Source organism: Polistes dominula, unplaced genomic scaffold (genome assembly GCF_049000335.1).
Source record: "Polistes dominula isolate Pdom_NZ unplaced genomic scaffold, Pdom_raw_medaka contig_75, whole genome shotgun sequence".
In the NCBI taxonomy this organism is placed as follows: domain Eukaryota; kingdom Metazoa; phylum Arthropoda; class Insecta; order Hymenoptera; family Vespidae; genus Polistes; species Polistes dominula.
In genome coordinates this window covers 4,104,578-4,205,649 of record NW_028301003.1, presented here as the reverse complement: position 1 = coordinate 4,205,649, position 101,072 = coordinate 4,104,578, and the positions used below count along the sequence as shown (strand labels likewise).

At 31.9% G+C, this 101,072-nt stretch overlaps 8 protein-coding genes and 3 long non-coding RNA genes across 23 annotated transcripts; 5 read left to right on the top strand and 6 right to left on the bottom strand.

The window, feature by feature from the left end:
* Positions 1–10,282: 10,282 nt before the first annotated feature.
* Tbh (tyramine beta hydroxylase) lies at positions 10,283–16,502 on the bottom strand. Its single transcript, XM_015329534.2, has 10 exons — positions 14,618–16,502; positions 14,319–14,472; positions 13,992–14,138; positions 13,679–13,926; positions 13,409–13,562; positions 13,069–13,332; positions 12,757–12,987; positions 12,561–12,689; positions 12,284–12,458; positions 10,283–10,521 (listed from the first exon to the last, which is right to left on the bottom strand). The coding sequence occupies exons 1-10, from the start codon at positions 14,749–14,751 to the stop codon at positions 10,373–10,375; spliced, it is 1,785 nt and encodes a 594-aa protein (XP_015185020.2). The 5' UTR covers positions 14,752–16,502; the 3' UTR covers positions 10,283–10,372.
* Positions 16,503–20,949: 4,447 nt separating this feature from the next.
* LOC149032179 (uncharacterized) lies at positions 20,950–22,072 on the bottom strand. Its single transcript, XR_016177000.1, has 3 exons — positions 21,935–22,072; positions 21,408–21,627; positions 20,950–21,087 (listed from the first exon to the last, which is right to left on the bottom strand). It is a non-coding gene; the product is annotated as an uncharacterized LOC149032179 (long non-coding RNA).
* lama (phospholipase B domain containing lamina ancestor) lies at positions 20,963–24,269 on the top strand. 2 transcript variants are annotated; one of them, XR_016176997.1, is made up of 7 exons: positions 20,963–21,104; positions 21,410–21,559; positions 21,961–22,207; positions 22,297–22,553; positions 22,751–22,991; positions 23,074–23,838; positions 24,013–24,269. XR_016176997.1 is itself a non-coding variant. In XM_089173807.1 (6 exons), the coding sequence occupies exons 1-6, from the start codon at positions 20,995–20,997 to the stop codon at positions 23,749–23,751; spliced, it is 1,683 nt and encodes a 560-aa protein (XP_089029933.1). In that variant the 5' UTR covers positions 20,963–20,994; the 3' UTR covers positions 23,752–24,269. The 2 variants fall into 2 exon arrangements, 1 of the variants encoding a protein (XP_089029933.1); XM_089173807.1 differs by having other exon boundaries at positions 23,074–24,269.
* Positions 24,270–24,532: 263 nt separating this feature from the next.
* Positions 24,533–37,640, bottom strand: BuGZ (Bub3 interacting GLEBS and Zinc finger domain protein). 6 transcript variants are annotated; one of them, XR_016176999.1, is made up of 7 exons: positions 37,458–37,638; positions 36,629–36,755; positions 36,190–36,554; positions 35,750–36,086; positions 35,207–35,663; positions 30,780–31,149; positions 24,533–27,218 (listed from the first exon to the last, which is right to left on the bottom strand). XR_016176999.1 is itself a non-coding variant. In XM_015329529.2 (6 exons), exons 1-6 carry the CDS (start codon positions 37,496–37,498, stop codon positions 31,040–31,042), a joined length of 1,437 nt encoding a protein of 478 aa, XP_015185015.1. In that variant the 5' UTR covers positions 37,499–37,638; the 3' UTR covers positions 28,829–31,039. The 6 variants fall into 6 exon arrangements, 3 of the variants coding, with proteins under 3 accessions (XP_015185015.1, XP_089029937.1, XP_015185016.1); XR_001476344.2 differs by lacking the exons at positions 24,533–27,218; positions 30,780–31,149 and adding exons at positions 32,680–33,825; positions 34,068–34,146 and having other exon boundaries at positions 37,458–37,639; XM_015329529.2 differs by lacking the exon at positions 24,533–27,218 and having other exon boundaries at positions 28,829–31,149.
* On the top strand, positions 37,512–39,882 carry LOC107070956 (uncharacterized). The gene is made up of 3 exons (XR_016177002.1): positions 37,512–37,652; positions 38,611–38,688; positions 39,746–39,882. It is a non-coding gene; the product is annotated as an uncharacterized LOC107070956 (long non-coding RNA).
* On the bottom strand, positions 37,977–40,542 carry LOC107070955 (uncharacterized). 3 transcript variants are annotated; one of them, XM_089173813.1, is made up of 7 exons: positions 40,424–40,542; positions 40,148–40,246; positions 39,657–39,849; positions 39,398–39,537; positions 39,151–39,313; positions 38,831–39,085; positions 37,977–38,716 (listed from the first exon to the last, which is right to left on the bottom strand). In XM_089173813.1, exons 2-7 carry the CDS (start codon positions 40,225–40,227, stop codon positions 38,585–38,587), a joined length of 963 nt encoding a protein of 320 aa, XP_089029939.1. In that variant the 5' UTR covers positions 40,228–40,246; positions 40,424–40,542; the 3' UTR covers positions 37,977–38,584. The 3 variants fall into 3 exon arrangements, with proteins under 3 accessions (XP_089029939.1, XP_015185017.1, XP_089029938.1); XM_015329531.2 differs by lacking the exon at positions 40,424–40,542 and adding an exon at positions 40,375–40,393; XM_089173812.1 differs by lacking the exon at positions 40,424–40,542 and having other exon boundaries at positions 40,148–40,343.
* A 101-nt stretch (positions 40,543–40,643) lies between these two features.
* Positions 40,644–41,579, top strand: LOC149032178 (uncharacterized). Its single transcript, XR_016177001.1, has 2 exons — positions 40,644–40,957; positions 41,352–41,579. It is a non-coding gene; the product is annotated as an uncharacterized LOC149032178 (long non-coding RNA).
* Positions 41,104–43,271, bottom strand: LOC149032177 (uncharacterized). Its single transcript, XM_089173808.1, has 2 exons — positions 42,976–43,271; positions 41,104–42,807 (listed from the first exon to the last, which is right to left on the bottom strand). The coding sequence occupies exons 1-2, from the start codon at positions 43,143–43,145 to the stop codon at positions 41,319–41,321; spliced, it is 1,659 nt and encodes a 552-aa protein (XP_089029934.1). The 5' UTR covers positions 43,146–43,271; the 3' UTR covers positions 41,104–41,318.
* Positions 43,272–45,439: 2,168 nt separating this feature from the next.
* On the top strand, positions 45,440–55,358 carry LOC107070977 (uncharacterized). 2 transcript variants are annotated; one of them, XM_089173804.1, is made up of 9 exons: positions 45,440–45,702; positions 48,794–48,938; positions 50,149–50,588; positions 50,672–51,215; positions 51,299–51,542; positions 51,623–51,891; positions 51,953–53,746; positions 53,848–54,305; positions 54,400–55,358. In XM_089173804.1, the coding sequence occupies exons 2-9, from the start codon at positions 48,833–48,835 to the stop codon at positions 54,559–54,561; spliced, it is 4,017 nt and encodes a 1,338-aa protein (XP_089029930.1). In that variant the 5' UTR covers positions 45,440–45,702; positions 48,794–48,832; the 3' UTR covers positions 54,562–55,358. The 2 variants fall into 2 exon arrangements, with proteins under 2 accessions (XP_089029930.1, XP_015185053.1); XM_015329567.2 differs by having other exon boundaries at positions 45,440–45,969.
* Positions 55,359–55,702: 344 nt separating this feature from the next.
* Positions 55,703–67,198, top strand: Pkc98E (Protein kinase C). 2 transcript variants are annotated; one of them, XM_015329548.2, is made up of 8 exons: positions 55,703–57,762; positions 57,853–57,913; positions 57,976–58,204; positions 59,370–59,401; positions 60,223–60,293; positions 60,473–60,635; positions 60,714–61,876; positions 61,953–67,198. In XM_015329548.2, the coding sequence occupies exons 1-8, from the start codon at positions 57,433–57,435 to the stop codon at positions 62,115–62,117; spliced, it is 2,214 nt and encodes a 737-aa protein (XP_015185034.1). In that variant the 5' UTR covers positions 55,703–57,432; the 3' UTR covers positions 62,118–67,198. The 2 variants fall into 2 exon arrangements, with proteins under 2 accessions (XP_015185034.1, XP_015185036.1); XM_015329550.2 differs by having other exon boundaries at positions 55,706–57,762; positions 60,494–60,635.
* Positions 67,199–68,343: 1,145 nt separating this feature from the next.
* On the bottom strand, positions 68,344–99,622 carry Myo81F (unconventional myosin 81F). Of its 3 annotated transcripts, XM_015329500.2 has the most exons (14): positions 98,962–99,618; positions 91,925–92,031; positions 88,918–88,980; positions 82,461–82,713; positions 81,662–81,996; positions 80,192–81,578; positions 79,861–80,113; positions 79,527–79,562; positions 77,607–79,289; positions 77,353–77,542; positions 75,835–77,281; positions 75,479–75,762; positions 74,943–75,392; positions 68,344–74,866 (listed from the first exon to the last, which is right to left on the bottom strand). In XM_015329500.2, exons 1-14 carry the CDS (start codon positions 98,987–98,989, stop codon positions 74,654–74,656), a joined length of 6,729 nt encoding a protein of 2,242 aa, XP_015184986.1. In that variant the 5' UTR covers positions 98,990–99,618; the 3' UTR covers positions 68,344–74,653. The 3 variants fall into 3 exon arrangements, with proteins under 3 accessions (XP_015184986.1, XP_015184987.1, XP_015184988.1); XM_015329501.2 differs by lacking the exon at positions 79,527–79,562 and having other exon boundaries at positions 98,962–99,622; XM_015329502.2 differs by lacking the exons at positions 82,461–82,713; positions 88,918–88,980; positions 91,925–92,031; positions 98,962–99,618 and having other exon boundaries at positions 81,666–81,799.
* Positions 99,623–101,072: the final 1,450 nt, after the last annotated feature.

Genomic DNA, 101,072 nt, shown 5'->3' with positions numbered 1-101,072 from the left:
ACCCGGCCTCTTCCAAGGAATCGACGATGCACTACCGGAAGGCTTCCGTTCACGGGGTCGACGCCATCGCGGGACCCTCGGATCTCCACTATCGCACCGCCTACGACAAGCTGCTCGCTGAGTACGCAGACCTCGCCCAGCCCTCGGAGAGGGGCGCAGCGCTTCAGGGCTCCTCAGTGGTGCATCGCATCACAACCTCCGGAGCGCCTGTCTTCGAGCGACCACGCCGCCTCTCCGGCGAGCGCCTAGCAGCGGCGAAAGCCACGTTTGACCGCCTCCTGCGTCAGGGGATCATCAGGCCTTCATCGAGTCCATGGGCCAGCCCTCTGCACCTGGTGGAAAAACCCACAGGCGGGTTCCGAGCTACGGGAGACTTCCGTCGTCTCAACGCCATCACGCTTCCGGATCGCTATCCCCTTCCTGTCATCGAGGACCTACTCGAGGATAGCGGTGGCTGCTCGGTCTTCTCGGTACTGGACCTCCAGGAGGCATATTTCCAGATTCCGATGGCCAAGGAAGACATCGAGAAAACAGCGGTCACGACGCCGTTCGGACTGTATGAGTTCCAGAGAATTCCGCTAGGTCTTCGAAACGCATCACAAACGTTCCAGCGGTTTATGGACTCCTTACTCCGGGACCTACCGTTCGTCCGAAGCTACATCGACGACCTTTTCATCCGGTCCGCCTCGCACGAAGAACACCTACGTCACCTACGGATGCTCTTCGACCGTCTACGGGAGGCCGGCCTATCCTACAAGGTGGACAAGGTCCAGCTCGGACTACCCAGCGTCACCATCCTGGGCTACCAGGTCTCCGCCAACGGCATTCGCCCTCCGGAGCGCAAGATCGACGCCATACGGAACTACCAGAAGCCAACCACACCAAAAGGACTGCGACGCTTCCTGGGCGTCATCAACTTCTTCAGGAGGAGCTTACCACACGCTGCTCACATCCAGGCGCCGCTCAACCAGCTTCTTCGGGGTCTTCCCAAGAGCAGCCGGCGTCCGCTTGTTTGGAACGACGCAGCAGATCGAGCCTTCGAGGACGCCCGACGCAGCCTTGCCGAAGCAGTGGAAACCGCTTTCCTGTCGCCTACTGCTCCTCTTCGACTGGCTACCGACGCATCCAGCACGGCCGTTGGCGCCGCGCTCCTACAATTAGTCAACGGAGACTGGCAGCCTGTCGGTTTCTTCTCGCAGACGCTCTCACCAACGCAGGCTCGCTACAGCACCTATGACAGGGAGCTCCTAGCCGTCTTCCTAGCAGTTCACCACTTCCGGCGTATCCTCGAGGGTCGCCCATTCACCGTACTGACGGACCATCGTCCGCTCACCTTCGCGGCCAACCAACCCTCGGACAAGGCCTCACCACGTCAACAACGTCAGCTGGACTTCCTGCTCCAGTTCGACATTACGTTCCAGCACGTGGACGGCGCAGACAACGTCGTCGCCGATGCTCTCTCCCGGACAACGGAGGACGCTCCAGCTCCGGATGGGCCAACGAACGCCACTACGTCATCGCCGACGCCGCCAACCTCAACCTGCGCCACCATCAGCTTGCCTTCGGCACTTAGCCCGGAGACCATCGCTGCAGCACAGGCCAGGGATGACGAGCTCCCATCGCTCGCAGCACGCACCTCACTCAACCTTCAGCGCCTCAACGTCGAAGGATTCGAGGTGACCTGCGACATACACGACGGGCGAGTACGGCCATACCTACCCCGCTCGCTCCGCACAGCCGCCCAGACTCCAGAGGATCTGGACCTTGCACCGGCTCTCACAACGACGCAGCCTTCGGCACCGCCGCCGCCGCCGTCAACTTCATCGTCCTCACCACTGCCAGCACCTGAAAATCGGCTAGTGACTCGGGACCCACCTCCGGCGTCCAGACCTCTCATCGTCTCGCCACCGCCCTCCGCCAAACCAAGCACCTTCATGCCTAACAGCGGAGCGCCCAGACAGAAGCATCGGCCCAACATCCTCCGCAGAAGTACCTTCCGCCTGCCTCCGGCAGCCGGTCCAGAGGGGGAGTGGCTGTGGCGTCTCGCACCAGCGCAGTGCTGACACCTCTCGGCCAACAGCGCGTAGCTGTAGCAGCGCGCGCAGGAAACGTTCTGACATCTCTCGGCCGACAGCACTAACTTACGCAAGCACCTCGTATCGCGGTTCCACAGGGGCATCCGATTGGGCCTGACCACGCCCTTTTGGCTGGCCAGAGCGGAAGAGTGACCACTGCGACCGTTGCTCTCCCCACTTCCGGATGCCTGGATCGCCGTAGCGGTACACACGCAGGAAGAAACGCTTCACTTCTGCTTCGTCCATCGCACCGTCCGGTCGCATTCTTCTCATCGCGCTCTCGTGTCTCTCTTGTGTACAAACTTATTCTCTGTACGTGACCACGTGGCACACCACGCCGACAAATAAAATATCGTCCTACGGGATCAAAGAAAAAAACAGAAATTTCTTTCCTCCACACGGAGTTCATTGGCCCATTCCTTGCGTCAGTGCAAACGCACCCTAACGCGCCGAGTAACCTCAGGGAAGGAAATTCCTAAACTTCTTTAGAATGGAGTGATCTGAAAAGTAAATAAACGGAAACGCAACTATGTAACGGCTGCTATACTAAATAACGAGAGAGGAAGAAACAAACATATAGGGTTGAGCCTGCGAGAGAGAGACGGAATACGGTTATACAGTTTTTCCTATTCTCGGTCTCCTCTTTATGCTATGCTTCGTAGTTATCGCTCCTGGTTGTATATGTGTGCGATTGTGTGTGACTGCATACTACAAAGCGTGGACACGTATTCTTTCGATACTCGAAATGTTTGTAGGTACGAGCGATAGAAAGGTAAAAGAATAAACAGAGATAAGCACGTAGGTATGCGACAAAAGTATAAGGTCTGAACCAACCGACGGTCGAAATAAAGAAAGAAGGTGCGTGGTCTGTTTTTATTTTACCAAATGTGGTATTTCTTTTCTATTTAAAAATGTTTCTATTTAATTAAAAAATTATTAAAAAATTATATTAAATTATTTATTTCGCACATATTGTAATTAACAATTACGAAATATATAAATAATTGTATTGTCTGCAATATTTTACAAAAAAATGAAATTATTACCAGATACATCAGAGAAAAAAAATTAATCAACATTGTAGAATATTTTTCTTATAAATATCCAAAGACATGTTTTTTAATTATAATGTTTGCGTATTTAGGAAATTTATACTAATTTTTCAATAAAATAGAAAAGTTTTTAAATAGAAGAAACTAGACACGTTACAAAAACAAATAAACCTTATTTACTTTATATTTCAAATAAGAATAAAATAATATACCTTATTTTACAAATATAGAAAAAAAATAAAGAAAATAAATTAAAAAAAAAAATGTTTAATATTATAAAATAAAACAACGAAAATAGAAATAGATTTTAAAATCGTTGTAATTCAAAACCCGATGAATCGAAAAAGATACTACCACAGTTGTTCCCTTCTTTAACAGCATCTACAGTTATTAGTTGCAACACAAAAAGAAATACTTGTGTATGCTAACCCATAATAAAGATATCTCTCATTCACAGAAAGTGTGAAAAGTGTAAGAGAAAAAAAATTCATCTACCTGAGTTTCAAAAAAAAATATATTATATTTACTTCGGTTAGAGGACGACGTATCTTTCTGTCGATAAATATTCTAGAATTTTTGTTTCTATCTATGGCTATCGCATACAGCATTCCATCTTGATAGATAGAATTTTTTTTTTTTTTTTTTTTTTTTTTATTACGACCACTTTTCTTTATAATTTGTCCAGCTTGGACATTCGGTAAATTAGTTTATTACAATGTAAATATAGCACGTGGATACTTAACCCGCAGAGAAGTATCGAGTATATCTGTTAGTACAGTTGATTTAATGGATTACACACTAATTATATGTTACGTAGTAGGTCTATTGTATGTTTTCTATGAAGTCTTCTGGGTTGATCGAATAAGTATAATTTACTTGCAGTAGCGTTGGGATGTTGATCAAGTCTATTCTTGTAATTTTCGCATAATCGGGCTATTTAATCAGAAACCGATAATATATTTAGATCTTTACGTAACTCGTCGTTGCGTATGTACCACGGGGCATCAACTATTGTTCTAAGGATTATAGCTTGTAGTGATTCTAGTTTTTGAATATGACTCTTTGCTGCCATACCCCAGAGTTGTATACCATAAGTCCAAATGGGTTTGATTATTGCCTTGTATAGCAGTAATTTGTTTTCAGGTGATAGTTTAGATTGCCTGCTGGTAAGCCAATACATATCTCTCCTTTTAAGCTTAATTTGCTGGATTTTTTTATTTATATGTTGTTTCCAGGTAAGTTTGGAGTCCATGTGCAAACCCAGGTATTTGACAGCTTTCATTTGTCGGATTACGATATGATTCAGTGTGATATAAGGTGATGCTTTTTTCCTTAACGTGAAGGTTATATGGACGCATTTATCCGTATTTATTGTTATTCTCCATTTTTTTAACCACTCTTCAAGCAGCTGAATATGGTTTTGTAATATTTGAGATGCTATAGCGGGATCTTCATGTGTTGTTAGTATAGCTGTATTGTCTGCAAATGTGAATAGTGTAGTGTTTATTGTGGTGGGGATATCTGCTGTGTAAAGCGTGTATAGGGTAGGCCCTAGTACACTGCCCTGAGGGACGCCTGCTTCCATTATGTAGATATCAGAGGTACTGTCTTGAATTTTTACTATAAAAGTTCTGTTTTCTAAATATGACTTGATTAAATGATAGTAGCTTATTGGAAAATTGAGTTTAATCTTATATAATAAGCCTTCATGCCACACCTTGTCGAAAGCTTTCTCTACATCTAGGAATAATGCCGCACAGTATTGTTTAAGTTCGAGGGCTTCTGTAATTTTATTTGGAAGTCTGTGAACTTATTCAATTGTGGCATGTTTTTTTTGAAAACCAAATTGGTGTGGAGGAATAATATTTTTTTCCGAGATGATAGTCTGGAGTCTATTTAAAATTATTTTCTCTAATATTTTGGACAATAATGGAAGTAATGAAATTGGTCTGTAGGACGTAACCAAGTGTGGGTCTTTATTAGGCTTTTGTAGCATAATTATTTGTGCTAATTTCCAGCTAATCAGGAAATATTTGTTTCTAAGTATCGCGTTAAAAATAATTGTTAACATCCTAATGGCTTTCGGAGGGAGTTCTTTTATAACTCGCCCGTTAATAAGGTCAAATCCTGGCGTTTTCTTTATCTTAATGCCTCTAATGATGTTATTAACTTCTTTTGCTGAAGTGGGTCTGATGTTTTGAAATCCTTCCGTGCTTGCTTCAAGAGGGAGAGTTGTAATATTATCTAATGAACTACGATCTGAGTTATTGACCTGGAATGTTTTGTGTAGCTGTTCGGCAAAAGTTGTTGCTTTTTCCTGTGAACTTTTGGCCCATGAGTTATCCGCTTTCTTTATAGGTGGTAAGGTTAAAATTGGTCTTTTCAGTCTTTTAGTAGCTTTCCACAAGGAATAGTTGGTGTCGTCATTCGGCGATAGTCCTTTGATGTAAGAATGGAATTCTTTGTTATTGTACTCATATATTAGTCTTTTGACTTCTTTAGTGATGGAGTTTAATTTCCTCTTATTACTAGGAGTTTTTTGTCTTTGCCATATATACTTAAGTGTGCGTTTCCGTTTAATTTTAGATAATATATATTCTGGATAGGAATTTTTGCAGCGATTGGTCTCTATTTGTTTGGTAGCAAACCAGCCAGCTTCTTGAATCAATATAGTGAAGTTGTCAGTTGCAGTTTCAATTTCAAGGGGTTTTTTAAGCTTTACGTCGCAAGTTAAGTTTTTGTTGATATACTGTTTGAAAAGACTCCAGTTTGTGGTTTTATTGCAAAGTGTAGGTGTACTTGTAAAATTTATAGGTTTGCCTGTGTAATTTATAATAATTGGAGTATGGTCAGAACTAAGATCTAAGCTTGATTTAATTTTAAAGAGTGATTGATTTAGTCCTTTGATTACAGCAAAGTCTATTAAATCAGGTGTTTTGTCAATTGCAGTTGGCCAATACGTTGGCTCGCCTGTAGTGAGGACATTAAGGTGTAGTTTTAGTATGACCTGTTCAAGGATTTTTCCTCTGGGCGAGATTTTTTTTGAACCCCATAAACAATGTTTAGCGTTATAATCCCCACCAACTAGAAATTTATTTCCTAGGAATTTAAAAAAACTCAGTGTAGTCTTCATAATTTAACTTGTGGTTTGGAGGACAATAGACAGCAGACAGTTTGAAAGGACCGTTATTAGTTAGAATGGTTACCGTGGTCGCTTGCAATTTTACCTGGCACCAGTTACTATGAAAGTGATGCTTAATATTATCCTTGATAATTACTGCTGAACCGCCGTGGCCTTTGCCAGATGGATGCTTGGTATCGTAAACTGTATAGTAAGGAATCTTTATAAAGTACTTATCTGTTAAGTGTGTTTCTGAGATGAGAATGACGTCTATTTCGTTGATTTGTAAAAATACTTTTAATTCCTGAGTTCTTCGGTGAAGTCCATTGGCGTTCCAGATTGCTATCCTTAACTCTTTAGCCATTTTTATTATTCATCATAGCTAACATGTTTGTTAATAGTTGTATCAGTGTGTTAATTTGTTGTGATTGTTGCTGTAATTGCTTAGTTTGCTCAACAAGCATATTTGTTATAAGTTCCGTATTTTTAGCTGATTGTATGATTAGTTGTTTTATTTCTGATATTTCATTGTGTTGATCGTTATTTTGGTTTAAAGAGAGTGATTTAGCTTGCGGCGATAATGCTTCGGCATAACTTTTGTTAGGTGTAATATATTGTTTGTTTGTGTTGTTATTGTTAAGGTTAGAACAGAGATTTTGCGAGGTAGTTTCTGTCGGATAGTTTTTTTGTCTAAGAGGAGGATATAATTTCTGTTGCAGTTGTTTTCTTACAATGCATCCTTTATAGCTAGCGGGATGGTTGCCTTGGCAGTTGGAGCACCTTGCATTTTCTATTTTACCTTATACTGGGCATTTGTTGGTTAGATGTTTACCAGCACATTTAACACAAGCAGGAATCCTAAAGCAATAGTTTCGCGTATGACCATAGGCTTGACATCGCAAACACTGGGAAATGTCTCGTTTCTTTCTGGGTGGTTCGAAGGAAATAACCGTATTTAGTAGTCTTACTATTTTGTATATCTCTTTGTTATTAATATTGGGTTCTAGCTCGATAAAGAACAATGGTAACTGCTGTTTAGTGTCGTATTTGACAATGTTATTGATCCTTCTTACCTTATGGTTATGCACCTTGAGTTCTTCAATTATTCTATCAGTTTTCACTGTAGGATGAATCCCTCTTAACACTACATTGTAGCTTCTATCCTTTTTTACTTGATACGTGTGAAAATTAGTATTTTTATTCTTTAAAGCTATTACAATTTTTCTATAAATTTCTGTTGTATCGGCTTGCAGTCTAATTTGATCGTTTTGGAGTTGTTTGAGCGTGTAATTATCGCCTACAGTTACTTTTAGGAATTCAATCAGTGGTTCTATCACCTGGGCTTCGATAAATATTGGAGGTGGTTTTGGTGGAGAGGTACTTTTTTTGCTAGCAGGTTCTAAAGGTTCTTCAGCCTCTACGATTAACGGACTGAATGAGTTTGAGATCGGTATTTTTTTCGAGAGCCAATTACATTGCACCTCTGTGTCGTAGTCCATGCTGAATATGCTGTTTAATTGTACAGGTCCTTCGATTTTACGTTTCCTGTTGCTTGTTGTGGGAACATTTGCCACGGTCGTTTCGTGCTCTGTTTCCATTTCAAGATCGCTGTTGTTATTGTTTTTTGAATCGACGTTGTTTATTCGGAATTTAGTACCGGTCTTGGTAATTTTTAATTTTAGATCTTTTTGTTTTGATATTTCCGCCATTTTAACTGATTGGACTAGCCATATGGCAGTCCAGTCAGTTAAAAGATATTGACGGTTAAACTTTTATACTCGCTTGTATATATATATGTATATAAGTATACGTATAAATATATCCGTAGGTATTATATATATACATGTATGTACACACAAGCTTCCCAAACACTTTCACTACTACTACGCAGTTGTTTACAAACACGACCGATCGGATCGAGTGTCTAAACACGACTGAGATAGAATTTTGAAAATATTAGTTTTTGTCAGCTACCTACACCCCAAGGTCGGTTCCTTTTCATGAGAAAAGAATTATAAAAAACAGGGAAGGTCTGTTGAAATTCGATCTACATTTATTATCTTTATTATCAATGCGATAATATTCATGCCTATAGTTTTTTTTTTACAACGTGTCATATCTTTTCTATTTAAACATGTTTCTATTTTATTGAAAAATTAGTATTCAATTCTTTATTTCGCAAATATTATAATAAATAATTATGAAGTACATAGAATATATAATAATTGTATTGTCTGAAATATTTAAAAAAAAAAGTATTACCAGATACATCAGAGAAAAAGAATTAGAGAATACTGTGGAATGCAGCTGACAAATTCCGTTAAAAAGCAAGTAAATTACTGTTATATTATGATTTTGCTTCTTCATAAAATATATTTGATAAATAAAGACAAAATATATGTATTAAATTTGATTTTTATATGTTTTTATGAAAAATATCCAAAAAGATGTACTGACCCATGCATATATGAAAATTATATTATTAATTGTGATATTTGCGTATTTAAGAGACTTATACTAATTTTTCAATAAAATAAAAACATTTTTAAGATGTTGAACGCTCAGCGTGAATCGGTAGTGCTTACCACGGAGCTGAAATTTGAAAATCGTAGTGTACACAGTTCGATAAGCTCAGAGAGCGATACGATTCAATGCATTTTTTAGATTTTTCGTTGTTCAGATCTTTATTTAGACGAGAGTATCTAGATAGATAAGTTTGTGGTTCAAAGAATAAAGACGAGATATTTTATAAATAATAAGGGTCTCTAAGTGTGGTAGGCTACAGAGTTGAAAAATCATTTCCAGAGAATATCTTTACTAGATCTTTCATTGCATTTTACCAGAACCTTCGTTCAGTCTAGCAGTATTTTCCATATGTTTTTCGTAACGTCTTTATTTCATCTATCCTAAAATGTTTGTTATATAGCGCAAGAATGTAGATGAAAACGGGAAATAGAAAACCATACTAACAAAAAAAATTTTATACCTGAGTTTCAAAAAAAGGATTATTTATATTTACTTAATTTCTGACGAATTATATTTCCTTTGATAAACATCCTACCATTTTGATGATTATTTATAACTATCGCATTCAGCATTCCGTTTTTATTGCTTGAATTGTGAAAAGTGCACTTTTTATCAGCTAATTCACCCAGAGAGCATACCGGTGACCTTTATTATATATATAGTAATAATATTATAATAAATAAATCCTACAATTATCTTACTCTTCAAACTGTCCATTCGTCTCATTATCTCGAAACTTAGATTTTTGAAGGTTTCACTTCTAACACGTGAGATCTGCACACATGATTTTTTTTTTACTATAAAAATAATAAAAACCGGTGCTTTTAAACTTGTAGAAATTCGTCATCTTCTCTACCGATAAATGTAACTTATTATTATTCTTTGTTACTATCATTAATATTATTATTAAATATATTCAAGAGACTACTCTTTTTTTGTAATTTAGATTAAAAAATTGAATTTATAACGCAAATGCTCGTACGTACTCATATAAATATATACATCTTCATTTATTAAAGTTTATGGAAAAAAATAAAAAGAAAAAGAAAGTTAAGTTTAATTAACAGTTTTTGTACATTGAAAATGTTTTTTTCTTGTGTATTATTTATTATATAATATTATATTCATAAACGCCAATATTTTAATGGATACAAAAGAATCTTTTATGTTAGTTAATAAATTAATTTTGTTCATATCGATTATATTATTAATTTAATTTTTTCCTCTTTTCTTTTTTCTCTTATATTTCTTCTTTTATATTATATCTCGACGTATTAATCCTTTGCTCCCGAGAGGTGAATTTCGGTTAATAAATGTCAAAATAATTGATATCTTTTTCCCCCAAATTTAATATAAGTTTTTGTTAGAATTGTAAATAGACGATATAAAAAAATGAATGCATTTTTCTTTCTGATATTACAAAAAAATTAGGAATCAAATAGACACGAGATCTACGTCGCATAAAATTAATACTATTTAATAATGTTTAGAAAATAGAAAAAATCCCATTCTGTTTAATTAGATATTTATTTACTTCGAACACATCAAACTAAATAATTATAACGGTTTATAAGAAGAATATCATATCTAAATAAAGATTACATTGTATCATTAGTAATATCCGTTTTAAATGAAAAATCAAAGCAATCTCTAGCAGGTGGTGATAAAGGCAACCTGATAGGAGTTGCGGCTATGTTATTCCACAAACCAGGTAACCGAGATCCATCAGATCCATTGCATTGCATTCCTTTAAAAGCAATACAAAATGATTAATTGATTAGCATACTTACTAATTTAGAATTGGTTAAATATTATGAATACACAGTAGAGCCTGTTTTTGTGCGGAAGATAGGGGACCGAATAAAAAAAATCGTACAAAAAAATATTCAGAAATTTTATAAATACTTACATATAATAAACAACTTTGTACGATATATTAAATAAATTTTTTTTTACGCTTCGGAGAGGGGCCGCATAAAAAAAGTCACACTTAGAAAATACATCAATTATTTACAAAATAAAGCAGAAAATGCTTTCCAACAAATTAAATAAGTAAATTAGACCTGGAAATATTTTTTAAACACTTAATTTTTCATTGTATACATGCAGAAATTTTCAAAATATACATTAAATAATTCACTGCTACTCGTAATCCAAAACGCGCATTTTCTTGTGACGAATTAGTTTCATATCACTTTCGTCGCTTGAAGATACGATTTCAATTGATTTTGGCACCAGAAAGTCAGTGATCAATTTCTGTGACGTCAGTCGATTGGTCAGTTGCTTGTACACGTTACGATAGCAAGAAATGCATGATCTTAGCTTTTTTTGGAATTTCAAGCTTTTTTAAGAATTAGTATCTATTTTAAGAAAATGCATTTCCAATTTTTTAGAAATCCGGATCCCTGCATATATTTTATCGGCTGTAATAGATTCCGGTTTTTCTTGTCCGACTTCATAATCTATTAAATTATTGACAATGTTACTATCATTGGCAGTTTCGTCTTCAATCATTTCGTCAAGATCATTTTCGCTGAAAGTATCAAAGCCCTCTCCGCTGATGTTATGTGCGAGTGCAGTAATTTCAGATAATAACGTGGACGCGTTTTCGGTTACATTTCGATTAATTACACATTCAGGCCAGATCGTTTTCCAGCACGAATTTAATGTGTGTTGTTTTATTTGACCAATTGCTGCAGTAATATAGTTTATGCAGTTTAAAATTGAGAATTTTTTCCAAACTTCAGTCAGGCCTAATTCATCGTTCTCTAGTTTTTTCAGAATTTAGCTAAAAGTTAATTTGAAATAATGTTTCTTAAAACTTGCGATTATGCCTTGATCCAGTGATTGTATAAAGTTCCATTATCGTCAAGGATTCCACGTAGTCAAGGTTTGTCCATACATGTATATGTACACTGATAGGAAACATTAAACTGGTGCCAATGCCGCTGAAATTCATATACCGCATAAAAAAAATCGCATAGAAAAGGACCGCACAAAAACAGGCTCTACTGGATTATATATATAATGAAAACAAAATATATCATGTGCGCAGATCACACGTGTTAGAAATAAAATGACATCGATTATTATTTAAAATTTGATTTTTTTTAAATTCGTCAACTCATGAGTCTACGAAAAGTTCAGTCAATGATTGAATGTATGAAAAATTTATTTTCAATTTTTGAAAATCAATGAGCTATGAAGAATTTAGTCAATGATCGAGGATGTGCCGCCATCTAGCGGTACTAGCTATTATCAATGAGCATTGACTGAACTTTTCGTAGACTCATGCATTGACTAAATTCTTCATAGTTCATTGATACTCGAAAATTAAAAAACTTTTTTTCGTACATTCATGCATTGACTGAACTTTTCATAGACTCGTGCATTTATTAAATATTTGTTATTACACTCGTGCATTAATTGAATTTTTCGTAAACTTGTAAATTGAAATAAGAAACAAATGCATACTGTCTTCTATCACATTCTCTCAAAAAAAAACATACCTAAAGGAGCGACCTGATAAATATCATGAAGTGCTTCAACACGAACTTTAATCCATTCGATACTCTTGTAATTATCAGATATTCCTTTCTCATTACTCGTTTTTTGATTTTCCCATTCTCTCATATAACGAAAATAAGTTCTCAGTGCATCATCGCTAATGGCGCTTTTGCATACCTAATTAAAATGATATTAATCATAAATTATTTTTCTAAGCTGTTAGGTTTGATCGTATGCATACGTTCTTATCAAACAAATTGTAAAATAGAATGAATTTACCTCTAAACGTGTATTAGGATAATAGTGTATGTAATTAACACACATCTCATCGGATATAGCAAAACCACCAAGAGTAATATTTTCTCTTTGCATAGTATTGTAAGTACAGGTCGTTATCAAGGAATCTCCCTATTAACATTATAACAAATATCGATAAATATATCGTTCAAATAAAAAGTAACTTAATATTACTTACTGGTAAAACTGTAACAGGTTTAGGAAGTAATCTGATTTCTTGGAAATGTGTTGAATAATGATTATCATAATTCAAACGAGGTAATTCAATTCCATCTCTAAAATGACGAGTGGTTACTCGGGTGCCAGTTAAATGGGTATGTAATTGAGAACCAAATACATGTATTCCATTTTGAGGTAGACCAACTCCGGTGCATTCAGATATACAATGACCAGATAAAAGAAAAGATTCCTATAATAATTAATATCCCAAAAATGAATTGAGTTATTAGAAATTGTTCATTTGTTAAATAGGCAATGAAATATTTGTTACCTGTCGTGGTGGAATAGCCATTTTGTCGGTATATTCTAATCCCAATTCGATCACACCAGCGTCATACTTTCTCAAATTTTTTGTAAAAATGAAACGAATTCCTGAGGAATCTATATTACCAGCTTGGAGTTCAGGATTGTTGTAATGAACTTCTAACATGACGTGTGGATTAAAATTGTCACCACCAATTGGCAAACCAGCTTCTTCTGGATATACAAATGCATCTGCTCCCATAGCCCAAGCTGCCAAAACTTTTTTACATATCTGATTTCGAAATATATTAGTCGATAAATTTGATCGTTTATTTAAAATTGAGTTATCATTAGAATGTTTTTATTACCTGAGTTTTTTGTGGTCGATCAACACTATCACAGGGTCCTTCGTACATTGGAACTTCTGTATCATCTGGACCGGAGCAATGAAATACTTCAATATGATGAACTAAATGTTTATTCTTTTGTTGAATCAGTGGACCAAATTGTAAAATATGGTGTCTGTTGGATAAAGAATTTTTTATTAATATAATTATATTTATTATAGCGAATCCAGCTCGCTAACGAATCCAACATTCGCGAGGTGGATCAATAAATTTGAATTAAAAAGAATTTACTTTAATTTTAAAGGAGGAGGTAATTTGAATACTCGACACCAGTAGGTAGTTTCCTTATTAGGTATTTGAACATTTTTCACAGTAACGTCGAATTGCCATGCATCAAGAGGAAATTTTGGTTTTTTGTGAGTAACACGTAATAATTCTGTCCTAGCCATGCCAGAAAATTGACCATCTGTTATTTTTAAACCTGCCAATGAAGTTAAAGGACCTCGACCTTTTATCCACACAATGTGCGTGGTACCTCTCTAAGAAAAATATATTTTTTTTTAATAATTTCTGAATAAGTTAAACACAAGGATGAACAATTTACCTCGAATATATAATCATGCTCGTCGCAAGTATCGAATTTTCTCGTAAATGTAAACTTCATCGTATTATTTCTTCTTTTCCAAGCAAAATTATCGCAATTTTGTTTTTCATCGAGAATCAATCTACTCTCATCGTCCGACCATGCGTCCTGATTTATTAATAATTTATATATAATAATAATGATTATAGTTATTATCGTTTCAATTATAAAAATAATTTTAATGTTAGCTGTGTCATGGAAAAATTGTAATATTTTGTATTATATTCATCGTATCATTTTTGCGACAAAATTCGTTGAAAAAAAAATCTTTTCTTTTTATATATCTACCTGTAATTGAGTTTGTTGATGCCAATCGGTCCACAAAATACAATAATCTGCAGGTTTAAATTCCCCATAATCCGAAAAACCAACAGCGAACCATGTATTTTGATCACCGGCGTAATGAATTTCAACTTTTACCAATCTGCTCGTTAAATCGATTCTACAAATAATTAAAAAACAATTGTTTCACGTAAAAATAATTATTTTATAAGACATCAATACTACAAGAAGAAACTCATTGAAATATTTTTCCCAAAGATATAAACTCGAAAAAGGTGCCATAGCAAATTATTTAACAAAGATACCTCCAATGAAATGTAGCTTCCGATCCCAAAGGAATCGTGTGCACGTCATTTAAATTATTTTCAACAGATAAATTAAATGCAACGATATTTAAAATTTTTAATAGGAATAACACCGACAAACTTGCCAATAACATAGTCGAATTTATTATTTTATTCAACTGATTGATTATTAATTATATTCTTTATTAATAAGAGAGAATTTAACGTTATTTTAATTATACTTTGGTATAGTATTTGCAAGCAGTTTCGTTTTTCGTGGATGAACAGCTACTGACGATTTCATCGCTTCCACTTTTCTTATGTTAAATTTTTCGCGCGTGTTTGAAATGGTGCGCACGCTCCGGATCGTCACGCAGTCTGTCGGCCGATACGCGAACTGAGAAGGGTCAAAATCATGACGTCATCAATACTTTTTACATTTTCCCGCTTAATACGAATTTTACACATACGATATTGCAACGATGTTAAATTATATTATTTTAAATATTTTCTATCGCATTTAAGTTATTTAATAATTATTAGTATGATTAAAATTGTTGATAGAATTTATTTATCGCGTTCTTGATTGCCCTTAAATAGAATTACGTAAAATACATTTCTACGTAGTTAGATTAAACAAGATATCGATTAATTAGCATTAAATGTTTAATTACCAAATAAAATCTGCTTAGTTATAATGATCGAGCAAATATTCAGTTTTTCTTTTAAACGTTATAAATTATGTTTTATTTCTTCTTCTTTTTTCCCCTTTTTATATTCGTAAGCGCTGAATAAACGCGAAAGAACGAATTTGATCTAAATAATTAGAATTCTATTTCTTTTTTGCTTTTCATTGTCAAGGTTACTGTATCGATTAGAAGCGTTATACTTTCTGATTTATGAATCAGGAAAAATATCATTTGCAACTGATAGACGATTACAATATTCATGAATTAATATCTTAATATTTATGGCTTTCATTGCACGAATTAATGAGCAGTTTATCATTGTCAATGATTAATTCCAGTCTCATGATTTTTGTATTGAAAAAATCAATTATTCTAATTGCGCAAACGATCGATTACATTTGATCAGTATATAGAATTTATAAATGGAAAAAGAAAGAAGAAAAAAGATCATTCATATACACACCTACACGCATACATAAAGAGATGCATAACTTTATTAGACGAATAGGAAAAATGTTGAGAGAGAGAGAGAGAAGAGAGAGTTTAACGTTAAAAATTTCTTAATAATAGAATACCAGAGAAGGGAGAACCATATTGCATTCCCTTGCCATTTGAGTAAGACATACCGTTTGGTAGAACGTAATAAAGAAATTCCATAGAAATTATTCCACGCATAGATGGAGAGAAAAGTCTCTTCGACCAACCTTTATTGTACTCAATATTATTAATGCGGTAAAACTACTACGTGATGGTATTAAAACCAAAATTATTATTAACAATTCTAAATTACAAAAATTCTCTATAAAATCATATAACTATCCTAAAATCAACGGTGAATTTTGTTGATGTAAAAAGCTTGTTAGATGATGTGAAATCTTCTTGACCGATAAAAAAAAGATATACCATAAATAAGAGTGGGAAACCATTGAAGTTAACGAGCATACGAAGGGTCAACTAGTCACTAACGAACAATACTTCACATAATTCTATCTTCTAAAATCTTTTATTAATCTTATGGAAGTTTTTTTGTTGTCAAACGTTTGGCCTTTTTTCTTTAATTCGTAATTCTATAAATCTATCGACCTAAAACTCGGTCGTGTAAAATTTTTAAAAAAGAAAATGAAAATAGTACCAAGATAGGATTTGAATATAAAAAGACCTTTTACCCATTCAAATCATAATCTGGTATTCATTCTTTTCATAGAAATTCGTCGGGCTTTTTTTTCACCTGGCCAATCCGGTTATTTTCTCCCTTACGTTTTATATTTATAAGTAGAATATATTAAACCGTAACGCAGAACATTTATCCTTGAATTTATTTTGTATAAATAATCTTTTATTTTCTCGTCGAGTGTTTAATGACAAAATTTAATACGAAATTGTTTTAGAAAATAAAACAAATATTGTACAAATTAATAGGAAATTAGTGTCACGAACTGGATATGTGCATCCAGTTCACACGATGAACTTTTTGAAAACATATATTATAAATAATATAAGAATTATATAAGAATAATGACAGATCTTTAAGTACGCGTACAAGTTATATACGATTTATAATGCAACGAATTAATTATTGCTTAAATATTTTCTATCTTATTTATATCACGGAGAAGACTCATTCGTTGGTCAATCGTGTCTGTGAGAAAGACAAGATATTTCACGTTCTAGCTTTTAACGATCCTCGATTGAATATAATTGACAGTTTTAATCTCTTTAATAAACAAGCTAGATCGTCTAAGGGCGCCGTCATAATAATCACCCAACTTACAAGAGAGAACTATCATTTATAAATATAAAACAGACTTTTCCCCTGGCCCATCACCCCACAAGTTTTCCTTTAAAATAAAAACGAATAAATAAACGGAAAAACATCTTAAAATAAATGTCGGAAGAGGGGGAGGAATACTTTATAATAAATCGTATATTTCATGGGAGTAATTCTCATTATAATAAGATAAACCGATGAAAGAAATAATCCATGGGTTGAGAGAAGGAAAAAAGAAAAATATGTAAAAAAAAAAAAGAAAACTAAAAATCAGTAGTCGTCATCATCATCATCATCATCATCATGAAGAACGGACGCGACTTGGCGTGTGTGTCTGGTGATCGTTAGATGTCCGACGACCGTGATGTTGCCGAGCGATTTAGTTCTGTGGTGGGGTAGAAGAATTACTTGGGAGTAGTGCTGAGAACTGAGAACTGAATGGGGGTAAGAAGACGTCGGGGGAACCTTGTGGAGTAGGGATTTAAGCGGAAGTGATGGGGGTAATCAAGAGGCACGTTGCCCTTGGACGCGCAGTGCCAGTCGGGAACGCAAAGTCTTCGCAATAGGACTTCAGTGTCGGAGCAACTGGTCCATCGTGTCTCATAAAGACCGGGATAATATACAAAGCACGTGGTGAGGAATGTAATCTCCGATGAGAATCACCGAATCTCTAACCGTGTACGCAGCGTCAAACATCTCAACAAGTATATTAACGTTAACGGTACGTATAAATCGGATATTTTTATTTTTTATAGAAAATCCAAACTTTAAACAAAACGAAAACAAATAATATATAATCCTACAAATAATATACTCCTGTATAAATCTTTTTTTTTCTTTTTTTTTTTTTTTAATATAGACAGAATTTTACGTTACCGACCGAACGGATCCGTGTGGGACACCGCGTCTTTTTTCAGACGCCTTACAATTTTATTTTTTTCTTTCCTTCTTTCGCTTTTTTATGTACGATTATTTTATACAATTCTCTTCGTTTCTTTTTATTTATCTTATTTTTTTCTTTTCTTGCTTTTAATTGAATTAAAAACGTGACTTATAGTCTTGTGATCTATCGTGAACGAAACGTCATTTGATTAAACGCGAATTTAAATGTTTTCTTTTCTTTTTGTTTTTTAAATACATTGATTAAGATTTAATTTGAATTTCGCATGAAATACTTTAACGTATAATTCATAATAAATTTAGGAATGATATTGCGTGAATATTTGTATAGATCGAATGATCCAAGCGGGTTAATCTAGATCATTGATACGATTGATCAATATTACGTATTCCAAGCATGAAATATTTTTTACAGATTATCTAATCGTTGTTTCTTTTTATTCGACTAATTTACTTACAGTTATTTGTGATATTTAGTTTAAATAATATACTGTATATTTACATTTTATAATATAAAATATTTCGTTAAAATTAAGAATAAAAATAAAAAGTAATAAAAATGTTTTCAGACAGTGTAAAGCAAAGAAAACGATAAAATTGATGAACAGCATAAACGCAAAGCATTTTGTTTACAGCAAGCGATAAGTTAGTTGACACAACGGCATCTGCTTCTACAAAGTGTTAAATACCCTCTCTCTTTTTCTCATTCAAATCTTCTTGTTTGTTATAACTCAACATCTAATTGTTATCACGAAAGCGATGAAAACGATCTGTCGACGTTTAATAATATTAAACAGTAGAATAATTTATCCAGTACAAATAGAGACATTTCTGCGAATATTTCTAATTAAGACTATTTTCGTATTTACATTTAAATTCAATCAAAAAAAACATATTTGTATTTTAATCCAAATTAAATGAATTGCGACTTCTTATCGAAATTCAGTTATAAAAATATACGATTTAAACTTGACATGACGTTATACAAGATTTGCATATACACACATATACACATACATGAATATTGCAAGGATAAATTCATACGATTTTAATAGAAGACTCTTTCCCAATACTTTATTTGTTTCTATTTTCGAGTACTTCGAAGAAAAACACTTTTGGTTACTCTTTTGGATAACTTTGATATCTTAAAACTGTTTAAAGATATAAATCATAGATTGAAAGTAGTTGTATAATAAACAACTTTAAGTTAACAGACAAGTTTATGTCGATTTAATCGAATCATTTGATTTTACCAAGAACTTCAAGATATTTTCTTGCACTCTTGGCTCAGTTCCCACAGATTGTCTCTTGCGTGAAGATACGCATAGTCTTCTATCTTCTCACTTTCAGTCTTTTTAAAGTCCAGTTTTTGTTCTTCTTTGCGGTCAAAAAAAAGGAAACCAGTTAACAGGATTTTCAAAGATATGCATGATCAACCGCTAAGTGTTTTTTTATTCATAAAAGGATAAAATTATTCACTCAAGTTATATTATTAATATACTTAATATTTTCTTTTAATAATAATTAATTTGTATGTAAAGGATACCTTATAATTAGTGGTGCAAGAAAATTTAATTCAATTTCGGTTCGATAAATTTCGATATCTCGAATACTTTGAAGAACATTTGTATATTTTTAAATATTGTTAATATATAATAAAATTTCTTGTATCTGTGCTGATCTTATGCACTTTTATGCTTATCAAACAAGGAAACAAGTTTCATCATGGTTGATAAATCTAATGCAAATATAAAAAAATAAAAAAATAAAAAGGGACATCGGAATGATGAATCGCCATTATCGAGTACGAATGACTAACATCTTGCGCAATATTGCACGTCGCAAATACTTATCACCGATACATGAAACTAGTGCAGTTCTATGTATCTGTATGTGCATGTGTGTGTAAATACAATAAATAGTTAAAACCAATCGTTATAAATAGGGAATATGATTTCGAGAAACTTCCCTTTTTTCCTTTTTTTCCTTTTTTCCTTTTTTGATGAATAACGTGTCTCTCTTATTTAATTGCAAAAATTCAGAGAATAAGAAGAAACAATATTATTACAACGCGCAAATTGGTTTCTATAAAAAAAGATTACAACGTGACGTTCACGTGAAAAGAAGAAAATAATTTTGTTAGTTAAAAAGATAATACGTTTGAGTTACCAACCATTGGGACTTATTTGACTTATTAAAAAATAATCGAGAAAATATGAAGGAAAGAAAAAAAATATGTTTCATTTGCAATAAAAGATTAGCGAACATGCAATATATTTATATATGACTTGTAACTCGTTTGTATCCAATTAGATAGTGCCAATACTATATTGAGTGGGTGTTATAGCCTTAACCTTTGCCTTCAATTCGCAAGTTTCTAATTCTGAAACGTTTTCTCTTCAACTATCAGGGGAGAACGTTGTTATTCACACTTCTATCTGCATATATAAATCTTCTACATGTAAGATAACATTGACAGAGTGTATGAAAGAGAGAAAGAGAGAACCAGAATGATGCCAGAAGAGAAGTGCAAGCTCATCGATATACCGATATACCTGTTATAGGAATGTTCACTGTCATAAACAGTGTTATATGCTTTTCATTTATTGATTTTTTCAATTATATTTTATTTTATAGCCTGTTTAAGTCAATAGCGTGCGGTTTTGTTTATCTGTACGGGTCATCCATTCATTTTACTAATCGTGTCCAAGTAATCTCAACGCGTTCTTATCTTTTCCCGTTCTTCAAAAACCAATATCATATCGGATCTAAACTACCGATCATATTTCAATTTCATATTATAATTACTCGTCCCTACTTTCTTTTTTTATACTTGAATTATTTTGAATGAAATTGTATATGATTATTTGTATTTATTTATTATATAGTGAAAAGAAGATACGCGCGTACCGGCAACTTCTAAGAGCACTAGAAGAGGCCACAGAGCAGGCTTCTGTAATCGATGGGTTGAGAACGCGAAACTCGTGCCTTCCACCTTTTTCTTTTCTTCGTTACCAAGGTGCTTAGCTTACCGATGAGCCATGCTGAAGGTAGTGGGCGCTTCTTGGCTGCAAACGCGCATCTCCACGTACATTCTTGTTGCCGTCGCCCTTCTTGGCGTCGGCGCCATCATTCTTGGTGAATTTGGACAGTAAGTTATTATATTAAAATAAATTTATAAAACAAGTTTCTATTCAAAATTAATAATTATCAAAAAATTACATTCATTTTTTTTTTAAATTAAATTAAAAGTAAAAAAGAATATTGAAATACAAATTACTCGCTCAAATAAATAAAGCTTAGCAAAGACATTTTTGAAATAAATTGCATACTCAGAGATTGTGAATTGCAGAAAGAAACTTCGCGTGCATCACGATGAAGTTTGAAGATAATATATATCAAATATCGTGAGATACTTTTTAACTTTTGTTCTTTAATTATATTGTTTACTTACAGTGTTGAGAAAGATGGGACATACTCAGCAACTGTGTCGTGGAATCACAAGGGAGGATACCGTATTGACTTTTGGGGCCAAGGCAATGATCTTACTGCTATTTCATTAAATGCCGCACGTGCATATTACAAGACTGGAATTTTAGAAAATGGGTTTGTCTACATTTTGTTTCTCCTTGTACCATGGTATCCCAATAATTCTTAGTCTTATCTTACAATCTCTGAAATCAAAAGTTTGCTAAAAAATCTTTTAAAAAGGAATAGTAATTGATTATTAAAATAAGATCTCATTCTTAATTAAAATACACTTTCTTCCAATAAATGCTAAACGTATCGCATGACCGATTTGTTTATTTTTTAATTTGTTTTTTCTTTTGACAAAATATTTCATCAAATTCTGCATTCCGTTATTGACCCGATCATACGACCGGTTTAGTATTAAACATCAAACTTTTTCTTGGTATTGAGACATACAAAATTAATTGGACAATGTGATAAATATAAAAGTAATTATCTTATTTTCTATACCTTGAAAAAAATTATTATTAACACAGGTGGTCCATCATTGAAATTGAAACATCGGCAAAATATCCGGACACAGTACAAGCATATGCGGCAGGCCTTTTGGAAGGTAGTTTAACGTGGCAATTGATACACCATCATTGGTACAACACCATCAATGTAATATGCAATAAAAATCCAATCGAATGTAGCAAATCACGACGGTATCTTCAGGAAAATACAGCTGTGATACGCGAGCGTGCTGAGTTGTTGAAATCTAAGGACCCGTTTTGGCATATGGTGCGTATTATTAACATAAATAAAATAATTTTATCTCGTTTATTATCCCACGTAATTAATAATTTTACTCGATAATCTTGTTGTTCAAGGTACAATTGTTTTATGCACAATTGGATGGTTTGAAAGCTGGTTGGAGTTTTGCGGTACGTCGCAGTCGTCAAACGGCAGAAATACAAACGGAAGATTTTCTTTGGCTGGCAATGGTTTCTGATTTATCGTACGATGATTTAACATTGATCAATAAGACGAATATATCGATCGGCGAAAAAGGCATGATATTTCTTAAAGCACTTGCCAGAGAAAATAAGAAACCACTTATTGCAATTGGACATAACACTGCTGCACCGTAAGTATCAATTATTTACCATTGACGTAACTGTCGTTATTAAAAAGAACAAATTAATCAAACTCTGACGATTTTATGCAGCAAGGATTAAGTAAAAAAAATAAAATAAAATAAATCGTGGGTATATAATCAACGATTGAACAATTTTTTGTTTAATGAAGAATCAAAAAACTTGCCTAATTCGTGTTCTTTTTCAGATACGCCAAAATGTTGAGACTCTTGAAAAGATACAAATTCAATTATCATGTATTGCCAGCGTCAAAAAATGTAGCGCTAATACCAACTAAATCGATCATCATGTCCTCATATCCCGGAGCGCTTTCCTCGCATGATGAGTTTTATTTAATGACATCTGAAAATCGAGAGTTGATAGTTGCTGGTACGCCATTGTCAGTTCCAACTCGTGATCCTTGGGATTTTGCCAGTCTGAAAAATCAAGTACGGTTCTGTGAAAAAACTTGTAACATTATTATACATTATAAATTATAAGTATATAAAATATTTATTATTATTCCATCAGGTAATGTCATCCATCAGAGTAATGGCAGCAAATCGTTTAGCAACGGATGGCAAATCATGGTCTAAAATTTTAACTTCTCAAAATGGTGTGAATTTGATGCACCAATTGATTACATACGAACCAAGATCCGCCAACGTCTGGTTAATCGAACAATTAGGAAGTATCACTCACGTTGCCGATTTTACGCAAAATTTGACCGATAGCGGTGTTGTCCTTTGTACTGGTTTACCATATTCCCAAGAGATCAAGAAAGCTGCTGGTATTATCAACGAGGATGATCTATTAGCAAGGAGACGTTATTTGATGCAGTTGCAAGAGAACGTTACCATAATGGAACATGTCAGAAATTTTATGCGAGGTGGCTACAGCAGCCAAGAAGAGAAGTCGTCCACTCTAGAGAATATTAATGAAACTTATCATTTGAATTTATCTCAAATCCGAACTTATAGAGGTGACTTGGAGAAGCCGCCGTTACCAATGGGTGTCATCGACAGTAAAATAATAGCCGCCGATCTGAATGGATTGGAAATATTCGAGGCTACTTCTGGTCCGGTTCATTTCAACGAATTAACATCCCCCTTTCAATGGTCTAAATCATTTCCAAATATTTCACACATTATGGGTCAACCGGATGTCTTCAACTTCGACAGCGTTACACCTTTGTGGGTTTGGATTTAATGTAACGAGAATTATGACAAACTACTACGAGAACGTACAGAGAACAACTAATTGGGAAAACATAGCAATCTCTCTCGTTGCTTTTAGGTATTATTATAAGTCAAATCAATGTTCGTTCAAATTCGTTTAACGAATTATTCCTTCTTTGCTTTTATCTCTTTCTCTGATACTAATAAGTATCAGATTTTTAATATATATATGTATATTTTTTTTTAATCTAATTTGTTTTTTCTTTTTTCTCTCTTCTTCGTCAATCTATAGATATCTCTAAGTCTTCTGCAAACAAACTGCCACAATTCAACCTCGGTGACAAAAACACAAAATACTTAAGTACGTTCTTAAACAACAACGAATCTTCATTAAGTATAATTTATTAATGCTGAAAAAACCCTTCTCTTCTCTCCTTCATATTTATCGCTTTCGCAGCTGGCTCATATGTCAGCTAACTTTGGTAAACTTTTTAAACGAAATAAATGAATCAATAAAGGAATAATAATAAAAAAATAAAATAAGACAAATCGTTTGTTGACGTTTACAACTTTATCCTTTGATTAAATCTTTAAATGATTCCTATTATTATTTTCTACATGGATAACAACGTGGATTTGGATATGAAATAATTTTTTTATTACAGGGTTTTAATAGATTTATGAAACTGGCTTTTCTGCGATCAAAGAAATCATTTCTTCCTTTCAAACAAATTAATTAGAAAAACATTAAAAAGAACAATACAAATTTTATTTGCATTGATCGCAGAACAACGTTGTCCATTTCAATATAATATTGTGAACAATCTTCATTTATTTATTGAATTTTATAATTGAGATACACGTTCCAAAGTGTTATCTCTTCATTTCTTTTTATATTTTTTCTTTTCTTTTTTCTTTTTTTTTTTTTGTTTCAATTTATTTTCCTTCTTTTTTCTTTTTTTTCTTTTCTTTTTTTAAACATTTCTTTTTCTTCGACATTCTGTCCGCTACGCAGTCGGCTGAAAACAACAATGCTGTAGAAGAGTATAGAGACTACTTCTAGAATTTTTGCGGACGATCCGTACAAAGATAAAGTGCAATCATTTTCAAAGACTTTTTCTTTTTAATTTTCATATTACAAATCTACGAATTTATTATAGATAAAAGAAAAAGAAGAAGTAGAACGATTTTTATGTTTTACAAAACTGAATAAAAACGTGTTTCAAAAAACGTTATGACTTGTAATTATAACGATAATAAAAAAACAAATGATCATTTCTAATTGGCACTTTAAATTCGTACAAGAATCGAACCGGATGGATAAAAATATTAGGATGACAAAGAGGCACCGTGTTACCGGTTTCTTCGAGCAAAGCGATCCCCCTCGAGCGAATCGTGCATCCGCTATCACCAAGTGTAAATACATTATTAGCGAAATAAGGAAATAGGAAAATGTAAGGGGTCCTTGCGTAACGTAAGATACATTAACGTATCGATATAACACACAGAGCCAGCTAAGCATTCTACGAACGATAGGAATTTTCGATACAATTGAGTTCTTACCCTAATCTGATATTAAAGTATGGAATAAATTAATCAATAAAAATACAATGTAACTTGTTTTTAACGAACTACATATTCTAATCTCGTTATGTTTTTTATATCACATTCATTCGAAATGTAAAACTTTGATAAATTAAAAGATAGTATACTTAAGCTATCTTCTTTAGATGAGAAGTGTAAATCAGATCTAATCATTAAATGTGAATGATGATAAATAAATTACAAGTGACCCATTCGTATCGATAAATTCCAAACGATCGATTCGGTTAATACAATTTACCCGTGACTCATTATCTATAACGATTAATATTGTTTCTCGGTCCAGCCACGCGCCCATGGCACCGAGGACCACGGAATTCCCAGATTTTATTTCTGCCCAAAAGTATATATGTATATATACATACACACACACACACACATATATATATATATATTCTTTTCATAATCGCATCATCATCATCGTCTGATCTCTTCCTTTCTTCGGGTGATGCGCAACATGAAAATACAATAGATATTATGATATTACATCTAAATTATTCTCACGTTGCTACTGCGTTTTTCATTATTTGTATAATTATCTCTCTGTTGTGTAATATCTATATTTACAAATCTGTTTCTTTTTTTCTCTATCGTAAAAAGAATTTGTTGGCTAATAAAATTGGGAAGATGATGGGTACCTCGAGACCAAGACGGTAGGTCCAAACAATCGCCTGCCTTGAGGCAAGGGACCGGTAAGGTCCAACAGCGGTGAGAGCTGTGATTGGTTGAAACAATATATGGCTATCGCCCGCCATTCTGGGATGAAACGAAACGAATTGTTTTTTTTTTTTTCATTTTTATACCCTTACTCGTTCAAAAAAAAATTCAAGAGATATATAAAAATATTTCAAACATATTCAGATACATACGTATAAATTTCGAGCTCATTTACATATAATTGTACGTGAAATTAAAATGATGAAAAATAAGAAAAGAAATAATAATAATAAAATATTAATTAACAAATAACATAACGTATCTATCCCAGAAAAGCAGATTATGCCCAATTTTGTAGAGCTTTCCACAGAACGTCTTTATTCGGAACAGTCTATAATATGACACTCAATAAATAACAGAACTTCTACATGTCCAAAAATTCTGCCATCAGACTGTCCTGCCGAATCTAAAAACAAAACAAAAAAGAAAGAAAGAAAGAAAAGAGAGAATAAACTGATTTGCCGAATACGAGAAATAAACTGTTCGCAAATCAAATGAGGAGAGTATTCCCGCGCGTATCTGCTAGATACCACGTGACTCTCAGGCGGCAATTTTTGAATTGGGAAGATGAAAGATGGAAGAAACATAAAGGGGAGAAAGAGGAAAGAGGAAATGAAATTGAAAAAAAAAAAACAAAGTTAAAAGGAGTCCGATAATTCGGCAAAACAATCCCTGAAAAATAAAGTATATAATAACGATGCGTAGATTTAGGTACGTACACGTGTTGTATACACGGCGCGGATATGCACTTTCAAGAATTCGTTTTAGTCGGAGTATACTATAGCTGAGAAACTCAAAATTGAAAAAGAGAGACAAACAGGGTGCCTACTGACGATTAACTTAACACAACAACGAGATATAAAGAATGTATATTAATAATAATAATTTAAAAAAAAAAGAAAAGAAAAAAAAACTAATTCCATTATAACACGCTCAAATATATTTAGATACATAATTCTTTCTTAAATTTCAAGATATATATCAAATTTTCTATTTGAAATTTCACTTAAACATTCAAAATGATTTTTCTCTTGTTCTATTTTTTATTTTATTTTATTGTATTTTAATTGAATATTTCTCTATCTCTCTCTTTCATTTATACATGAATTTCGGCAGCAGCTCCTCTTGCACAGTCTTCGCCACGCTTTTGCGATACGTAAACCGTGTCAACTTCGTTTTCTGAAAGCAGCAAATGTATAAAAAATTCGAAATTCGACGGAGGAAATGAGAGAAATTTTCCTTTTAAAAAATCATTTTTATGTAGGCGCACATATGTACGTATATGCAAATATTTTTATTATGGGCACGTTTGTCCTTTCTTTCTTTTCTTTTGACTTTTTTTTTTCTTTTTAAAGCAAAATGAAAATTTTGTCTATTCTCATTCTCTTTCTCTCTCTTTCTTTTTTTCTTGTTTTGGCTAAAATATCATAGGACACATAACTAGGAAGAAAATACGTTAACGACTATAATCACTATGTTACTAAAAACATAGTGTGTTTAAGTGTGTGTGTGTGTATGTATGTATGTATGTATGTATGTATGTATGTATGTATGTATGTATGTATGTATGTATGTATGTATGTATGTATGTATGTATGTATGTATGTATGTATGTATGTATGTATGTATGTATGTATGTATGTATGTATGTATGTATGTATGTATGTATGTATGTATGTATGTATGTATGTATGTATGTATGTATGTATGTATGTATGTATGTATGTATGTATGTATGTATGTATGTATGTATGTATGTATGTATGTATGTATGTATGTATGTATGTATGTATGTATGTATGTATGTATGTATGTATGTATGTATGTATGTATGTATGTATGTATGTATGTATGTATGTATGTATGTATGTATGTATGTATGTATGTATGTATGTATGTATGTATGTATGTATGTATGTATGTATGTATGTATGTATGTATGTATGTATGTATGTATGTATGTATGTATGTATGTATGTATGTATGTATGTATGTATGTATGTATGTATGTATGTATGTATGTATGTATGTATGTATGTATGTATGTATGTATGTATGTATGTATGTATGTATGTATGTATGTATGTATGTATGTATGTATGTATGTATGTATGTATGTATGTATGTATGTATGTATGTATGCATAATGTGTGGATGTATTCTGAAGCATAAAACTGTGCACCGACAATTACAAGATTTCAACATTTTCTTGTTTTTGTTTATGTGAAGTATCAGTTTTTTTTCAACAATTCAATCAATCAATCAATATATATATGTACACACACATATACTAATGCTATCAATAGCACCTTGAAGAAAGAAAGATGGAGACTAATAAAATATTCAAAAAATAAAAAGAAAATAAAATAATTAATAATTGATAGAGCAATGCAGAAAAATAGAAAAATTACAAATTATTGTTTTTTGTCTTTTTTTTCTAATTAAGATAGAGAATATGAAATTGGAATTGAGAAGAGAGGTCTATTTTCCTTTGAAATTTGTTTCTACGAAAATAGTAGTAGTAGTAGTGATAGTAGTAATAGTAATAGTAATAGTAATAGTAGCAGTAATAGTAGTAGTAATAGTAAGTAGTAGAAGCAGGACAGATGATTGAGAGAATGATGAGACAAATAATTAAATCCGATACTTCACGATCAAGTTTGGCCGATTTTTAAATAGAAACGGCAAAGGATAAGAGTGGACAATACGACTTGAGTCGAGTGTAGAGAGCCGATGTTCATTATCTTTCTCTTATTTTGTTTCTTTTAATATATATATATATATATATATATATATATATATATATATATATATATATATATATATATATATATATACGTTTGAATTACTTTTTATCTTTCTTTTTCCTTTTGTTTTTGTTTTGTAGGCACCCTCCGTACTTACCACTCACTCATGCGTCACCAAAATGTTCCTTGCAAAGGAAAGGACTATCTCAAGTCGAGTCGATTACTACTGCCTGGTACTAATTATTTATACAAATCTGATCATCATGATCAAAAGCCGATTCTAGTTCTATCTTTTATATTTTATTACTATTATTGTTTTTATTATTATTTATTATTGTTATTAGTGTTGTATATATATATAAAATATAGGAAAAAAAGGCTGAAAGAAAAAAGAAAAGAAAGAATGGCGGCAAGAGTATTTCAACTCGACCTGAATCATTTTAACAAATTAAAATTTATACGACAGACTAACCTGAGGCGACAGAGTCTTCACACTGCGGCTAGTATTTTAACTATTACTCTTTAAAATGTCATACAATCAATTTATCGGATCACATAAGAGTATATCAACGAATTTGTCATAGAACATAGAAATAAGTTGAGCTTTTGAGAATTGAATTTTTTTTAGTCTTTCATTATTATTTCCTGTTTCTCTCTCTCTCTCTCTCTCTCTCTCTGTCTCTCTCTATTTCATTCTCAAACTCTCTCTCTTTCTCCCTTTCAAATTCATTGATTATCTTTTTTCTTCTTTTGCTTTTTTTATTTTTCTTTTAATAATAATAATAATAATAATAATAATAATAATAATAATAATAATAATAATAATAATAATATATAATATATAACTCAAAAAAGAGAAAAGAAAAAGAAATTTACATATAAATTAAATAGATAGTTATTGTAATAATCTCTCTCTTTCTCTCTCTCTCTTTCTATTTTCCTTTCTTTTTTTTCTACGATTTCTTCATACGATTTCTTCATTTTATTTCTTTTTTTTCTTTATAATTAATCATCCCCAGCTGCAGCGTGAAGCGCCACCCATCCGCGATATCGCGTCTCTCCATTAGGACACTGGCGTATAGTGACTGAGGTGTTTAGTTTACTTGTTTCAATTGAATTTTATTATTTTGCCCTATGTGGAAACGGTCGAAACTAAAAATCTAATAATTTATATGTACAAGCATATTTCATTTAAAGCATGACTGAAAATTCCTATTAGATTAACCTCAATTCTATTTCACCCCATTCCATCCCACCCTGTTCAACAGATTCACAAGCTGAACATATATTTTCTAGAAAATATGTATATTCACATCGTATTAAGTTATGCATAAAATAAACTCACTCAGTGTGTGTCGATCAATAACTCAAAAAGTATTCATCAATTAATAATTAACAACTTCTGTTCTTTCGTTAAATATGTTTATCTACGATAGTATAGATAATTGTAAATATAGAGATTTAGTTGTTTTTTAAAATAATGGATAAAGATAATAGATATATAATATAGATAATTTAGAGAAAGAGGAATTATAAAACAATAGTAATAACAACAACAACAATAATAATAATAGATAAATACATTATAAATCTAAGTAAGCAAAATTCAAGCAATTAGAAAACAGAAGATGATGGGGAAAAAAAAAAGAAAACAGAAAGATAACCCCATAATGATTTTGTTTAGTTTTTACTTAACGAGACACGCAGAGGAAGTTTAAAAAAAGAAAAAACAGAAAATAGTTCCAACCGTTTCCTTCACGGTCAAGGTGATAATGATAATGATAATGATGATGATAATAATGATCATAATAATAATAATAATAATAATAATAATAATAATAATAATAATAATAATAATAATAATAATAATAATAATAATAATAGGTAATAATAATAATAGTAAAAGAGTTATTACTCCCTCAGGCACTAACGTATAGATGCGTCGTGGGTCTTTATCGTCAATGATATAATAAAAAACAAAGATTTTGCTAACTTCGTGTAAGCTTCGTGGGACAGGATACGTCAAGTGCAGGCGTGGGCCCGGTTCGATGATGAACTGTATTCCACGCAAGAGACATAAGGTATTTAGCGGGTGTGCTGCTTCTCCTATTTTCATTTTCATCTTCGTCTTCATCTTCATCTTCATTTAATCTTCTGTCGGTCAAAAAGTTCGGTCCGAACCCTAATATGATTTTAGGGGCGAGCCCATAGCACAAAGTGCAATGGTGGAGTGGGCCCGTCCACAGGAGGCGATCATCTAAAGCGTGGATGCATCATTGGCGCCAACATCGGTGCACCAGGGAATCCCATTGGAGCTGCAAATGCCGGATGCATAGCACCCGGTGGTAATGCTCCTATCATCCCTGCAAAACATATCAAATTGTCAGCATTCCTTGATACCAATCATTTTCATCTTTATATTTATGTATGTGTATAATTGTGTATGTATATATATTTTTACTATTATAAATTTTATTTAATTTCTTTTCATTTGTACACAACTCTGTGCAACTACTTACGCCTTGAGTGTGCGTACACATATGTCCAATTCAAATGAAAAATTCTTATATTATTATTATTATACTCTCCTATAAAGTTTTCTTTGGTATTATCATCTTTTTTTTTGTTAATATTTTTAGGAGACCGTGCATTGTTCAGAGGTAAGATTAACGGCAAGAGAAATGTCAGATATTATGGTAAATATTGAGTACGATTCGTGGTATTCGTTCGCAACATTTATCAATAACTCTGAGCACTTCTCAAGCGAACTCTTACTTTGTCGAACAGGAAGTTGACTGACAGCCGATCCAAAATATTATTTTTACTTATTGTAATTCTAATATATTAAATTATTATTTCTTTTAAACATTATTATTAGTTTTTAATAATATCCAATATAAATTGGGCATTGCATTTTGAAAAAAGTAGCTAAGCATAGTAATATTTATCAATAATTAGAAGAGGACAACAAAATTAATTATATATATATATATATATATATATATATATATATATATATATATATATTTTCTTACAGCTTACACTTCAATTTGAATCATATATATATATATATATATGTATATTTCTCAACCATAAAGTAAAAACGATCAAAAGTAGATTTGTCTATAACTACGATATACACCCAATATGGGTTTGTGGTTGGCAGACCACCTACGTCTATCTAGCAACTTTCAATGAATGCGAATTGCCAAACTATAAGAGGAACTCAACTTAGCATGCAGTGTGCCGCATACACAATACAAATCACAACAAACTGACAAAGGTGGTACCACACAAAACCTCACACCATACACTGAATAATAATAACAATAATAATAATAATAGTAGTAATAATAATAATAATAATAATAATAATAATAATAATAATAATATCATTATTATTACAATTGGTTTGTCATCCGTTAATTATTTTTTACTGTTCGGCTGCCAGCTAATATTCCTACACAATGTTCTCCTATAATGTTTTCACAGGCGTAAGAATTTTAATAAGAATCGTGCTATCTCCTGCAATTACTTGTCAGCTAACTGTGGAAGCATCGATATAATTGATATTGCCATATTTCAATGCAGATTAAATGTATTTTAAAAATGAGTTATTTCAATTGTGCGATTCACATATAATATATATATATATATATATATATATATATATATAACGAAAATAATATAATCTAAATATAATATATAATATATAATATAAATCCCCTTAAAATTAATTATACAATTCCTTCTTAGCAGACGCATCGATATAAGAAGTATATATTGGGTATTGTAAAATAATTTACTTACTGTCAGACGTTCTAACTTACGCAAAGTTGTGTTCGTGTGACACAAAAGCTAAGCTATGATGTGAGGAAAATACATAAGATTCGTTCTTTCGTGTTTCTTTTTTTATTATTTTATTTCTTTAGATTAATTTATCTTCTCCATAACAACCGCACCACATTATAATTAAATGTGATGGGTATTTAAAGTCCCTTCTCCCTTTTTCTCTCCTTTTATCTCTCTCTCATATTATTCTTTCTTTTACACAAACAATATAAATATTATCTATTGGAATTAAAAGAAAAAGAAGAAGAAATGTTTCTAGTGACAACATGTATTTTTAATGTTATTAGATAATCCTGACATTCTCCCTATATAAAATGTATAAAAAAGAAAACGGAAAGAATAAAAAAATAAGTAGGAAATGATTACAGAAGAATATTAGTCAGCATAAACATAAAAACCAGGGAGAGACGTAGAGACGAAGAAGGAAGGGACAGTCGTAAAGCGTAAAGAGAACTATGAATTTGATAATTTTGTTTTAGTTTCAATGACAGCTTCGAACAACAGTACCGTGCCCAAAAAAGCAGTTCTTTTTACTACTATATCACAACACCAGGATTTCAAGCTATTAAGTAGTACTGAAGAGAGGATGGTGGTAACACGGTTGGCAAGATAATGGCAAGTGAGTCATAAGAAGAAGAAGAAGAAGAAGAAGAAGAAGAAGAAGAAGAAGAAGAAGAAGAAGAAGAAGAAGAAGAAGAAGAAGAATATGGTTAAGTCGAAATAGTAAATAAAAAAGAAGCTAATGAAACTTAAAAACAAAACCCAGAAAATTAAATAAAAAAATAAAAAATGAAAAAACAAGAAGAAGAAGAATTACATATATATATATATATGTAATACATATAATTATATGCATATTATATATATATATATATATATATGATTTAAACCGGCCGAGCGGCCGAATATATAGAGCGAACTATCAATTGATAAAAAAAAAGCTTGGTTGTTGTTTCTTTTATCGAATATAAAACGCACGTAATATAATAATAATTGTGGAATATAAATTAGTAATAATATGACTGAATAATTGAAATGTAATCGTGCTCCTGATACCAATGACTCTATTATTGTTTCGGGAGGAGGTATATCACATCCAAAGACTCATGATGTGTCCCAAAATCAAAGTGGCTGCCCGACGTGGAATGAATTGGAACAGATGTTATTTCGTTGGCCGCTCGACCCACCTGCCCATTGACAATAATGTAAATATACAGAAATATTGAAATATATATAAATATATAGTAATATAACGATGATGTGAGACCATAATAAATAAAACTAATAATAATCATAATAATAATAATAGTAATAATAATAATAATCGTAATAATAAATATAATATTAATAATAATTAATAAATAATAAATAATAATAAATATAATGATATATAGGTCATGTCACCGCATGCTATTTGCTAAGGACCAACCTTGTTGCACTTGTATAAAACACGGTTTTAGTAACCAGACTGGGTTCGTTCAACACTCACCAAGGAGTGACTGGGTACCCTGCAAACGTACCGTTAAAACGTAAACGTACAAGACACGCTGACATCAATTCTGGCATACGGATAAATCCCGAGCGCGTTAATATTTTTTATACTGTCGTACTTCTTTCTGTCTCTCGCTCTCTCTCTTTTTCACTCTCTCCCATTTTTTTTCTTTTTTTGTTAAATAAACTACAATTCTAGTGTACCCTCATTAAAAATAAAAAAATAAAACCCTTATCCTTTCCATTATCTAATACCTTTCCATCTTTTCTTTTCAATTTCTCTCCTCCCCTTCCCTCCAATTTCTTTCACCTCTTCCTTATATAGATAACATGCTTTCCTATCTTGAATAAGTAAAATTGGAGTAACGGAGAAGGGGTTGATTGGGTTCGGGCCAAAGGCTATATACGTTAATGGTGAATGAAAAAATGCAGAAGTGTATTACCTCCAATAATAACTTAGATGAAAAGAACTCTTTCTCTCCCCCTTATTATTTTATATTTTTAATAGCCTTCAATATCATTGAAGTAATTTGTAATAAAAAAAAAATATATATATATATATATATACCTTTCGGTATATAAAGGTTATATATATAACCTTTTATTACAAATTACATATATATATTGTCATAAATATATTACAAACAGCATGATTCATCTTAATGTTATTAAATGGATTTACAAAATTCAAGCGAAAAAGGGATATCTGTATGGATAGGCCGTTCATTTGTAAAGCAGTGAATCAGATAAACCCACCAAAGAAAAATGACATTGTTCTCAACACACTGACAATCTACTATAGTAAAAACCAAAAAATAATAATAAGAAGAATAGGACACGTTGTCTTAAAAGATTATTTCCTTTCTTTTTGGATTAATATAATCTAATTTGAAATATCTAGAATATGTATGTTCCTTTGATTTTCATGTATTTAAGAGATGTTCTTTGATGGGTTCTAAATCGATAAAATGAGGGTACATAAGTAATTGAGAATATTTGCAGAGAAACTTATTAGAGTAAAAAGGAGGTGTCCTTTTTTATAAGAGCAGAGATTTAATTTAGAAATAGTTAACTTACCTGGTGGTAGGCCCATGGGGGGCGGTCGCATCATGTTACCTCCATGAATAAGAGCAGGTGCAGCTAATGTCATTGTGGGTCGCATTAATGGTGCCATAAGAGCAACTGAGCTCACAGGCATTGCTGCCGATGCTGGTACCATTACTGCTTGCGGAGGCCTTTGAAACCTTTGTTGTTGTTGTTGTTGTTGTTGTTGTTGAAGCGCATTTAATGCTGCTTGCTGTCTTTGTTGTTGATCTTGAAATGCAGCAGCTACGTTAGCAGCTGCTTGTTGCTGTTGTTGTTGCTGCTGCTGCTGTTGCTGTTGCTGCTGTTGTTGTTGCTGTTGTTGCTGCTGCTGCTGTTGTTGCTGTTGTTGCAACGCCACAGCCTGTTGATTGGCATCAGCCTGCGCCGATCGAGACTCCTCTGCTGTTTGTCGGCGTTGATATTTTGGTAATTTTGCTCTAATTTCTTCCTAATGTATGCACATATTTCAAATGTTAGAAACTATAGTTTATTATAATTATTATTATTACTAGAAGACGTACTTGAATTACTTACTAAACTGAGATCTTCAGGAGGATGAATAATTTTACTAGCAGCCCCTGTTGTCGCAATTAAATTAACTTTCTGTTCACTACCAAGGTTACTATTAGACGTGGTACTACTATCAGTACCACTATAAGCAGGGAATGTTGGCTTGACTGGTCCTATAGACCCACCAGCCACTGATGTAATCGGTTTAAAATCAGTACCCAATGGGGTTGATGTCACAGCCGTAGATGCAGCCGTTGACACAGCTGCAGCACTTGGGAATAATGGCCTCGTTGGTGGCATTGATGTACCAGATACTGGTGGTTGCATGCCTGGTGGCATACCTGGCATTCCAGGCATCATACTGCACATAAACAACGAACAATATACCAGTGAGTAAAATGATAATACAAGGGTTTAAATATGTAATCACACTATTCTAAATATAATTGAAGAAATAATTATACCCAGGTCCCATGAACGGTGGACCTACTGGGCCCATAGGTCCCATCATATGATGCATAGGTGGTGGGAATTGACCCATTGGTGGCATACCAGGATGCGTCGTCATTCCTTGCATAACCCCAGACATTATACTAGAACCTGTAGGCATAGCTCCTGGTGCTGAACCTAATAAACCTTCAGGTTTAGCCTTCTTTTGTATAGGTTCATCTTCTCCGGAACTAGGTGATCCAGGTCTTCCACCATTGCGTTGTCTTTCATGCTCCTTAGCATCGTTTGGTGGGATACCTTCCATTCCATATATTTCTATCTCAATATTACTACGATTTGGCAATGAGTTAGGTACTTTATCTATTGCTTCTTTGTGTACCTATAATAATAATATAATATAATATAGATAAACAATACAAATAGAAGAAAGATTATATTAAATGTCATAATTACCTGCATACAATGTATACTTAGTCCTGGTCCCGTATATAATTTCTTATGACAAATGTGGCACTTAAAATGTTTTGCCTTTTGATGCTGAATAAGAATTTTCTCATCTTCAAATTCCCTATTACAATACCTTGATAAATAGAAACGTTAAGGAAAATATGATTCAATAGAACTTACGTTAATACAATATCAACTTATTTGAAATGCCTTGAAAACAATATATTTTTTATAGATCTAATAACAATATGATAAAAATGGTAGCTTACGAAGCTATTTAAATGATTATTACAATTGTTACCTTTATGCGACGTACGCGTTATTTAATATACATATATTGATTTCTACAAAGACTGGATTACGTGAATATAGTCTTTATGTTACTCGAATGTATTTAATATTCGATTTGTATAATTTGAACAATAATATAATAAACGTTCTTAACTAATAATAATAATAATAATAATAATAATAATAATAATAATAATAATAATAATAATAATAATAATAATAATAATAATAATAATAACCAAAATAATAATAATAATGATGACAATAATGATAATGATGATAATAATAATAATATTATTAGCATCAATAAAAAATTTAATAATAATAATAATATTATTAGCATCAATAAAAAATTTAATAATAATAATAATAATAATAATAATAATAATAATAATAATAATAATAGGGAATAAAATAAAATATACAAATCTAAATTACTCATAGAAGATATTTCTGTGTGCAATAGAATCACATACATGAGTGCAACCCAAAAATATAATTACGTAAAATGCTTCTAGATGAACATTTATTTCTCAAAGGATACCAACACCATGGTCTAGACTGCTTCTTCTTTTTACGGCCCATATTATATTTTTTTCTAATCAAAAACTTAAAAGAATCACAAATATATTAAATACGCTAGGCAACTACGTGATAAGAATTCGATCTTCACACTAGCAATACACACGCGTAAAAACCGATAACAGAAAATGGCGCCAGCATCTTTTCCGTATACGACGTAAGTCAGTTTAACTAATCAATGAAAATAAAATCATTTCTCTTTGATTTATTATTTCATAATTCTCGAGTTTCTTTTATTCTAAAACGATTTATTTATTTATCAAATAATCGAATCACGAATAATTAACAATTTTTTTTCTCTTTCTTTTTTGATTTAAAATGTCCGTCCATAACCACAAAACGCTAATCGTCGATTAAGTTTTATTCTATTTCGTAGATTCCTTTATAATTTAATAATATCTATATATATACAACTATTTATAAAGATACAAATACATGATTTTGTTTGTGCATATTTAAAACAAGAAAAAAACCACTGAAATACTGATATACAGATTTAACACGTAGCTTTATATTCAATATTATTTACAAAATGTAGTCATATATATATACAATCTATAATATTATAAACCCACTTGCATAAAAAGAAAATACAAAATATATTCATAGCACTAATCTTTTTTTGTTTTGTTTAGTCATTCAATATAAATATAATAGTATTTCAAAAAGTAATTGAACCAATTGAACTTACACTGTAAATATATGCTCTGGTAATAATTTTCAGAAAAATTGTTAAAAAATAATATCTAAGCATGCAAATGGTTTTTAGTTTATCTCATAAGGGTGAGTAAAGAATTATATCTAGCAGAAATAATTGCAATTGTTAATCCCTAGGCTACTGTGAGCTCTTATAGGTGCTTATCCCACATTAAATTTTTAATATTTATACTAGCATTTCTCTTCAGAATACAAAGAAATAAATAATATTATTTTAATGTAGTAAAACTTAGTTTTTTGATTTTTAAAATATTCTTTCACAAAAATGCATCCCTACTTTATGTGTTTCAAAATCTACCATAATTAAATGGTAATTAAAAATTCAATATTTAAAGTCAATACAATTACTTTAAAGTTACATGTGGACCTTTGCTAGCTAAGTAATCTTTGCTTTAAAGGAAGATCACTTTCAGAATCGCTGGAATCCTTAGCACAAGCAAGATCATTGTCAGACGACGAGTATGCTTCTTTTATAGGTTTGTTTAACATTTGTATTTTTTCTTGCTAGAATATTTAATAAATATGTTTATGTATTCTTGTTAAGTATATATGTATATATACAAACTTGATAGCATTTATTAAATGAAGCACCAATAAAATAGATTCATTAGTGAATACCTTAGACCAATATTTAGCTGGTCTCTTGGATGTATTAGTTTTAGTAACGTATTTATTAGCTACTGCTTCCACTCTTCTAATATCAAAGTCTTGATCAATTTTTGTAACAGTCTGCAATCTCTGTTCTTCCGACGTTACATATAAATCATCAGGTCGATGATAACTATTGTGAACCTCATATGCTTTTTTACTACTAAATAATGCAGCACAAATAGTACATTTAATTAAATCGTCTGGTACAGCATCTCTTTCTTCCTGTTATAAAATAGAAATAATACATTTAGAACACTATTTAAATCATGTCATCATGTCATTTATACCTTGGAATGAGCACGTTCTAAATGTTGTTGTAAATTAAATTTAATAATGTATTCTGCACCACACAAATGACAATAGTAAACACTTAAAGCATCGTTCATGGAATTGAGTTTAATTTTGTTGCTTGGCGGTGGAGTAAGAATTGGTTGAAATATATGCACCATTCTGTAAAATACAAAAACGAATATATATTTCTAATAAATTTTTTGTAACAGTACGAACGTGTACTAAAATAATAGCTATAAATACCTTTTATGTACCGAACGGTGATGATAATTAAATGCTTTTTTATTATAAAATATTACATTGCAATCCTCACATTTAGCATGGTCAGTCTTATTTTCACTATCTTTTGGGTTATGCGATGTTTGATGATTATCTCTGTGCGTCTTAACATATATACAATTATTTGGTATTACATTCGATTAGAACTTTTATAATTAATTGTTATTATTATTATTATTATAAAGTCAAATATGAAAAAAGTAAAGAATTTAAGTTTATTTACTTTTAATGGAAATTGCTTCCCACAATAGGGACAATAGAATTTAGTTTGTGAATTAGTATGGACTTTAAATTTATGTCTTATTGTTGCAGTTATGGTGTCAAATGATTGACCACACTCATCACACTTGGTATCGGCATTTTTACAATTTTTAACAGGACGTCCACGAGTATCTATTTCTTTATTTGCATGTTTTCTAAAAAAATAAAATTACATATTAATATGTATAAATACTCATCAATAAATATTTGATAACCTCAAATCAAAACAACGATTTAATGATACAATTATAATAATGCTCAATCGGTAACATAGTTTTTTATAGTGATAAAAAATAATAAGAATTAATATTTAATATTAATAACGTTATTTTTTATTTATTTTTTCAATCATCATGTGAAAATAAATTGTTTAATAATATCATAGAATAGTCTAGATCGTTGATTGGTTTTGTTTATAAAACTTTGTGAGATTAAAATGTTGAATATGAATACCTAAAATGTTCCTGTAATTCCTCTTTAGAATTTAATTTGGAATCACACAAAACACACTTATGCTGCTTTTTATCACTCATTTGGGCGCGAATTTTTGTTCTGAAAAAGAACATCGAAATAACTTCAATGTAACGATGCAAAACGACATCTGTATACATATACATATATATATATATATATATGTTATATATATGAATTAGGATATGTGACGCAAATATATACTTTACGTTTTGCAATTCAACGTATGGACATAAAATTAAAAAAATTTTACATTACCTAAAAGTAAAATTTATTACTTTAAAATCTTATCGTTCGATAAATAAAAACATTACCCGAATTATTTACATAGTTAAGAAAAATCAATTTTCAGTTATTTAATTATCTTGAAAGTCGCGCCATCTATATATGAAGAATTCAAAGATTCCTTTACTTCTACCTACCTTTTTCTTTTAATTTTTTTTCATTATTTGTACTAATAAATTAACAAATTAACACGGTTTTCGGTATTTAAACAAATTAATTCAATCATGTAATTAATATATTTTTCTTTACATAATAATTTTCATACCCGTTGATTTAAAATTTTAATATTTTTCGCGCCAACGTTTGCTCCTATAGAATAGGGACCGAGCCCTAACTGTAGAGGCAGCACACTTGTCGGAAGTGGCGCGCTCTGGTGTTTAATAAAAGCAAAAAACGGGCAAGAAGATACCTATATATGATGCTGAGAATGGAAAATGTAATGTGCAATATTTAAAATCAGATGAAAATGGATTACACCTGAGTACAACTCATTCCATTTACACTCAGGTACAACTGCAAATGTATATTACAAATATCGCTTTATGTGATTTATTCGTATACTCATCTCGGGGCTGTGTTTTGATAACAATTGCTCGTGATGAAATTTTTTTAAGTACGGTAGTTCCTAAACTAGAAAAATTTTATTTTAAGCATTACGTTCAAAGATTATTTATTAAGTATAATACAAGTAAATGAAGTACAAACATACTAGTAAATAGTTATATATTAATTTGTTTTAATATTTTGATATTGATCATAGTTTATGTATCAGAGTTTAATAAAAATTATATTTAATTACAATTATGGATTTCGTTTTATCCTCTAAATTTACAATTAGTTATTTTTACAATTTAATCATATTTTTTTATCATTCTATTTCTGATTTTTCTTGTTTAAACAGGGGCTTTTGAATATTTATGATAGCACATATGACAAAAACAATTTCATCAACATGAGGCAAAAGTGACACTGGTACTTTGGAAAGAATATTAAAGTCTTTTATTCGTTGATTCACTCTTTCAATGTGTATTCTCACTGAAGCAATATTGTAAGTTTCATCAACTTCCTCAGGTGTAAATTGATTTTTGTTGCAAAACGGAGGCATAATAAAAATCGCATTTTTCTCTTGCACTGTTGTTTGTATTTGCGGGAAACCTTTATCTGCTAGCACAACATCACCAGGTTCAATTAAATCTATTAGACCACAATCATTTGTGATAAAACAATCACCAGCACGACCACCATAACACTTTGACAGAAAACTTATAAATCCACTTGGAGTACACCCTACTAAAAATTTCATTGTGTGATGATGCTTATAATCTGAATACATTAAAACTCGATGTTTAACTGCTGGTGGAACTTCTGTGTTTACTTCGGTGCAGTCAATGATAACACGAGTGTTTGGATAATGTAGCTTAAATGATTCAGGTAAAGTTGCTTGAACAGCGGCTTTAGATGGCCAGAATATAAAATTTTTCAATAGAATATTTAACTGTTGCAAATTCTTTACGAATATTTTATTTACAGTAGTCCGATGAATATTAAATAAGACAGAAATCGCAGTAAATGTCAAACCGGTTTTCAGCTTCATTAACGTAATTAATAATTTTGTTTTTTTGTCAATGCCAGAACGTTTACATTCTGGGAGTTGATTCAAAAGCCATAGAAAGATAGATAATGTAACACCTGTTAAGCTACTCATAGTTTCATTACTTGTAATAGATGAAAATCCATGGAACCCTTTGCAATGAGATTGTACAGACTCGAAATTGATTGGATCGCAACTGGAATCTTGAACATTTTTTTTCATAGGCGGCATCGAAGTTTCACACATTTTATCTGCAGTTTTTTTTACAGATATATTAACTTGGACTGCTGCAGTATTAATACCATCATGATTATTCATATTACAAAAAAAATAAGTACAATTATCAGTTGAAATATCAGGAATGAATTCCTCAGTTTGAGAAGTAATACTTCGATAGGCTGGGGGAGAAACATTCATAACATTCACGTCCCTATCACAGCTGTCCTCAGTTTCTGTTATCATTTCTCCTGCGTCTTGCTTCATTTCAATGTCACTTGAATTATTTTTATTATCTTCAATAGAATTATTGCTGTTGATACTGTCAGTTAATATTGATTCTTTGACGTTCATTTCCTTATTTAATTGACGTGTTCTTGACCGTTCAAATCGTTGTAGACGTTGAATGGAATTTCTTGTGTTTTCTTTTCCAGGAAAAATCGAAGGAACATAAGATGGGTGATATGAGTTGTCTGATTTACTATTATTTATAAAATGAGCACTACAAATTCTTGTATGTTGATTTGGCTCCCATTTTTTCGGATTTTTACTAAAAAAAAAAAACAACGAAATTTTAAGGTTAAATTTATATTATTATATAAATTTTAATTTAATTGTTATATGGAACTTTTTATTCAAATGAAATACTACTCGGTTTGATTTTGTAATATTTAAATTACTATGCCACTGCTGTTGATAATTATAATTTCTTACTTACACATAATTTTTTACCGCATTTATCCACTTTATACGTTTATCTTCCTTCCATGAGGCACCACATTTACTCGAGGGAAAACAATAAAATTTCACTGGCATATCGACTTGCCACTTATGACGAGATTTTTCTGTGCATCCTTTGATACAACAAGATTTTCCTGATCGAGACATTTCGATTAATTTTTCAATATTTATTTAAACAACATTAACTAAATTGAAAATAACGTGTTGTTGCTTTACTTTGATTACCCGTTTTTTGCACATTTCTGTTACCAGTTGGCGTGACAGTCTAGCGGCTCGGTCCCTATTGCACAATGCATGTTTCACAAGTTCACGAAAAATATCATAGATGTCGCCTCAATGAAATTTTAGTTAGGGATCCTATAGGAGGGATGCGCCATGTACATTGCTGGGGAACCGGAACTCGATTTTGCGCGCGAATGATTTAAACATTGAAATAATTATGAAATAATGAATTGCATCAAATACAGAAAAAAAATGAACTATATTTAATGATAATTAAAAATTTATATTAAAATAGAATAGGTTACACGAAAAAATTATTATAAATTCAATAAGAAAGATTCAATTAAGTTTGATTTGATAAAAGGCATTACAGTATTTTGAAATTTCTAAACAACTTGTAGGAATTTATACAATTTTGATAAATATAATTATCTACTGTATATATTATATTTACAATTATTTTAATCATTCGTACAATTTGTTTTTAATTTCCAATATTAATAAATCAGCTAGGATTCCTGGGTATTATATCTTCATAAAATTCCCAATTTTCGATAATTGTAATAAAAGCTACTTTCTGGAAATATATATTCCTAGAAAACTACTAAGTGCTCTCGATAATTTTATAGTTTCTATTTTTACTTTATATATGCACTTTGTTATCAACAAAACAATTAAATATAAATATCACAATAAAAACTATAAGTTTTCCAAACTTAAACTGACCACAGCCGTTATTTATACATACTAAAGATAAACATGGCTGCGCGTTGCATCGGAAACGGTCCAACAAAATTTTCAGCCAATAGCAACGCCAGCAATATGTATGGCACATCCCTCCTATAGGGTCCCTAATTTTAGTTATAAAAAATAGTACAACTGTTAAACGATGATGTATTAAATAATAAAAATGTGTATAAAGAAATTCTTATTTAATTCATTTAAAAACCAAATTTATTATATAATTAATATACTCATAGTGAGATTAAGTAAATAGACAAATGAATAAAAAATCAAATAAAACGAAGAAGTACCGTTCATTCGTTAAAGAAAGGAAACGATTCAAATTTGAAACTGCATTGAGTTCGATGCAAGTATGTAAGTAAAGAACATTTAAAATTTATTAATTGAAAATGTTAATAATATTTCTAAAAAAGGGTAAACAATCATAAAAATGTGATCTTCGAATTTCTTTTTATAATTAAACAAAATTTTTGAAATTAGTCAATTTCATGAGAGATCAATATCAAAAGATGTATCTATGTAACCTGAATTCATACGTAAAAGATATCTCATAAATAATCGACGAATTAGGAAATTAAAAAAAAAAGAAATAAAATATATATATATATGTTTATGTATTTATAGTAAATGGGCTGAAATTCAGATTCTAGATGAGATCCGACTATGATACGTGGTTACCGTTGCTAGAAGATTTTAACAAAGAGGAAGAAGAAGAAGGAAAAGGAAGAATGGTAAAGAGAATCTCGGTCACTGGGCCTTTTCTCATATCGTGACGTCGTTGGGCCCCATTCGCGGCTTGGGACCACCTAAGAATCTCTATATTTAATAGATCTTTTCTTTATTGAACACAGAATAAACCACAAGTCTTTAAGTGATGTTTAAAATCATCTACAAACTTTTGGTTCATCTTAAAATTATGCGATTTTTTATTTGCAGCTTTTCTTTTTATGATGAAAAATTTGTTATAGAAAAAGGAGTCTAACATTAAATACGAGTAATAAAAACGTTATAGGAATTTGATCGTATTAAAAAAAGAACTAAGTGGTTAATAGTATTATTTCATAAAAAAAAGGAAAGAAAGAGAAGGCAAAGTAGTTTGTACACTTGGTTGCATGTGCTACGTTCTGATAACGGACGTTGACTGCGGTAAAGTAATTCCGGCTGGTTTTGGGTCATCTGGTCGATCGATGGTCCGTTTCGTTTGTTATAGAAATGATGGACATGATCGAAGAGCTTGATTAAATCCTATAAAAATTAATTTTTTTCTATATATACATATATGTAAATGTATAATATAATTTTAATAATTTTGCATAGCAGAATTTATTAAAGCTATATCAATGATGATAATAATTCATGAAATTTTATTGCACGTTCTTTTTTTCATAAATTTTATAAATAAATAATCTTTATCTTCCTTTTGAAGAATATATTATTTTCTTTTTTGTAGGGTTCTTCTTCTGAAGACAAAAATTAGGAAATAATATATAAACATTGTAAAAGAAAAAAAACGAGAAAAAAAGAAGATTTAGAATCCTGATCAAAATCAATGGCGATAGAACAGGTCGATGGTATTTCGAGAGGAGGTATTATAGGTGGGAACGATCATCAGAAGAGCGTAGAATTTTATAAGGGGGTCATCATACGAGGCCAGCTCCGGTCTGGCTAAACGCATCGAGCCAGGGCAGTCTTTCTTCGGTCGTCGTCCGATCTCGACTGAACAACTCTGATACATCGTGTAATACATATGTTATTATTTGTCTTTTAATACTTATCCTTATCTTTATTTCATTTTTTCATTCAAAAATCCGTTATCTCATTTTTTTCTTTCATAAATCCAACGTTGGTGCAAGAAAACGAATCGTTTCGTCAAAAATTGTGATTCAAGTTTCTGATCTTGATTTTTTTACAAGTGCTATAAATAAATAATTAAATAAATAAAAGGGACAGTGCGGATTAATAAAACTTTAAACGATATCGTATACTTCAAATTTTGATTATTAAGGTAATTTTTTATATTTTATTTTAATATTGTTGCACTTGTGTTATTCGTATTTTTTTGTTGGGTTTAATTTACTTTATTTTTATATCTTCCATTTTCATGTGTACACATGGAGAAATAAAATATATGTATGAAAGAGACACATAGATACACAATAAACATGTATACATTAATGGTAAACGAATACTTAAGATCAATGAATTATTTTGGCTCTTTTATCAACGAAAAATGATTTAAGATAAATCTTTATATACTGCAGTCTTTTTTGTGTATGTGTTTCTGTGTATTTGTAGATATTCGTAGTAATATTTTCATCTAGGAACGTTTTCACATATTATACACGTGATGCTCTCTCTTTGATTAAAGTTACCCGCAAGTACCATTCGAATAAAATGATAAAAAAAAGATTAAAAAAACAAAGTAGCGTGAAAGATCCTTTTTCTTTTTTCTGTTTTATAATTTTGATTTATTCTTTTCATTTTAACGATAAAAATAATTCATTGAAATGATATTTTCATTTGACAAAATTTAATTGAAATTATTTTCTTTTTCCTAGATTGAGAATTTTTTTAACAATTTATTCTTTTTTCAATTTATTTACAATATAACGTTGTATTCTAGCCGTAAATTCCTACGAATCAATTAATTCTTGTGAAATCCATCCTGCTTCCGTTTACGTGTATACTTTCTAAAACGCGTTTGTATATTTATATGTGTATATGTGTGTATATGTGTGTATATTAGAGGATAGACAAATTTGAAAATATTTTATTTCAATTATTTTCCATTGAATATATTAATATTAATTATTGCATAAAAACGCATACGTACATATGCATAAAATTAATTAAAATGAATGCCTTTTTTATAGGAAGTTAGAGGATTAAAAGTAAAATTAAAAGGACAAGTTATTTCGAAAGGTTTTTATTTTTTTAGATTTTGTTTTATTTTTCATACAAACTAGAACAATACTCGTGGGAATCGTGAAAATTCTTAACAAGAACTCTTCTATAAAAGAATTCTTTTTAAAGAGAGATCAAAGTTATGAATCCACTGACCTCTTCTTAGTATTGCACTTAGGGTCAAAATGACTCATGTTAAAATGGATACTTTAACAGGTTTTTAAAGTAATGAAAAGTATTTACCAAGTTAACCATATTCAAGAATTCCAGTTACTGTGTACATATTTACACAGACATAAATACACATATATGTGTAACATTCACATATGCATCGTATTTTTCTCTCTTCCCTATAATAAAAAAAAATTATACAGTATAGTAATATTTTAATAAAAATAATTGTCATTTTATTATAGAGTAAATTTCAGTATAGTAAAAATAGTATGAAAAGTAATTTAAAAAGGACACAAATGTTTTCTTACGGAATATCAAAAGTACTTCATAGATCCAATTAGTTAATATAATAAAAATATGAAAAATAAGAACTAAAATGTCTGAAAAAAGAAATGTAATCTTTGATCAACGTCATTTATTCAATATTATTAATGATTATAAGGATACATTTGAGAGAGTAGGATTTTGATGAGAGAGGAATATCTTTCAAAAGCGGATTTGGAAGGAAGTATTCCACCGATGACGCAGAACGTGGAATGTCATACATACTTTTACACACACACACAAACACATATATATGTATATATAGATATATACGTACGCAGTTTTGAGTACGAGTATGACAATAGAAAGTTAGCAACGTGGTATAAAAGGTATCTACCAGGCGTACAACTGACCCGGAAGAAACGTTGATGACGAACTGACCCACATCCGGCATTTTCTTCTCACTCAAATTTATTCTTTTATTTTCATTCATCGACTTTACTAACTTTGAACAAAAAGAAAACACAATAAAAGAAAAGAAGAATGTAACTTCAACATTCGTGTCGGTCGTATTTTTAAAAGAATATTTATTTACCGAATTAACAAACGGTATACCAATAGAATTCAATTAAAATACAAAAATGTTTCCTATTTATAAAAAAAATGTAAAAATCTTGATCATTGATGCACCATGCATGACTGACTATTACATTCAACTGTAATATCCATATATTATTCGCTATTGTTATTATTTTAATGTCTACTCAAAGGGCAAATGCATTAAAAAAGATTATAAGTTGCATTAAAGGTAAAAAATCCACGTAATTACTTACACGTTCGACCCACTGAAAGCAAATTCGCTTCGTAGTCCTCCCTTCATACATTATTCATGAGACAGGATACACCCTAAATTTGAAGGCTTCCCAAAGGATGTAACCGTCAGTAATTTCACTGTGAAACAACAACCACTGAGTCTCTGCTTCCCATCGTACAAGGAAATCATTTTATACATTTGTCCATATTTTTTTAATTTGTATTATTAGCAATTATTACGTACTCAAAAATCAGTGGACTAAATTTAAATGATTAAAAATAAAAATTCATTTTATGATTTATTTCATAATTTAATATCTAAATTATGAAAAATCGTAAAATCAATTTCTTTTTCAATCAAAATTCAAACGATCGTAATACTAAAAATGATCTTAATATTAATTTTGAATTTTGGATAAATCGATAGTAACATTTTGAAATGTTTTAATATGGAATGTAGAAATAGAAAGAAAGGAACTGGTCCGTAACGATTCTTGCAGTAGAGTTCACTTCATGAATAACGTGGCAAAGCGTATTAGAATATTATCCAAGTGGAATAAGAAATAAGGAGAAAGAAGTAGAGAAAATGTATTATTATTATTATTACTAATTGCAATAATTACAAGGTATATATTTATTGAAAAATGCATGAATATCTTTTTTTTTTGCAACAGATCTAGCGGTTGGTCAAAACACCACTTGATGCGTTGAGGATGCAACGTGATCTTTGCAACGGTGGGTTTGCATGCGCCGTTGTGTGGGTGTCATCGACCTGCCTTCTTCTTCTTCTTCTTTCGTTGTCGTCATCGGTTGGAGCAGGTACGTCATCGTTTCCTCCTTTTTTTCTTTATTTAATAATTAATTGCATTCGTCGATTCAACGAATCGATTTCATTTGAAGAAACGAAATGAAATTGAACTATTGAAATAAAAGTGTTCAATAGCATTAATTTCTATGGTTTAATGATAGGAACTCAGGAATTATAGTGGGGATAAATGTACTTGCATTAGAAGTTAACAACAACAAAATAGAAAGAAAAGAATTAAAAAAAAAGGAAAGTACGCGCGCTCTCGAAACAAACGTGCATCTGCATATAATGCAATGTGGTAAACGTGATTGGATTTATAAATTACTCTTATGTTAGACGATTCTCCCTCTTTCTAATCTTTAGCACAACCCGAGGAATAGTTTGCAGTACTCGCGACAACTTATCCATATTGTAATATGTTTTAATTTACAATTGCAAAGCATGCAACAAAACGTTCAAGTAAGAAATAGCCGAGGGACTTTTTTCTTATCTCATCTGAGTTTTTGTTGAATCGTTTAAGACCCAGACTGAAGGCAGAATCCGCCATTCTTCTGAAGTCATTCATCCTGTTCGTTTTTTTCTTTTTTGGTGTTTGGACAATGTGCACACTCTTCCATGCATTTTTCTCAACCGGTCCTTCTTCTTCTTCCCCTTCTTTTTCTTCTTCAGTATTCGCGGAATCATCCAATTGGTCTAAACCCATTTCTCAATAAGAAAAAATTCTAAGTTAGTATGCGAAACTGTTCTACTTACTTACCTAGATCACGCTTCTTGATTCACGTTTAATCACTTTCGTTAGAAAGTTACTTGTCTTGTCTTCTCCTCGATTAAAATATGTTTTCCATTTTGTTTTTCTTTTCACATTTTTTACATTTCATTGGTATTTTATTTCATTTTCGATTCGTTCAGTTGCTACTTTACTGTTGTAATAAGAATGATCAATGTTATATAAATCAAGAAATAGTGATCAGTGTTTATTGGATGGAAGTATTAAGGAAATACGTTTAATAGTTTAATACCGTGCTTAGATAAGTATGGCAGTAGGGTGCGAGAAACCGTTAGGATTAACTCTACTTATTTGGATTATTATTATCATCGTGTTAGACGATTGAATGTATGTATCGAATATTATACGTGAACGTGATCAAAATGCATTCTTTTCTACGATTCAACTCGTGAAAAATTGTTAATTAAATTGATGTAGAAAATATTTCTTTGTAGAGTCATCTGTTAAGGTCATCGCAGGCCGATGTCCATCATTCGATGAGCAGAACGTATGCCCATCGAGGTCACCAATCTGTAAGGAAGATTCCGAATGTCAATTGTTCAAAGAACGTTGCTGCAAAACAGCGTGTGGATTAAGATGCGTTAGCAGCGAGTTATCAGGATGCGAACAGTTGGCATTGGCAGCTGTTAAAAGATTCCGTGCTATTGACAAGTGGACTGTAGCATCGCAATATGTACCAAAATGTAATAACCAAACAGGGGATTTTGAAAGGGTGCAGTGCGACTCGGAGAAGAAATATTGTTGGTGCGTGGATAAGAAGATTGGTAGTGAAATTCCTGGAACGAGAGGGTCTAATATTAATGATATTAATTGTGACAATCCTCGGACATGTCCGGCACATTCCTGTCGAATGTTTTGCCCACTTGGATTCGAGGTAATAATTATTTATCAAATATATTTTTATCATATGATGATGGTTATTTAAATTATCATTTAAATTTGGATTGTTAATTGCAGATCGATTCGAAAAGTGGGTGTTCCAAGTGTGAATGCAAAGATCCTTGTCGTGGTATAACGTGTCCGGGTCCGGGTCAGATATGCGAATTAATTGATGTACCCTGTGCACGTCCACCGTGCCCACCCGTGCCAAGTTGTCGCAAAGCGAAATCTCTGTTCAATGTATGTCCGGCTGGTGAACCCTTGCAAATCACAGATTCCGTGAGACCATTCCTATGTGGTAATACACCAGGAAAACCAAGTTGTCCACCGATGTACAGATGTTTGGTTGATTCAAGACAAGAATATGGTGTTTGTTGTCCATCGAGTTTTAATCTTACTCGAACTGGTACTTGTCCGAACAAGGAACCCACGATTTGTAGTAGAACGTGTCAACACGATTTGGAATGTCCGTCGCCACAAAAATGTTGTCAGAGTGAACGGTGTGGTCGTACTTGTTCTGTACCCGAAGGTCTCAGCGTTTGTCGTCGCGATCGCATGTTGGCTGAAATGTTAAGCATTTCAGAAAAACAGGGTCGAGGTTACATTCCGCAATGTACTGATGGTAAGGTTATCCTTCATTTATTGTATTCATAATTAGTATTACAGTCTTTCTGGATGTCTATGAGTAATGAATACACTTTTTAGAAGGAGAATTTCAAACTAAACAGTGTTCAAGAAATGGTTTAGTCTGTTGGTGTGTCGATGATCATGGTCAAAAAATATCAGGATCTATGGGGCCAGCTGAAAGAGTAAATTGCACCTCGATTGCCAAAGCAAGATCCTTGTCAACGTCTTGCATTCAACAGCAATGCGCCCAAGTTTGTCAGTATGGATTCAAAACAGATTCATCCGGTTGTTCCACATGCGAATGCGATAATCCTTGCCAGGGGTATGTAAAAATAAACAAATTTCTAATTTGCTCATTGATGCATCATCCAATTGTTAATATTAATTTTGTCTCTGTTTCAGATTCCCGTGTCCACCCGAAGAAGAGTGTGTTCTCAAACAGGAAACAAATTGTCCTGATTTTCTTTGCCCTACTAAGCCGGAATGTAAAGCTAAAAGAACTTACAAGAGCCCTTGTGTTTTTGGTACACCAATGAGCGACGAGGAAGGTAATGCCATTACGTGTTCTATCAATCAGACTTGTCCGTACAATTATACATGTACAGCGGTACCAGAAGCTGGACAATCAGTCTGTTGTGCGATGTCGACGACTGTTATCAAACCGGTATCAAGTAAGTAATCAAAAAATCAAACAATTTTTATTAATGATATTAATTAAACGATGAATTTCAGTGTGCGAATATCTTCGAGATTTTGGTGAACGAATGGAAGGTACGCGAGAAGGAATGTTCTTGGCTGTTCCACCACCGCAATGCGATAAAAATGGTTTTTACAAGCCCTTGCAGTGTCATAACGGTACTTGCGCTTGTGTGAATCGTCACGGAATAATTTTACGAGGTAGTGTTAGTCCAGAAACCGATTGCAAAAGCGTAAAGAATTCTTGGCAAGTTTGCAATACGATATCGTGCGACTTGGTATGTCCTTACGGTTATGAAATCGATTCGGATGGTTGTGAAACATGTAATTGTCACGATCCATGTAAAAACGTGTCATGTGGTTCACGGGAAGTTTGCACAATGGTTGATGTCAATTGCGGCCCGGGAGAATATTGTCCACCTGTGCCAGCTTGTCTTACAACCAAACCTGGACAATGTCCATACTTGGTACCAAGTTCGTCGAGCTGTGAATTAGAATGTAGTACCGATCAGGAGTGTTCGGGTTCGGAAAAATGTTGTTCGACGGGTTGCGGTACGCAATGCGTAGCACCAGTCATGGCCACTGCTTGTCAACATGCACAGGCTGTTGCCGAGCATGCTGCTAGAGAGTCTGGAGAACCAGCTCGAAGAATTTATATACCAAGATGTGATGTCAATGGTGCATTCGAGGCAGTACAATGTCACAATGGTATGTGTTGGTGTGTTGATGAGGAAGGAAGAGAAGCTGCAGGTACACGGGTCCTCGAAGGGATTGTACCAAAATGTAATAAACCTCAAAGGTGTCCAGAAATCGATTGCAAACTCGATTGTCCGGAAGGTTTCGAGTTAGATCTTGACAGTGGTTGTCCTACTTGTTCCTGTAGAGATTTGTGTAAAAAAGTAATTTGTCTTGGAGAAAATGAAGCTTGTAGAATGGTCGAAGTTGCTTGCAGTATACCACCGTGCCCACCTGTACCAGTTTGTTTACCGAAAAAAGATAATCCTTGTCCAAATGGTACACCCCTTTTGGATCAAAATAGATCACCGGCTATTTGTGGTCCTCACGGGCACCAATGTCCATCCACGCACAAATGTGAGTTATCTCCGTTAGACGAATACGCTGTTTGTTGTCCCAAACCGCGAGAGGTTTGTTTCGAACCTTTACGAATTGTACCATGCAATTCAACGACAATGCCCAATGGAACAGAAAGATGGTACTTTGATCCAGAAAAAAACGAATGCAAAAAAAAAACGGAATGTACTCACGGCCATAATGACTTCAATGACTTCTCAAGTCGTTTGGAATGCGACACTGTTTGTCCTGTTTTGTCACAATGCGAAAGATTACGAGAGAAAAATTTAAAAACTTCTCAAAGATTAAAACAATCTACTTTCTTACCAAGATGCAATCAAGACACTGGTATGTGGGAACCTGTTCAATGTTTGGAACACGTCGGTGTTTGCTGGTGTGTTAATAGAAAAGGACAACCTATGAAAGGATCACTTATAAGAGGACACGAACCAAAATGCAATTTCAGACAAGCCAGGCGTGGTGGTAGAGGTCCTGGTAATCAAGAAATAGATTATAATATTCAAGCATTTATGGATGGCACTTTGTTCGAGTTGTTAGAGACTGATGAAAAACAAGTTAACAGAATTTTTGGCACCAGATGTCAAGCTATGAGGGAAAGGGGTCATGTTTCAGCTATTTGTGATCGTCAAGGTAAATTTGAACCCACGCAATGTGCTGGAGATACTTGTTGGTGTGTCGACGAGGCTGGAAATCAATTGGTTGGCTCTGAACCATTTTTGAAAGGATCTAATATTTGTTGTAAGTTATGGATTAATGTTACTACTACATATTATTTATCTTGCATAATTTTTAGAAGTTTCTATTATTTGTTAATAAAATAATATATTTTGATTTTTCAGTACCAACACCGATCGAGTCGGTAGAAGTGATTTTACGTTTTCCCGGAAGATTCGTAATAACGGACAAAGTTACTTTTAGAAGTGAAGCAAGACAATTCTTGTACGAGTTAGGGGCAAGATTAAAGGACGATATTGAAGTGGATATCGAACGGGATTCGGCATTTTTGAAATTCGAAATAATCGGTGGGAACAAGGTCGACATAGCTTTTCATTTGGAAGAATTGACAAGGATGCAGAAACTTTTAATGCTTGGGTCATTGGCCGATGAAACAACTTCACGTTTCACACATAAATCTATGCCAGTCGCTGTGGAAAACAGGATCGTTGCGTTAGAGCAACGGGAGATTCTAACGGAAGTTGAAGCACCCGTTTATCAAACGGCCACACTTGTTCTGGCTGCGGCCAGCGCCTTTGTTATCAGCAGCTTGATAATACTTTTAATGTTGTATCGAAAAAAGGTATTATTATTATTATATATTAAATATATTGAGAATTTTAATTGATGTATTACAGATCAAAAGTTTCTGGATAACGAAAAGTTATTTTCTACAGATGAAAATGAAGGATCCAAGCAAAACATTGCCGATGGATCAGCATTTCCTTGCCTACAGTCAACAACCCGTTTACGTGATTTCTGGTCTGGAAAAAGATGAGAAGGATGCAGGACAATTACATGAAAATATTCAGCTCCCTAAAACAGCTGATAAAGCATGAACGATTTTATAGATAAAATGTAATTATTTCTAATCAATTTTTCAATCGTTCATGATTCGACTAGGATTTAAATATCATCCCTCATACTACGGAAGTCTTAACTATTCTCATTCGTTTCATGATTTGTCATAAAATATTTATTCAATATACTATACTATATATCTATATATTGTATATACAGCGATTAGTATAATCGCCGATCGACCAACTTCAAGAATGGAATTTTTAAGAATGTTTGTAAAAATTAGTCATAATAATTTACAAACATTAAACTGATACATATCAAATGGATTTGATCGATCGTTAAATACCGTAAGAGAGCTGAGGATTTTTATCTTTTCATTTTTATCATCTTCCTTTCGAAATGATCAATGAAAAGATGATTTCTATCGTGAAAACGATTCAATGATATCGTTGCATTGATATACACTAATGTAAATATTAGATCTTCGATTATTTATATACATAAATCATTAATAAAGATCGCTACTTATTTCGTTTTTTATTTTATATACTTTTTTTATCGTGTCTGTTGTTTCCTAAGTTCTTAATTCTCTTTAATATAAAATTGAAAGTTTAGAATTTGTGTTGAATTTCAAATAAATTATAATATGATATAAACATATATGTAATAAAAAAATATTGCTAGATGAATCAAGAAAAACATTTTTAAAAATAAGGTACATAACTTTGTTCGCTATGCGCATGCATAAAAATGTTTAAAAAAAATTAAGAACGCGGCTAATTTATGAACGGCTAAGAAATGTATTTAATAAATTCCTAATGATTTAGAACAATTATTATTCTACGATATTATTATATACTATAGTTTTGTTTATAAATTTTATTATTCTATTCTGATATGTCTTTACGATTTTATGATTCTATTTCATACTTTAAAGTTTGCATTCAACATTCTGCACAAGGCACTGCGCATTCTGCGCGCGTCACCCTGCGCAGTGGTACACCAACGTATAATCAAGACAACAAATTTTTAGCAACAGGGTTACGAATACCACAATTTGCAGTAATAAAAAACAAGGTAAATGTTATAAAATATATTTATATTTATTCTACATATTCGTATACAATTTAAATTCAACAATTTTCTTTCATAGATTATTCAAATTTCGCGGAATAAAATTCATATCGAATATAGTCGATCCAATCGATTAAAAATATCGAAAGTGATGACGTAAAAGGACAGTTTCGATAGATCGAATAAACTAGTCATCCCTATATAGTTTTTGATGGTGAACCGTACGAAAGGAACGTCGACCAATCGAGAGATTCAAAATTAGCGTTGAGGTGATGAAGAAAATAAATCATCTATCTAAAATAAAATCTGTAATCATTTGAATAAAAATTGAAGTGTCCGAATATACATTTAATTAACAAAATATCCTTGATGTAAGATGATCGTAAGATGTCGCTATATTATTACAACAGAGGTTACAACGTCCTACGTGGGAATAGTGTGAAATAAAGAAGGAAAAGAAGATAGAAAGGACATAGATAGAGAAATGAGATTTGTGATTAATGTTAGAGACTAATGAGAAGAAGGAAACTTGTAAAATCAACTAAAAGAATAAGCTTTAATGGCAGTCAGTTTAACGAACATACTTGAAGGAGTTTTCAAATCGCATATATCAGATTCATTGGACTACAATTTATTAACAATTGTATTGTCCTATAAAAATAATCGTATATCCGAAGAGGATAAAAAGAAGAAGAATAACAAGAAGGAAAAAGAAGAGAAGAAGACGGAAGAGGATAAGAAGGATAAGAATAAGAAGTTAATAATCGGAGGAGTAGGAAAGACGTCGTCCACCCTCTCGACACAGTTTCTGTTATGTGCGAGAGTGAAGGAAGCCGAGCGTTTATAATTCTACTACGGTGCTCGTGTCGGTGACAAAGAGAAAGAGAAAGAGAAACAGTAATAAGGAAGGAGAACGAAACTTGACAGAACCAAGGATAGTCTTAAAGTCCTTCTGGAATTAAAGAATAAGAAAAAGAGAAAGGGGGGAGATAGAGAAAGAGAGAAAGAGAGAGAGAGAGAGAAAGAGCGCGCGCGCAAAAGTGAGACGGACAGACGGATAGAGCAAACAAGTAAGAGAGAGAGAAATATACAGGACGAAGATACACGCATTTTAAACGGCATATCTCTCTTCTTTTCGGCAGATCAGCTTTATTGTGTGCGAACGAGATTACCATCAGTATTTACATTTTTATCGGTCTGCCGTTAATAATATTATTCTTCTTCTTCATCATCAGCATCTCGAGATATCTTTCTCTTACACATTTATCGAGATAGAAAAATATATATATGTATATGTATATATAGCATACATACGTTAGTTTCCTTTTACATCCTCACTAATTCGAGATTCTTCGACAATCGAGAGATAATCGTCGATTACGAGAAGAGTAATAATAAGAAGAATAAGTGAGATTACGTTTGTGCGATATATATAACATATATCGTTCGATTATTATCATTCCTTTAAGAGATTCGGTGTGATATTATAACCTTGATTGTGTTGCGCCGAGTATCGCGACGACACTACGCACATATACATAGATATATTTATACATACACAGAGACGCGCACGCACACGTTTCCACGCACAGTAGTTTTGTTACGCTTGATCATCGTCGCGTGTGACAGTTCGTTCCTGAAGAAGATTTAAATAAAACATATTCAATATTTTGGAATCTTTGTTAATTTTAATTTTTGTTTTTCATGTATAATTCATATTTTATTTTGTAATTGTACACTTCTTTCTTTTTATATCGACAATAACATCCACATAGTTTTCTATTCTATTTTTTGGTTATATTGTTAGAAAGTAGTGTAATAATTAATTCGCCATGTTTACGGGTATAATGAAAATTGAAATATGCGAAGCAGTCGGTTTACGTGCCACTGACAAACAGAGAAAATTTTGGCAAGATGAACCGATATTAGATCCTTATGTTCAAATCGACGTCGATGAGAATCATCTTGATCGTTCCTCGACCAAACCCAAAACATCTGATCCTGTTTGGAATGAATCGTTCACTCGTGAAGTTCGCAATGCTGTGAACCTAGGATTAACTGTCTTCCATGATGCAGCCTTACCGCCTGATTACTTTGTTGCCAATTGCAGCATCCCCTTCGAGGAACTTGTCAGCAGGAATGACATGACCGCTGATTTCTGGGTAAGTCTTATGACTTATTTTCTTATTTGTATAATAAATTATTGCAGCTCACTGTTTCTTTATTTATAAAATATAAAATATTATTTTTAGGTCGATCTTGAACCTCAGGGAAAGTTACGAGTGAGGATAGATTTGAAATGGGACGATCTAGGTACGAAAACAAACATACATTTTGATTAAATCAATAGTAAATAAAATGATAAACATTTTTAGATACAGTGAGTTGTCGCAGCGGCATTGATGGAGAATCTCTTGGTAGTGCTAGAAGTCTGATCAGTATTAGTTCAGGAAAAGAGCCTAAGAGAGAATTCAAAGAATGGCAAGGATTCAATCGTCGAAGAGGTGCCATGAGGCGTCGTGTTCATCAAGTTAATGGTCACAAATTTATGGCTACATTTTTAAGACAACCAACGTTCTGCTCTCACTGCCGCGAGTTTATATGGTATGTATACGTTTAATCGCATGACAGTCAAATGCTTATATAGTTTATTTTACAAAATATATATACTTATCTATATATATATTGTTAAGGTCAAAGTTTACTATTCACTTGTAAATTGACATGTCTGGTATATTTGGAATACTGTCAACATGGTATACTAATTATATAAATATGTTGAACGTTTCTCTTCGGTCATCAAGAATGAATCATTTATTATACATTATGAATCAAAACAAATTTTCATTTATAATGTGTAATATAATATATAAACTATCTTTTTTATATGCTTTATATAATTCATTTTATATATTGTGAGAATGACCCAAGAGATTTTTAAAACTGTGTCTTAATTCGTTTTACAGCAAATAGAAGTTTGCTTGCTTGGTTTGGTGTGCTTCATTTTAAAAAGTTTTAAGTAATTAGTATCAGTGCAGATATCAATATAGTGAAGCAAACATTTTGATTTCAATCGAACACATAGGTCTTCGTTGACTTTTGCACACCAAATCTGCATGGTACAAATACGAGAAATAATAATTTTGCAACTACAGGACTTGCATGACTGGGATGTTGGTTCTTATTTTAAACTAGATTTTAATAATACCAAGAAAAGATGATAAATCATTCATATCGTGAAACATTGAAGTTGAACAAAGTTTCCTTTAAAAAAAGAAAAGAAATTATTTAATTGTGTCGATCTTGGTATTATAGAGATCATATCACAGGGGTAGATGACAAATTTTGTGTTCATTTTGGGTTTTATCACAATTTAACTATAGAAGATTGCATGCTCTATGTTTTTTTTTTTACTTAGTGCACACACTCAGTGTGTTGCTCTGAATTATTTTTTTTTTCTACAAACTATCGAGGTGTTGGAGCACTCATGTGTATCAAAGCTGTGTTCGATTAAAAAAAAAACTACAAGATTTAATTCTGATAAATGAAAATAGATTCCATGCGTAAAGCACCAGCCACTTTTTTCTATTAATAATATATACATTTTTTTAATAATTTTTTTTCTTTTGATTTTACATTATTTATACTTTTTCTTAAGAGTCTACGATAGATGTCTAACTATGGTATATGGTCCAAAGAAGAAAACGTATGTGTTTTAAAAAGGGAATATGAGGAGACGATGTGACGTGTTTTGTCTGTTGTATTTCAGGGGCTTGGGCAAGCAGGGCTATCAGTGTCAAGGTGAGAAAGACACATACACGTTATTAACAGATTATAATTGCGTACTCGCTTGCTGAACCTGTGTATGATGAACGTGTTATTATTATTTTAATTATTATTATTATTATTATTATTATTATTATTATTATTATTATTATTATTATTATTATTATTATTAGGAATGTATAAATGTTAATTTAGTTTTCACTATGACATTAAATCATTTAGGGTGCATCGGCAGTTATTGCACTTTTACTTACCAACAAATTTATCGACAATTTGTTGAATTTTTCTTTCGAAATGATTTACTTTTTATTTTTCGGTCTTTTAGTCATGGTAAAAGTTTGTTCTATTAAATGTGCTTTTAATTTTGTTCATTTGCACTTTGAAATTAAAGTATTAAGTGCTGATAATCTATCACCATTCGACAGGATATCTTATTTGCTTTGATTTAACATGGTGCCAAGCTTGGAAACTCTCTTCACACTGCATGATTTTATATTTATGTCCGTTGGATATATCAAACGAGACGCAAGATTTTTTTAATATCTTGCTATACTATGTGGGATCATTTGCTCCTATGTGACACCTCTCTTTAATTATTATTATTACTATTATTATATATAATTGTACTTCTATTATTGCGACAGGGTTTGAATTATATTTTTTCATATTTTTTGGCTTTTATTTTAATATGATTTTAGATTATATTAGGATGCACTTATAAAAAAAGAAAAAGACATGCATGCAACCAGCTTTGGTCATGCTATACTTGGTGTTATTTTTTATTAACATAAGATATGGTGTACAATATACAAATATCGTCATTGTCATTGTTTCAGTTTGCACTTGCGTAGTTCACAAGCGATGTCATAAATTGGTGATAACAAAGTGTCCAGGAATGAGAGACGAGGTAAGATACAGTATAAATATTGTTGCCATTTTTATTCTATTATTATTTAAAAAAAATAGATGGTTTCTTTTCATTATTCAACAGAAATTATGTTATTTGCGTTATGTATCAATTTTTGTTTTTATAATATTTTAATTTGTATTTTCTTTTGTTTCCTTTTTATCTGCTCAATTATTCAGGGCAAAGGTACTGGATTACAGTCACATCAAGATACAGAAAGTCCACGCTTTAGCATAGACGTGCCACATCGGTTCATAGTCCATACGTATAAGAGGTTTACATTCTGTGATCATTGCGGTTCTCTATTATATGGATTATATAGGCAAGGTTTACAATGTGAAGGTAAGTGTGCTATATATGTATGTATATTAGTTTTCAATGTATCTGATTAATTATTTGTACAATTTTTGTTTTGGCCAGCTTGCAATATTAATATTCACAAAAGATGTCAAAAAAATGTGGCAAACAATTGTGGTACAAATACAAAGGCGATGGCAGAAATTTTAAGTGCAATGAATATCTCTCCCGATAAACAAATCAAAGCACCACGAATTAATTTTACTCCCTGTCAACCTAGCCAAACGCCGCCAACAGTTGCTGTTACCGAATCATTAACAACAGAAGCATCCAAGACAGCTGTTCAAAGAAAGTCGGAGGAAAGCGAAGGTAGAATAAAACAAAATGCGGTGTCCGTTAATGAAAATGAAGTAAAAAAGTTTGGTCTGGAAGATTTTAACTTTATTAAAGTACTTGGAAAGGGTAGCTTTGGAAAAGTTATGTTGGTCGAACGGAAGAGTAATCCTGATGAAGTGTTTGCTGTTAAAATATTAAAAAAAGATGTTATTATACAAGACGACGACGTCGATTGTACAATGACGGAGAAACGTATTCTTACGTTGGCTGCTAAACATCCGTTCTTAACAGCTATTCACAGTTGTTTCCAAACAAGTGATCGTCTCTTCTTCGTAATGGAATATGTAAATGGAGGTGATTTGATGTTTCATATTCAAAAAGCTCGTAAATTCGACGAAGCAAGGGCACGTTTTTATGCTGCTGAGGTAACGCTAGCGTTACAATTTCTACACAAGAACAACGTTATATATCGTGATCTCAAACTGGATAATATTCTTCTTGATCAAGAAGGCCATTGTAAACTCGCAGATTTTGGTATGTGTAAAGAAGGAATAATCGAAGGCAAAACTACGACATCAACGTTTTGCGGTACACCGGATTATATAGCGCCAGAGATTTTACAAGAGTTAGAATATGGTGCCAGCGTTGATTGGTGGGCACTAGGTGTATTAATGTATGAGATGATGGCTGGTCAACCACCGTTCGAAGCAGATAACGAAGATGATTTATTTGAGTCTATTTTACGCGACGATGTGTTGTACCCAATTTGGATATCCAAGGAAGCTGTTTCGATATTAAAAGGATTCATGACCAAGAATCCAGCCAAACGATTGGGTTGTGTTGTAGCGAACAGAGGTGAAGCTGCTATAAGAGAGCATCCATTTTTCCAACACATGGATTGGGATGCATTAGAAGAGCGTAGGGTTAAGCCACCGATCAAACCAAAAGTTGTAAGTTGACCTATACAAACATATACATATTATAAATCTTTATATTACGCAAATTCATTTAATTTTCAATTTACAGCAAAGTAAAAAGGACGCGTTGAACTTTGATGCGGAATTTACGAGGGAGGATCCAGAATTGACACCAGAAGATCCCGAAGTTGTCAGTTATATTAATCAAGAAGAATTCCAAGGTTTCTCTTTCGTCAACAAGGACTTCAATCCAGCAAGATTTGGGACTCAATAGGAAACAAGAATTTATCGAAAGAAGCAAAATACGAAGATGTTTTTATCGTAAGGCTTCTTTTCGCTTCAATAAGTTTTGTCGTAGACATCAAACTATAAGATCAAGTATTCTTCATCTATATTTCTTTTCTGAGGTATTGATCATATTTGTTTGGGAGTGTAATAATTCCTTTACGTGGGAATACGTAACGCCACATTACTCCCACTACAGGAGTAGTTGGAGTATTGCAATTTCTAATGAAGTTACATTACTACTTTTTCCCATCATAATCCAATTTGCTCCCTTTATTATTCTTCATTTTAATTTGATACCGCTGGTGGGGTTTGTCGTACTATATAAATTAATTCCAATTCTCAACGTGGATTATTGATGGTAGATACTTTCGAATAAGAATCAACATTAACTTATTATAAGGAGATTACGTGTACTTTGATCTCTCGGTATCATCATCACATTTAAACTAGATAAGCATCACAGTTGTTTTTTTTTCATTCATTTGAAAAAGATTTCATTGTAAGATTAATTCGTGGCCATTTTGTGGGCTTTTAAGAAGAAGAAGAAAACAAAAAAGTCAAGTTAACTGCATTAAGAGGGATAAGAGAGAAGGAGTACATTTACTTATGTATTTTCAAAGAATTTCTAATATCTTGTAGTACTGATTATTACCAACAGTACAAAGAGATAAATTATTAATTAGCTATAAAGTTTATTATTCATTATATATATATACTATATATGACAATTTATATATGTATATATAATGAAGAGATCGCTGGACGATTAATTTCTTCTTACGGCAAAGGACACATCTGTCTCTTATATAGATGTTAAACATATACATATATTATCGAATTAGAAATGCAGTGGAGGGGCAAGGATTAGAGAGATATTTGCGTATAGGAATTGCGTATGAGTGTTGCGCTATTTAAAAGAAGTTAGAAAAAAAATATAAATAAATCTTCTATCGACTTCCAAAAAATTAGATTTTGCTTCCTCTCATAACGTTGTCTTTCACTATAATTTGTCATAAATAGTACTATATCTAAATATATAGGAATTTGTATGTGGCAGACATGTTAACGCGAGTAATTCTTGAGTCTGAAGATCGAAAAAGAAAAAGAAATAATAAGCTTTGCCCTTATTGTCTTTTCATATCCGTGTACGTATTACAGTATATGAATCTTTAAATGTCCTTTCGAATTTAGAAATATTAATGGCAACAAATTTTGTTCCATAGTTTTCACTGATAATATCGTAAATTCTGGCGCATATGCATATGTAAATGAATACGTGAAATGTGGTTGTTTAAGTATAAAGAAATATAATGTAAAAAAAGAACATTTGTTCGTCGTGTAAAGCGTCGTTATTATTTTTCAAATGATTTCATTCGTATAAATCGAGCATAGGTTTAGATATGCGTGTCTGTATCATTGATAATATAAAACGCATCTAGAGAATTTTCAGACTCACGATTATTATAGAAACTTTTGAGAGAAGGTATTCAAAATAATGTTCTTATTCCTTATTGTTACTAAAAATAAGTGTTCAAGAAGAAAAAGAAGAAAATGAAGACGAAGGTGAAGAAACAGAAGCCACAAGTAGAAAAATATTCAAAACAATGAATAATCCAAGTCATGTCCTGTATTATATAAAATACATATATATTGCTTATTTAAGAAAAAAAAATGGAGTCTCCAAATTTAGACGATAGAAACCAAAATGTTAGAAATGAAAGAGCCAGTTTGTTTTTTTTGTGACGAAGACTGAATGTATAAGCTGGACTTAAGTTTTCAAAATAACATTCTCATTCAAAAAAGTAAGAGAACGTATGCGTGCGTGATAATATATTATAAGTCTAAATGTGTAAAACTTATCCATAGCGAATATTAACTTGATGATAGCGTATATACATAGGTCATTAACTATATAGCAAAGAATAAAAATAAGAAGATTAAAAAAAGGAAACTCAAAGAAAAATATAGAAATTGACAGATAATTATGAAATAATCTTTATAGTCAAATTCTTGCTATTTCTTTTTTATTTTCTTCTAGTTTTTATTCGTAAAGAAAAAGAAGCAAAAACACGAGAGAAGCATTTCATAAGCGCGCTTCTCTTTGATAGTACATAAAATATACATCCGTTAATAATTAAGAACTAATATGCATATTATATAGGTATGTACACATAGAGAGAGTGTGAAAGAGAGAGAAAGAGAGACACACATACATATATACGTACATATTATAATATATATTTATAGAGATTCAAATGATCGAGCAGATTACGATCTTACCTTTAACGATAATGATAATTATCAAGATTTCTTGAAAAATTATATTCGATTATAAAAGAGCTTCTAGCACTTTATTAAAATGTGCTAAACTTATTAAGTTAATAAATGCGAAGTAATACGTGATGATCGTACAATTTTTCAATGGATCGAATCTATGTAACGTTAGAATAAAAATATTGAAAATTAATATAAAAGGTATGCACGTAGATGTTAATGAAAACAAGAATAACTCATGGCAATATTTTTATTATTATTATTATTATTATTATTATTATTATTATTATTATAATTATTAGTATGGTATCATGACGCACACATTTTTAAATCATCATAAACTTCTTTGTCTTTTTAAATTAAGTGTCATAATGCTTTGTAATGAATTAAAGTAATAACGTAAAGTTTTGGGATTGACGAGTTACTGCAATGTTGTGTCAAAGATTATTAATATTTAAGCGTGTATGCATGTATGTGTGTGCGTGCAAATGAGAACAAAAAAAATGTACGATAAAGTTAACGTCAAGGATTTTTACGTACTTATTTCAAAATGTACCTTGTTTATCTTATGCTTTTTATATTTTATACAAAAAAATTTAATTAAAATTTATTTATTGTATTGGTAAAAAGAATATATATTTAATTATAATATGTCAAAGTTAGGATTCTTGTTCGCAAACTTTTAAGATTTTATTTAATCTTTGATGGAAACTTTATAAAACTTTAGAAAGTTTTAATATAAATTTAATTATTAATTTTAATCGATTATATTATATATTTAATTATAAGGATAAAAAAATATATCCATTCAAAGGATATTCTAGAATGGAATAATTAATAATTAAGCTTCGTATTGAATAGTCGATAAATAATTGTGCAAAAAACAGAAGAAAAAAAGAATGACTATGAGGATGATGATGATGGTGATGATGATGATGATGATGATGAACATGAATACAAAAATTTGGATAGAACACACACGAAGAGCATGACAAAAAAATTAGAAATTAATATAAAAGGAGAAAGAATAAGAAGAGAATGGACGCAGGATCAAAGTGAAAAATCGTAGCTTTATAGTTGAAAACAAATATGCATTATTCGGTGTTGTGATTCGTTGTTGTTGTTGTTGTTGTGTCATACTCGTAAAAATACGTTTTCATGTATTATTTCGTCTTAGGTATTACAATTATATGTATTTTAGAAAGGTTGGTTAGACATTAATTTATAAAAAAAAAAGATTAGTTTTATGTTTCAATTTGGGACAGCGGTTTTCAACTTTTCTTTAATTTCATCTTACTTCGCAATAATCAATTTTTCTAAAAAAAGATAAGAATAATATGTTATCAATTTATTGTGGTATTTTTTAATTGATAAATTTAAAGAGAAAACTATTATTATTTAATTTATAAATAATTTTTATTTTGTATATTCCTAATATATTAAATTTGAAAGTTTAGAACCGCTGGGGTATTAGAAAAAAAATTAGGTTGATTTTTAATCTAAACAATCAAATCACATAGTTATTGTCAAGAAAATCAATTGTATTATCTTTTCTAATATTATTTATTATTTATTTATTTATATATATTTTTAAACTATTATTAAGATTTAATATTTATTATATGTTAATATATTATTGTTATATATACATTTATATTACTCCATTTTTTTATTTTTTATTCTTTTTTTTCTATTCATATACGTCCAATAATAGTTATTAATAAACGCGAAAATTAAATATTAACGTGATTGCAAAAGTAAGAATTGAAATGGTATAGTTGATGTAATTTTTTGATAATTTGGAAGGAATATAAAATGACATTTTGGAATGCGTCTGATTGTGAATTTATAAATTGTTTACATTTGTGACAATATTTTGATTTAAAAAAGTTTATAGAAGTTTTTGCAAATATTTCTTTTTTATATAAATCATTCTATTATATTAGAATCTAATCGTAGAAAAGAAAAGAAAAGAAAATAATTTTGGAATATAACGCCTACGCTAAATTTCATAGCTTTTTGGCTTATGTATGTACAAAGTAATAATACAATTAATAATTATAAATTATTCATTACGGTTTCTAATTCGTTTTAATATTTTTATATATTTTTGTATTTTTCATTTTCTTTTTTTATCGAAAAAATAATTGAGGGCAACTTTAAATGAATAAAAAAATAAATTCTCGTCGTTTCTTCGAATCATTGCAAAAATTTAAATAATTATCTTTGTAAAATGATTTATTCATATATAGATTTTGATTCAGCACGAAACTTATGCGTCGTACAATTAATAAATTTATTTAGAAAACGGGATAATTATTAAAAAACGATAAAATGAAAGAAGAAGAAGAAAAAGTATTTTGCATTTGATCGATCCGTGTGAGGGCTGTGCAATTATGACGATTCCATCCTGTTTGGAAAAATTATTTGAATTTATCCAAGAATGAGAGAATGAGAGAGTGAGAAAGAGTGAGAGAGAGAGAGAGAGAGGGGAGATGGTTTAGTCCGGCCTACGCGTTTAAATAAATAATAGACGGTCTCGTTAGTTATTTAAAAGAAAAATAAATTTAAAAAAAAAGAACAAAACTAAACAGACAAACAAAGAGAAAAGAAAAAAGAAGAAGAAAGAAAAGAAAATATAAATAAAAAAATTAACACCCCTCCTTCCCGTCTTGCCCAATTATTTGGTACTCTATCCAGAATAAATTAATAATAATAATAATTATAATAAAATTATCTTGTAGATAAAAAAGAATTAAATTAAATTAAATTAAATTAAATTAAATTAAAAAGTAAGTAAGTAAAAGTAAGTTAAACAACAATGGCATTTTTTTTTGTTAGAATTAATATTAATATAATTAATAATAAAATATTACATATGTACGTCGACGAGTTTGATATTTGACTTATATATATATGTAAATGTATATATAAATCAAAGATCATAATTTAGAAGATCTTTAACGTCGATCTATATTCATCGATCTATCAGCGTAATATTCATTCGAGTTAACATTATTCGAAAGCAAAAAAAAATAGATCATTAATTCTCGATGATTGTTGAGAAAATTAAAGAAACAAAAAAAGAAAGGAAAAATGAAAGAGAGAAAGAAACGATTGCCGTCCTTAAATAAACATCGATCCGACGAAAAAAAGGATTATCGATCGAAGATCTAGATCGTTTTACATCAAATTAACTCGTATATGCATGAATAATAAATAATATCATAATTAATAAACGATATTGTTGAAAGTCTGTTATTTAAAATCAATCGATCGATCTTCTCTTCGATAGGCAGGACAAAATTTAAACTTATCAATTTTTTACAAATAAAAATAAAGACAAAGATTGAAAGATTGAAATATTTCAAAGGAAAAAAATCAACAAAATATGATCAATGATGAAAGATATATCAAATGAAAGATACATCTCAGTTTGGTACACAACAGATTCCGTCTAAATTATGAGATTCCCATAATCGAGAGGCTCAACCAAAACTCTTCTTGTTAGATATCAAAAACTACTATTATTATACCGTTGCAGTATTTTCGTAAAGCTTTAAAACTTTATCTTGTCGACGAACAAATGCTAAGAAAATTTAATCAATATTGTATTCAATTTTTATATACACGCACAAACACATATACACGTATACTTACACATTACATATTATGCATCTTTTCATTCACTCTTGAAATCATTCTATCAAATACTATCATCGAGTCTGCTAAATGAAATGAATTATTTTTGTTGGATATTTCATTTTAATATCTAATATCTTATTATATTTATATATTCTACAGGGTGTCTACAATGAAAATGTTTTATTTGATTTATTTATTAGGTTTTTTTTAAATTTCAAATTCAAATTTGTAGACACTCTGTATGAGAAGCGTAATGTCTACTTAACATTTATGATCTTATATAATCGTTATCTCTTAAATTAACTTTAAATATAATTCACATAAATTTACGTGTGTTGTATGTGTGTATTAAGTAGTAATTAATACGTATTTAACTTAAGTAAATCATCATGAATTTTGTTAAGTAATTTATGGAACAAAAAAAAAAAAAAGAAACGTACAGAAAACTTTAAACATGTTAGATCTTATATAGATAAGAAGTGTTAATTTTTAGATAAATCGCGCGTGTGATAAATAATTCATTATTTATTATGATTAGTGTCAAAAATTTATATATATATACATATATTTAATATATATTTATTGTTTTAGTATTAAGTATAGAATATACTATATATTCAATCCATTTTTTTTTGTTCAATATTTCTTTGATTTTATATAAATAATATATATATTATAATAAATATTTAGAAATTTAATTAGAAAAAGAATAAAAAGAATAAAAAGGTGCAAAAACTGCTTGGTGTTATAGAATAAGTTTCAAAGGATAGTAATTCATATTTACAAAAAAAAAAAACAAGAACATGTGCTGGGACCTTTTAATATTTTTACTTCAACAACAGTTTTGTATAAATAATAATCGCTAGTCAATCACTTAATGCAAATTTTAAAGCATCACAAGAACAAAGAAATAATTAAATAGAACTATCGTTTATGCCAAATATCTTCAATTATGTTGAACACATCTCGTGTGTTTTATTTCAACATTTTTGCCTATTATTTATGTCCATCATTAGTTGCAAACAAAACATCCTTAGATACAAATGTAAGATCTTATTATGGTTGTGTATGTATGTATGTGTATGTGTGTGTGTTGCGTGAAGTGTATATGCATCATTTAGTTCATGTAAATTAAAATAATAAAAAAAAAGAATTTAACAGGTACATATACAATATATATATATATATATATATATATATATATATATATATATATATATTAATATATTATTATTAATATTATTAATATTATGTTGTAAAGTGAAGATATACAAAGAAACAGATTTATGTATCGTTGAAATAGTAGTAACTTCAAAAATGAACAATTGCTGTACGTTTTATTATTCATTGCAAGGAATTATTTGTAGCTTTTTAATTATTAAATATGTGTATGTGTATGTGTGTATATTTACACACTTATATTTTATATACTTTGTTTTTTTTTATAGGACAAAATGATCCCCTTAAATATCAAACGAATTTTAATTTAAACATTTTGTTCTTATTACTAAAATTTGCTAGAGTTATTGGGGTGGCTGATATTTACAAGAACGATTATCGATTATGTGCTCTCGTTTGTGTACGTGTATGTTTGATATATAAAAAAAAAAAAACAAAAAAAAGGAAAAAAATGGGCATTGACGTAATACGAAGAATGCTTTTGATCATCGTGCTCTAGGTCGTTTATGGCAGTATTTAAATGCATATCTGAACGTTATTTGAGCATAATCGACCGAAAATAATTTTGTCAGAGGTTTATACACATACACACACAAATATACGAAGAAAGAACATGCATTCGATGATAAATTTAATTATTAAAAAAGAAATATGTGATGATTTTTTGTTTATATATCTTTGTATGTCTCTTAAAACGTGCAAAAAATATTTAAGTACCTCAACTTTATATTTAATATTATCTTTTTATTTTTTTCGAGCTGTTCGTGTTACTTCCAAATCTTCTCTTCTTTTCTATTAACAGAAATTGAATGAATTAATTTTGTTTATTTTCTATTTTATTTCTAAAACAAAAGAATTGATAACATACCTTACCTTTAATATTTTTTGTGTGTATATTTGTATTGTTAACAACAGGAGGAGTTAATACCAACAATGATAAGGGATGCAGATTTTATTTAATTATTTTTTTCTGAGGAATGAAGAGTGTTAGAAAAATATATTGACAAAGGTATGTTGCATTAGAAAATTATTATAAATAAATGAAAATTACCTATCTTGAAAAAGAATGAAAATATGAATTATAAAAGCAAACAAAAAATAAAAGAAAATGAAGAGAAAAGATAAAAAGAAGAAGAAGCTCGAATTATCTGCGTCTACCATAAGCAAGTACCATTAGATTTTAAGTAGATAATGTATCTATCATTATGACTTAAAATTATATAAAATGAGGGCATGCGTAAACGATTGTCTGTGTTCTTCTTCCTGTTCTTGTTTATTATTATTATTCTTCACCTAGTTCTTCTTCTTCTTATCCATTTTTCCTTTCATTTTGTTTCTTTTATTTTCAAATAATAATTTTTGAGAATATCTTTTCTTTTTTTAAATATTATTAAAGATTCGTTTGTTCCGTTTTATTGTAATTTTTCTTATACAGAGCTCGGCTATATTTATATATATATGTGTACATACATAAATACATTACATAAAATACATATATATATATATATATATATATATATATATATATATATATATCTATGTATATACACATTTATACACAATATGTATGTATATTTTGTTTAAATAATACTTTGCAATAAGTCGGTGTATATAATATGTTTCGATTGAATAGGTTCACTTTTTTTATTTCATTTTAAATATAATTTTAATAATGAATACTTTTTAATTACTTGATTCTTAAAATGCATTCTTTATAATCAAGAATTTATCATCCATTTTATTGTTGGATATTTTTTTTCCCTTAAATTTTTTATGTGTATATAACTTTTGTATTCTTATGTGCGTACGATGTATGTATGTTTTTATGTGCGTCGTGTTATATGTGTTCACGTTCGTATGTTTGTTGTGTTGTGTACGTGCGTGATCGTGTGTATATGTATTTATTATATTTATATAGTTATATACAGAATGACTTTAGTTCTTATAATATATATGTATATATATATATATATTTCAAATAACGTTGTCAAACAATAATTTATTATTTCGCTTGAGCTAAACATTTATAACATGCACGTTTACTGTGCCATCTCTCTTTCTCTCTCTCTCTCTCTCTCTCTCTCTCTCTCTTACACACACACACACACACAACGCGCGCGCGCGCGTTCTCATCTTGTTTGAATCAATTCAATTAAATTAGTCATTTATTTATTTATTTATCAAGTATAGCAAACGCGTACGCGTATGTATCAATCAAGCTTTTTTAATTATTTTATAATTCACGTCTCTTTCTTTTTTATCTCATTCTTCTTACGTTCCTCAATTATACTATAGTTTTCTTGTTGTTGTTGTCGTTTTTTTTTATAAATCATTTTGCACACTTCTCTATCTCTCTTTTTCTCTTTGTTGTTTTTTGAAGTTTCTTTCTGTCGGTTAATTTAATTTCTTTCATTTAATTTGCAATGAAACGAAACATTTATTATATTTTCTCACTCGTTATTATAATGATTATTATTTATTATTATTATTAGTATTATTATTATTATGGCTCTTATTCGAAGACTAAGAACACTCAAAGCTGATCACAGTCTGTGTCTCATATGGGTTCATTTTCTTTTCTTTTCTTTCAAATTTTGTCAACATGAAATAATTATAATTAAATAGAGCGATAATGTTAATAATATTATATATGTGTATATATTTATATATTTGTGTGTACGCGTGTATATGCTTACATTATTATGAGCATTCACAAAATGGCTGTTTTCAGCAATTTTTCATTTGCGATTGATTAATTTATTTATCGACTTCGTATTCTTATTTTCACTCCTTTCTTTGTTTTACTTTTGTTTAGTGTTGCTTGTATTTAATTAATTCATAAAATTGTGGCGAGGTGATACTTTGGTTTGAAGGAACTTAAAACATTTCATAGTTATTCATAAAGCCTTGAAATTAGTCAGTTGTTATTCAAATGATTTCATTTCAAAGACAAATATTTTTCTAATAATTCAATCTTTGACTTACAATTAAATTCATTCACTTTTTGTTTTCGTTGATAATTCAACAAATATTTAACTTTCTTCATTCCTTTGTTTTTTTTTTTATTTTATTGTATAATTATTATCAAAATTTTTGTTTATACGATGATAATAATAATAATGTATTGTCTAATGTATTGTTAGAAACAAATTATTATTAAAATTATTGTGTTAGATAAAATGTATAAAAAAAAAAGAAAAATAACAAAAAGAACACAGAATCAACACATTTATAGAATTATTTTTAAATTACACGCCAATGCAATTATTTAAATTTATAAAAGAAAAATAAAAGAAATAATTATATATTATAAATATTCGATAAACGATTTCGAAACTTTTTTACGTATATTTTTGTTTTGTGCATCGATTGGAATTCGGTTGCATTCCGTAGAAACTCCAATTTCATTTAAATATTCGCATAGAACGATAATATTTGGTAACGCTTTATTTACAACGCGGTAATAATTATATAATTATATTATATAAATATTTTTATATAAATATCGATCGATTTCGAAGAAATGAAATTGATATTTATTAATTTCTTTTTATTAAATCTTGGACGCAATTATAGTCTGGCATTATTGATCGATAAATAAATCTGCGCCATTATTTAACTTTTTTTTTCGATGCGGGATCAATCTCGTCCATAATTTTTTTTCCTTTTTCATTTACGTTTAATCACTCCCTCTTTTAGGTTTTTTATTTTCTTAACTTTTAAATTTCATTTTACAATATCGAGTATAATGCGTAGACACGAATAAAGCACTCAAAACTGCGTTCGGGGAAAGAAATGTAAGAGATTGTTCATAAAAAATGCAAATATTTTGTATATATCCATTTATACAGTGGATAAATGTAATTGTAAGTGTTAAATGTGCATACAAGTGTGCGTGTAGGCGTGTAGAAATTTTATTTTTTTTTATTTTTCGGGACTTGTAAAGAAAAAAGTAAAAAACACACACGTTTGACGTTGAAAGTAAAACATTAAAAGTACAAATGTAAACGCGAGATCGATGATCAAGGATTTGTAGATATTTCTTTCTTTTTTACAATGTTATTTTCTTTCACTCTTTTCATTAATAACAAAATTCTTCGTTTGATTGGTCTCCAATCTCTTTTTTTTCTTTTATTTTTAAATCGGTAGATCGACTCGGTTGGTAATAAAAAAATGTGTTCGTGTAGATATAACATTCGCGAACACGATTAGCAAAAATTCATTTATCAAAAACTTTAGTTAGGGAACTTGTATTATTAATATATTTGTAAAGAAAGCAAATAGTGTGTTCATTTTTACGTCCAGTATTCAAGTGTATATGTATAATGGTTTCTTTTTTTCTTTTATGTCTTCGATATAGAGAGCACTTTTATTTCATTTTCATTTCAATCGATTGATTATGAAAACAATACTTTAATAATCAAATATATCTAAAATATCCAAAAACAAAAAAAAGAATCATTTTTATATCATTAAAATTATTCCAAATATCAACGTAAGTAAATAATTTTTAAATAATTTCTCACACAACCCTAACATTAAAACGAACAAATAATTATTCTAGTCTTACTATCCAAAGAAATAAAAAATGATTAAAATATCACTTTCATAATTAATCGATTCACTTTGTTATACGCATTAAATTAATCTTCGTTTCATTTTTTTTTGTTCATTTTCTATTTTTTCCTCTTTTTCTCTTCTCCTTCATTAACATGGCAGTTAATTTGTTACTCGTATAATTGTTGCTAAATAATTTCTACTTTCCGCCGGCGGTAGCTAATAAATATCCTGTGTGTGTGTGGTTTTTTTTAATGTCTTCACGTTACTCACAGGATTACTAATTCTAAATTGAATAAATATCGGAAGAAAGTATCCATCTTATCTTTTTTTTTCCTTCTTTCTCTCACTTTCTTTCATTTTCTATATATTTATATTTGTATTTATAACTAACGTTTGTTCATTATTATATTAATTATTTCTTGTAATTCATAATAAATCGTAGGCCTTGAGAATCATTAAATGAGACCACTAGCATTATGCAATTTTGCCTAATTTGCGAGAATGCACTAGGGGAAAGAAAAAGGAAGAAAAATATCGACGTTCAACTCGCTGTATAGAAAAAGAAAAATGATATTTTGGTCCGGGCGATATGATTGGTGCATAAACGTAAGACTTGGTAAACTTATGGCACTTTGATAATGAAAGTTTATAATCAATCCTTTCTCTTTCTATCTCTCTCTTTTTCTGATCTTCTTTCGTTAAAAAAAGCAAACAAAAAAATATTTATATTTACATACACACTCGTTGACAAAAAGATATCACATTTGTGTTATCGTTTAGTCGGGGAAAGTGTATATCCCATAAGATATTTTTCCTCACTTCTCAGATTAGAAGTTGAAAATTGTTCATGGTCGATAAGATATTCTAACTAGCTTGAGATTGTATCACTGGAGCACCCCTGTGTAACATCGAAGCAGGCCTTGATTTTCTTCCAGCTGCATTTCCTGGAAGAGTCGTGGTCGCTTGTTGATATTGTTGTGCAATTGATTGGGTTATCACGGAATCTCTCTTTGGTATTTCCGGAGGTGATTGTAGCACCTCCATGTATTCCTTTATTAAATTAGCTATTTGGTGTGCCTAAAAAAGAAGTCAATCAGATTAGATAATATATTTTTGTTTGTTAACTTCAATCGTATTGTTAAATTTATTTTACCTGAGAAGTTGTAAGTATAACTTTGCTCTGTTTTTTATCGGTACAAGTGATTATCATCAAACTACTAATAGCAGGATTGTAACTAAGTATGCTACTGTATTCATAAGTACATAAAGTATTTCTCGAACGATGTTCGAGTAAATGTAATCCTAATTGATCGACTGCAAGCCATAGGACTCTGGGCCAATTCGATGTGAATGATTGCATCACGTCGAAGATCGTTGCCCTATGCAAAGGCCACGATTGGATTAAATTTAAAAAGGCTTTCTTAGCTTCCGGCGGTGTCATTCCTCTTAATGATTGATGGTGTTGAAGGACTCCTTCTATGCACACCGTCGGTACTAGTCTTGATGGTAGGCAGTGACTTGATATTGTTCGATATTCTTGCTCGGCTAATCCGTCGTGACAATCACCGAGTTCCAATTGCGCTTGTAAAGCTGTCAACATCATCTGCAATAATAAATTAACATTTTTTTTCAAATTTATCATTTTCACTTCCAAAATTTTGGAATAAAAATAAATGTTAATATATTTACGGCTTCCTTTTCGGTTATAGGAAACCGATCAGCACGAAGATCATGAAGAACTTGGTGATAAAGCAATTCTTTTTCCACTGGATCATCAAGATTCATGTATTGATCGAGGAACAGGTGTTTCTTGAATAGGAAAAAGTGATGTGCGTGTTTCCTCTGCGGTTGTTGTCCTTGTTGGGATGCACTTGCTGATCTGTATCGTTCCCATTTCGACATAACGTCAGCTATTTTTTCATCAGGGACTAGAGCTCGTTCAGTTGGTCCTAATACCTCGTAAATGGCATAACCTAAGATCGAAAGTACCTTCATCAGTACTAGAATATCAAAAAGGATGTATCTCAATCGAAGAATTTTCTTACCCATGGCTGTTTCTTCGAGACCAATCTTAGCTTTGATTATTTCCATAACATCAGTTGCAGTAGCGGATGGATGAAATTCAACGGCATGATATTGTCCGTCCATAAAATGAAATCTTGCATAAATTGGTCTACGATTGATCGTACACATGATCTCTTCCCTGCTAGGTGGCCATTGTCTTCTTCTCGTTCCTTGAGTTTTGTAAAGACACTTCTCGGCAAATCTGGCGTATTTGCCTTCTTCGGTAACGTAATCGCTGGCACATCGTTTTAAATGTGCTATTAAATATTTGCGAATGAGTTTTTGCGGTGGTAGAATAACCGAGCATGCTAAGGAAAGTAATGCCCAATGCCTTAGATTAACTCGACTGTTTGGATCAGGATGGTCGGTGGTTTGTTTGATCAACTGCAGATACAATTCTCCTAAAAGAGTTTCTTTTCTGATACACCTTTCCATAACCGTTTGTATAAGATTAACGTGTTCGTCTTCGACCCTTCGAACGGTGTCACCATTTTGACCAAGACCAGCATAAGTTAAAATCAATTGGAAAACGCTCAGAGCCATTTGATCTTCCGGATCAGGTAATTTGGAAAGTGTCTGTGGTATTGGTTGTCTACTGAAAGCCCAATAAGCATAGGGAAAACCTTTGTAAGTTTCACCGTGATCCGTAGCACTGCCGTGTTCTTGTCTAAGTTTTTCTATTCTATGTTTCGATAATCTTCTCAAAGTATTCCTCAAAAAACCACCACCAGAATCTTGAGGTTTCCTTAGAATCTCAGCGTCGACCAAAGTTCGACGACAATTAACCAAATTGTGATAAAGCCTGATACGATCCTCGTTGGTGATACCTTTGAATTTTTTCGCAGGAACTTCGTTTTCCGTGATCCATCCTGCTAAGGCAGGACAATAACTCACGATTAGACTACCTATTTCATTTTTTTGTGCTGTCTCGAATACAAAACACTTGTGCGAGCTATCAGGGTTGTGTCGTAGCAAGGAAATCGTTATGAATGAGTCACTTGGATCCAACATTATACTTTCAACATCCTGATAACGATATTCGGACAAGACAAACTTGTCATCAGGTTTGATCAACATTAAACCATCACAATTGATACCCAATATTAATTGATTGCCATAAGACCAATATCCTCGATACGTTACGTTGAACATTGTTGTACCATACAACGGATATTGCATCACACAGGAGAGATATAAAACCTTAGCTGCTAATTCCTTACGGCCAGCACCGTATTGTCTATGTGCCTGTGCTATGATTGGTACCCAAACGTCATCACCACGAGCTCGACTTATTCGATACGGCAAAAAACTATCAACCTCGCTGTAATAATCTAATCTGTCGTTGTCTTTTGGGTCACCCAATGCTACTTGAGCTTGCAATCCTGCCAACTGTAAAGCCACTTTTTCGGACACTGGGAAATCATCACACTAAAAAATACAAATTTCATTAAACAATCTGTTGAAATAATAAAAATAATCTGTTGTAAGTTTGACAATACCTTAACAACATTATATACAGCTTGTGCATAAAGCATGTTAACTTCAACCGGATCTTGGGATATTTCTCGTGTGTTACGAAACAGTCGGCGTTTAAAAACGAAACGATTGTCTCCGCTACCAAGAGTTGCGTTATTTCCACGTCGTAGGGTTGAGAATGTTGATTGGGATGTATTCAATTTGCATTGTTTCCTATGAAATAAATGTATTTAATCAAATGAGTACAACTTCAAAGTTAGCTTTTTGAATTACTTACATTTCCCATGCAGCTATCACGTCGTATAGATAATCATGAGCCCTAACGTGTTCTTCTCCATCCGGTCTGCTTTGATAAATGGCCCAACCTTCCAAAGATCTGAGACCCAATTTGTCAGCTAATTTAGCAACAGCGTCAGCTGCCGTGTCAGTTGGATGAACATCGATAGCCTTAGTTCTACCATCGAGAAAAAAGAATCTGCACACTATCGTACCCAATCGTCTCATGGCAGCAATCTCAACGGTCGAAGGTGGATACTGTCTACAGGAAACTTTGGTGTTCTTGCAATTGTCGATGCACCATTGCACGTATTGTCTTAGTTTACCTTCGAGAACTAAATTCTTTCGAAGAAACGAGACAAAATATTTGTAAAGCAATTTGCTAGGTTGAAATGCAACAATAGCCAAGCAAAGTAACAACCATACGCGTTCGGCCCATTCAGGATTAGGATTATTAGTAGCTTGTCTCATACACTGTACGAATATTTCATCCCTCAATTCTTCCCGTTCTATTCCATACCCAATGATACTTTGTATCGTAGCTATTTCTACATCTAATTTCATCTCTCCACGGATATATTTGCAGAGATCCCTGAATACTGAACAGGCAACGTTAACGTTGTCAGGATCGTACATATGAATATGAGAATTGGGAATGCTAGATCCTTTGTAATAAGTGACCATTTCATATTTTGGAATAAATTCGACACTTTTGCCACGTGATTTTCTTGTAAGTGTAGCCATTATCGTTCCCTCAGGTGATCTTTCGTGACTGTTGAAATAATTCTGTGCAAATTCAACGATATCGTGATAAGTGGCTTGTTCTATATCCTGTTCCCTCTTATCCTCCAATTCTTGCAATTTACGTTCGACTCTACATTTCCTTCTCTGTTCCCTTTCGATAGGTTGTTGTGGTACTTGTGCTTGTTGTTGTTGCAATTGTTGTTGCTGTTGTTGCGGTTGTTGTTGTGGCTGAATGGGTTGTTGTTGTTGCTGGTCATGACCATTTTGTTGCGGTTGAGATATTTGAGTTGGGTGATGATGATGATTGTGATGCAAATGATGGCCATTAGAATTTTGCGACTCTGGTCGTGGTGGAGGACTGCTAGCAAGTGGTTCCTTCACTTTACTAACTGGTACTGGTGGTGGAAAACCACAACTATCACCGTTCATTGTTCCCGGACTACCATTGATCATAATGGGACTACTAGGCCCACTTTCTTCTCGTGGTAAAACAGATTCGTATATCGGTTCACCATTATCCGCCGATGAATCACCGTTCAATGCCAATGGAGGAATTGGTGGTGGTGGTGGAGGTGGTGGTTCCGTTGGTTCAGGAAGACTCGGTTGACCCAACTTTCCTGTACTCCCACCTATTCGTTGCGCTTGCTGTACCGGTGTTACTTCTTGACCATTAGGCGTCGTGTTCATCTTAGATTCCACCTTAGAATTCATTTCCAATTCCTGCTTTATCACAGTTTCCAATTCGACGTCTAAATCTTCTACTAGATTATCCATCTGTTCACCGATTTCCTCGATTATTTGATTGCTCTTCGTCGATTGAACATCGGACAAAAATGAAAACAAATTGTCCAAATCGACCGATTGCAAATCCGACGCTGCTATCTTCGAATTCATTTGTTCTGCCATCTGCGTCAACGTTGCTATCTCTTCTTGTGCTTTTCTGTTGGAAAACAAAAATGATCTTCTTTACAAAGTGTTTATCGGGAATATATGAACACAATACTAAAAGCAAAAGCTCATTTGGATTCGTCAATAAATATTGTACACCTGTTATATTGGATCGGACAAAAATATATCTACAAACTAGTAATAACATGCTCGCGTTTCGCGTTACAAACATGCAGCAAGAAAGAAGAAGGGTCGTTTATTCGTCAGGTGTATTTTTTGACGAACTTACCCTGGTTCCATTCCAACAATACCATTGTACTGCGCGCTATAAGAGACACAAACGAAACACTGTTAACGTATCGTCGACTGTTCTCTATTTAACAATTATCCTAGACGATTTTGTTAGACTGTACCACTTGTACAGGGTGATATTATTATTTTCCATAAAATATAAATAATTTTAACGATCAATTAAAAATGTCTAAACGATTTTTGACCAACACTAATAGCAAGACATTTAGATTATTTGTAACAAATCACCCTGTACATCGAACGAATCCATGCATACATGAACAAATCCACAGTTGTTCACTTTCTCGGATAGTTGTACGCTTAAATGATACCTTTGACTTTCTTCCAATGCTTTCTTATCCTCCATCAATCTTCTTTCTTCTTCCAATCTTTCTCTCTTTCTCATTTCTTCGTCCACTCGTCTCATTTCCCTCAATGCAGCAGCAACTTCCCTGGCAAAAACACCTCTCAAATGGCTTTGTATAATAATAGCAGCTCTGCGTTTGCGAATAAATATAATTCGCAATTTCCAGCCACGGTACGCATGTTGTACTTTCAACGCGGCTTCACGAATCTTCTTGTATTCTGAAAAAATAATTACAGCGATTATTAGGAATCCGTAAGATAAATGAAATGGATGATTGAACGATCCTAAATATTTACCCTTTCGTACGGTGTATCCTCGCCAAATCTTTTGTATCATCAAAGCATTGCTGCTGACCATTTGATTCCTGCAATCTTCTAAAGGTTCGTGCACATAACTACGTAGGAATACTTTGGTTTTACCAATTTGCCATTCGGTTTCCGGAATACCTTGGCTACTGATCAACGATCTAACAGCTTCTCTGTCATCGCGTGACAACATATTACGTCCCCTGTCAAGGCACCGATATCTCGAGACAAAATCATGAAAACCCATGTGTATTGGGAAGCCTTCTTTTCTTATACGAATGATATCCAACATTCCAAGATATTTCAATTGATCGAGAACTAGTTTTTCGTCGTAGTGATTGGAGACTTTTTCCATGTTGGGTTTGATGCAACGCGCGTACCAAGGTGTTGTTGCTTGCAGTACATCAACCAGGGCTTGCAATTGGTGTCGAAACGAATCGCACAACGTTGGTTTACCCTTTGACGTTCCACGAGACATCGTTGTTGCTGCGTTACCAGTTGCACGAAGTACCGTACATCCTAAAAGGTCTTGATAAACTGTGATCTCTTGGACAAATTCGCTAGTACTTCTTGACATGAAGTCAAAAAACACATCCTGCTGAACATCTCTATTTTTTTCAACGAAACCTTCGACTGTGTAAGTCACGCAACCGGCGTAATGTCGGACACCAAATTCTTTTTCCCATCTACGACGATCGTCACCTTTGACGTAGCAGGGATGATTATCAAATTCGGCATGTAGGTTAGTTAAATACGCCAGATCGGAACCTTTGGGCATGTGGCATTGTTCAGTGAGTAATTTTAATACACATCTGGGTGGTTTCTCGATCAATTCCAAACACATGGTGTTGTCAGTAAACGTTATATGAGAATATTGAATTTCTTCTTGATGATAAAGTTCTTGTTCCAATGCAAAAACGTAATGATTGAAGAATTTGTGAAGCTTTTCGTTGGTATAATTAATACAAAGTTGTTCGAAACTGTTTAAAGAAAAATTCTCAAATCCAAATATGTCGAGTACGCCGAGAAATCGTGAACTGTCTTGTCCAGGATTCGTACAATTATTTATATGATTGATTAACCATGCAAACGTTCGCGAATACAATGCTTTTGCCATTGCGTGACGATTTTCTTTGGCTTCTTGAACCTTAAGTGGAATCTCGGTTATGTTACCTCGTACATTGATTTGCCGTATCAGCACTACCTTTCTTAAATCTTCCACTTGAAGACCCAAAAGTGGGGCCACCGTTTCGATTATTTCCTCATCCTCTTCGGTCAGTTCGCATCTTTCACCGTCGACATCTTCGAAATTTAAATTACCCAACCATAAGATCGCTGATAGCACACGGAATATTCCTTCGCACATTTCTGGGGCCACCTGAAAATGTTCAAATAAAAGGAATAATTAGAGGAACAGTTGTCAAATGTTTGATATGTTTAATCTGAGGGTTTGTTTTTTACTTGCAGCACGTTAAATGCCAGCCTCAAAGCGTCTAATTTTCTGGAATCCGATATCCCTCCGATTTTAACGCATCCGGATTGATTAAGATACTTGTAATGAATCGCTGGTTTTAGTTTGAATTGTTCGGCAAATTCTTTGTCCCTCGTACCAGCTTCCACCAATTGATAAAGGACATGGTAATTACGTTCTCCAGGACTTTGAAACGTAATACGACTTTGTTCCAACAAATAATCCTGAATGATACAACCCTTGATCATCCATTTACTATCGAAGCACACTTGCATGAATTTACCGAATCTCGAACTGTTGTCATTTCGGACCGTCTTAGCGTTTCCTGTGGAATAAATTATTTATTTTTTAGTTTATAAAATGAAATAGAAAATCATGACAAATGGAAACTGTTCTAGATTCGTAGATGAAGTGCACGGTTCGATTTATCGTAACATCTGAAGAGAACGTTTCGATTCTTATTAATCCTTCCTTTTCCCCCATGACCCAGATTCCACCCCTCGCAACTGCATTTTACACCTGAATTGCCACGCTTGTCCTTGACTCAAACCACTGTGAATCCTGCCTTTTCATTTCTAAATGACATTGCACGCATGAAACGTGGGTAGGAAAAAAATTATCTCTCCTGTTTCTTTCATTAAAGAATCTATGTCAAAAGTTTTATGTGAAAGTAAAATGATAAAAAAAAAAATAAATAAAAAAATACCGGGAACCGTGAACCAAAATTAATTATCAAAATTTGTTTCATTAAAATATTTTTTGGGTCATAAGATGATTAGAAATAATTACCAAAAGCTTCTAAAATGGTGTTGGCTTCCAATATTTGTTGTTCAACCCAAGTGTCGACGTTGCTAGTGACGGAACATAAATACTGCAAGATGAATTTCGTTGTCTCGGTTTTACCAGCACCACTCTCACCAGATATAACACAGGATTGATTACTTTCCGTATCTTGAAGTGATCTGTAAGCTGCCTCGGCTAACGCGAAAACGTGTGGCTCGAGTGCACCCATTTTTCTTCCATGATAACGGCTAACATATTCCTGCAAAATAATAATTACACATACAAATCATAAAACATTCTTTTTATCAATTAATTTGTTTCGTGAATTTATGATCGATCATCGATGATCTTTGTTTCTTGATTGATGAATTGTAACTCTGATGATACTTCGTACTAACAAAGAGATTGGAAAAAGAAAAGAAGGGAAAAAGTAGAATGAGGTTTTTAACATCCTCCTTGTTAAGCCGATTAATTGCAACGTGAATCCGATGACGCATGGTGTAGTAGTTAGGATATTTACGACAGAGTTTCAGTAATCCCCTTTTCGTTTTGTAGGCCGACTCCCTTGGGAATAGCGTGGGGCATACAACAGGGACATGCATATATGCGCACACGTATGAAACTACAAATAAATTCATGCAAAATTCTTTTAACGAAGCTATACTTGGAAATCAAATCGTAATCACTCTTTCTTTAAAACATTTGTTACTCTATAAATAATAGGAGATTGCAATGATACAAATCAATCTAGTATTAACAAAATAATTCGTTCATTTGTTAGCTTAGAAAGTTACGAAAAGATCCAAGGTTTTTCACATTTCAATCGTTCAAAGTATTCAGAAAAAGTGTCGAGGTTTACATTTATCTCCGGTTTACACCGGATACACTGATATATACATTATGTATGTAAGCAAACGTTCCTCAGAATGCAGTATAGGATCCCACATCTTTCTTGTGTAGCGCGGAAAGAGGAAAGTTAGTTTTACTTGCTTCCAAGCAAGTAGTGTAACCTAGTTTTGTGTCAGGCGTGAACTATTCTTTACTCTTTTATTTCATTTATTTTTATTTATTAGTCGAAAGGTGTTTATTACAGTTCTGAATTTAACATGTGAATGATTTCAAATTTCAGATACAATAATAAAAAATGGTTTGTAAGTTTGTGTCACGAGCTTTTAAAGGTTTGGGTTAACATTTTTCATACTTAAAGTGAAGAAATGGAAGTGATACTTCTATCAAATTAAAATACACTGTATTTTCTAAATATAAAAGGGCTTTTTTATACAGTATGGTTTCTGTTCAATCAAATAATTGAGTATGATTTTGATTTTGATCAGAATTCAAACTACAACTTGTGATAATATTCCAATATGTTTAGGCATTAACAGGGTGACTTTTTATCCATGTTTTTTTTCTTCTTCTCTTTTTGTTAGCCTATAACAACTTACGTATTCTTTACTTTAATAAAGTTATAAAAGTGACTTCGAATTTTTGTATACAATAAAACTAACTACGTTTCGTTCTCCTGGAAGAGTTTTTAAACAAGCTTCTTCCTCGATCTAATAATGTCTTTATTTTCTTTTCTATTTTATTTATTTTTTTACCTTTCCTTCTACTCTTCTTTTCATTCATTTCTTTTTATTTTATTCTCCCGTCTGGATGATATCAAAATGAAGAATAATAAGGCGTTTCCTATTCAAAGTCAATTGTATTTTTTTATTTTCTTTCAATACGATTCGAATGAAATGAAATCGTAGATTGAATCATTTCAAATTGATGAAACCATTTTTTTAACCTTTCGTCATTTAAATATTACTTTTGAATGTTTATAATAATTAATAATAATTTAAACGTGATTGATTTTAAAATGAAAATTTAATTGAAACAAACAAACGTGTAATTTTCTATTAGAAAAACAAATGTGATAGCAATTAAAGATAAATCAAATAAGTTCATTGGTTTACTCGAAATATATTTGAAAAAACAGATCACCCTTAAATTCAATTAGGGAAGTGTAATGACCCTGTTGGAATTAATTCGTTGCGGTGGATGCATCTTCTTTCGTTTAAACATAAAAAAGAAACAAAAAAAAAAGAAGGATGGTTGTGTTATCGATGCACTTTCAAAGCAACACCAACCACTATCACTATCACCACCACCACTACCACCACCTGGACACGTAAAGGGAGCTATCTGCATATGCTTGTGTTATTTTTAAAACTCTCTCTCGTTTATTTTCCTTCCTATGAGACGAGTATAGTGTGTGTGTGTACAGTTCTTTCAGAGCTTATCCATAGGATTCGAGATAAAAATACATCCGCGAGATAATTTTCTTCTTTTTCCAAAAATAAACACCCTACGAGAGAGAAGAAAAAAAAACATGTTTGATAATAAATCAAAGGAAAAGAAAAAAAAAGATTCAGACTTTTTCAAAGACGATCCCTTGACCTTTCACCTCGTAAAACTTCAATTAAAATTCATTTTATTTTTTAGGGTTGTCATTCTATTTAAATTATGTTTTAATTAATTCAGTTTACTACCCATTAGAATAAATTCCTTTTTACGTTGACAGAGTAATTGTTTCTATTGGAATTATTTTTTTTAATTTTAAAATAAAATAATTTTTAAAATAAAAAAAAAATAAAATTGAATTAAAATTATTGGAATAATTGTTGATATATTTGAGTATTAAAAAGTGACCTAATTCATACAAGTTAGAGAAGTATGATACTCTTGTTTAATAGTGAACTAGGCATGTTGATCGAAGAGAGTCTTTGAGTTTTCGAGACCCCTAGGGCTGGCAAACACTGGATCGTCTCACGTGTCTCGAAGCATGAGCTCTTTTTTTTCTTTTTCCTTTTTTTTTGCTACTCTTGCTCGTTCTTCTCTTCTTTTCTCTCGTTGAGTATTACAACACGTCGAGAATCCGCGGAAATTACACCACGAAATGGGGTTGCGAAGGCTTATATACCCGAGAAAGAAAAAGCGAGAGAGTGAGAGAGGAGTTCACCACTTCTCGGTTCATTTCTTTATCGGGTCAAATCTTGTTCATTATCATATCGCTTCAGTGATATTCAAAAGTTATCCTCGAGAATTGGGTTAATATATAAAAAAAAAGAGAGAGAAAAAAAGAGAAAAATCAAATCAACGTAATATTTCTTTTTCAAATGTTTTCACACCAAAAAGTTTATTGGAATTTGGATACTTTTGGGGGTTTTCTTTTTATATAAATTATATTTGTAATATTTAATATATTTCTTTTGCAATCCTATATTTATATATAGTATAATTAATAATTATATATTTGAAATTTAAATATACAATTACAAATTATTAATAAAAATGTGCACCCCCATTTGCTTTATAGACTCAAAACTTTTCAACCCCTTTTCAACTATAAAGAGAAAAAAATAATATAGAAAAATAATATAATATAGAAAAAAAATCTTGACTCAAAATTTACAAAAATATCACAAAGTACTATTTTTAATTTCTTATTTTTATATTGCTGAAATTTGTTTGTATTTGTATATAAAATAAAAAGTAGAATTAATTGAACCGGTGTTAAAACGTTTACAGAATTGAAAATGGAAGGTTTCTCTTATTATCGGTGATATCCAAGACCGTAATCGAGTTCTCGAGTTTTAGCTTGACGTTGGTCAACCTAATCGTTCTGACGGAAATTGCATTGCTCCATAGTTGGATCCATCATTTGCTCTTCCACCGATCTACCATTAAATACGACACGGATTCGTATTACTTTCTTGTCACAAGAAATAGAATTACATAACAGAATTTGTGTCAATCTATCAAAATCCTACAATCCCCTTTTGAAATTCTTTGATTAACAATTCAATTCAAATTAATCTAATCACAACTATGAACAATGTTAGAAAATTAGCATAATCCATAAATGCAAACATTCACTCAATCATTTTGATAATTCCAGTACAATAAAACCTATCAAAAATCATTGTTAACAGTTAATTATTTGCAAATAAACAATTTCTGCATTTGCTTAGACATTTTTAACAATTAAAAAGGGCCTAAAAGATTTGAAAATCAGTCTTGAAACCTAAGGAAAACCTGGTGGTATGAGAAAAAAAGCAGCTGTGGTGAGGCAATGAATAAAAAGAAGGAAAAGTGATAGAGAAATGGAAATTTGGTAGGAAAAGACAGACAAAAAAGGAGTAAAGTAAAAGAAAAGAAAAGAAGAAAAAGAAAAAAACAAATGGAAGAAAGTAGCTGAAGGCATTATGGTGAACCCAGTGGACTAGGAAGAGGACGATGAGGAGGAGGACTAGGACGAGGACGAGGAACTTTCCGAATCCGATGTGAGCGAGCTCCAGTCCTCGATCAATAACGCGGGGCGTGCACACCACCATTGCTTCCTCCTACCGCCCTTTTCCTTCTTCCTTCAACACGGGAACGACGAACTTTTCTCTCTCTTTTCAACGTCCATTCATTCTCCCTTGCATGGGTGCAAAAGCCTTTTGTTGACCTTCAAAAATGCCTGGCTATCTTCCTAGTCCCTCGTTTACTCTCTCTGTCATTTAGGACACCAACTTTTTATCTTGGGTGTCCTATTGTTTTTTTTATAAGAAATTTCTAACAATTTTACCCTAAAACTTCTTCATCGTTTAATAAACTACCTAAATTCAATCTTTGAATTAATTTTACTGTCCAAGCACCAATCGAAACTGCATGGTGAAACAATGGATTGTTTTTGTCAAAATTGACTTTGAAAGTATCCTAGTACACCAACGAAAGTAAAAAAAGAAATAGAATAAGAATAAGAATAAGAAAATAGATAAGTATGCGGTTATCACAGAGCAAATTGTTTCCTTTCGGCTTATCGTCATCCGCTAGGGAAAAGGGAAAAAACAAAGGAAAGAAAAAAAAAGAATGCATTTGAAAATGATGTTCGCGTGTCGGCCAATTGATTGACCGACGCAGCACTTCTTCTGCCTTTTTTAACACACACACACACACACACACATATATATATATATATATATATATATATATATATATACACAATACATACAACACTTCTTTAACGACCCGTTTAATCTCTATTTCTGACCACACGCGGTACGTCGAACATACACACATACATCAGTTGTAAGTAAACATATTCAAGACATGTGTGTGTGTGGGTTGTATGTGTGTACTTAAAATGGCATCAACTACTCGAGAGTGCCCATGTCTCTATGTCGCGTTAGGGTAGTGTATACCACAAGCATGTTCTTCTACTCCTAGGGCTTAGGGTTGAAAGAAGAATTTACTTCGAGATCGAGTGGAAGCCACTTTGTACCTAAATGCGGTTCGTTCGTTGACAATCTACTTCTTTTTTTTACGTTTTAAACGTAGTGGTACTTTTTTAACACTATAAGAAATATTCGGATAAGGAATACCAATATCCTTTAAAAACAGTTAAACATATTTGTTGCATGAAATAGAAGAAAAAACTGTTTGTTCATTAATATTTCATTGATAAATATTAAATAGAAACAAAGATTATAATTGTAACATTCATCTAACAGATATCATAGAAACTTTTAGTATTTTTTGGGTTGGTAATACATAATTAACACGTTGTTTTCCCCCACGTGCATTCTCTCATTTTGGGGTACGCTGAAATTCAATTTTCTCATTTGCAATATACCTTTTAATGAATTTTTAATTAGGAATAAGAATTGACAATTAAATATGGATTTTTTAAAATGAGTAAATGAAAATTCACGATGCAAGATTTTCTACATTTTTCAATGTAGAGAGTTAATAATCAACATAATCTAGAATACTCCTGTGTGTCGTTCATATCAGTACAAGAACGCTGGTTGCAGCTTCCGTTTCCTGTTTTCATTTGCTATGTGATATTCCTGCTAGTATTTCTATTGATAATGCTTCAAAATTACGTCCTTATTTTTATCAATTTATACTAAATTCTTGGGATTCTTCTTTCCATTAAGAAATTTATTATTTATCGTTTACTAATTTTTATCATAAAATCCCTAAACATTAAATTGTAATTTAGAAGAAAATGGTTTCTATACTTTTTGAAACCATTTTATGTTAAAATAAAAAAAGAAATTATAATTGTTGATAAAAAGATAGCCGTAAACGTTTGAATTATAAAAATCCTTTTGTTAAGATCCAACACAAAAGAATCAATCAAAGCTTATCGAACGTTTTTGATCGATGACAATAATATTTAAACTACAAACAATCATATTTATTAATTATCCTGTTCATTTACTATTCTTTGACGATAGGATACTTATTTCCTGTGTATCCCCTCAATAGGAAACTTACGAATAATTTCGCATTGACGTAAGCTTAAAACAAACACCACAGCAGACATTTTTATATTTTAATTTTTATTAATTTGCCTAAATTTAGGTTATCAAGATAGAATTTACGTAACAAACAAAACCAAAATGAAATCATCAAAAGTACTTACGTTCGTGTAATAGTCAACCTCCTTGTAAGGATTAACAGCAACCAGAATGGATCCTGTGTAAGTCTGTATTTATTTAAATAATCTGAGTTAAGGAAAACACATTTTACACAATTGTACAATAAATAAACACATTTGTAGCTAAACCCAATCAATAAAAGTTAGAATCGTTAGGATCTTTGAGTTAGGACAATGACATTTGCTTATGTTAAACGATGAAAAAAAATGGGGGATAGGATAAGGGATAAATAAGGATGCAAGTTATACTTGGTATGACGTCACGCGAACGATAGTTATTTAGGGGATGACTCAGAGAATGGTACGGGCTAGAAATAAAATAGGAGGGAGGATAATATATCCATAACGATTGTTACCCTTCTGTGACATTTTATAGGGGTACGAAAAAAACCATACCAAGTTTCACTATCAACCAAATGAAAAAATATCTTCATCATTGTCAGGGTGATAGGAAAAGTCCCTTCCTAATGTTCTAATTTAAATAAACCTATTATTTTAAGTATTATTTTTCTAATCTACTCAACGATCTAACTGTCCTGTATTCTGATGAATCCTGTCGTTCAACTGTATGAAAAAAGCAATGTCAATTTTACTTAGAATTATCTTTACAAAATGTTTCAGAATTTTTGTCGGATTAACGTGAGCTTAAAGAAGAAAAAAAAGTAGTAGACAATGGTCTAGGATAAGAGAGTTTCTTGAGAAAAGTTAGAAGAAAGAAAGTAACAAAAAAAATACAAGATGCAATGGTCCGAATGTTGAACGTTAATCCTGCTGAACAACTAACCCTCAACCTTTCCTTCCTCCTTGTAACTCGTTCACTCTTTTTCTTATTCTCTCTCTCTCTCTCTCTCTCTCTCTCTCTCTCTCTCTTTCTCTACGTTTTCACATTCTCACTTTGAGCTGTTTGCACCCTGTCATGGCCCAATTTCTTCGGTTCGACGGCTTCTGCAAACACGGGATATGCTACTAGCTTCTCGAGACTAGCTGCTGCACATCCGGTTTTCTGACCCTCGCATTTCTCTCTCTCTCTCTCTCCCTCTCTCTTTCCGTTTCTTTCTTTCTTTCTTTCTTTCTTTCTTTCTCTCTTTCTCTCTTTCTAACGGCTGTGTGTTAAAAGGTGGGCGAGCTCGTTCTACTCGACGAAAGCAATTGAAGCCAGCTAAGAGCGCTTTTGCTAGTGAAAAGTTAATGAGAACGCACTGCTACCACCACCACCATCACCACCTTCATCTTCACCCCCTTTTACTCTACCCTCCAAGTATCTGTTTCTTATTTCTTTATACAGTTAAAGACGAAACGAATAAATTGAGAAAAATCACGATTCTACAAAAGTAACCCACACCTGTGCTAAAAATAATCCAGATTGAATGAAAACTTGAAATAAAATCTTTTGAACCAAAGACTATAAAATGATAAGACTTTAAACCATTGGCTTGAGAATCGTTAAAGCAAACACACATAAACTAGTAGATTACTTTACAACATGGTTTTACGCAACCCACGCTTATCATCTAAACGGACGTTCCTCTAAACATTACTCAAGCACGAGGAAATGCTCATTAACGAATTGCCTTAACGATCCGCTAACGAATTCGAATCATCGAACTAACCTGCTGCTAGTTTCAATAAGCTCGATATTATTACTTCGCGATCCTACCTACCTATTTCAATATCACCAATTAAGATTTGTCCTACATTAAAGTGATTACGAATTTCCTATCGTATTTCGATTACCTGTGTGAATATTAAATTCAAACTAATTCAATGAATTTACAACGCCAAATGGAAAATAATTCCAATTGATTCGAACTCGGGCACAGTTCCTCAGATTTCATTGAATTCATTTAAAGAACAAGAAACCAGCCGCCGTTTATGCTCGGCGTGTAGTAGGTGCCATTTTATTGGAACGCGATGCAATTTGTTGTGCAATCCAAGCTTCGAGAGAATGAGATGATGGATTGGAATGGTTTGAAGGGAGTTGCAGGCTTCGTTGAGAGGTTGCAAGGGTTGCAAGGGGTTGAAGGGGTTAGCGAAGGGAATTGGCGGGAGTCTCAGAGAAGCAAAAACGACAGTGGGTCGTCGGTGTCGGTCGTTGGGTCGGCAAACCGAGGACGAGATGAATGGGTCTGGCCCTGGGGTGGTTCACCAGCTGACTGGGGTTGTCGCCATGGCAACCAACTAACCCGGGAGCAATGCCCCACCCCTGCAAAATTCATATGTCTTTCTCTCTTTCGCACCCAACACACTCCTTTTATTTATATTCCTTTTCTTATTTCTTTTTCTTCTTCTTTTACTTTTCTTCTTCATTTATTCTAACCTATACAATCCTATCCTATTCTATTTTATTTCCTAAGGGAGGTCTTATGATTTCATTCGGCATTTCTTTTTAATTCAATAGATGATTACTATTTTATAATATAAATTTATATATTTGCAAATAGAATGAAATATGCGTGCATAAATCAAAAACTCAAATAATGAATCATTTGTTCAACAAACGTTAGCACTTGAAAACCTAATCTAATCGATAAATCTAAATGTATAAACATTTCAAATCTTTTCAAAAGTTTTTATCTAATATTTGAAAGAAATCTGAGTCTGTCTGAGCTATTACGAGACTCTTGAAGAATTCCTATCGAAAACGACAAGCGTGTAAGATACACGTATAGACATTTGAAGATATAAACGACATACTTAAAAGAACCTTTCACCACATTTGGATCTTTCCAAGAGTGACACAATGCTCGATCATTCTAAAGAATTTCTTTTTAGCTCGTTCGAGAAAAGGCACCTTAGCGCCATCCTTTAAATACTTCTGAAAAAAACCGTCAAGTGGAATGGTAAAGTAAGAGTTTGGCATTAACAAAAGGAACAAAATATTTCTCTCTTTCGATTCGCTATTTCTATACAGATAATTCCTATTTTTTTTTGTCCTACTCGTTTTCTTCGATTTCTGAAGAAACCACTGTAAGAATTGTTAGAAAAAGGATACATAAATCTGGTCCCTTTCGTATCGAACTTGAAGATTCCGATTAATCCCTGTCTCATCGATATCACTGATGACTGTCATATCCGGCACCCCAAACTCTGGGCTCGAACCTAAAAAAAGAAATAATAATATGTCATTTACTTTTTACAAATCAGGACATTTGTTTAAAAGTACTTTCAATACTTAAAAGGAATGTATTTTTTCAAAAGTTTCATTAAAACATTTGAGAAATAAGAAACAGGTGTATATAAATGACTAAGTGGTGTAAGTTGATGATGGAATAACGATGCAATGGCTATTGGATTAGATTGGCAAAATGTATAGGTGAAAATCAAAGGAATATCAAGGTATTGTCTAGCAAGCCACCTGTTGTTAACCAACCCAACCAATTGCTACTGCTAGAAACGTTGGGGATTGACACTTAAGTCTCATTCGATCGAGAATACACTATAGTTTAACCATATTCAGTGTCCCATAAATTCTATTGCTATTCCTATCAACACATACAACATTTCAACGTTTGTACATTTGTCTGTCTATGTGTGTGTATGCTGAAATAATTAAATGAACAATGTTTTGTATATACATGATCAAAACTCATCGTTTAAGATTGAAAAGATGATTAACAATAAAACAAAAACAAAAAAAAAGGAATGCAACAAAAAAAGAGTAAAGAGGGTAAGATGGAACAAGACATGGGAGTATAAAAAATAGGGTAAGGGTGGTTAATGATCGAGGGTGCTTTTAGTCCCACTCGTTTGGACGTTTATGTGAAGTTAGGGATCTCTTTCTTTCTCACAGATCGGTGATGAAGAGAAAAGTATCATGCAATTTCCAGTCCATTCTTCGAGATCGTTCGCGATTTAGTTGCATCCTTTTATACTAAAAATGATCTCTTACACGGGTATGCGGGTATAACAATAGTCACGTACTTAGACCTCTCAGAAACACCCCTTCTTTCATCCCCTTACCATCAAAACAAAATCATACAAGTGATGAAATCAACCAGAAAAAAATTTTATAGAACGTTTTGTCAAATAAAATGTAATATTAATTTGAAAATCCAGAAAAAAATTGGCTTGGGCTGTGGTCCTCGAAAAAAAAGAAAAATAAGATTTTATAGCAGCTGACGTGCAGGTGTCACGGTCATGCAGGTGCACAAGGCACGTGACCAATGCACCTGCATCTACCCAAAAAATTGCACGGCTCTTGATACTTCTTTCTTTTTTTTTCATTCGTATAATCATGTATTAATATATTCGTGTATCATTTAAAGTAATACCAAGAATTGTAGCTGCAACATCCAAGCAACGTGCATTATTGAAGTTTGCATAAGAATTATGTATGGTTTAATAAAGTGTCGTTTCATGGAACGAAACCCAGTGTCTAATTACGTAACGGAAAGTAGTTTAACGACACAACAAGTTGTAAGTTCGGCTCTTAAGAAGCTTACCCTACCTTAGGATTAAACATATGTATATGTGTATATGCATATATGCAAGTACCTAGATCATTTCACTATTCTTCTCATATAATCTCATTATATTCTTAATAATATTTGATAAACTCAACTAGCAAACACTTCTCGAATTGTCATGCAACCATCAGAATGATGATCTTCAAATTAATGTTTGAAATAACAATGTTGACAAAACAACCAATCTAAAACATTTTTGTCTGTGAAATTTGTTCTTTTTTTCTGTCTCTCGTGTGTTCTAGAAGTCGAAAAAAATTGTGACGTCGATGATCGAGGTCGAAAGTTTTATAGAACGAGTCAAGCTGAGTGAGAGACTTCGGAGAGGTTCTCAGGGAGGTCGACGACACCTAACAACGGGAGGAAATAATTAACTCCGTTCATTACCATAGACTCGACGTTTTAACCTGTCCAAAAAGACAAAGTATACATGGTATCTGTGTACAATGTGAACATATATATATATATATATATATATATATATATATATATATATATATATATATATATATATATTATGATGGATGTGGGTGTGTGTATGTATGTGTAAGTCATCTTGAATTGTCTTCTAAGAGAACCGAAATTCGAGCATTCTACACCAAACGACGCGACTATCCCAGGATGAGACAAAATTCCAGGGAAGACGGAACCGCTAGGATGCCTCTCATGACTCATTCTACGTGCATCCGACAGAGAAAGAGAAAGTATAAATGTGTGTGCGTGTGTGGACATATGAAAGTTAGACAGAGTAAGAAATACTCATTCAAAGTTCCCCTCAGACATCTTTCACGTGCTTCTTTTATCCTAAGTTCAACATCATCTTTTTTTCAAATATTTTTCTAATCTTTTGTGATTACAAAATATTTCAATATTTCATATATGTGTGTGTTTAAGATCTGTATTAATAAATGTGTTTGAATATATTTGTTAGTTATGTTATTTTCTGTTGTTCATCTCAATTCTATTTAACAATAAGAATTTCTAAAGAGAACGGATGTTGTTTAAGAATATCCGTTTACCGAATCGGTTTCTCTCCTTGTTGTTTCTTCTACGTGACATCCACATAAAGAAGTAACCGTCCATGGTTGCATTTAGGTAACACACAAGTAAACGTTTTCATCGTGCTAACTTCCCTTTTGGTCGAAGTCACCGAAGTGCTTTGTACTCCTGACACTGGATACATACAAAGTACGTATTTATACTGTAAGTGACTTTATCATAAACGCTTTGATATCTCCTGACATTTAATGTAAACACACGTACACATACACACGTACGTTGTACATAAATTGCATATACGTATATAGAATATATCGCGTTGCTGTTGATCATAAAATTCGTCAAACGTTTCTATCAAATGTTTATATTAGATTAATATTTTTTAGGATACAAGTTTTTAATAAATCAAATAACATTTTTTAAGTAACACCTTATGGTAACTTAGTTTTACATTTATTAAATCATTTTGATTATCAAATTGACACTTTTAATAAATTAAATCGTGTTCACACATTGATTAATGAAAATTCAATCTTTTTCTGCATCCCTAACTATTTTCATCTACGTTATGTGATACTGTTATAAAATTGAATTTATGGGAAACAATTTTCTACTTGTTCGTAATATGAAATTTTCAACAGGGAAATATAATTCACTTGGAGCTGATACTTGGTTTGTTGTATGCCACTTTCTCGTACATCGTGCTATCCTCTTACAAAATTCAATTTATGACAAACGATTTTTCATTTTTTTCATAATTAATAAGCAAAGTAACCATTGACAAAGTTGCATGAATGAATTCAAGAGAGTTTTGCGATAAAATATAAAGATTAGGGTGGCTCAAAAAAATCAATTATTTTTTTTTTACAAGTGCCACGGAAAAATAGGTTGCTAGACACCTTAAAGAATTCTCACCAAATATGAGCTCTTAATTTTAATAGGAAGATCTTCCGCATCGCAGTTTTTTATTTTTTTCTCAGTCCAATAGAATAAAATTCATATCTCATCATTAATTGATCGTAGAGAAAAATGTTCTAGATGAATTTTGTAGGAAATTTAATGCTCTACAAAAAAGGTATCTTATATTTTTTCCGTAAACCTCACCATTTGGATGATATTGAAGATTTAAGTTTGATTATTTTAAGACAAATTTCATTTTTTTTTGTGAATTTTATAACTCGACAATAAATGACTATTATAAAATGCGCAATACAAATTTTTGTAGAAAATTAACTGCTCTATAAAAATGGTGTCTTATGTTTTGGCGATTAAATTAAGCGTTCAAAAGATATTCATCATCAAACTTTCATGTGTACTGATTTTTGTCTCTGAATATCTTTTTAACTCTTAATTTAATCGCCAAAACATAAGACACCATTTTTATAGAGCAGTTAATTTTCTACAAAAATTTGTATTGCGCATTTTATAATAGTCATTCATTGTCGAGTTATGAAATTCACAAAAAAAAAATGAAATTTGTCTTAAAATAATCAAACTTAAATCTTCAATATCATCCAAATGGTGAGGTTTACGGAAAAAATATAAGATACCTTTTTTGTAGAGCATTAAATTTCCTACAAAATTCATCTAGAACATTTTTCTCTACGATCAATTAATGATGAGATATGAATTTTATTCTATTGGACTGAGAAAAAAATAAAAAACTGCGATGCGAAGGATCTTCCTATTAAAATTAAGAGCTCATATTTAGTGAGAATTCTTTTAAGGTATCTAGCAACCTATTTTTCCGTGGCACTTGTAAAAAAAGAATAATTGATTTTTTTGACCCACCCTAATAAAGATATTAAAAATAAATTTAAAAAGAGTTGGTGTCTCGTCACAACTATTTAATCTAATCTGTCTCCGTTCGCGTAATCTGATGAGAAGAAAAAAACTCCAATTCCATTTAGTTGTGTCAAACGTTTAATCTAATATGAAACCTATCTAATATAACATTCTATAGAAATAACATTAACACCTGTACATATTTAAAAACATTTATGCAAGCTAATTGTCTGTTAAATAATTATAATAATAATACCGTTTTATATAGAGATACATTTACATATTATTGCATTATTCTGAATAAAAAAAAATTCATAAGAATTTTGATAAAACGAGTACAAGTTAAAATAAAATAAATCAACACACGTACATTCTTTGTTAACCGATATATACAACAGAGAAAATGATTAAATAGACAATAGTTGCTTATCACGTATTTAATATGGCGGATTCACACACACTGGGCAAAAAAAGAAAGGAAAGAAAAATAATATAAAAAAGCTTTGGAAAATTCCATGCTCGGTAAATTAAATCAAGAGTGAAATAAAAGGATTCTTCACACAGCTGTTGTGTATATGTATTTATATGAGTGTGTGTGTGTGATCTCAGCAGCGTTTTTTCCATCTCTTCGTAACTACTATACTTCCTTTCTTTCTTTCTTTTTATCGAACGTCCCCCTTTGCTCACCAACTTCGACCAAAGTTAATGTATATGTATATATGTGTTTATGTGTATGTCTCGTGCTCCCTACATGGCCCAGATTACGCGAGCGCAAATAAATCGAGCGTTAATTCGAACGCGTTTAATAAGGGCCGCGAACTTGATACTCGTCCTATCCCCTTCCTTCCCCTCTAACCACCCTTTGTTTATATTTTTTTTGGTCAAACCTACCTTTCTCTTCTTTTTTTTTTAATATTATTACTGTAATTGTTATTTAATTGATTATATTTGTACGATTTGGAAGAGGGTGGTGAATGGGGATGTGTTTCCCCATTAATTTTCATTCATTCACCTATTACCTTAATGTTTTCTTTCTACAAATATGCATCATTAAAATATCATTAGAATGATTCAATGTGAAGAAAATGAAAACGTAAAGGTGACTAATCGTGTTAGCCCAAGAAAATTTGGTACCGGTTTTAACATCGAATAAACATTTATGTACAGTCACGTACTGTCCCTCTTTTTTTTATTTTTTTTCTCTAGAATTTCGTCGGAAATATCTAATCTTATATTTATTTTATTTTTTTTTTATCAGGATAAATATTCGCCATCTTCTCTTTACATCTGCTTTTCCCGTCTCTTCTATTTAACTTTCCTTTCAAGAGTTTTGACTTTAAAACGCTTTTACCTGTCCACAATTCCTATTAACGAGCAACCAAAAAACAGATCAAAGTAAAAGACAAAAAGGTTACCTAAGAAAGATGGACGTTCAAACAATTTTACTACCCAAAAACTAATAATTGGGAAGAGGAAAAAAATAATAGAAATTATTAGATAAATAATTAACATAATTAAATGAATTCATTCAAATAATTCTAAAAAAATTAGAAATATTAATTATTATTTTATCAAGTCAATGAATCTTAGCAGTCATGTTGGATTATAACAATCCATTAACGTGTGTATAACTATTAAAATGAATGGATGATTCATTTAAAAAAAATTAGAAAGAGATAGTAAAATGATACGATAATCGTTTGATTGATTTATTAGAAATATCATAGTTTTATTTTAATGAGAATAAAATTACCATATCCGACATGTTGCTTGGAAAATTCTTCGAAATGAAAGTGTTCAAGAAGAAGCATAAAATGTACCTATCGTATAATAATTATCGTGCTTGTAACTAAGTTAAAACATCGTAATAGAATAATAATTTGATTCATAATGAAATTGCACAACGTTCACTTTAATGTCATAGGTAGTCCCCTAATTCGAACATCATTGTATCTAAAATTCGTTGCTCCGAGCAACGAGACGAGTGTCTCGTTCTTTTGTCTACACTTTTCTCTTTCCCTTCGTTTTTCTTTTTTTAAAAAAAAAAAACCTCTCTTGTAAATCAATGACACTCACAGACATGAGCGTCAAAGGAAGAGACAAGCAGACTGACTCTGACTCCGAGCACTTTGCTATTTTTTAAACTTAATATATAAAACGTTAGTCAATTACTGTCATTACGAATTAGTCAAACATTTGACTTACTGTTCGTATAACTAAAATATGATCATAGTAGCATGAAAAATATATATTAAATAAATACGAAAAATCTTACGAAATGTTCATTATTTTCATTTTTAGGTATAGTTTTTGTTAAAAAGAAAGTGTGTTGATTCGAGGAGCGAATTAGAACACGTTCCTACGATTACCCATCTTTATATTGTCACCCTCATAAGATATCAAGTTGCACCACCCAAGTTTTCTCTTATGCAAGGCCACATTTCACCTATGCGAAAAGAAGAGGAAGAAAAAGAGGAGGAGGTTGCTGCTACTGCTGCTGCATCGAAAAAAGAAGAAGAAGAGAAAGAGTTGAAGGAAGTTAAAGAGAAAGAAGATAAAGCTTACATGTGTCTCTTGTCGTTTCATTCACGCTTTCTCGTTAAGATCGTAACAAAAAGGGACACGGGAGGAAAGAAAAAAAAGAATAGGGAGAAAAGTTAAAAAGATATGAAGAAAAACTAGAATAAAAGAGATAAAGTTAAAGGGAAAGAAAGAAAGAGAGAGAGAGAGAGAGAGAGAGAGAATAATAAGAGGGGTAAAGAAAAGAGCAGAAACGACTCACCCTGAGTGAAGTGTTTCGCGACGACCATGATGTGAGTGCGTGCGTGCGTGGTTCGTTCGTTGCTGTTCACTACTGCTCGAGAGAAAATTATTCTCTCCACCACCACCACCACCCCTTTTTCAACGACAACGTCGTCGACAATCCGAAAGACAATTTTTTAACTTATGTGTACAATCTTTAATACGATATGAAGAAGAATTTGATCCTTAAAACCCGCCCCCCCTTCCCAACACTCGTCGTTGAAAATCAGCGATTACCTCCGCCGATTGGATTGGAAAACTTGGTTTTATCGTTTTAAAATCACATGTTCTTCAGGCACGCCGTCGTCTCACCTCCTTTTACTATAATCGTCATTCTTCTTTGTTTAACACTCTATCTTCTTATTTTGTTTCTTTCCTTTTCTTAGCTTTTTTTATTCTCTTATATACCCACACTGTGTACCCCCGTTCGGTAATCCCCTTGAAAAGTAACTAACGCACTTGCGTGGAGATAGTTCTTTTCCTACCTCTTTTGACAGGCTCAACACAAACAACACACTCGATGGTTGCCACCCGACTGACTGAAGACATCAGCAGCCCAAGGCTTCCCTTCGTTCACGATTGCCACCACCCTGACTCCATCGACTACTGTAACTTACTACGCCATCTGCAATCTTTTAAACCACTCAGACGCTTACCCACCCGCCAGGTGTAAAAGGCCTGGCCTTCTTTTCCTTTTTCTTTCTTCTTACACCCCCTGCAAATAAAATGTTTTATTAGAAAAGATATAATACAAGTTCATGCAGAGAATGTTTTTAAAACGTTTCCTTGTATAAAAGAAGGGTTTTATTATTAAGAATCGTAGATGTTTTGAAATCATCAGCCGTATATAAAGAAAGTTTGGATATTTTATTCCTATCAACTTTGTCCCTGCTTGATCTCTTTTTTTGTATAAATAAATAACAGGTCTCTGTGTTATCGATTTTAAGAATCCCACGTTGGTATTAGTAGTTCTCTACTTTTCTAATATCTATCGTCAATAATAATAGTCTTCTATTTTTCCTGACGTTGATAATAATAGATTTCTAATTTATATTCCCATGTTAATTATCTTATTTCATATTGTATACACCAAATTTTATTTATTTCATGTGTGCATATCACACAAGTTAGAAATGAAGCCTTCAAATAAACAAGTTTCAAGGATAATTTATTATATAATATTATTATAATATTATTTTAACTTTTAATTTGTAATTATTTATTTAATTATTAATGAAATTATAAAAATGCGCGCCTGTTTATATGCAACCCTCCAGACACACTTTGAAAAAGTTACTTGCGATCGCCATCTACTGGGACGGAATTTTTTACCATCAAAACTGCTTATACACGTATGTATGACGGGTTGCCTATCTTTTGGGCAGAAAAAAATTCCGTTCCGACAGATGGCACTCTCAAGCAACATTTTCAAAGTATGTCTGGAGGGTTGCATTCATACAGGCGCGAATTTTTATAATAATTACAAAGAAATTAAATAATAAAACACTTTTAAAAATGTTTGCAAATCAAATATTTTTATAAATAATGATAATTTATAAATTATGATATGTTTGTCTCTTTTTTTCTTCTTACGTAATATTAAGGCCGTTTCCTTTCCCCACTACATCACCGTGTTTCATTTTTTCAAATCACACCCATTCTAAAGAAGTTTTTACTTCAAAAAATCGATTTGTCATAATCGTCAGTAAAACGAATGACTATATTTGTTTCATTTATAATTTTACGAACGGAAGTGTCAACGTGAATAAAGTTAAAACATGGTGATCGAGTGTACACCTTATTACTGATCTGGTAGTTGAGGCACGATTACGTCAAACCAATCGACTATGAATCACTATGCGTGGAGCATATCGTATAACTTGTCTTTTCAAGGTTCTGTTTCTTGATCGTTCCCATCTAGCCACCAAACTGTGGTATAGAATTTTTCTATGAAAGTAGATGACTTCGTTGGCTAACAGTGCTCAAATGCAATCGAAGATTAATTGGACATTTGTTCGAAAACAAACCAAACAATTCTGTAAATATATGACGGTACGTTAAAATTGAATAATTAAGAATTTTATTTGAATG

What these genes read in the sequence shown, in the direction of transcription:
- LOC107070977 (XM_089173804.1), top strand. Translation starts at nt 48,833, where the DNA reads ATGCAACGTGATCTTTGCAACGGTGGGTTTGCATGCGCCGTTGTGTGG. An exon ending in TTTGCCCACTTGGATTCGAG is followed by an intron (nt 50,589 to 50,671) that starts GTAATAATTATT and finishes TGTTAATTGCAG; the next exon opens with ATCGATTCGAAAAGTGGGTG. An exon ending in CATTCCGCAATGTACTGATG is followed by an intron (nt 51,216 to 51,298) that starts GTAAGGTTATCC and finishes TACACTTTTTAG; the next exon opens with AAGGAGAATTTCAAACTAAA.
- Tbh (XM_015329534.2), bottom strand. Translation starts at nt 14,751, where the DNA reads ATGTTATTGGCAAGTTTGTCGGTGTTATTCCTATTAAAAATTTTAAAT. An exon ending in CCTCCTCCTTTAAAATTAAA is followed by an intron (nt 13,563 to 13,678) that starts GTAAATTCTTTT and finishes TTTATCCAACAG; the next exon opens with ACACCATATTTTACAATTTG. An exon ending in TTATCAGGTCGCTCCTTTAG is followed by an intron (nt 10,522 to 12,283) that starts GTATGTTTTTTT and finishes TTGCTTTTAAAG; the next exon opens with GAATGCAATGCAATGGATCT.
- Myo81F (XM_015329500.2), bottom strand. Translation starts at nt 98,989, where the DNA reads ATGGTCGTCGCGAAACACTTCACTCAGG. An exon ending in AGGTTGACTATTACACGAAC is followed by an intron (nt 82,714 to 88,917) that starts GTAAGTACTTTT and finishes ATTATTTTGCAG; the next exon opens with GAATATGTTAGCCGTTATCA. An exon ending in GCATTGGAAGAAAGTCAAAG is followed by an intron (nt 79,563 to 79,860) that starts GTATCATTTAAG and finishes TGTCTCTTATAG; the next exon opens with CGCGCAGTACAATGGTATTG.
- Pkc98E (XM_015329548.2), top strand. Translation starts at nt 57,433, where the DNA reads ATGTTTACGGGTATAATGAAAATTGAAATATGCGAAGCAGTCGGTTTA. An exon ending in GTCCAGGAATGAGAGACGAG is followed by an intron (nt 60,294 to 60,472) that starts GTAAGATACAGT and finishes TCAATTATTCAG; the next exon opens with GGCAAAGGTACTGGATTACA. An exon ending in CACCGATCAAACCAAAAGTT is followed by an intron (nt 61,877 to 61,952) that starts GTAAGTTGACCT and finishes TTCAATTTACAG; the next exon opens with CAAAGTAAAAAGGACGCGTT.
- LOC149032177 (XM_089173808.1), bottom strand. Translation starts at nt 43,145, where the DNA reads ATGTCTCGATCAGGAAAATCTTGTTGTATCAAAGGATGCACAGAAAAA. An exon ending in AATGCGGTAAAAAATTATGT is followed by an intron (nt 42,808 to 42,975) that starts GTAAGTAAGAAA and finishes TTTTTTTTTTAG; the next exon opens with TAAAAATCCGAAAAAATGGG.
- BuGZ (XM_015329529.2), bottom strand. Translation starts at nt 37,498, where the DNA reads ATGGGCCGTAAAAAGAAGAAGCAGTCTAGACCATGGTGTTG. An exon ending in TAAGTATACATTGTATGCAG is followed by an intron (nt 36,555 to 36,628) that starts GTAATTATGACA and finishes TTATTATTATAG; the next exon opens with GTACACAAAGAAGCAATAGA. An exon ending in CCACCGTTCATGGGACCTGG is followed by an intron (nt 36,087 to 36,189) that starts GTATAATTATTT and finishes GTTTATGTGCAG; the next exon opens with TATGATGCCTGGAATGCCAG.
- LOC107070955 (XM_089173812.1), bottom strand. Translation starts at nt 40,311, where the DNA reads ATGTATATGTATACAGATGTCGTTTTGCATCGTTACATTGAAGTTATT. An exon ending in GAATTACAGGAACATTTTAG is followed by an intron (nt 39,850 to 40,147) that starts GTATTCATATTC and finishes TTATTTTTTTAG; the next exon opens with AAAACATGCAAATAAAGAAA. An exon ending in CACCGTTCGGTACATAAAAG is followed by an intron (nt 39,314 to 39,397) that starts GTATTTATAGCT and finishes TGTATTTTACAG; the next exon opens with AATGGTGCATATATTTCAAC.
- lama (XM_089173807.1), top strand. Translation starts at nt 20,995, where the DNA reads ATGCTGAAGGTAGTGGGCGCTTCTTGGCTGCAAACGCGCATCTCCACG. An exon ending in ACTGGAATTTTAGAAAATGG is followed by an intron (nt 21,560 to 21,960) that starts GTTTGTCTACAT and finishes TTATTAACACAG; the next exon opens with GTGGTCCATCATTGAAATTG. An exon ending in TTGCCAGTCTGAAAAATCAA is followed by an intron (nt 22,992 to 23,073) that starts GTACGGTTCTGT and finishes TTATTCCATCAG; the next exon opens with GTAATGTCATCCATCAGAGT.